This window comes from Necator americanus, chromosome IV, assembly GCF_031761385.1.
Source record: "Necator americanus strain Aroian chromosome IV, whole genome shotgun sequence".
Classification (NCBI taxonomy): domain Eukaryota; kingdom Metazoa; phylum Nematoda; class Chromadorea; order Rhabditida; family Ancylostomatidae; genus Necator; species Necator americanus.
Window position 1 is genome coordinate 37,626,174 of NC_087374.1, and position 144,179 is coordinate 37,770,352.

Genomic DNA, 144,179 nt, shown 5'->3' on the forward strand with positions numbered 1-144,179 from the left:
CTTATAACACCTTCTCAACGATATGCCAGTTTTTGCCTATATTTCAAAAAGGAGAGTCCGAACATATAAAATAGTATATACAAGACCGTAAAGGTTGCGCATTGCAATAGAGACCGCAGCAAGAAACAGCGTTCCGGTCGCCCGTTTACACTCATGAACGGAATCACCGTCCTTTCCCACAGTCCTCGATCCCGTGTAGGCATTACCCCCCTGAAACCCGTACCACTCCAGATTCGTGGGATTATGCTTTTAATTTCCTATTTTTTGACAAGTAAAGAGCGAGCGACTGTGCTCGAAGGTACCGCACCGTCACTTACCGTCGGTTTTTTAATGTTCTGGTATAGTATTGTATTTTACAAATCTATTCTCGCAAGAGCACGTACGTCGTGGAAAGTTGTTTCGTGTGAAAACATCCGTCACATGAATCGCCGAGTTGCTTCTTCATTGAAGTGATCACTGAAGGGGCTAACTATATGTGCTACAGTCACCTTTAATTTCTCTTGGTCTGCCTGGATCTCATAATATATGCAAAACCAATAAGCTAGCGGATTTCTTTCCTGTTGCAAGCCTTCAGCCATGGTGAAAATTCTAGAACTAAAACTTCTAGAACTTCTAGAACGATAAGTTCCCATCGCATGACTCACATCTGTCCTTTTTTCTATTACAGGCGATTACAGTTGGATTTGAAAGGAATATGTAAATGACACTGGTTTTGACGAATGTATTGCAATGCTTTTAATAAAAGCACTAAAAGCACTGCAAATAAAAGCACAAAAGCACTGCAAATGAAGTGTGGACGAGGTCTGAACGATCGATATTGAAATGTTCCTTATGTTTCCGTATATATGTGAAAGTAAACGCTCTTCCGTCACAGTTCCGTCGTTTTCAGCCCACTAGATCAGGGCTGATAATTACCTTTCCTTTCCTAATATTATTTTTTCTACTCTGGAAAGTAGATTGTATCTCTTAGATACCAAATTTAAGATTTATTGCCCCTAAACAATCTATCCTTTTTATCCGACTCCTTACAGATGCATTTGTTGCCTCTGATCCTAGTAGCAACAATCTTGCTGCCGAACTCTTTCTGCTTGCTTGGATTCGGCAAAAAGCAATCGGTGGCCGTAAAAGGTACTCTTCAATGCAACGGAGAGGCAGAGTCAGATGTGAGGGTGGCACTATACGATAAAGATATGCGTAAGTGAATTTCAGGTTGTTATGTACGTGACCCACTTAAGCTCATCTTCTTCTAACATGCATTACAATTTTGGATCAAGACTTCTTCTGTTATTTTATTTTCTAACTTCTTCGTAAGTAGATCTAGTAGGATCTTAAAAAGTCCCAAAATAAAAGGAAAAGCACGAAACAAAAAGTTGATTTGAGAAAGGAAGACCACAGAAAAAAAGCACTAACATATTTTCCTAAGAAAAATTGGTTTGTGATGGATTTAAAAAAAGAAATCAAACGCTTAATTACATCTATTCTTTCATATTTTGTGCGAAAGTCTTTCTCTTGAATCCTTCCTCAACCTGTCCTTTGAAAAATTTCGTATGAAATGTTATTAATGTGATTTAAATGGTCACACATTGTTCAATGATAGATGTGAATTATAATCTGATCAAATCCCAAACATCGTACTGGAAATAATGTTGATTGTTTAAAAGTTATAATCTATACATATGTTTTACTTATTCTGACGGTTATGATATATAAGAGCCCGTTCCAGTCCAAACCAAACCAATCTCTTTTCTTTAACTAATTATAACTATACTATTAACTACGTCAACTTAAACTTCAATTATAGCTCTTGATATCAATAATAATAGTAATAATTTTTCTTTAACTCTTAATTTTGTACTTTCAAATATAATTAATCAATGTTTTAGTCAAGAATAGAAAACTAGGCGAGGTAAAAACGGATAAATCTGGAGAATTCAATTTATCTGGAAGCAAAACAGAAATCTCTAAAATCGACCCTAAAGTGAATATTTACCATAGATGTGACCACACAGGGGTGAGCAGTTCAGTTGCAGATTAGTTCCCTATTTTCTGAAGTGATAAGTTTTCCACATTTCAGCCTTGCTACAGAAAGTTTTCATTCACAATTCCGGATAAATTCATAACTCGTGGCAGCACACCGAAGCGCACCTTCGATCTCGGTACAATCAATCTTGCCGCTAAATTCGCGGGAGAATCATTGGACTGCATAAAGTGATTTTCTGAATGAATTGAAAACGACGTTTATTTATTTATGTTTCTGCGCTTGCGTTATGTTTCGAAAGGTATGTGAACAGGAACATGAATAAATCCTTCTTCCTTTGTTAAGATGCTCATGAATAACTCTGATAGTGATTTTTTTTTCATTTTTCTAATCAGGATGTGATTCATAATTCGGAAATAACAGCAATTAGTGGCTCTTACAATTTGAGATTTTGCGGCCACATTCGATAAAAAGTCCTAACTATTTCGTGGTCAAAAATGGAAATGGGCAGTCAAGCTCTGTAGTGCTCGTTCTATTTGTGATTTTTTTTTTCGTTTTCCTAATCAGGAACTGATTCATCATTCCAAAATATCAACAATTGGTGACTCTTACAGTTTGAGGCCGCAATCGATAAACGGCCTTAACTATTGCGCAGCCAAGAATGAAACTGGTCATTTAAGGCAGAAGTCGTTCTATACTAGTCGTTCTGGATTTGGAGCGAGTATCTTGCACTAGTGACTATTCTCCTCTACCAACAGGAGAGCAATCCAACTCCGAAACCTTCCGACTTTATAAAGACCTTGTTAACATTGCAAGAAAAATTCTTATTTTAGGAAAGGAAAATATGTACACTAGATGTAGTTTCTGCTCACATAGATTCTTTTCAAAAACTCACGTTCATAGCTGAAGGTTTTAAGTTGTTGACCAACAATGAACTAATAGTTGTCACCCAAAAATCTGGGAAAAAGCTTGAAATCAGATCAATTGACTCCGGATGAGGAATTCGCTGTAGTCAGGATCTACACTGTACAAAGTAGCTCGAATGAGATAATAAAACAGTAAATTAGACCATTTGCAAAATGGCTAGTTGTATGAGGAAAAAATGGTGAAGTGGAACAGAACGAAGCGAATTTAGGCAACCTCGGATTTTTATTGTTCTGATTTCAAAGTAGGAGAAAAAGAGGTTAGAGAAATGTCCATACCCACCATTTGCAAGCGCAGCACCGATGCTTAAAAGGAATGACGTCATGGGATTCGTTTTTAATGCCTATGTAGGCATTCCATTGGTAAACAAACAATTTTTTCAATTTTTCCTGACACCCTGACCCCATCCACCAATGACGGACCACTGTGCAAATAAACCACTTGCACTATAACCCTCAAAAACGTTTTAATCCGAGAGAATAATCCATTTTTAGGCCATTTTAGGATATTTGATATTCGTAAAAGGAGAAAGTCCTCCCGAATGTAAAAAAAGAGGAAAGAAAAAGTCAAAGGAACTTTTAAAAGGAACAATTGAAAAGTGTGGAATGATATGGTTATGTTTTTGATTCGTCTTCACATATCGCATAGGACACCTTAGAATACTAGAACAAATTCCTTCCGAGAAAATTAGAAAATATGTCAAAAATTTCTTATCACATCTATATTCAACTAGTGTACTTTAGAACACTCCCTCAAGAATCCTCCCTGTCATTTGGAGTCATTTTTCCTAGATTTTGGAGAAAAAAAAAACAGTCGAACAATGCATTCTCAAGGAGAAAGAAATATTTTCATTCTATTTATTGGAGAGGGATGCATATGTAAGGATAACAGTAATGAGTCAATTCAGACAACCTATTTCTTCTCCTAAAAATTGAGCCGTCAAGTTTATTGTTCCTATGTCAAAAGTGTGCCTCGGATAGCTGCCTTCTGTGATATACTCGTCCGGAATCGCTACGCTGAAATTCCTATAACATAACTGAAAAAAAAGAAAACCTTAGAAGATAAAATTAGGCGACTAGAGCACATTCACTATTACTTGTCCCGTCATAGTTATATTTATGGTAGATATTAATGCTCTCATCAATATTCGTTATTTCTTTTTCTGTTCCATACAAAATGAAGAAGCCTGTTAAATTTGTTCTACTTTCGTTCCTTTTAGAATCAACAACTGAAAAAAACAGCAGCATTAACATTTCCTCGGGAATAAATCCCTGCTTCTCCTTAATTCGCGATAAAATTTGAATATGAGTTGTCCTGAATTATAATTTTTAAAATTTTAGAGAAAAATTTTGCATTTCCGACTTGTCTGGATCTTTTTCGAAACCCGATTTTTGATCTTCTGAAGAAAAAAACCTGTATGTCTCAAAAATAGCACTATTAGCGAAACTTCCTTAATTTACTGCAAGAAGACTAATTTCTACATGCACACGTATATCGTTTTCGTAGTTTCACTTTAACGCCTGCAGCCGAAAAAAATTTCTAAATGGCTATTTGTCGGAGAGTTTAGAATCAAAATGAAAGAAAAACGAAAAAAGAATAAAGAAGAAGACCTTCACTCTTATGTCACGAATGGAATGAATTTTCAAATATTTTCTATCTTACATGTATGAAGCAGTTTCAGAGTTTTTAGACTGGAACATTTTTTTTTGCATCTATTGTTAACATTTGCTGTAGAATATCTCTGACGTGTAGATGATCCATTGCTGAACGCTGCTAGAAACATCCGTTCTTCAAACACTACGAATTAGAGTGTAAATATGAATCGTTGCGGTTTTGTGAAAAATATTTACGAAACGACAACTGTACTTTGTTTGAGACCAACACGGTACACTGTTGTGTTATAAGTGATTTCTCCTTTTCTATTCTTGCAGAAAGAACTAGTCACGGTAGGGAAGGAAAAGAAGAAGTATGTACCCGGACATTCTGCGCACTATGCACCTAACAAGAGATTGTGCTATAGAGTCATTCGACGTCGAGGTACTGTATACGAATGCATTTTATGACTTTACGATAAAGATTTTGTTCGAACTGCTGAAAGAAAACATGAGAACCAACAAGTTACACGGACTCTCAATCATCCAAGTAATGGTTCTTCTCAAGACGTGAAACGACTGTAATATCTTCAGGTGGTACGGAAACTACTTCGCTCAACACAGAGGTTTGGCAGTGGAGCAGAAGTTGGCTCCTACCTTAACTATTTATTTTATGACCGAAGCTGAACCACTTGTTCAGGAACTCCGCCCTTTGTTCTATCCTCGGTACATTCGATGATTACTTTATCATCTGCGCCACCCTAGCGGAGCTGCCCATATATTTTGTCTTCTTGTGCCGACACTCCGAACACATGAAACTTACAAGGGAAAAGCCAGAAGGCCGTTGGCCTCCATTTTTAAACGCCCAGGCTAGGATCTCGACAGTTGGGTGCCAAACGAAATGGTGTAGCAAGCCAAGTAGCAAGGACATCTTGGACATCAAACGAAGAAAGCTGTGACTAGCAACATATCCTGCACGACAAAAGCCATTTGTAGTGAACCTGATGAGAGAAAGAAGTAGTTAACGTTCACCCGTGAGATTATCATTTAAGGCGAAGGGTCCTCCACTCGAAATTCTCCCTCCAAATCCAGAAAGCTGATGTAGAATGACTTTTAGAAGGGTTCAACGGTTCGAATCTCGAAATTAATCCATGCTAGAAAATCCTTAAGGTTTTTTTTGTCGAATGCTGTAACAAAATCTCAATTTCTAAGATTCACCTATTCTTGTTATTTATGAATGATGAATCAGTTGATTGAGAACAGAACGGGAAAAAAATCATTGTTCATCAGAGTAATTTATCTTCATCGCAACGGGAAGAAAGATTTATTTGTGTTCCTGTCCACCTACCTTTCGAAACAGCGTAAGCACAAAGAAAGAGGAATAAATTAATATCATGTTCGATTTATTCAGAAAATCAATTTATGCAGTCTATTGATTGTCCCTTGAATTTACCGGCAAGATTGATTGTGCCGATATCGAAGGTGGATTGTGGATAATTGCCGCGAGTTATGAAACTATCCGGAATGGTGATTGAAATCTTTTTGTAGCAAGGCTAAAATGTGCAGTACTTATTATCAAAGAAAATAAAGGATAAATCTGCAAAATCTGCAATTACTCACCCCTATGTATTCACATTTGTGGTAAATATTCACTTTAGGGTCGATGTTAGTGATTTCTGTTTTGCTTCCAGATAAATAAAAAGATCCAGATGAATCCGTTTTTCCTTCGTCTAGTTTTTTATCGAAAACTATAACATCGACTGATTAGATTTGAAAGTACAAGAGTTGAAGAAAAATTATTATTACTATTAAATTATTAAATACTATTATTATTATTAAAACACTAAGAGTTATTATTGAGGTTTAAGTTGAAGTAGTTAATAGTTAATTAGTCGAAGGAATGAGACTTGTTTGGTTTATTCAATTCCTAGGGCTGATATGCGCTTTTATATACGTGAGCCACGTAATTAATCGAAGTATGAACGCAGGAAGTGACTTTTAAAGAATATAGATAATTTCTTGTGCGATGTTTACCTTTTGTTTGAGATTTTATTTATTTTATTTTTATTTATTTTATTTACATGTTTTTAATCAAATAATGAGTTAAATCAGATTAAAAAGATTAAAAGCATTCCATGCGAAGTTCTTCCAAAGAATACACAGTTTTGGAAGAAATTTGAAAAATTTTGAGCTTCCAGCAAGCTGATCAAATTGCAATTGTATTTGGTCGAAAATACTTTTTTGGTGCCTTTTTAAAATCTTATACAAAGAATTTTAGTTTCAAAAAAATATGCTATTGGTTTTTCAGTAATTTCACTCTCTCAAACAAAGTTCTTATTTGTGCTTTTTCTTTTGTTTCAAGACTGATTAAGATCCCAGTAGAGATGTTTGAAGAATTTCAAAAAATTATTTAAACCGGAATAAGTCTAAATGTGAATTATATCAGAATAGAATGAGCTGAAGTGTACACGTACATAACAACTTGAAAATCACTTACGTAGCTCCTTTTCGTAGAGTTTCACCTTCACATTTGATGCTGGGACTCCGTTGCATTGAAGACGACCTCGTGCTGCTACCGATTGTCTTCTACCTATTCCAAGAAAGCAGAAAGAGTAGGGTAGCAAGGTTGCCGCTACTAGGAACACAGATAGCAAATACATCTGTAAAGTGTGAGATGAAAAGGATACAGGGTTGAAGGCATCACTCCACGAATCTGGGGAGACGTGGGGTTTCAGGTGGGTTTTGTCTATACAGAGTCGTAGATTATGGAGAGAAGGGTGATTCCGTCCATTTCTTCCTAGTTGCCGTAAAAAACGGACCGGAAGATACGGCTTCGAGCGTTCCGGCGCGCTGTTTTCTGCAACGAGTTCTATTGGAGCGCGCCAGAATTGTGCACGCGCCGTATCTTCCAGGCCGTTTTTTATGGTAATTAGGAATAAATGGACGGGATCACCCTCCTCTCCATAATCTGTGACCCCGTATGGGAACTCTCCACCTAAAATCCGCACCACCCCAGATTCGTGGGGTGATGCCTTTAAGCAACAATAAATCTTTGTTCTTGGATCTTTGAGACGAAATCTACTCTTAAAAATGAAAAAAAAAGAATATTTTCAAAAAGAGAATAGTCAGTCCTGATCTAATGTACTGAAAACGAACAATTTCTGGAAACGACGGAACTGTGACGGAATACCGTTCACTCTCCTATATTTATATACCAAAAACGAATGATCGAACATTTCAATATCGATTGTTCGGACCTCGTTCACACTTTATTTGCATAGTGTTTTTATTGAAAGGGTCGTAGGGCAGATTATTCGTAAAGATCGCTATCATTTACATATTAATTCTTTTCGAAATCCACATTCTCTTCTACGTCAGAAGAAAAAGGGCATGGTGAGTCAGAGAAACAGAATATAACACTTTAAAAAGTAGATCATCGCCCAAAGTTCACAAAAAAAAAATCGCGAGCTTATGGGTTTTGCATATTTTAACAGATGATGCAGTAAGACCAGCAGTGGTGGAGAATGACAGTAGAAAACATGGGTTGAGAAAAGTACATCCCATTATTTTGGCTGAAGAAACAAATTGGCGAATTCTGCCACGAATCTTTTCATCGAAAACAAGTTTGACAACATGTACTTATGTGAAAATACATGAATAACATAAGAGTGGCGCTAATTCAATCAAATTTCCTTCGCACCTACAATTCTATTGTAGTTAAAAGATTTTTCAGTGGGTAAATAGCTAGAAAATACTAATGTATATGAATTTATCAAACTAACAATGAACGACGATGGTATTGTTCGTTTCCATGCTGGCATTGATTTGAAAACTCTGAAAAACGACTAAAATCGATGAAGAGCCTGAAATAGGAACTAATTTGTGCGGATTTAGTCGAAAATTTCGTGATTAAAACAATTAAAGGATGGATGTTAATTGATTTCATAGATTTAGTTGGAAAACAGAAGAACTTTTTCGGCAGATCATTTGAAACGAGGAGTTCATATGCATCAGTATAGGATTTTTAGAGAAGTTTTTTTTTTACAATTTTATTATTTTGTCCCCGAACCAGTTTCGTTTGTTTTTTTTCCTTCGTTTTTTTAGTTGTGTCAGAAAAAGCGGAAAAATCTTGGCATAGACTCGAAATAGTTTTTCAGGTGTTTCTGCGAGAGTCAACCGTGGATAACAAGCAGGATCAGAACTAGGTGTTCATCAATTTGGTCGCAATCACAGCTCTATAAAGCCTCGCCCGTGCTTTATTTTTTTATTTCTCTAAAATAAAATAAAATAAGAAATAAGAATAAGATAAAATCTGCTCAGCATCAGCAAATCCCGAGTATTTCTTTTTCACTTGCATTTTTTAAAACTTATCATCATATGAAAATTAATAACCAGGAGAATTCCCCCTGAACTAAAAAAATCTCTCCCTATTCTCTTAAACTGCCGCTTCCTCTTTTTCTTTTTTTTCTCTTTCCTCAGGTTTATCGAAACGCTTAGGAATTTTTCGTTTTTGTTTATGTCAGTACAGAGGTTACAAGGATGTCTCACGGATTCTTGGGTAGGTCAATAGTTCCACGAGCATCCATCCACTGCTGTATCGATGCACTTGTGACATCCGCGTGAAATCATTGGACTTCTATGTCCGGTGCGATCATTGGAGCCTGGATAGTCTTCACCTCTTTTTAAAATTTGATTTTGTTACTAAAATGGAATTTATTGCTGTTATTTAATTACTAGCTACTGAAATTTGGTCTCTTTCGCTGCAATTTTTCTAGGAATCAGGTGAGAACGTTTTGTGTGTAACCTCCTCTTCATATCTACAAGATTAAATTGCTATTTATTCCACCACAGCTTTTCTAAGATAACTTTGTTTTTACATTTTACTCTTTTATTAATGTAATAACACATTTTAATCCAACATAGAGTTATTTTATATACTTTTTATTTCTCGGTTGTGATTAAATTCATTAAAGAACTCTGCATCATTAAGATGTTGTGTTAACGAAGCGAAATCTTGTTGTTCCGTTAGAAAATTGAGAAAATACCGGATTGTACAGTAGCTAGGATATAGTTGGCTAGGAGCGTTCAACAGGATGAGAATGTTGCATCTTTGGATCGATTAAGGTAAGGCACAGAAAAGAGGATTCGCAGGCAGAGAAAGGAGGACGTTCGGCACAACCATGACTCGATTTATTTCTCAACCATGCACCTACTAATTTTAATCTTAATTTACTAATTTACTAATTTTTAATTTTTTTTGAATCTTACGGGAATTCTGCTTGAATCCAGTCTTGTAATGTACCGTAGCTTATATTAGTAAAGGGTGTGGTCAATTCAGCGTCCATATCATTTGCAAAAAAAAAATTATCAAAACAGTCAGCGGAAGGATTTATTTTTTCTCATGATCCCAGAAGAACTGTTGCTCATATAACAAAATAGATATGATTGTTGATAAGAAAATGTAATAGAAAGGAGGAAAGAATTCTGAATAGTTAAATATATGAATAAGAGACTTTTTATGCCGTTAAGGTAGAGAAAAAAAAACACAGGTAAGAAGACTCTGAGTGGGTTTTTCTGTCAAAGAGACCATTAATGCAACGAAACAGAATGGTTGTCATTATCGTAGTCACTTTGTCTACGATTTAGCTGATATCACAAAAACCGATGAAATAATAAACAAGAAATTGGGCCAATTAGGGGATAAGCCCGTCGTTACGTTGTTTTTTACGTGATTCTTTTCAGTACGAGTTCGACTGCGTCATGACTACTTACTGTGAACGCCAATCTATGATAAGGGAATTCCTGAAATTCTCCACGATAGCAACATCGTTGATCGAGCAACATTAAGACAAAATACGTACTTTGACGGATAATTTTTTTTGTGTAAAAAGCAGCCGAATGATTGAATACACAGCAGAAATGTGTTCAAAATAAGACAAACTGGGATTATATTTCAAATTATGGACCAGATTTAGCAATTATATTTAAATGAGCTGACAATGAATAAAATTACTGTTTTCTCAACTTCTAACCAGTAAGTCATAAATTAGCGCAGGATTGGAAAGCAGTGATAGACCATCAACCTAGTTTTATTTCTCTTCTAAATCCTCATAGGCACAAGATGATTCTGAAAACATGAAGTTTTCCTCTTCATCGTTTTTGAAAAGGATTCTTCGGATCCACGAAGAATAAGAAAAAGCAAAGCAATACGGTAAGCGGACAGAAATTTGTGGCTGTGCCTAGGCTTATTAGAAGTAATAAAATGCAAAAAATCTCGCACTTACCAAATTAAAATTCATTACCATTGCAAAAAAAAACCTCTCTAGTAGTTCTTTTGAACACACAATGTTTTCTAAGGGCTTCTCCATAGTTTAAGCATCACCTAAGCTTCATTAAGTCGTAGATTGCCTGACCATAGTTGTTGTTTATTACAGAAATTTTTTCTACTAAATGCTTGACGTTTCCCTTTGAGACTTCAGACAGCCGTCAGGTTATAAAAAGGTTTCTCATCCTGCAAAAGAGAATCGCTTAATGGCATAACACTACGAATCTGGCGTGGTGGCTGTTTCAGGTGGGTTATGCCTAGTAGATTATGGAGAGGAGGGTGATTCCATCAATTTTTTCCTGAATGCCGTAAAAAATGGCCTAGAAGATGTGACGCGTGCACAAGGCTGGCCGCTCCAATCGAACTCGTTGTAAAGACAGCGCCCCGGAGTGCTCGAAGCCTTATCTTCCGGTCCGCTTTTTACGGCAACTAGGAAGAAATGGACGGAATCACCCTCCTCTCCATAATCTACGACCCTGCGTAGGCATAACATACCTGAAACTCGCACCATCCCAGATTTGTGGGGTGACCTTGGCTTTAAGCAATTTTTATATTGATTAGTGTTCTACTAGTCAACTACAATCCTTATAATCTGTTTCCCTTACCGAATATGTTCCCGCAGCTAAGGAAAAATACATATTCGTCGTGATCATATGTGGATAATCGAAGTTACGTCTAATACTTCCTTTAAAATGCCCATAGTGGACACATATATCGCTGAGATCCCATGGATATTTTCCACGGCGAATCCGATTCCCGATGTGTTTACTTCCACTTTGTCGACGTGATCGCATTCAAATTCACTTCTCGATTTGTGACTGCTAAATTTTTGAGAAGAGCAGATAATGAGAGTACACCAAAGTAAAGCGATAATTGACAGGTCTTGTACGTTAAAAAAAGGGTGGACCGTGAGCAAAAGTCCGCTTGAAAAAATGACACAAAGTAAAACTGATAAAGCAAGCAACTGATAAAATTCTTAACTACACAAAATGACAGATCAAATGGAAAAGGATTAGTTCTCAGTCTATTGTCTAGTCTCATTCTTCCACATCCTACGTTTCTTTTTTCGGTTAATATTGAAAATTTTAGAAGATTTTCTCCTTGTGAATAAGTTGATAACTAGCAGTTAACATTCCGACTACTCTGCTCGGTGTCCTGTAACGAAAATAAATGTCTCTTGTAATGAAAATAATATATGATAATAATAATAAAATAAAAAATTTTGTTTGTTGGTTGTACTAGTGTTTTCGAAAGAAATTAATTGCTACTTTGTGCATGGAAACAAAAAAAGCCAAATTATTACTTTCCGTTTCACCGATTTATTCACATGGGGGAAAAAGTGTAAACACAGAATTATTTTTAAATTTATTTTTTTAATATTTTTTAATTACATTTATTTATTTTCTATTTTTATTTCATTTTTTAACCGTCAAGGGAAAGCACATGAATAGAATAAATGAATATAATATAAAATATAATAAATAGAACGAAACAATTCTAGAAAAGTAAGATATAAATATAATAAATAGAATAGTAAAGCAAATCCTTGACTTTCTCACAATTCTTTTAGCAGCGTAGTCGTTGAATAAATTAATCCTAGAGATCTTCCAGATCTTCGATTTTAGAACCTTAAAACGAAAATGATAAACCTTATCACGTATCTACGTAGCTGTGCTCCTTTAATTGTTTTCCAGTACACATAGGGATTCGTGATGTTTATGTTTATGATCGTAGCAGATTTTCCAGAGAAGAATGTAAAAACTAATGATTTCATTCATTTTTCTACATTTTCGTTCTTCTTGTGGCTATGAGAAAAAGTCAAAAATTACTCGTTTTCAGAGAGAATGCGTTCGATACTCGTGTTGGTGGCTCTGATCGGATGCATTGCTGCGGGTGTATATAAAATCCCATTGAAAAGAATCACTCCGCCGATGATAAAAATGTTGAGAGCCGGTACTTGGGAAACGTACGTGGAAGGAATGAGGAAGAGACAACTACAGTTACTGAAGGAACGCAAGGTTCATATCCAAGATGTGAGTTTGCTAACCTCTGCCTGTAACTACCATCGCTCATTCTCGTACCACCACTGACTCTGAAAAAACTGAAACGAAAAACTGAAAATGACCTACTCAACGTATCAACTTAGGTACTCGGCTATGCTAACATGGAGTACCTCGGCGAGATTACTATCGGAACTCCTCAACAGAAGTTTCTGGTTTGATCCACATATCTCTAACGAAAATGAATCAAATAACGAAGACTTCGACACCAGTGAATTTTTGTAGGTGGTTTTGGACACTGGCTCCTCGAATCTGTGGGTCCCTGATGATTCATGCTACAAGGAGAAGAGACCTGATAGATGTCTAGTATCAAACTGTGATGCTGGACGTGAGTGTTAAATTACTGCAGTTGTTTTGGTTTCAAATATTGAACTTTGATGAAAAGAATCTCAGAAATATGAGTTAATTCAAGAAAAAGGATCGCTCATAATGATTAAAGGCATCACCCCACGAATCTGAGGTGGTACGTATTTCAGGTGGAATAATCGTAGACGGGATCGTAGATTATGGAGAGGTGGGTGATTCCGTCCATTTCCTGCTAATTAGAGTAAAAAATGACCAGGAAGATGCGGCGTGTGCACACTGCTGGCGCGCTCCAATCGAACTCGTTGTAGGAAATAGCGCGCCGGAACGCTCGAAACCGTACCTTCCGAGCCGTTTTTTTTTTACGGAAATTAGAAGGAAATGGACGGAATCACCCTCTTCTCCTTAATCTGCGATCCCATATACGAATACTCCACCTCAAGTTTCTGGGGTGATGCCTTTAAACATGATGAAAAGTGTACGACTCTAATTGCCCCATCAGGCGATAATATCATAATATTATCAAATAATGCGTTTTTAAGTCAAAGCATCTTATTCAAAACTCGAAATTGTTTAATAGGACAAAAAAAGGAAAGTGGAAGATAACGCAGCGAAAGTTTAGGATGGAATTAGATCCTTCTGTACAGTCAGTTAACAATTGCAAAGTAGGAATGAGAACAAATAAGAAAATCGAGATACGAATGGTGTATCGGTTGTAGGATTTGAAATAAATTCAAAGGCATACACCGAGCTGCTCTTGGTAGACCTTAATCAGATCATCCTCCTCCATTTCCAAGGTTTTCGGAGTGTCGTCATCATTGATTCGGTGTCCACCTAATTCCATCCCAAACATCCTATTGTTTTTTCTCTTCCCGCAATATTTTGCTTGCGCAAGAACTTATAGTGGTGCTAATAGAGCCGTGAAAAGGTGATGTTAACACATTACTTTTTACGATATTCCGTCCAACAACTTCTATGTGTTCTTGAAATCTCAACATAGTGAACTGGATTTATGTTTTCTTATTTTGGCAACAAGGTTTTGGTTGAACCTTATTCATACCCGGCTTTTCGACAACCTCATCTTCATATAAGGTTTGAAAATGGCTCAACGTTTCTGATGAATATCCCATCAAACTCGTCCTTTCTCCTTGCCAAGCTTCGAAATCGTTGCTAGTACTCTACGGAAAATCTCCGAACAGGAAAACAAACTGACCGCTCTCATCGACTACAGGGACTGATAAAGCACCGCGTTTTTACAGATTGTCACTCATGGCAAATGAGATTTACACACTACCGGAGTAGCTTTAAGTACTGGTGTCTGGACAGTGTTTAGGAACTCCATTTGCGATAATCTTAGCCAACAGAGTGTTACGAACGGCATAAAACCATTAGTATAACAATAAGTAAGCATTCACTTTTGTTATTTATAGATGGATTCCTGACGAAGATCCAGAACGCTTGTAATGTTTATCTATTACTAAAGACTCTGTGCCGTGTTTTATTACTAATTAAACAGAGCAGAAAGAACATTAGATGAAGGAGTGCCATGCAGGGAAGCAGAGTGTCGGTAAAAATTCAGCACGACTTATCAAGCACACACCGTTTCAAAACTCATAGTAATATCGCGAGAGTACAAGATCCTGCTGTGCCTCATTTTTATGGACATAAAAGAGGCCATCGATTTAACTGAAACGGAAGCGTCCACCATGGAAGCCATGGTGGACGGAGGTGTCTTTAATCGACACATAAATCAGAGTCATACAACTTCACGACCAAAATTCCATTATCACGTCACAGTCGACGTGAACGGAGAGGTTCAAGAGGTTGACGCAATGCCGCCCAAAATTTTCAGCAGCACTCTCGCGAATGTAATGTGAGGTTTGGAGTGGGACAACTTGAGAGAAAATATTGAAGCCGACAGTTACACCATCTTCGTTTCGTAGATAACACCACGCATCAGTCAGGCGGGACGAATGTAGGGAAATCGATCTTCAGCTGAACCTGGAGTTGTTTATGTAAAAAGGGAGACCTACTCAAGTTCAACGAAACGGATATCTCCTAGTCCTCCTTCTTCTTTTATCTAGGTCGAGAAATTAACATGGTGAACGGACTGACCTTCGCGATGGGCAGGAGGAAACGAACGGCTGGGGAACTTACAAGAGCCGAGCCTTTCTAATCAACACCGCCGCTCTTCCAGGGTGGACCTACGCTTCAGAGACTTAGACGCTAAGCAAGCAGAGGGGAAATGCGATTAACGTCAAAGGATGTTCAATCAGAAAAGTAATGCTAGGAGTATTCCGCCCCGGGCAAATCAAAGAGGGGATTCGAAGATCAATCCTACGTCAACGATCAAAAATCAGGGATGCTGAAGAATATAGCTAGACCAGAACCGTGGGGGAATGGATACCATGCAATATTAATCGTAATGCAAGAAGACCGTCCACCCGATAGTCAGACTGCCTTAAACAGTCGTCCGAAGAAGAATATGATGGTTTTCTCTTCAGCTGCGAAAAGAGAAGACACGAGACATAAATGTAATTTCCTCGAATGTAATTAAGATGATGTAACAATGAAATTGTAAGCGGGAAGAGAGAAGGAGAGCGTAAAATGTTGCTCAAAAAAGAGCCTTATAGAGTATAAAGTAAGTATATTCCGTGAATCCTAAAGAGTAAAATTAACAACAGGTCATCTCCAGTATGATCACAATCATATGCTGATAATAGGAGCTATATGTACGCTGCATTTCATGTAGGTGGAATGACGATGATACAATTTAGAGATGTTGTAGGTGGTTTTATTCTTCTAGCCAGGTTTGGTACCAATTTGTCAGCCAGATGCTGCTTTCGACAAGCTTCTTAGGTTTACAAATAGGAACATAACCGCTGCATCAATAACGAAATGCTTAAAACAATTAAAATCGTCCAAGATTCTAATTGACATTAGCTTGATTTTATGAAAACCCACCATCAAGTGAAATTAGGAGAAAAAAAACCTAATTCAGTTCACTAAACCTGTTTGATTTTAATACTTTTGAAAATTGAAAGCGTTTATTAAAAGGAAATGTTTTCAGTGGTTTGTCAAGTCTTCTGTCCAGATCCTAAATGCTGTGAACATACGAGAGAATTCAAGCAAGTAAACGCATGCAAAGATAAACATCGATTTGATCAAAAGAATTCCAACACTTATGTTAAAACAAACAAAACATGGGCAATAGCGGTTAGTTTTCTTGCGTCCTTGAAGGTGATGAAGTTGATATCAAAAACTTGACATCAACTTTTTTACTAGCATAAATTTCTAACTATTGTAAATTGATTTCTTCTAGTTTTATTGTTCCCTTTCAAGGGAAACGTTTTTGAAAAAAAAATTACAGTATGGAACTGGAGATGCGAGGGGATTTTTTGGAAGAGATACAGTCCGTTTGGGTGCTGAAGGAAAGGATCAGCTCGTTATTAATGATACGTGGTTCGGACAAGCAGAGCATATAGCTGAATTTTTCAGTAATGTGAGTATTTCTACCTAGCTATTGATACAGTACTAGCAGGTCGTAATCTCCTGTAGTAATTACAAGTTCAGGACTTTTCAGAATCAAAGGAGAAACTGTTGTTTACGATTGTACTTCGACATTTTTTCCGTTTAAAGAGGGTCCCGGCGGATTTGTCGCATGTCCCGCTCATACCTTGGCAGAACAATTAGCAGATGATGCGGATCCTAAATAAACTCACTTTTGTTGGTACCTAAATACTGTTGACTGCTGCTCTGCTTACCTTCCGCTAATCATACGCTGCATCGTAAGCTAGGACGTAATCCACGAGCTACTAAGTTGTTTTGGGGAATCAGATACAAACACTGGAATTTTGTGATGTGAGGTGAGCACGAGAAACATCCTCACATGAGGTATGAGAGAAAGATTTATTATTATCCTGTAAGTCTCAAGGTTTTCTGTAGCCTCATTATTTCCGGACGAAGGGGGCTTCTGTATCTGTGATCTCTTGGAAGAAAAGTAGATCATTTCGTAAGATTTCTAGGCTTCTTCAGGGTAATATCCAGGAAAAAAATCCGCTCTTTTTCTCGTTTAGTGAATCATCACACAAAATATAGTGTATTACTACAATAAGTACATTGTTTTTAACTTAATTGGTAATTTCTGCAACCCTCCACCATTCATCTCTAAATATTTCTTTATAACTGTGTAGTTCTTTTTGCTGTTATGGTCAGAATTCCCATAAACGAGTGGAGTGTGGCTTTGTCGGGGTGTGTTCGTGTATCCCCTGACATATCCACTGGACACATAATGTCTCGGAGGCAGTCGCCAAGAATCTGCAAGGACCCTCTTTACCCCACCATTTGACATGAGTTTTGGCTCAAAATAGGATCATGTTGGACTAGGACAGTGAAGGCGTTGTAGGCCAAGAACAAAAGGTCCGATAATAGATGATTCGTAATGGAACAATGGATTCACTTCCAGACTTTCCTTGATGGCATTCTCGGACTCGCTTTTCAAGAACTGTCAGAAGGAGGCGTCGCTCCTCCAATAATTCGTGCCATTGACCTTGGACTTCTCGATCAACCAATATTTACTGTCTATTTCGAAAATGTCGGAGGTAGGAGTTTTCTCCCGTTCATCCCAAATTCTCTATTCACACCGAATGCGTCTATGTGCTATTTCATAAATTGAAGACAGCCTTACATAGAAATTGTGACGTTAAAATGTCAAAAATTACTTAGTAACTATCACAGTGAAACGCGAAACACTCACTGAAAATCAGTAAATCATGGTCCTCAAGCGCGCGGGATTTCAGATTACATTGCGAGACAACATACATATATTATATTCTATACACATATTATATTACATCTTCTATACACATATTATATTATATATTCTGTTATTATATAATGTAATACAATAATAGAATATATAATTTGTGTTTAGAATATAAATATATATTATAATATAATATATACATTTCTATTCATATATCCTATACACACAGTCTGGTTTCTCCAACATGACCAATCCGACAACGGATCGTCGGTCCAAACTGCTACATTGGAAGTCAGATCATTTTCAATCGGCTAAAATCCGTAACAGAGCTGGTTTCTGCAACACACGTTCAATCACAATTTTTATCATTTGTCAGGGAGCTTTCGTACTTTCTGAAATAATCTGAAAGCTTCTAGGTAAGATAATCTAGCGGTAATCTCGTTTGACTTGATATCTGAAGGCAGCGCATCACGATTTTGACGAAATCACAGTGAAAGTCTAGAATTTGTGCTGGAGATTACGAAAACCAACGCGGTCCCGTTTATCTTCCCTAATCGTCGTAAAACATGGCGTGGGAACCGCTCCAGTTCCTTCGAGGTACGTTAGAACACGCACCCTTGAAAATCCCTCAGCAGCCCACTTATTCATTTTATTGAATGGGCTGCTAAGGAGACCTCATTAATCTTCGATCGCTCGCTCGTGAACACGGCGCGTGCACAAAGGTGCAGTCGATTTCGTAGGCAGGATCGGGGACTTCCACGCCGTTTTTTATGACAAGTAGGTTAGGGTAAGCGGAATCACGCTGGTTTCAGTGATCTACAACAAAAACTCTAGGGTTTCGCGGTGGTTTCTGCACCACGTCAAAATCGTAATACCCTTTTTTAAGTATTTTTAAGCTTACTTGAGTCCACACATCTCTAGTATCTGTGTTCAGAAAACAATGTTACTTGAGGCCGGGGTTGCTGGAGGTTCGCGCTAATATTATTGTACATATATGGTCGCAGGTGTGGGTCCGTTTGAGGAAGGTGGAGGAACTTTACCAAACAAAGAATTTCAAACGCTACTGTTACTAACAACGCTACTACTCGAAATCACACTGACAAAAAAAAAGCCCTTGTAAAGAAGCGTTTTTTAAAAGGTATCGAAATATGCTTAGCATGGCTCGCTTAAAGGCATCACCCCACGAATCCGAGGTGGTACGGATTTCAGGTGGAGTATTCTTATCGGGGTCGTAGATTATGAAGAGGGGGGGGGGGGGTGATTCCGTCCATTTCTCCCTAATTGCCGTAAAAAAACGGCCTGGAAGTGCACAAGGCTGGAGCGCTCCAATCGAACATGTTGTAGAAAATAGCGCACCGGAACGCTCGAAGCCGTATCTCCCGGGCTGTTTCTTACGGCAATTAGGAAGAAATGGACGGAATCACTCCCCTCTCCATAGTCTACTATCCTGTACACAAATACTCCACCTAAAATCTGCAAAACCTCAGATTCGTGGAGTGATGCCTTTAAAGGTCATACGAATCTGACGTGCTAGGGATTTGCAATGGATAAACTCTGTACGGAGTAGTAGATTTCGCGATTAATAGTGGTTCCACTCATCTCTCCTTAATCGTAGTAAGAAAACGACGTGAAAGACTCCCTTTTTATTTTAAGGACGTTATTGTCTCAAAAAATAAAAATCTAAATAATAGTAGTGTCGGAAATAAATGAGATCCGTGGTACTGTACATAAATCCATTCAGATGTTTTGAACTTGTATTTGAACAGAAGATCCTCTATCAGCGTTCGTATAAGAAATCTTCCGTCCTACCTGGGCAACTTGAGATAGCAGTAATTTTGCGTGAAATAATTTGAAAAGCAAGCATCTGATCTATTGTCTGTTTTTTTTTTCTTTTAACAATACCAAATACATACAACCACTATAATATTTCGACCTTATATTGCCCCGTTGCTTCACTTTTTTTTTCTCCGGATTATATGCTGCTTTGTTAGCTATATCTTCCAAGGTTAAGTTTTCCATCACTTGATTTCCTAGCGTTGAAAGAGAAGGAATTGTACTTTTTAAATTAAAATTGTCAGAGGACACAGCTTGGCAATAATTTTTGTTTTTACTAGCAAATATAACAAATAATCCATATCTATGCTTAGTTTTAGAGTAACTGACAATCATTTTCAGACAAAGAAGGTGTTTATGGAGGTGCTTTCACCTGGGGTGGTCTCGATCCCGATCATTGCGAAGATGAGGTCACATATGAACAGCTAACCGAAGCAACTTACTGGCAGTTTAGAGTAAGTAACTCCTTTTTGTTGTATCTTGTATGAAAAGAGAGGAAATTCTTGAAGAAAAAACCAATGAAACAAAAATTTCTGGGAAACGGGGATTTGACTAATCCAGAGGGATCTAGGAAAACGATATAAAGAAACATTTTTACCTCTAATGGCTTCGTCATTCCTAATTGTATGAAGTGTATACAGCTAGTCGGCCAAAGAAAATCAAACAGTGACCAAGAACGATTTCTTGATATCTTGTAAATTCGTTTTTTTTTTTTGACAAACATGGTTCTATTAGAATTCTCTCGGCACATGGGATGGGACCCATTCAAACTCTAGAAACTGATCTCTTTAGAAATTGTTAAAAGAAATTCCTTAAATAATTGTTCGAGTAAGCCATTTACCCGGCAATCTTTTGACTTGAGTTTCTTGACGTTTTCGGTTTTTTTTCTGGTGAAAAATCACTGTTATTGTAAGCAAATGGATCATGGCAAATTAAACAGACCTGATATTCCGCCGCCATGTTCTAAGCAACTTATATGCGCCCAAAGTGATCTTTTTACAGGATTTGTATGTCGAAACAGTAAGGAGGTTACTGTATCTAAATCCAACTTAATCAAAGTGCCAATGATCAGCACAAGACTGTTGTAAAACAACTTGTTCGCGCATCCTTTCACATTTATAAACACACATAGAAATAAAAAAAAAACATGGCCAAGTTGTTTTTTCGCCATTAAGTAGGGATTTCTTTTGTTCTACAATCTAGTGGTATTCTTATTTTTTTAATTCCATTAATTACTGTATTTTTTGCTCATTGAATTGTCAAGTGGAAGAAACAGAGTATCTTAGACAGCTTTTGAAATCCGCATTTAATTAATTTGACAAGGCTACTGAACCAGAGATTTGTTTTGAGGAGGAACAATCCTTGGAACTATCGCTCGCTTCTTCTCTTTGCGCTTCGAAAGTCGGAAATTTGACCTCAAAGACGCTCTGGATAGCCACTTGAGGGAACTCGTCCTTTTCAATTTTTCCAAAGAGCAAAATTTGAAGCAAATTAACCCTTTGCCGTTTCGTTATCAACGTATGTGCGACAATGAAAATATCCACTTTATATTCACTGTCATCGTAGCGGGGACACGCTTGTTTAGCTTATTTCAGTACTTCCAGAAAAAAAAGAAAATTTGTTCCTTTCTCCTCCCGGTTTTCTGCACTGCATTTTTACTTATTCACATCTTTTTTTTTATTTCACATACTTCGGAAAGGAAAGAAAACAACTGTGTCTTTAAACAGACAAGGAAAGGGAAGACGAACAGAGACCCTGCGAGTTTAATGATTTTTGTCTTAGGAGGCCTCGAGCGCAGATGGGTGACTGCTTCCAAAATATCATACTTTGAGAAATTTCAAAATATAAATGGATTATTTCGTTACTATTTTATAAATTAAAATTAGCTAGAAATCATTTGATGGCACAGCAAATAAATAAACAATTAATAAATAAAAACAAAATAAACGACAAACAAATACAAAAGTAAACGAAAAATCTAAAAAAATATGTGGCTCTAAAAAGTATGTTCTAGGGGCCTAACCCAAGCGTTCTTCATAACAATTCAAACAATCTGCTCTTATCGTTCAACAAGTTTTTCAATTTTTCATTTTGTTTTTTTTTTCGGGTATTTGTTGTCCCTATTTTGTAAAAGATAAATCATGCCTTTTTCAATGTTATTCATGCACATCAGTCATTTCTACGAGCATCATCGACAGAATTAACACCTCTCTCGAATACAAAAAGTAGATAGCGAAGAAGATACTCCATTTATCCACTTGACATCAACATTACTTTAAAACAAGCAAAGTAGAAAAACGAAAAAAAATGAAAAGACAAAACACAGCGTCTTGTAGGGGAAAAATTTGAAATTCAGAAGAGATTTTGTCAAAGCTTTTTAGTTCGGCATATGATTGTGAAGAAAAAAAAGTTCATGATTTACTCTTCAACAATATATTATGAGAAACATCATGTGGATATTATATTAACGGAAAATTGACACTTTCAAAAATTCTCACATTTCAGCTTAAAGGAGTGTCGTCTAAGAACTTCTCGTCGACGGCTGGTTGGGAAGCAATATCCGACACTGGTACCTCCTTAAATGGAGCCCCTAAGGGGATACTAAGAAGTATTGCAAGACAGTATAATGGACAGGTGATTATTCGACTTGTTTACTGTTATAATCGACTAAAGGCACCACCCCATGAATTTGAGGTGATACGGATTTCAGGTGGAGTATTCGTATACAGCACAGTAGATTATGGAGAGAAGGTGATTCAGTCCATTCCTTCCTAATTCTCGTAAAAAAACGGCCCGGAAGATACGGCGCGTGCACACGGCTGGTGCGCTCCAGTCGAACTCCTTGTAGAAAATATCGCGCCGGAACGTTCGAAGCCATATTTTCCGGGCCTTTTTTCACGGCAATTAGGAAGAAATGGACGGAATCACCCTTCTCTCTGTAATCTACGAACTGTATACGAATAATTCACCCGAAATCCGTGCCACCTCAGATTCGTGGGGTGATGTCTTCAATATCTCACTCTGGGGTGTAGGAGGAGAGAGGAGAAAGAGGGAGAAATGGGGGAAGTTGAAAACAAATTGAACGCACCCACTGCGTGCTAGATGGAGACAGAAATAAAACTAAAAGTGACCTCGCCCATTCACTGAAGGATGCCGAATCTGAGCGCCCGACTTCCAAGCGTGGATTTTTTGATGTGCTTGCACCAGCTTCTTCCTGGGATTTTGGCACTTCCAGTACAATCAAATGACTGAGAGGAGGATGGAAACTAACTTGCAACCTCTCTCCAAATTAGGCTATCCGTGCCTGTACAGGACTAGAGGAAATGAAAGAAGGACAGAGTTGTGGACAACTAGGCTACCAAAATGGAGAACATCCGTGGTAAATATAGGGCACGTTGAATTGATTTTTACAAAAGAGCCTAGCGCAAAGAATATGAAAAAAAAACAAATGTGGCCCGTAAAGTATGGATGTTCAAAGTAATGCACAACGTGAAATAAATGACTGCCGCTGAGAAAATGTTGCGCGTAAATGCCAATTTTGGTTATTTTCGTCATATTCGGCCATCGAATCATCCAAGCAATGGCCAGAAAGTGGTCGAATTTCGAAGATGGAATTGGAAGAGTCCTGCAGAGATGAACAAATTTTCAACCAGATCGTTGATCGCTGTATGTGTATCCACAGAAGATGATCCGGAGTACTTCACATTGATCGAGTTCCGTTCTTGCGACACGTCAAAAAAAGAAAAATTCACGAAAAGAAGTCCGAAGACAACATTGAAATGTGGAACTGGGACCTTTTCGATTCTGATGACAAAAAAAAGAAAAAAAAAGGAAAACACTGACGAGAAATCTAATAACTCATCCATCATCTTCAAAACTGTATGCGGAGCACATTGAGAGCTTAAAAGTGACCGAGAGGTGGAATTTTTTGCAGTTTTTCGTCGACATTTAGCAGATTAGCGAAGGCGAACTATAAACGATTAAGGGGGCATTTTTTTTTAAAGGTTTGCATATTTTGACCGTGATAAACAAAAAAGCAAGCCCAGGCTATGACGTTGTTCTTTTCGATGATCAATGAGAATCAAAATTAAAAGCGCTGTCGGCAATCTTTTTTATCTTTAAAGGCATTACCCCACGAATCTGGCGCGGTGTGCATTTTAGTATACCTATATTTTTAGTATACCTATATCGGGTCCTAGAATATGAATGCGGGGTGGTTCCGCTCTCTCTGCATCACCGTAAACAGACGGCTTCAGAATGCAATTTTCTACTACGTCTTCTATTGCAACGGGCCACCCTTGCGCCCTGCCCCCGCCTGCGATTCGTCGAATGAAATGAATTGCCCATCGGGGCGTCCGAACGGACTTTCGACCAATCGCAGGCGGGGGAAGGGAGCAATTGTGGCGCGTTACAGAAAGGACGTCGTAAGAAACAGCGTTCCGGTGCCGTCTGTTTATAGTGGTGCAGGGAGCGATGAGCGGAACCGCCCCTGTATTCATAATCTACGACCCGATGTAGGTATACTCCAACGAAAATCCATACCACGCCAGATTCGTGGGGTGATTCCTTTAAACAACATCCTCCAAACAAATACTCAGTTAACTTCATCCATGTGAAATAATGTGAAACCTTACAGAAAAGAAAAAGTGATATGTCTTATGTCCTTTGAATGTTACAGTACGTCGCATCTCAAGGTCTCTACGTCGTCGACTGCAGTAAAAATGTGACCGTTGACGTGACCATTGGCGACAGAAACTACACTATGACTGCGAAAAATCTCGTACTTGAAATACAGGCTGATATATGTATTATGGCATTTTTCGAAATGGACATGTTCATTGGACCAGCATGGATTCTTGGCGACCCATTTATTCGAGAATATTGCAATATTCATGACATTGAAAAGAAGCGGATTGGTTTTGCAGCTGTAAAACATTGATCGATTATAAATGTAATGGGCTATTTTGTCATAAATTGCTCAATAAAGTTTTTTGACTCGGACATTATTACATCCGAAGATGGGATTTTTTTTAAAATATGATTCCAATGTCTCAAGGAATAAGCTGTGTACACAAAATAAAGATCTTTTTCCAAATTTCATATCTGAAAGACTGTTATAAAAGTTTCGAACCACATTTAACATTTAGAAGAAACATTATATAGCTGTTACTTGAATTTATCTAGTCTTTAATTCTATTCTTACTTTAATTGGCAAATTATCATTCTATACGATAACATCAAAAGATTTATGGAGTTTTAGTTCTAGCTCTTTTTTTTACACATTTGTGCAAATAGTAAATAGTATCAGAGAAATGTTTGAAGAGAAGTTTGATACGGAATTTCAAGATACTTTAGATAGGAAATACGGAGGATTTGTTCATGTATATTTGATCTGAATCACTACTACTTCATGAAATTACCAGTTTCCTCATTATGAACTGTTTCTGCTTCCCACAATGTTCTCACTTCTCACTATGACTGTACTAGGAACCAAAATGGAAGAAATAATAACACAATAAGAACAAAAAGCCAACAAAACCCAAAAAAAAACGAACAAAAACCAAAAAAAAAACAAAAAAAATCGCTTTCAATTTGTTTGGGATATAATCGATATTATAAAAAACGATGAAAAATAAGCAGAAATTTTTCACCGGCCCAGTAAGGAGATAAACCCACCCAGTCAGTATGTTATTGTGACCGTAATCACATCTCATGAATTTGACTTCATTGTGATTATTGCGAACGTTGTTATGGTGTGGTCAAAACGAAATCAAGCTCGGTGCAGTTGCGTATGCGGTTGCGCTCGAAGCGATGCGCTGGAACGTAGCGGTCGGATCGGATTGAGGGGGAACGCTCGTTAGCAACATTCGTTGTTGCGGTTCGCGATGGTCCCACCTCGATGATTTCAACCGTTCAACCGCTACACTCCACCGCACCGCTCCACCGCACCGCTTCGAGCGCAGCCGGATACGCAAATCCACCCGGATCGATGTGATTTTTGAGACGACTGTGCATGAGAAGAAAAATTCGCGAAAACCTTTTGATAATACATATGTTAATGGAATGACATAAAGACGGAATGTCACATATTTCTTGTAGATACAGATATGTTATATATCTATCAGATATAATTGAATCAGATATTTCTCAGCGCAGGGCATCGCGGAAATGGTATCCTGGAATACAGTGCACCAGATATACATAAGAAAGGAAGTGGAAAGTATTGCTGTAAAACAAATCCTAATTTATACATCAAGTTTCAAACCCCACATCACACTACATAAACTTAAAGGCAATCTAATCAATATTTATTTCGGATCATATTTAATTTTTTTATAATTATTTACCTTACCCGTCAATAGTTGTATCAATAGCTCACCATAAATCACTGTAGGATTAACAGGCCATCAATTTGACTTTCTCTTGATTGACTTCCTCTATTTTGAGGCAATTGGCAACTGAGACTACGTTGGAGGGTTGTTAAATCTTCCCCTAATCCTCGATCAATAACAAATTGAACGCCTTGCTCTCAAGAAAAGAAAAGAGAGCAGGAAAAATCTCAGCAGTTAGAAAAGAATGTGATATTCTTTGCTAAATGAACAGTGGTAATAGAAATGAAAAAAGAAAAGAAGAAAAAAAACTTCAAATTTTTTAAAACTAAACTCATTTGCTATTCCAAATAAATCTGTTTGTTTGTTATTCTGTACCGAGGACATTCAATAAATCATACTCCACACGAATTTCTTTTCGTTCACTCTCTGAACATATTCTAGTGGATAATTTCTGGAAGTTTTTACAAACTTTTAGGGACTCTGGACTTGAATCTTGAACCTTTGCGCTCTGCAACTATCAGGCCATTATAGAATTTTTTCTCTTCCACCAAATCACTCAATCGGGGCGACGATATCAGATGTTCGATTGACGGCTGATCAATTTTCTCCAAGGATGTTGTTGGGATGCTTTTCTCTCCCCAGTTGTTGATTCTAACTGTCGATGTCTTTTTTTCATTGTCTGTCGTCTTTTTTTTTTTTTTGTTAGTATTGTGTGGCAAGATCTCCTTGATTTCGTTCAACTTACCCTTACGGGGCTCCACCTGTGAACTGTGGTGGTTTAGTGTGAACCGCTGTCAGTAAGAATGATTTGAAAAGGTTTAGAAAATATTGAATGCGTTAAAAAAACGGTGCTTGCGAATTTCCCACACTTGCAAGGAGTGTTGCTAGAATCGCTATCTCTGAGAGACATGAAATGTTCGATGATGATAGTAAGCTCACAAGGATCGAATTTTTTTACTTTTCGCTCAACTCATCTATTCCTGCGAGGAGGAAAAAACTATAAACGAGAAGTATTACAAAATTTCTGCAAACCCAGATCAATCACACAATCGTGTATGGACTAAGGGAGCAAATACTTAAATAAAAAATAAAATAAAAATAATAGTAATAATAATAAAATAATATAATATTATTAATAAAAATGCAAATATTCAAAAATACGTCCACGGCTTTAAGTTATCAAATAGATGGATGGAATCTCTCTTCGCAAATCTTCCATTTAAAGTTAAAGTTTAAAGTTTCTGGCGTTAATCAATCCACTTGGGATGCGCCCCCACGTTCACTTCAATTCAGAATCGTTTGAGGTTTACGAACGTGTATCTGGCCTATACAATGACTTGCGGTGGCTAGCCGATGTGCCAAGTCAGTGTTTTTATCCTCCCAGACAAGTCTGGTACCAATTTATCGACCCCGGAGGGATGAAAGGGATGGTGAGCACTAGGGCGAATTCGAACCTCCGGTCGATCGTGCAGGAAGCGGAACCTCTAACCGCTACACTACACCCGCCCAATCTTCCATTTAATGCCACAAAATCATCATCTCTTTATTATTGTTTATTGATTATTATTTATTACTTGAATAGGTCCTTTTGTGCTCTACCATATCAGATATCGGCATTCACAGCCTGTTACAGATTGCCAGGATATTTTTTTCTTAAATGCAAATTAAATAAATGGCCGGATGATTATTATCGTTTTTTTTTCAATCTCATAAATTATTGTTTTCCTTGTGTTTGTAGGAAGAAAATCGAAAAGGACATAGTTTCAGAAAAATGCGGTCAATGGTCGTCCTTCTGGTTCTTATCGGATGCACAACGGCGGGCATCTTTAACATCCCAGTGAAGAGAATCACTCCGCCGATGGTAAAAATGTTGAGAGCTGGTACTTGGAGCAATTACGTAGAAGACATGAGACAGAGATGTCTACAGCTTCCCGTACTGAAGGAGGACAAGGTCCATGTTCAAGACGTAAGTTTGCTAACGTCCGCCCGTAAATACCATCGTTGATTCTCGCAACAAAATGACAGACCTACTCAATGTATCAACTCAGGTACTCGGCTATGCTAACGTTGAATACCTCGGCGAAATCACCATTGGAACTCCTCCGCAAATGTTTCGGGTTTGCATGCAACTGATGAAGATCAAGTGCAAAAACGAGGATTTCGATGCCGACCAATTCTGCAGGTTGTCCTCGGCACTGGCTCCTCGGCTCTATGGGTCCCTGACAACTCATGCTACAGGGAAAGATCTGATGCATGTCTAGAATCGAAATGTGATCGTGGATGTAAGTTCAAAATCTTAAATTATACCTTCGAAAAAAATTAAAATTAAAAAAAGCAAACTATTACAGCTTCAAATATTGAGTTCTGATTGACAGGGTCTTTGAATAATGATTTTTTCACGTGAGAGCATCTTCTACGTCTCTTTATTATCATATTCAACAAAAATAGCCCAAGTGGAAAACGATGGAGTAAACAATGTCATTTCCTGGAAAGCATAACAATATGTAATTTTGTTCCGCCTCACTTTTTAACGAAAGGTGATCAATCATTGGGTTGCATGAAAAAATCTCTAGGTATCCGTAATCTTTATGTAGATGCAACGGGAAGAGGTATTAGTACGAACTCTTTGTCGGGAATTGATGATCACTTCTTCAGGAGTCTTGCAGACTGCTGACTTTCCCATTCGGCGCGACGACGGAAAAATCGCCGCGGATACCGTCATACGGTAACATTTGCGCGCAATTCAGGCTATATGAAGGCCGGCTCCCAGTGCTCTGGTCCCCTTACTTCATCTTCACTTTTCGAGGCGATCTTCTTTTGGTTCCGCCTCCCTTATGACGTATTTGGGTTTCATGGGTGCTCGCTTAATATTGTGGTTCTAGTGATTTGCCAAGTCTTCTGTCCAGACCCTACGTGCTGTAAACTCACGGGGAAACTCGAGGATGAAAACGCATGTAAGGAGAAGCGTCGCTTTGATCAGGAGAAATCCAACACCTATATCAAAACAGATGAAAGATGGTGTGCAGAGGTTAGTTTTCCTATGTCTCAAAAGCGGATCAGAAGAAAATTGAGCAGCGCACTACTTTTCCCTAGATTTCTAACTGTCGGAAATTTACCTGCTGCACTTTTGTTGTTTCTGAATGGTCGCTTCTGAAGAGTATTTCCAACAAAAAAAAAATACTTACAGTACACAACTGGAGGTGCGAGGGGTTTCTATGGGAACGACACAGTTCGTTTCGGTTCTGAGGGAAAAAACCAACTAGTTGTTCCTGGTACTTGGTTTGGACAAGCAGAACACATAGATAGGTTCTTCGCAAATGTAAGTACTTCTGGTACCGATTGAAAACGGTTAGATTTCTTGCACCATTTGCACTTGCTATTTTTTCTTACATATTTTGATTTTTCAAAAACCAATGGAGAAAGTGGAGTTTACGATAAGAAAAATTCATGCTGCGCTAGGACAGTATATCCATCTAAGGCCAAGAAAACATCGTCGTCAAACGGATGATTCGCAATGGCACAATGAATTCATTTCCAGGTACACCTTGACGGCATTGTCGGACTCGGGTTCACAGAACTATCAAATGAAGGAGTCGTTCCTCCAATAATTCGTGCCATTGATCTTGGACTACTCGATAAACCAATATTTACTGTCTACTTCAAAAGTGTCGGAGGTAGGGATTTTCTGTGTTGCTACCTCAAAACCATCCTTCGAACTGGTGTATGCTTGAACTTACATAGAATGAAAAAAGCACTGAAAGGAAATACATTCGGACGTCCCGGTAGGCATTCCATTTCCTCCGACGAGTCGCAGGCGGGGGCGGGGCGCAAGGGTGGCGCGTTGAATTAGAGGATATCGTAGCGAACCGCATTCCAAAGCCGTCTGTTTACAGTGATGCAGGGAGAGATGAGCGAGATCCCACTCGTTCTTGCAATCGACGCCCCCGTACAGTCTTTGGCCCTCGGAAATGCGTACCACGTCAGACTGGGGCGATGCCTTTAAACCTTATACGACCTGTAAGCTGAGGCTCCACTGCGTCATCTCCACATCTCACCTCCCTAGACCTAGGAGTTAAAACAGGGTAGAGTTCAACGCTTTCCAATTACTCAAAGAAACTACTTTTTTGAGTCATTAAATCCATTTTATCATGACTCATTCCGTCTATTCCAGTGAACTATGTTAAACTTTTTGAGTCTGATTATTTTGTAAGGAGTAGAGTAGATAGAGATGTTACTTGCATGAAAATTAGCCTACTCCTTGTGGAACTGTAAATTCTGAAACTCAGCCTTTGAGGAGGTATTCGGTGTTGTGCTTCCACCACTATGTAGTATTCGTGATTTAGTCCCCTAGCATCATAGTGAAAGCTCAAAACATCCCACCAAACCTCAAATGCGGGTGGAACAGTAGCAACAGACTCCTGAAGCAAGCCATAGTCTTAAGTTTAAGGGAATGGGAATTGCTCGAGGCGGATTTCATTTATTGTACGAATGTAAAAATTATTGTATCGCCTGATTTCACTAGTCACTCATTCTACACGATCATAACTAATGAACGGAATTATGTTTCTCCCATTGTATAATTACTGCATTTCTACCGTAATTTTAGACAAAGAAGGTGTATACGGAGGAGCTTTCACCTGGGGCGGGCTCGATCCTGATCACTGCGATGACGAGATCGCATACGTACGTTTAACAGATGCAAAGCAGTGGCAATTCAGAGTAAGCAACTCTTTTTTCATAGCAACATATTTGAAAACGCTTGAAAATTCTTCAATACGCTATCGAGAGGAGAATTCGATGAAATGGCCTCTCATTTGAGTTAGACCAGGCGAGTAAAATCGTGTGAAACAACAACTCATAGCAGACTGAGAAGGTCGGGTTCAACAGCCTACCTGTCCACCTGAAGTGTTGCCGCAGATGATATTTCTCAAAAAAAAGGCTTAAAGGCATCACCCCACGAATCTGAGGTGATACGGATTTCAGGTGGAGTATTCGTATACGGGATAGTAGATTATGGAGAGTGGGGGGTGATTCCTTCCATTTCTTTCTAATTGCCGTAAAAAACGGCCCGGAAGATGCAGCGCGTGCACAAGGCTGGCGCGCTCCAATCGAACTCGTTGTAGAAAATAGCGCGCCGGAACTCTCGAAGCCGTATCTTCCGGGAAATCACCATTCTCTTCATAAGTTACGATTCTGTATACAAACACTTCATCTGAAATCCGTACCATCTCGGATTCGTGGGGTGATGTCTTTAAAAAGAAGGAAACAACGTCTATGCAATTACTTGGAATTTTGAAGAAGTGAACTTTCAAAACAATTTCTTGAATATACCATCTATGCAGTACCCACACTCGTCGTAATTCGTTGAGCAACTTCTTCAAAAGTCATTTTTCAACCTTATTTGATAGAATTCCAAGACTTTAACTGGTTCATCAAAAACCACTTCTGAAAATTGAATTTAGCACACTGAAGAGTGATCTGAAGAGTCTAATGGAAAGGGTAATTTTCAGCTGTTCAAGAAGTTGTCTTGATGTTGGAAAATAGCTGTATACTTTTCTGAGTTAGAACCATCTTTTGTTTCTTTTCTTTTAAACATCTTTTGTTTGTAGTTTTCTCAAAAAAAGGTAATTGGGAGCTAGTAGAATATGACGAATCGAATAGGTAATCTTATTTCTTTAGGGAATCTAAGCAAACCATACTCAAATTAGATGCGGTCACAGAAGGTCACAAAACTCTAAACCCATATTAAAACACAGGATTTTTTCTTCTAAATGATCAGCCTTGAGTTGAAAGAAGAAAGAAAAAGTTACTCACAGTATGTGATTCAGACTTGATCTGAATCTTGACTTGATCTCCTAAGCAGACCACTTCTGCAAACGAAAAGCTGTCGTTTACAATGCTTCTGATCCTTTCAGCTCCAGTCAGTATCGTCCAAGGACTACCATTTGTCATCTGGCTGGGAGGCAATATCCGACACTGGTACTTCATTAAATGCCGCTCCTGTGGGGGTACTCGCAAATATCGCGAAGCTATACGACGCAGAAGTCAGTGTTTGTTGTTATTATCGACTGTAATTTTGCTACATAATGACGTTAAACGATGTTTCGGGATGGACTGGGTCTGCCGAACTAGGCTGATCCACTCCCAGTAGTTGGTAGATATGTAGATTCAGAATTACAGGTTTTCTTTTTCTGTTGAGTCAGTATTTGCTCGTCCAACCATACGAACGTCAGTATGTTCACGCCTCGGTGTTGTTTAAAGGCAGCATGCCACGAATCTGGAGTGGTACGGATTTCAGGTGAAGTATCCGTATACGGGGTCGTAAATTATGGAGACCGGGGTGGTTCCACTCATCTGTCCCTGAATCACTGCAAGCAGCCGACCCCTGAATGCTGTTTTGTACGATGCCTTCTATTGCAGCGGGCCACCCTTGCACGCGCAGCGTCCCTTGCTGCCTATCGTGACAGTCCCAATTGATTTTCGACAAATCGCAGGGCGGAGGCGGCGCAATGGGTGGAGCGTTGCAATGGATGGGATCCTACAAAACAGAATTCTGGAAGCGGCTGTTTGCGGTGATGCAGGGAGAGATGAGCGGAACTACCCCCGTCTCCATAATCTACGACCCCCGTGCACGGATACTCCACCTGAAATCCGCACCACCTCAGATTCGTCGTATGCTGCCTTTAAAGTCAGGATATCACGAAATTGAAGATGTTGGGGTTTCTGCACGACAATATAGAGTCTATGTTCTAGATTACGAGAGTGAGCATCAAGAGGAACCGCTTTAGTTCCTATGAGGTACGAGTGTGAGCGCGTCCACGCTTCATTCCCATTGTCGAGGGAAATGGCCTCAGCTTCTAAGAGGTACGCTAGAATTAATACTCGCACCTCGTCCACGAATGGACGGTCAACAATTAATGAGGTCTCTTTAGCAATCCATTCATGTAAATCTAATGAATGGGTTGCTGACGGAACTGAAGCGTGCCAGTGTTCTAACATACCTCGTAGGAACTACAACAGTTCCTCTTGATTTACAACCCGAACTCTATATCACTGAGATTCTGCTCTGTAGTAGGGCGGTGTGATAAAAGCGAAGACTATTCATCGTAGCGTTCCTACGTAATCCGTATGTCATATACGACATATACGACAATAATGTGAGGATGAGGGGTGAAGAAACAAGACCATTTCCATCTAGATTGGCCTGCAGCACAGTTTTTTTAAGGCATCACCCCACGAATATGAAGTGGCACGGATTTCAGGTGGAGTATTCGTATACAGGATCGTAGATTATGGAGAGAAGGGTGATTCCGTCCATTTCTTCTTAATTGCCGAAAAAAGGGCCCGGAAGATGCGGCGCGTACACAAGGCTGGCGCGCTCCAATCGAATTCGTTGTAGAAAACAGCGCCCCGGAACGCTCGAAGCCGTATCTTCTGGCCGTTTTTTATGGCAATCAGGAAGAGCAGATCCAGGCCATCTTTCTTTCCCTTTGCCGATCAATCAGTATGAAAAACAAAGGTGTCGTAGCCAGTCTTCTTTACCTTCAACAAAACCCCTGTTTACAGAAGTAAACCAAGCCAAAATAATCACTATTAACCACTGAATATTGCAGTACCTTCCAAAGGAAGAACTCTACATCGTCGACTGCGACAAAAACGTTACGGTTGAGGTGACGATTGATAAGAAGAGGTACACAATGACTGCGAAGAATCTTCTGATTCATGTGGATCAAAATATCTGTATTATTGCATTTTTCCCAATGAGCATGTTCATGGGACCACCTTTCATTCTTGGAGACCCGTTCATTCGTGAATACTGCAATATTTATGACTACGCTGGAAAACGAATTGGTTTTGCAGCTGTAAAACACTAACTAATTGCAAATGTAATTGACTGCTCCTCCTCGGTTCTTCAATAAATGGTTCTCATTCGAACACTATCACATCACAAAATGCATTTTTTAAAGCAAATATAACTTCAACATACACTTGAGTAAATGGAAACATTGGATAAACACATCGATTACAGGCAATCCGAAGTGAACATAGCGCATTCCTTTCACTTTCTCCGCAATCGCACTCTAAACACCTAAACTGGCGCTAGAATCATTTAAAACTCTTTGTTGTGCGCGGGATTTGGGCCCACTTCGAAGGAGTCGTCTCGTGTATCTAGGTGCTCGAGTTTTTGGATGGTTCTTTGTAAGAATCCGTAGATTTTGCCGATAAATTGATTATGGGTAACGAAGAACATCCTTCTCTGGACCATACAGCGATCTTGGACAGGGAGGTAAGTGTGTGGTAGTTTTCTTTATATAGTGTTGTTGTTTCCTGAAGTGTCTTGTTGGAAGAGATTGACCAATAGCTTTAGTTCTGCCTGAGGCGCAAAGGTGCATGGTCGGATTGTCCTTCGCTAGAGCCACTGTCTCTAAAAATTATTCAAGACGAAATCAATGACTTGAAAGTAAGTTGCTCTTGACCACATAGCCGTAACATTGTACAGTCCTTCTGGATTCCAGGTCCAGATAAGCACTGTTTGTACAGATGTTGATGACGGCTTAAGAAAATGGAGATTGCATACACAGAATACACATCCCCTCTCTATGGCACCGAGATTATTGAGGTACGGTAGCCTCTAACGTTTCGCCTACTCTGGTAATATTGTCGTCTCAATACTTACGTTCTCTCTAATTTTCCAGAAATCTTCAGAGATCAGCACAATTGTTATGGGACCAGCCAAGCATACTGCAAATTTCTAGAAATTCTTCGCCGTTATCCGCTGATTCACTCCAGGAGGAGACAACTTCGGTAAGGTTTTTCGCGTACTAGGCGCTTCATAGTAAATCATTAGTCACTAAATTTGCAGATCTTTTCACCTATGCGAAGCTCCTGGTCATTTCGTTACTTCACTGGATCGATTTTTGTGCACGTTTTATCCTAAAATGCACTGGTATTGGGAAGCTAACTCGTGCGTTTTCTCATATAATTTTTTTTCCAGTCATTCATACATACATATGTAGTCTAGGACGGTGTCATGTGATTTCTCAGAAAGTGGGAAGAGATGAGTTTTGGTCATGCGAGTTAGCTGTTTCGTTCATTTAAAAGAAATTTACTAAAGGCTTGTACTTGCACATTGCTATAAAATATGAAACTAAAGCAGTGCAAAGGTGTGTCGTTTAAGTTATTGGTTCAAGTAGCATTTTTTTTTTTCTTTGCAGAAACCTCAGGAAAATCTCGTAGTATGCAAGGGTTGTGATTATGATAGTTCCACCACTTTTGCTTCAGTTTGAACCCGCATCATGAGGGTACAAGTGCTTGTGATATGCTGCTTGAGGATGACATTATACTAAGACATCCTGAGCGTTGGCGCTTCGGTAATGATGGTTCCGGTGATATTAAAAAGGTAGATTTGTCTTTCACTGTCTCCTAAGAAAGTAGTCTGTTTACTTATATTTTATTCTATCTTATTCTAGTGGGATGATGACTATTTAAAATATCTCGCCGGTGGTAGACATTTTGATCTTATTACAGCTGATGGCAGTTTGTACTCTCAGGTAAAATACCGCTATACAGTTTCTTACTGTTCAGTATTGCAATGATAGCTTCTAGGATAATCCAGAAGAGCAGGAATTAGTCACTCTACCTCTCTTCGAAGCTGAGCTAAGAATAGCAGAACGGCTACTTGCATTTCTCGGATCACTTATCGTTAAAGTGGGATTTTATTTTTTGGTTACAAACTTTCTGATGCCTTTTCGAGGACACTTTGCTAGAACAGTTTTTTAGGTGTATACTATGTATTTGCCGGAGACTCGTGCGCTCATTCAAGGGATTGCCTCACATTTTGATGATGTATATGTTTTCAAACCCATGAGTAGTAAAGGCGGAAATAACGAGGTACATTTTGAAAGAGTTTTATCATTACTCACAGAGAATCACAACCAGAATGTGTTTCTTTAATCGTGATCTCTTATAAGTAACAATAACCGATTCGTTGATATCATCCTGGATGCGGGGACTTCATCAAAGGATTTTCTATGTTACTGTTTTGTTCTGAGTTTTTATTCTCTCAACAAGATCCTTTTTTATTTTCTGATTGAAGATATTGCGTGTTGCTTTATTCATTATGGTAAGTCTATGACATTGTGTGTGACATTATAACTTCAGAGATATCTGATCTGTTTGGGATTCCGTGGATGTGAAACGAAGGTGTTGGAGCAGGAAGTAGCAGAAAATGTAAATCTTTAATCGTGTTTTTCTAGTCGTTTCTGATGATATTTTCTCGCGATTAACCCTTGTAGGTTCTTCATAATTGCGAAATATATTTCTCCAAGCTGCAGAGTTCATTTATAAAAGCAAATTTGTTAACATACAATGTTATCTCGAAGGTATTTTGTTTTGAGTTTTTTTTAGTTACTTCGTACTTCCTCACTTTTCACTCTGGAAGTGCTCTTTAATTGACGAATTTAGAATTTATCTATTTAGGAGGAACTAGGAGTATATCGTGATCGCGTCTTTAGCGAGTTTCATAGACGAGTACTTACGAAGTTTATTTCAAGTCCATCAAGGTGGATTTTCCCCGTTTGTTCGTGATTTTAATCTTCAGATTAATTAATGTTCTTTAGGAAATCACACCTAAGTGTGCAGAAGATTGACCGTCCATGGACAGACATGTTCGGGAAGAATTATGTGGAAACACTACGTCATATTTCTGACAAACGATCGGCTCTTCATCATCTGAGGAAGTTTGTGCGTGTCTTCTTGCTAGAAAAATTGGTTCCGGTCCAGTCGTATGTGTTCTCAGCTCCAAGACGACTTCCTGACCGAACATGAAGAAATATCAAGCACCGTGGAAGTGGAATTCGCTGAAGACGAGCTAGAATTCTTGGAATGGGATGAACATCGACTCATTGAAAAGATGGTATTATTTTCACATTCAACTGCTTTCAGTTTCCGTTATTCAAGATAGTTCACCATAATGAATCAATGTGATAGATATTTTGCTACTATTTGATTACTCTGGAATGTCATGGACGTAGATAAGGAAGCTGAGCCCGGCAAAGAGATTAGAAGGAAACATTTCGTGGAAAGAAGGGTTACATTGGGGATGATTGTGTTCAATATGTAGTACAAATAAGCCGAATAAGGCTTTCTTATGTTGAAACATTTGAAGACACTTGGTATATTCTGTGTTCCTGTAGTTGTGATAGTAGTTAAACAGAGATCACAGTTTCTGAAGTTTAATTAAAGGCAGCGTACTACGAATCTGAACTGGCGCGGATTTCAGGTGGGGTATCCGTATACGGGGTCGTAGATTATGGACACGGGGTAGTTCCGCTCATCTCTGCCTTCATCACTGCGAACAGCCACCTCCAGAATGCTGTTTTGTACGATGCCTTCTATTGCAGCGCACTACCCCTGCACACGTAGAGTCGCTTTCTGCCTATCAGGGCAGTGCGAATTGATTTTCGACAAATCGCAGGGCGGAGGCGGCGCAAGGGGATTGGAACGTTGCAATAGATGGCAACGTACAAGACAACATTCTGGAAGTGGCTGTTCGCAGTGATGCAGGGAGAGATAAGCAAAACTACCCCGGTCTCCATAATCTGCAACCCCGTATACGTATACTCCACCTGAAATCCGTACCACCCCAGATTCGTGGTATGCTGCCTTTAAATGTTGACCCTGCTTCCTCACATGCTGACTGTGCGGAGATTTTTGTTTAGATTTCTTAGTTTGCAACTCAGTACTATAGCATTGTAATCTAATAAGTCCGAGATCTGATATTCGTCACACATCTACGATCTTTATGATTTGGTGAACGATGTCTGCAGTATTTTCATCGCTGAACACTGCTCACATTCTGCGATGTGAACTTGCGCAAATTTGTAAATTTCGTCCTCTAGCTAACTCCATTTTGGAGCATCTATGTCTGTAACCAAAAATGACTTCTTATTTCTAGGTAGTGGTGATCTGTCCAGTGAACTCTCAAATAACTCACTCCCTTTTTATTCCTCCTACCCTCCTTCGTGGTCTTCTTTACTGGAAATCTGAGGTACGCAGTTTTCCTTTTGAGGTTTATCGTTGTTGCTCTTGTTTTCTTCCCCTTTTCTTTCTCACACGTTTCATGTACAGGCCATCATCGACTTGTGCACATTTTCAAACTGTCATTTTAATGGACCTAGTCAATATGCTACGTCACTAGACTTTATTGGAGATGTGACTGTAGATGCCTTTAAAATGCGATGTGACAAGGATTGGCTTTTGGTTCTGAGCGGTATCTTGGATGGAGTTCAGGCATGTTTTAGTTCTCATGTTAGATTTGATGGAAAGTGCGCACCACAAGAAGGGTTGTGGTCTTTCAGATCGTTCAGTGTAACTAAAAATCAGTCTTAAATATTTTTTGGTGATCAATAAAAAATAATGTGAGCCATTTGAAACTCCCTAATTACTTCACGATCATTTTCGAAAATTGGTTTTTTCGGTATTGCGGGGGCGACAATTTCTGGAATCTCCACTGTCTAAATCAGTGTACAGAATATTAAAGACTATAAGTTAGATTCACTAATTAATTTCGATTTAAAAAATCCATTTTAGAGAGAAAGAGTGAGACAGCTCGAAATTTTATGGTCAGCATCGTCAGTACCATTTGTGCTGTCGCGATTTTCTGCATCCGTTATAACGATGCTGTGCGTGGCATTCTTTCAATTTCAATTGGGAGAAGGTCAAAAGGTGGCCTTATTTTCGAAACCGGTAAGTGCTTAAATCTCCCGACCTTTCCATCCTCAATCTTCATCTTTTGGTGGTCTTCTCATGTTTAAAAGGTAACATGCCGTTTCGTTCCAGAACTATTCCGAGGACATTCCAAGTAGTATGGAATCATATCTAGAGTCACTATGTCGGTTAACCTGTGAAGGTGGCGTTTTTTAGTTAGACTGTTTGTTTATTGATGTTTGTCCCTTAGAAGTAAAATATATGTAAACTATTGGTTATAATAGTTTTTTTCCTCTGAAAATGTATGATAAAAGGTGGCTGTAATATGATATTTTCCTCAATCTTTACGTCTTTTTTCCAGACAGTTTGCATTGCTTCGTTCCATCGTCCCTGTTGGCATTACTCCACCCTTACTTACTTGACTTCAATCGACGGCAATGGAGGCAGCTTCTAGGAAGTGAAAACTTTGGAATTAAATGACTTTTCATTGGAGAATTAGTGACTTTTCGAATAAAATGTCTGTCTTTTGTGTGTTCTTCATCTTCCATTCTGCTGTGTTCAAATTCTTTGTCTATTTATTCAATTACTATGAGATATTTATTTCCTTTATACTTATTGTTTTTTCATACATTCTTTGCTATGAAAATATTGGAGGATTTTTCTTTACTTTGGTTTATTGTTACAGTCCTGTCAAAACCATCTGAAACTTGGTGCAGTTGCGTAAACAAGTACCTTTGCTAGCTCCTCTCATCGCTGCAGTTCGCGATGGTCCCATCTCAATGCTAACCGTTACCTCCACCGCGCCGATTCGAGCGCAGCAGTTTACGTAACTGCACCGAGCTTCATGTCGTATTGATCCGACTATAACGTTGGTAGGAAACGAGACAGTGTGGGGTCAGTGACGGACTCTGTAGAATATAGCATATAGGAGTCGTCGATGGAGCGCTGTGACCTGTGCAAAAGACTACATTCCATTTGGGGTAGAGTAGAGGCACGAATTGCGAAGATTAGGGTAAAAACCTCTCATAGCAGAAAGCGATAGAAAAAGAATCATCTAGATTTGTTTATCCTAGATATGTTGTTAGCTCTGTTATCTAAATGATTGTGACTCTCGGCTAAAATGTTGTCGTTGATGCTTCAATTGATGTCGTGTGATTTAGTATCTGGGTTTTACAAATGAAGTCGCACGATTATGAAATGTATACCAGTATCATCCTGTTATTTTCACATCAGTCGTGGTTGTTTTCTAGTATGATTTCACTGCAAGACGAGGTCGCGCATCATCTATTCAATACTTTAATCTCGCTTCCACTGTTGGCCTTTTGGGTCCAGCCGCTCGCTGATCAAGTAGAATTAGTGGGATGGAAATAGCAGCAGATGAATGCATCGCTCTATAGCTGTCGTCTGCCGACCGGTGGTTCTAGTGACCTGGGTTGTCATTCCGTTCTAGTCCAATGAATAGTTTATTTTTCACTTTATTTTATTATTATAATAGATATGTTATCGCTCATTTTTAGAATCTCGTTCATCTATCTGATAATCATCTAACCTAAGTACACAGCAGTATTTGACGAAAAATTGGAGTCATTGTTGATTTTTGAATATGGTTACCGTTCCTCATAGCTGGAGGAGCTCCATTTTCAGCAGATAACCGCTTCATGATAAATTTTATCGTGGTTAGTTCTGGATGGAATTTGCTGGATAGAATATGGGCTTTTTTTTTTGAAGGAATGGAGTTTTCTGTTCCTGAAGGTTGTTGTTCTATTTCCGACTGGGCGAAGACAGGACAAAGTCTGAAAAGTTCCCACTTTTAGGTAACTCCTAAGATGGGGTTTGTGTTTCATTTCCATGTGCGGATTGTAGTTATTTTTCAAGAGATATTTAGAAGACACAAAACACCATTCTTTATCACAATAAGCTTTATCTATGCAGGAAGTACTCATGCACGTTCACTGGCCAACAAATAAATATTGAATTTATTATCCTAATACACTAGCAGAGATCCCGCATACTCCTTAATAGAATTTCAAGCAAAGAAAACAAGGTGGTCAACAAGGGAACGAACGACATGAACACATATTATGAAAATACACGCAAGAAGCTGAGATGCCGATATTTTCTGGAGTATGCGGTTTGAACCAACGGTCAGCTGCGAGATGCTCGTATATCACTAGGGTTGCACCAGTTTTGACTGGTCTGACTACAATATGACAAATTCGACAAAGAAGAAAAAAAAAAGAAAAGAATATATTGAGAAGTTTTTCGAAAAACGTAGGGGAGTCCGGACAGATCATTCTCCCTCATCATCGAGTGAGGAGGGTGACTTCGCGGAGGATAGCTGAAAAAGAAACTGTACGGTCGAGTTCAATATGGATTGTTTTGAGCAGAATTCGGTATATTGATAAGTGATAGTGGCTTTTGTCATCAGGAGCAAACTTAATTGGCTAGAAGGGATGGTTTTAAAAATGCTTGAAGAGCGAGGACGAGTGAGGAGGCATAATACGTCCGATATGCATAGAAGAGGGGTAGAAAGAAGAAGGGAAAGAACCAAGAAAAACGGGTGGAAAGAAGTAAAAGGAAAAGAACTAAGCAAAACGTGAATGAAATATTGAAGGATGCTAACGATAGTAGAGAACCAAAAAGGAATCAGTTACGATTAATTACCAAAAATTTACCGAAGTCCTTTTTTTCTTCGGACCACTTCTGGCTGGACCGCTGGAATACTATGATGGATACCACTGTATATAAAGAATTCAACCCATATTCATCTATACAGCGGTTGGACTTCAGTTTTGCATTCATCGCACAAACTGCGGCATCATTCCACGTTTCTAGTCTCCATGGCAATGAGCAAAATAACACACCCGCTTATGGTGTTCAAATCGAACAGGAATTCTCAGGAAACGTACAAAATCTATTCCACTTTCATTCCAGTAGAATGAATGAAATTGATGAAGTTTTGCTAAAACAAGAGACTACCTAAACGTGTGGGGGCGAACGTCTTCGGCAAACGGTGCGCGTAACGTTGCCTTCGGCGTCGACCGTCTCAAACTGTTCCTCCAACGGTAGTTCACGCACCCGCTCCTCGCTTTCGGTACCGGTAAACGTTACGTGGCTCATCACTGGGTCACGCACCTAAAAATAGTGGTTTTCTTCTCGAAGGTACTGCTCCAAGCATTACGTTGGGTTTGTTGAAGCGGTTCCCAATAAATAACGCTTCTATTTGGTCTAAAGCAAAAGGCTTATTTAAATTCTAGTATGCATGGAAACCTCTATCTGGATGCGGCTTGCAGCGATGCGCTTTGGATTTTGACAGCGAAGTGTGAATGAATGTCAAGCAGAGAGAGAGAGAGAGAGCAGGTATTGTATCAGATACGTCGTACTCGCCCGGTTGAAATCAAGTTCGATGCTATAGTACTTCTTCAGAAATATGATCCATTCAGAAGTGCAACACTCACCCGTGTTTCTACTCTGCGTGAGATGGTCTGCACAGTTCCGTCTGGTGCGATGGCGGTTGTTTCAAAAGTGGTCAAAGTGGTCGGATAGTCGCGGAGCATTGTGTCCATCTCACCACCAAGCGAATCTTTGTCATCATCATCGTGTTCTTGGTAGGTGCCCACCTAAAAACAACAGCATTAAGCTGCTTTCTAGTTTGTTCGCTGCTTCTTTAAATTTTCTTTTCCTTGTCAGTTTGATATGATATAAACAATAGGACTTTTGCTTTGCATCTGCGTTTAGCGTATTTTGAAGTGATAAAATAATCTTACAGTGTCTCCGCTAAGCAATGCATGTGTGTCTTGACTGGTCATATCTTGGCTGGCGCCTTCCAATAACGAGTCTCGCTCATGAGGTATGTTCTCCAATGAATCTCTCACGCTTTCCTCAAGCCGAGTTATGACCTGAAAATGGTTCCTTTCGGAGATGTGACAGTGCGAGAAATAATTGGGAGCAGAACTTGAAGATTCTCAGAGGTTTGACACTATTTTTTCCTGTATTTTTGTGTATGGTTTAAAACAAATTGAAATGTTCGCCGTAGTTAATGTATGCAAACCAGCTATCAACAAAACTCCGATTTCTATGCGTGGATGCACGGAACGCCCTTCCTATACGGCAGAATGTTACGCGCTTCAAGTAACGATAAGCACGGCTGCATATCTTACTACCGTCTTTTGAAAGCAGCGTTCGAAGAGATTTTACGTGCTGGTTTCCCTTCTGCGGTGAATAATTAGCCCACAAGTACTACAGCGAAAATGCGGAATATCACCTACAAAAACCAGATCATCAGAAGCAGTGGACTGATTAGGTTTTTTTTTTACTGGACATTACAGTTCTACAGAGAACACGGTATCAAAAATCTCTTCGAACGCTGCCTTTATCAATACTTGCAGCGATGGGCAACTGGGAGTTAATTATGACCAACAGTTGCTGATTTTTGGGTGGCGTAGTAGAGTCAAAACGACATGAAGTACGTACGCAATTGCGTACGCGGCTTCTCTCGAGGCGGTGCGCTGGAGCATAGCGCTTAGGAGCGTAGTGGAACCCTTGTTGGAACCACCCATCGCTGCAGTTTGCGACGGTCCCACCTCGGTCCCAAATGCTGCCTCCGACGCGCCGTTTCGAGCGCGTCCGCAAATGCACCGCAACTACACTCGTGGTTCATGTCGCTTTGACTCGAATATATCTACACAACAACACACAATTATGTCACGACTAAGGCCACGCTTTCGCAGACATACCTGAACTTCCTTATTCATGTCACTTCAAAGGAAAATCACACAGAAATTAATCTCACCTTTAGTTAGAATTAGTTCTTTCGAATACGTTGCGTTATGCTAAACTACCTAATTGATGCCATCTTCTTCAGTATAGCTGTTTGAAAAGGCAATATTTTGGCCAGATTTATCAAATTACGTTCTTTTGTGTCAAATGCTACTCTTACAGCTGTCATAAAAACACTCGTAACCACTGCGTGGTTGGTGTTGGAGAGGAGTGCGGAAAGGCAATGGGCCCGTATATTCTCAAAATATACTATATATCAAATATCTTTTAAGTCTGTTTGTGCACACAAACACAGATTCTTAAAAGATAAGTCATTCCGTTTGGGATGCGCCTATACGTTTGACTTCAACTCAGAAGGTTCGAGGCTTATGAGCGAACACATGTGGAGCCCATACAATAACTTGCCGGGGCTAGGCGACATGTCAAATCAGTGTTTTCATCGCCCTAGTATGTTACAGTGAGCTAGCGTTTGGGATCGAGGTGCGGCAATAGTTACCTTCACTCCGGCTGCAGCGAGTATTGGTGGTGTAACAAGGTCTTAGGGATGAAAAGCGTGGTTTGTTTTGGTGTGGTTTTGAACCACCGGCCGTGCTGTTGCAGCCAAATCTCTTACCGACTGCTCTTTTACCGATTAGAAGGCCTGCATAGCAGCAGTGTGGCAGATGTTAAAATACAAAGAAACCTAACACTCTATGAGATATTGAATTGAAACTAACTTTGTGGACATGCACAATAAATATATTTGTATGAGAAACAGTGATTGTACCAAGTTTCCAGAATACTCTGTCAGTGGGACCAATGCTTATAGTGAGTTCAATGTTGATGCTTTTAAAGTTATCAGAAGCAAAACTATCAGAAAAGTTTTCGACTTTTTAGAAACGGTCAGTTAGGAAAAGCGTATGCCAAGCGAGAAGTAGTTGTTCGTTTCTGTCTTGCAACCAATCTTGATGTTAGTATTTCATAATTCGTATTCATTTTTTTGGGGAATGATTCCTTCTTTTTGCCTCACCTCATATTCGGCCAACGAAGATGCTTCACTGTCCCTTTGAGTGTGTGTTTCCACACGCTCATAGGACGGCTCAAGTGAGTCAGTGCTTGTTTCGAGAAGAGGTAAGGCGACTGCGATGGGCTCACGTTCTAATGAGTCCACCGGGGACGCTACTGGGGTTGCGGCTCTCAGATCTTCTTCGTCAATAGGTCTAGTTTTTACTTCTGTTTCCTGAAAAGATAAACTCCGTGCATATATAACACTAATAATGCAAGCATAGGAAGCAGAAAAGGTAGAAATCTTTGTGGATTCTTTTTTGAAAAACTATTTGTCGACGCTCACTTACCGAGTGGTCATCTTCATCGTCATCGCGAACACTCATGTCTTCTACTTCAGATTCCTCTCGGATTTCAGGAAGCATTGCAATTTCTTCTTGTGGGGAAATATTAGCTGTCAATTCTTGTTCCAGTTTTTCGAATTCTGCGAGTGAGCTGACTGAGCCCTCACCCGAACCTCCATTGCTCCGTAGTTTTCCAGCTGCATAGAGTTCAATCTCGCTCGCACTCAAACTTCCTTCTCCCCGATTAATTACGACTTGTTCCAAGCGCTCGAACTCTTGGAGACTTGTCAACGAAACATTATCGCTTGAAACATGTTTATATTTTCCAACCAAGGCCAATGTATCTGACGGGACCCCTACAGACGAATTTCCACTTCCATTTATAGAGTCAATATCTTCGGGCTCTTCTTCCACAGTTTCCAATTCACCTTCAACTAGAGGGGTGTCCTCAATTGGCGGACAAATAACAAAGCCTTCTTCACTATCACTTGTCTTTTCTTTACCAGATCCTTCAGATGATGGGGAGTCCATTATCTGATCTTTCTCCATATGCTCTTCAGATTCGTCGCTGGTTTTTGTTGGAGAAGCAGTGGATAGTTGAGGTATGGCATCCCTAAAAAAGTCAAGTTATTAGTTACTATCCATAGAAGTGATTATCTTATTTTGATAGCTCACTTTTTTTCGACACTGCTGCTTTTCACAGACATTCTGTCTAACGAATCAGACGACCCAGATGCAGGTTCGTAAGCTGACGTAATGTCTTCAACGCCTGGTGCAGTTTCGGCATCTTCCTTTCCTTGATGTATCACCGTATCAGCATGGCTTCCGGAGGACATGTCAGAGTGCTGGCGAGAGTAAGACTTCTCACCGTGGATGTCACTTGTAGATTCGGTCTCTGCCGATTTTCTCTCTGCATATTTGCCGTCAGTTATTTTCGGAACAGCCTTATCGTCTGGTCCCTCTACAAAGACGAAATATTCTTCGTCATCGTCGGTTTGACGGCTCGGTGGAATTGGAGAAATCGGGCGACCTGGGTCCACATTGGGTGCTAGAAGAACACCACTTGGACTTGTAAGTAAAGTAGCCTCCGACTCCTCTTCTTCTTCTTCGATGGTGACCTGAAGCGCGACGTCAGGAGTGGACCTCGCAGTGTCATCAACAGTAAAGTGACGAATGACTGGAACTGCATCCTCGAAGTCCTGATTTGCTGTGAACTGCCGATCAGAGTCAACTGGAGAGAGAACTGCCAGTGGGGTCACACTCCCTTGTCTTCCTTCTGCTTCGCTCAATCGACTAGTTGCACCACTTGCTGCTGTTGTGTATTCCGACTCTTGCGAAGTCCACTCTTGCGCCGAGTCGTAGGTGTCCTGTGAGGTTACACATGTATCGTATTGATCGTCCTTCGAATGTTCTGTTGCGGTATGATAGACATTTGACTCCGAGGTTGATGTAAGCGTCTTAACCTCTTCATGATGCTCCATGGCGGCAATTATCGCCTCTTCGACTAGGGTGGTGGCTGCCTGCTCAATTTCGTGTTCTTCATCAGCTTCGTGCTCGTAATCCGCTTCGTCTATCACCTCTAACTGATCCTCATCTTGCACGGAAAGAACTTTCTCTCGACGCTCTCCAGCCAAAATATCTAGTTTTTCCTGAAGGTCTGCATGATAGTCAACTTCATGTTCCATTGCTACTTCGCTGCACGACTCCTGTTTGATGATTTTGTGCGGAGATTGCGCCGAATGAAGACTCGCATTTGTTTCTGCTTGTTGAATTAGTTCTTCCGTCAGTTGACTAGAAAATTCCTCTAGGACTTCGCCTCTGTTATCGTAGACCTTCCACTCGTCATCACCAGCAATCGAGTGTTGCTCATCGGGATACGATGATGGCGTTTGTGCTGATTGCTTTTCAGGTGACTCTAATTCTTCCGTGCTTGAGAACCTCATTTTGACAACGTTCTCAAGAGCTTCCTCATCCAAGAGATGCAAGGATGGTTGTGTACCCAGACGACGGTCTTCAGGATGGTCCGATCTGTCAGCAATATCGTGCTGTTCAGCAGCGTCGATCGATGACTGCAGCTTTTGCTGTAACATTTCGTAATTAGCTGATTTTGATAAATGTGGTTCTTCTGATTTCATGAATCTATTACAGTCTCGAATCGTTACCTGAGGCTCTGCATTTGTCGCTAGATCTGCTGCTTGAGCTTCCACGCGATGCTCCTCGTGCAAAAATGGTTGCTCTGCCGTTGTAGGCGATGAAAGAGGTCTCTCCTCTTGTTGGACTGTATAGTCCTCCGACTCAACTACATGTTTTTCCTCCGCTGTAGTTTCGGGACTGTACAGAGCACCTAATTCTTCAACGACTACGAGCGATTCTGGAGTAATCTTGGATTCAACATGTGTTTCCACTCGATCTTCCTTACACAAAAATGGTTGCTCTGCAGTTGTAGGCGATGAAAGAGGTCTCTCCTCTTGTTGAATTGTGTAATCCTCTGAACCAATTACATGCTTTTCTTCCTCTGTAGTTTCTGGAGTGTACAGAGCACATACTTCATCGAGAACTAAATGTGATTCCGGAGTGATGGTCATGGACACAGCACGAGGTTCCACCAGATCTTCCTCCGACAAAAATGGTTGCTCTGCAGTTGTAGGCGATGAAAGAGGTCTCTCCTCTTGTTGAATTGTGTAATCCTCTGAACCAATTACATGCTTTTCCTCCTCTGTAGTTTCTGGAGTGTACAGAGCACATACTTCATCAAGAACTAAATGTGATTCCGGAGTAATGGTCATGGACACAACACGAGGTTCCACTCGATCTTCCTCCGACAAAAATGGTTGCTCTGCAGTTGTAGGCGATGAAAGAGATCTCTCCTCTTGTTGGACTATGTATTCCTCTGAATCAACTAAATGCTTTCCCTCCTCTGCAGCTACGGGAGTGTACAGAGCACATACTTCATCAAGAACTAAATGTGATTCCGGAGTACTGGTCATGGACACAACACGAGGTTCCACCCGATCTTCCTCGGACAAAAATGGTTGCTCTGCCGCTATAGGCGAAGAAAGAGATCTCTCCTCCTGTTGGACTATGTACTCCTCTGAATCAACTATATGCTTTTCCTCTGTAGTTTCGGGAGAGTACACAGTACCTACTATTTCAAGAACTAAATGAGATTCCGGAGTAGTCGACAAGGGTTCAACACTTCTTTTCTCCCGATCTTCCCCAGGCAAAAATGGTGGTGGTGATGTTGAAGATGAAGAAGAAGGTTTGTGCTCACGAACTGTTACGCTGGCAGCAGACACTGCTTCCTCAGGTGATTCCGCTGCTTTCTGAAACATCGCTGCCACAAGAGATTCTCTTTCGAGGTGTCTCTCGAATTCCATAGGAACTTCCGGCTTCTCTTCAAAAGTAGTTACTGTCGTCACTGTCTCTGTCACTATCGGGTATTTCTCTCCCAAAATCTCTTCTCGAGATTCAGTGCTAGCAGAAGAATCCACAGCTTTTGGTGATTCCACTGCCTTAGGTGATTCTCTTTCGAAGTAATTCTCGAATTCTTCTGGTACTTCCGGCTTCTCAAATGTGGTTATTGCCGCCATTGTCTCTGACACTGTGGGAGCTTCTTCTCCTAAGAGTTCCTCAAGAGAAACAACGCTGACGGGAGTCTCTTCTTTTCCATAAGTTTCAACCTCTTCATATTTCTCTTTCTTAGGTGAAGGTTCAGCTAAGGCATAAGAGTCTTCATCATCTCTGATCTTTGGTCCTTCATCCTTAGTTATTGCTTCATATGCTGCAGAAGCACCCATGGCTGCCAGTGCTACTGGGGCTACAACAGCTCCTCCTGCAATCTTTGCTGCTTTGGTTGCGAAGCCTGCTAGTCTGTCACCAAACGATGGCTGCGTTGTTTCTTCGCTCGGAGACTCTTTCTCGGTGGTGAATTCTGGACTTTCTTCACGCTCTACTTGTGTTCGGATCTCTTCCGTGCTTTCAAATAGCTTCTCTTCCATATGCTTCCACAGCTTCTCCTGATCACTGGGTTCCTCCTCGTGAGTTGTCGCACTTTCCTTCCTTGGCGGATATTCCTCTCCGAAGACCTCCTCTCGAGACACAGTGCTGATTGGAGATTCTATTGCCTTGGGTGATTCCGGATGCTTAGGTGATTGCTTTGCCCTAGGGGGTTCTGCTCCTATAGGAGATTCTCTTTCGAGGTACTTATCATACTTATCATATTCAACAGAGGCTTCCGGCTTTTCCTCAAACGTAGTTACTGTCGTCACTGTCTCTGTCACTGCAGGATATTCCTCTCCAAACATTTCCTCTCGAGAAACAGCACTGATGGGAGATTCCACTGCCTTGGGTGATTCCACACGCTTTGGTGATTCCGCTGCTACAGGAGATTCTCTTTCGAGGTATCTCTCGTATTTTTCGGGTACTTCCGGCTTTTCCTCAAATGTAGATACTGTTCTCACTGTCTCTGTCACTGCAGGATATTTCTCTCCGAAAAGCTCCTCTCTAGATGCAGTGCTAACGGGAGATTCACCAGCCTCAGGTGATTCCGCATGCTTAAGTGATTTTTCTACCTTGGGTGATTCTTCTACCTTAGGTGATTCCACAAACTTAGGTGGTTCTGCTGCTATAGGAGATTCTCTTTCGAGGTACTTATCATATTCAACAGAGGATTCCGGTTTTTCCTCAAATGCAGTTACTGTCGCCACTGTCTCTCGCACTGTAGGATATTCCTCTCCAAAGATCTCTCGAGAAACAGTGCTGACGGGAGATTCCACAGCCTTAGGTGGTTCCGCTGCTATAGGAGATTCTCTTTCGAGGTATTTCTCGTACTCCTTGGGAACATCCGGCTTTTCCTCAAATGTTGTTACTGTCGTCCTCGTCTCTGTCACTGTGGGAGCTTTTTCTCCTGAGATCTCCTCTCGAGAAACAGTGCTGACGGGAGATTCCACAGCCTTAGGTGATCCTGCTGCCTTAGGTGATTCCTTTGCCATAGGCGATTCCGCTGCTATAGGAGATTCTCTTCCGAGGTATTTCTCATATTCCTCGGGTACTTCCGGCTTTTCCTCGAACGTAGTTACTGTCGTCACTGTCTCTGTCACTGTAGGGTATTTCTCTCCAAAGATCTCCTCTCGAGAAACAGTGCTGACGGGAGATTCCACAGCCTTAGGCGATTCCGCTGCTACAGGAGATTCTCTTCCGAGGTATTTCTCATATTCCTCGGGTACTTCCGGCTTTTCCTCGAACGTAGTTACTGTCGTCACTGTCTCTGTCACTGTAGGGTATTTCTCTCCAAAGATCTCCTCTCGAGAAACAGTGCTGACGGGAGATTCCACAGCCTTAGGTGGTTCAGCTGCTACAGGAGATTCTCTTCCGAGGTATTTCTCATATTCCTCGGGTACTTCCGGCTTTTCCTCGAACGTAGCTACTGTCGTCACTGTCTCTGTCACTGTAGGGTATTTCTCTCCAAAGATCTCCTCTCGAGAAACAGTGCTGACGGGAGATTCCTCTGCCTTGGCTGATTCCACAGCCTTAGGTGGTTCCGCTGCTACAGGAGATTCTCTTCCGAGGTATTTCTCATATTCCTCGGGTACTTCCGGCTTTTCCTCGAACGTAGTTACTGTCGTCACTGTCTCTGTCACTGTAGGGTATTTCTCTCCAAAGATCTCCTCTCGAGAAACAGTGCTGACGGGAGATTCCTCTGCCTTGGCTGATTCCACAGCCTTAGGTGGTTCCGCTGCTACAGGAGATTCTCTTCCGAGGTATTTCTCATATTCCTCGGGTACTTCCGGCTTTTCCTCGAACGTAGTTACTGTCGTCACTGTCTCTGTCACTGCAGGATATTTCTCTCCAAAGATCTCCTCTCGAGAAACAGTGCTGACGGGAGATTCCTCTGCCTTGGCTGATTCCACAGCCTTAGGTGGTTCCGCAGCTACAGGAGATTCTCTTCCGAGGTATTTCTCATATTCCTCGGGTACTTCCGGCTTCTCAAATGTGGTTATTGCCGCCATTGTCTCTGCCACTGTGGGAGCTTCTTCTCCTAAGAGTTCCTCAAGAGAAACAACGCTGACGGGAGTCTCTTCTTTTCCATAAGTTTCAACCTCTTCATATTTCTCTTTCTTAGGTGAAGGTTCAGCTAAGGCATAAGAGTCTTCATCATCTCTGATCTTTGGTCCTTCATCCTTAGTTATTGCTTCATATGCTGCAGAAGCACCCATGGCTGCCAGTGCTACTGGGGCTACAACAGCTCCTCCTGCTATCTTTGCTGCTTTGGTTGCGAAGCCTGCTAGTCTGTCACCAAACGATGGCTGCGTTGTTTCATCGCTAAGGGACTCTTTCTCGGTGGTGAATTGTGGACTTTCTTCACGCTCTACTTGTGTTCGGATCTCTTCCGTGCTTTCAAATAGCTTCTCTTCCATATGCTTCCACAGCTTCTCCTGATCACTGGGTTCCTCCTCGTGAGTTGTCGCACTTTCCTTCACTGGCGGATATTCCTCTGCGAAAATCTCCTCTCGAGAAACAGCGCTGACGGGAGATTCCACAGCCTTAGGCGATTCCGCTGCTACAGGAGATTCTCTTCCGAGATATTCCTCATATTCCTCGGGTACTTCCGGCTTTTCCTCGAACGTAGTTACTGTCGTCACTGTCTCTGTCACTGTAGGGTATTTCTCTCCAAAGATCTCCTCTCGAGAAACAGTGCTGACGGGAGACTCCTCTGCCTTGGCTGATTCCACAGCCTTAAGTGGTTCCGCTGCTACAGGAGATTCTCTTCCGAGGTATTTCTCATATTCCTCGGGTACTTCCGGCTTTTCCTCGAACGTAGTTACTGTCGTCACTGTCTCTGTCACTGTAGGGTATTTCTCTCCAAAGATCTCCTCTCGAGAAACAGTGCTGACGGGAGATTCCTCTGCCTTGGCTGATTCCACAGCCTTAGGTGGTTCCGCTGCTACAGGAGATTCTCTTCCGAGGTATTTCTCATATTCCTCGGGTACTTCCGGCTTTTCCTCGAACGTAGTTACTGTCGTCACTGTCTCTGTCACTGCAGGATATTTCTCTCCGAAAAGCTCTTCTCGAGAAACAGTGCTGACGGGAGTCTCTTCTTTTCCATGAGTTTCAATCTCTTCAAATTTCTCTTTCTTAGGTGAAGGTTCAGCTAAGGCATAAGAGTCTTCATCATCTCTGATCTTTGGTCCTTCATCCTTAGTTATTGCTTCGTATGCTGCAGAAGCACCCATGGCTGCCAGTGCTACTGGGGCTACAACAGCTCCTCCTGCTATCTTTGCTGCTTTGGTTGCGAAGCCTGCTAGTCTGTCACCAAACGATGGCTGCGTTGTTTCATCGCTAAGGGACTCTTTCTCGGTGGTGAATTGTGGACTTTCTTCACGCTCTACTTGTGTTCGGATCTCTTCCGTGCTTTCAAATAGCTTCTCTTCCATATGCTTCCACAGCTTCTCCTGATCACTGGGTTCCTCCTCGTGAGTTGTCGCACTTTCCTTCACTGGCGGATATTCCTCTGCGAAAATCTCCTCTCGAGAAACAGTGCTGACGGGAGATTCCACAGCCTTAGGTGGTTCCGCTGCTACAGGAGATTCTCTTCCGAGGTATTTCTCATATTCCTCGGGTACTTCCGGCTTTTCCTCGAACGTAGTTACTGTCGTCACTGTCTCTGTCACTGCAGGATATTTCTCTCCGAAAAGCTCTTCTCGAGAAACAGTGCTGACGGGAGATTCCTCTGCCTTGGCTGATTCCACAGACTTAGGTGGTTCCGCTGCTACAGGAGATTCTCTTCCGAGGTATTTCTCATATTCCTCGGGTACTTCCGGCTTTTCCTCGAACGTAGTTACTGTCGTCACTGTCTCTGTCACTGTAGGGTATTTCTCTCCAAAGATCTCCTCTCGAGAAACAGTGCTGACGGGAGATTCCACAGCCTTAGGCGATTCCGCTGCTACAGGAGATTCTCTTCCGAGATATTTCTCATATTCCTCGGGTACTTCCGGCTTTTCCTCAAACGTAGTTACTGTCGTCACTGTCTCTGTCACTGTAGGGTATTTCTCTCCAAAGATCTCCTCTCGAGAAACAGTGCTGACGGGAGATTCCACAGCCTTAGGCGATTCCGCTGCTACAGGAGATTCTCTTCCGAGATATTTCTCATATTCCTCGGGTACTTCCGGCTTTTCCTCAAACGTAGTTACTGTCGTCACTGTCTCTGTCACTGTAGGGTATTTCTCTCCAAAGATCTCCTCTCGAGAAACAGTGCTGACGGGAGATTCCACAGCCTTAGGCGATTCCGCTGCTACAGGAGATTCTCTTCCGAGATATTCCTCATATTCCTCGGGTACTTCCGGCTTTTCCTCGAACGTAGTTACTGTCGTCACTGTCTCTGTCACTGTAGGGTATTTCTCTCCAAAGATCTCCTCTCGAGAAACAGTGCTGACGGGAGATTCCACAGCCTTAGGTGGTTCCGCTGCTACAGGAGATTCTCTTCCGAGGTATTTCTCATATTCCTCGGGTACTTCCGGCTTTTCCTCGAACGTAGTTACTGTCGTCACTGTCTCTGTCACTGTAGGGTATTTCTCTCCAAAGATCTCCTCTCGAGAAACAGTGCTGACGGGAGATTCCTCTGCCTTGGCTGATTCCACAGCCTTAGGTGGTTCCGCTGCTACAGGAGATTCTCTTCCGAGGTATTTCTCATATTCCTCGGGTACTTCCGGCTTTTCCTCGAACGTAGTTACTGTCGTCACTGTCTCTGTCACTGTAGGGTATTTCTCTCCAAAGATCTCCTCTCGAGAAACAGTGCTGAGGGCCCCTTGGCTGATTCCCAGCCTTAGGGTCCCGCTGCTACAGGAGATTCTCTTCCGAGGTATTTCTCATATTCCTCGGGTACTTCCGGCTTTTCCTCGAACGTAGTTACTGTCGTCACTGTCTCTGTCACTGTAGGGTATTTCTCTCCAAAGATCTCCTCTAAAAATGCTGACGGGAGATTCCGCCTCTTGGCTGATTCCACAGCCTGTGGTTCCGCTACAGGAGATTCTCTTCCGAGGTATTTCTCATATTCCTCGGGTACTTCCGGCTTTTCCTCAAACGTAGTTACTGTCGTCACTGTCTCTGTCACAATTCCCCCAAATTCTCTTTTCTCGGGATATTTCTCTCCAAAAACAGTGCTGACGGGAGATTCCTCTGCCTTGGCTGATTCTCACAGCCTAGGTGATTCCGCTTGTGTTCCGCTGCTACAGGAGATTCTCTTCCGAGGTATTTCTCATATTCCTCGGGTACTTCCGGCTTTTCCTCAAACGTAGTTACTGTCGTCACTGTCTCTGTCACTGCAGGATATTCCTCTCCAAACATTTCCTCTCGAGAAACAGCACTGATGGGAGATTCCACTGCCTTGGGTGTGTTCCGCTGCTACAGGAGATTCTCTTCCGAGGTATTTCTCATATTCCTCGGAGGACTTCCGGCTTTTCCTCAAATGTAGTTACTGTCGTCACTGTCTCTGTCACTGTAGGATATTCCTCTCCAAAGATCTCCTCTCGAGAAACAGTGCTGACGGGAGATTCACCTCTGCCTTGGTGATTCCACAGCCTTAGGTGGTTCCGCTGCTACAGGAGATTCTCTTTCGAGGTATTTCTCATATTCCTCGGGTACTTCCGGCTTTTCCTCAAATGTAGTTACTGTCGTCACTGTCTCTGTCACTGTAGGGTATTTTCTCTCCAAAAGATCTCCTCTCGAGAAACAGTGCTGACGGGAGATTCCACAGACTTAGGTGGTTCCGCTGCTACAGGAGATTCTCTTCCGAGCTATTTCTCATATTCCTCGGGTACTTCCGGCTTTTCCTCAAACGTAGTTACTGTCGTCACTGTCTCTGTCACTGTAGGGTATTTCTCTCCAAAGATCTCCTCTCGAGAAACAGTGCTGACGGGAATTCGCCTTGGTGATTCCACAGCCTTAGGTGGTTCCGCTGCTACAGGAGATTCTCTTCCGAGGTATTTCTCATATTCCTCGGGTACTTCCGGCTTTTCCTCAACGTAGTTACTGTCGTCACTGTCTCTGTCACTGTAGGGTATTTCTCTCCAAAGATCTCCTCTCGAGAAACAGTGCTGACGGGAGATTCCACAGCCTTAGGTGATTAGTTCCGCTGCTACAGGAGATTCTCTTCCGAGGTATTTCTCATATTCCTCGGGTACTTCCGGCTTTTCCTCGAACGTAGTTACTGTCGTCACTGTCTCTGTCACTGTAGGGTATTTCTCTCCAAAGATCTCCTCTCGAGAAAAGTGCTAGAGATTCCTCCTGATTGCCTTAGGTGGTTCCGCTGCTACAGGAGATTCTCTTCAGGTATTTCTCATATTCTCGGGACTTCCGGCTTTTCCTCGAACGTAATTAATTGTCGTCACTGTCTCTGTCACTGCAGGGTATTTCTCTCCAAAGATCTCCTCTCGAGAAACAGTGCTGACGGGAGATTCTCTGCCTTGGCTGATTCCACAGCCTTAGGTGGTTCCGCTGCTACAGGAGATTCTCTTCCGAGGTATTTCTCATTATTCCTCGGGTACTTCCGGCTTTTCCTCAAACGTAGTTACTGTCGTCACTGTCTCTGTCACTGTAGGATATTTCTCTCCAAAGATCTCCTCTCGAGAAACAGTGCTGACGGGAGATTCCACTGCCTTAGGTGATTCCGCTGCTATTTTAGCCTTAGGTGATTCCGCTGCTAAGAGATTCTCTTCCGAGTGTATTTCTCTTATTCCTGGGTACTTCCGGCTTTTCCTCAAACGTAGTTACTGTCGTCACTGTCTCTGTCACTGTAGGGTATTTCTCTCCAAAGATCTCCTCTCGAGAAACAGTGCTGACGGGAGATTCCTGCCTGATTCCACAGCCTTAGGTGGTTCCGCTGCTATTCTTAGATTTTTTTTTTAGGTTTTTATATTCTCGGGTACTTCCGTTTTCTCAAACGTATTACTGTCGTCACTGTCTCTGTCACTGCAGGTATTTCTCTCCAAACTCCTCTCGAGAAACAGCACTGACGGGAGATTCCCCGTGATTCCACAACCTTAGGTGGTTCCGCTGCTACAGGAGATTCTCTTCCGAGGTATTTCTCATATTCCTCGGGTACTTCCGGCTTTTCCTCAAATGTAGTTACTGTCGTCACTGTCTCTGTCACTGCAGGATATTTCTCTCCAAAAGCTCTCTCTCGAGAAACAGTGCTGACGGGAGATTCCCTTTGATTCCACAGCCTTAGGTGGTTCCGCTGCTATAGGAGATTCTTCTACCGAGGTATTTCTCATATCCTCGGGTACTTTTTCCTCAAACTTAGTTACTGTGTCACTGTCTCTGTCACTGCGGATTTTTCTCCAAGACTCTTCTCTCAGTGCTACGGGAGTTTCCTCTCGTTGAGCTTTTAGGAGATTCTCTTCCGAGGTACTTATCATATTCAACAGAGGATTCCGGTTTTTCCTCAAACGCAGTTACTGTCGCCACTGTCTCTGTCACTGTAGGATATTCCTCTCCAAAGATCTCTTCTCGAGAAACAGTGCTGACGGGAGATTCCACAGCCTTAGGTGGTTCCGCTGCTATAGGAGATTCTCTTCCGAGGTATTTCTCGTACTTTCCTCGGGAACATCCGGCTTTTCCTCAAACGTTGTTACTGTCGTCCTTGTCTCTGTCACTGTAGGGTACTTTCTCTCCTGAGATCTCCTCTCGAGAAACAGTGCTGACGGGAGATTCCACAGCCTTAGGCGATTCCGCTGCCTTAGGTCTCAGGAGAGATTCTCTTCCGAGGTATTTCTCATATTCCTCGGGTACTTCCGGCTTTTCCTCGAACGTAGTTACTGTCGTCACTGTCTCTGTCACTGTAGGGTATTTCTCTCCAAAGATCTCCTCTCGAGAAACAGTGCTGACGGGAGATTCCACAGCCTTAGGCGATTCCGCTGCTACAGGAGATTCTCTTCCGAGGTATTTCTCATATTCCTCGGGTACTTCCGGCTTTTCCTCGAACGTAGTTACTGTCGTCACTGTCTCTGTCACTGTAGGGTATTTCTCTCCAAAGATCTCCTCTCGAGAAACAGTGCTGACGGGAGATTCCACAGCCTTAGGCGATTCCGCTGCTACAGGAGATTCTCTTCCGAGATATTCCTCATATTCCTCGGGTACTTCCGGCTTTTCCTCGAACGTAGTTACTGTCGTCACTGTCTCTGTCACTGTAGGGTATTTCTCTCCAAAGATCTCCTCTCGAGAAACAGTGCTGACGGGAGATTCCCTCTGCCTTGGCTGATTCCACAGCCTTAAGTGGTTCCGCTGCTACAGGAGATTCTCTTCCGAGGTATTTCTCATATTCCTCGGGTACTTCCGGCTTTTCCTCGAACGTAGTTACTGTCGTCACTGTCTCTGTCACTGTAGGGTATTTCTCTCCAAAGCTTTTTTAGGGTATTTCTCCCAAAGATCTCCTCTCGAGAAACAGTGCTGACGGGAGATTCCTCTGCCTTGGCTGATTCCACAGCCTTAGGTGGTTCCGCTGCTACAGGAGATTCTCTTCCGAGGTATTTCTCATATTCCTCGGGTACTTCCGGCTTTTCCTCGAACGTAGTTACTGTCGTCACTGTCTCTGTCACTGCAGGATATTTCTCTCCGAAAAGCTCTTCTCGAGAAACAGTGCTGACGGGAGTCTCTTCTTTTCCATGAGTTTCAATCTCTTCAAATTTCTCTTTCTTAGGTGAAGGTTCAGCTAAGGCATAAGAGTCTTCATCATCTCTGATCTTTGGTCCTTCATCCTTAGTTATTGCTTCGTATGCTGCAGAAGCACCCATGGCTGCCAGTGCTACTGGGGCTACAACAGCTCCTCCTGCTATCTTTGCTGCTTTGGTTGCGAAGCCTGCTAGTCTGTCACCAAACGATGGCTGCGTTGTTTCATCGCTAAGGGACTCTTTCTCGGTGGTGAATTGTGGACTTTCTTCACGCTCTACTTGTGTTCGGATCTCTTCCGTGCTTTCAAATAGCTTCTCTTCCATATGCTTCCACAGCTTCTCCTGATCACTGGGTTCCTCCTCGTGAGTTGTCGCACTTTCCTTCACTGGCGGATATTCCTCTGCGAAAATCTCCTCTCGAGAAACAGTGCTGACGGGAGATTCCACAGCCTTAGGTGGTTCCGCTGCTACAGGAGATTCTCTTCCGAGGTATTTCTCATATTCCTCGGGTACTTCCGGCTTTTCCTCGAACGTAGTTACTGTCGTCACTGTCTCTGTCACTGCAGGATATTTCTCTCCGAAAAAAGCTCTTCTCGAGAAACAGTGCTGACGGGAGATTCCTCTGCCTTGGCTGATTCCACAGACTTAGGTGGTTCCGCTGCTACAGGAGATTCTCTTCCGAGGTATTTCTCATATTCCTCGGGTACTTCCGCTTTTCCTCGAACGTAGTTACTGTCGTCACTGTCTCTGTCACTGTAGGGTATTTCTCTCCAAAGATCTCCTCTCGAGAAACAGTGCTGACGGGAGATTCCACAGCCTTAGGCGATTCCGCTGCTACAGGAGATTCTCTTCCGAGATATTTCTCATATTCCTCGGGTACTTCCGGCTTTTCCTCAAACGTAGTTACTGTCGTCACTGTCTCTGTCACTGTAGGGTATTTCTCTCCAAAGATCTCCTCTCGAGAAACAGTGCTGACGGGAGATTCCACAGCCTTAGGCGATTCCGCTGCTACAGGAGATTCTCTTCCGAGATATTTCTCATATTCCTCGGGTACTTCCGGCTTTTCCTCAAACGTAGTTACTGTCGTCACTGTCTCTGTCACTGCAGGATATTTCTCTCCGAAAAGCTCTTCTCGAGAAACAGTGCTGACGGGAGATTCCACAGCCTTAGGCGATTCCGCTGCTACAGGAGATTCTCTTCCGAGATATTCCTCATATTCCTCGGGTACTTCCGGCTTTTCCTCGAACGTAGTACTGTCGTACTGTCTCTGTCACGAAGGACCCCTCTGAGTGCTACTGGGGCTACACAGCCCTCGCTGTTCCAAGCCTTCTGGTTCCGGCTAGTTTCTTCCGAGGGCTCTTTCTCGGTGGATTGTGCCTCTTCAGATCTCACTCTCGAAGATCTCTCTCCGTGCTGATCGGGAGATTCCACAGCCTTAGGTGGTTCCGCTGCTACAGGAGATTCTCTTCCGAGGTATCTTCTCATATTCCTCGGGTACTTCCGGCTTTTCCTCGAACTGTAGTTACTGTCGTCACTGTCTCTGTCACTGGCGGATATTCCTCTGCGAAAATCTCCTCTCGAGAAACAGTGCTGACGGGAGATTCCACAGCCTTAGGTGGTTCCGCTGCTACAGGAGATTCTCTTCCGAGGTATTTCTCATATTCCTCGGGTACTTCCGGCTTTTCCTCGAACGTAGTTACTGTCGTCACTGTCTCTGTCACTGCAGGATATTTCTCTCCAAAGATCTCCTCTCGAGAAACAGTGCTGACGGGAGATTCCTCTGCCTTGGCTGATTCCACAGACTTAGGTGGTTCCGCTGCTACAGGAGATTCTCTTCCGAGGTATTTCTCATTCCTCGGGTACTTCCGGCTTTTTCCTCGAACGTAGTTACTGTCGTCACTGTCTCTGTCACTGTAGGGTATTTCTCTCCAAAGATCTCCTCTCGAGAAACAGTGCTGACGGGAGATTCCACAGCCTTAGGCGATTCCACAGCCTAGGTGGTTCCGCTGCTACAGGAGATTCTCTTCCGAGATATTTCTCATATTCCTCGGGTACTTCCGGCTTTTCCTCAAACGTAATTACTGTCGTCACTGTCTCTGTCACTGTAGGGTATTTCTCTCCAAAGATCTCCTCTCGAGAAACAGTGCTGACGGGAGATTCCACAGCCTTAGGCGATTCCGCTGCTACAGGAGATTCTCTTCCGAGATATTTCTCATATTCCTCGGGTACTTCCGGCTTTTCCTCAAACGTAGTTACTGTCGTCACTGTCTCTGTCACTGTAGGGTATTTCTCTCCAAAGATCTCCTCTCGAGAAACAGTGCTGACGGGAGATTCCACAGCCTTAGGCGATTCCGCTGCTACAGGAGATTCTCTTCCGAGATATTCCTCATATTCCTCGGGTACTTCCGGCTTTTCCTCGAACGTAGTTACTGTCGTCACTGTCTCTGTCACTGTAGGGTATTTCTCTCCAAAGATCTCCTCTCGAGAAACAGTGCTGACGGGAGATTCCACAGCCTTAGGCGATTCCGCAGCCTTAGGTTCCTCGGAGATTCTCTTCCGAGATATTCCTCATATTCCTCGGGTACTTCCGGCTTTTCCTCGAACGTAGTTACTGTCGTCACTGTCTCTGTCACTGTAGGGTATTTCTCTCCAAAGATCTCCTCTCGAGAAACAGTGCTGACGGGAGATTCCACAGCCTTAGGTGGTTCCGCTGCTACAGGAGATTCTCTTCCGAGGTATTTCTCATATTCCTCGGGTATTTCCGGCTTTTCCTCGAACGTAGTTACTGTCGTCACTGTCTCTGTCACTGCAGGATATTTCTCTCCGAAAAGCTCTTCTCGAGAAACAGTGCTGACGGGAGTCTCTTCTTTTCCATGAGTTTCAATCTCTTCAAATTTCTCTTTCTTAGGTGAAGGTTCAGCTAAGGCATAAGAGTCTTCATCATCTCTGATCTTTGGTCCTTCATCCTTAGTTATTGCTTCGTATGCTGCAGAAGCACCCATGGCTGCCAGTGCTACTGGTGGCTACAACAGCTCCTCCTGCTATCTTTGCTGCTTTGGTTGCGAAGCCTGCTAGTCTGTCACCAAACGATGGCTGCGTTGTTTCATCGCTAAGGGACTCTTTCTCGGTGGTGAATTGTGGACTTTCTTCACGCTCTACTTGTGTTCGGATCTCTTCCGTGCTTTCAAATAGCTTCTCTTCCATATGCTTCCACAGCTTCTCCTGATCACTGGGTTCCTCCTCGTGAGTTGTCGCACTTCCCTTCACTGGCGGATATTTCTCTCCGAAAAGCTCTTCTCGAGAAACTGTGCTGACGGGAGATTCCACAGCCTTAGGCGATTCCGCTGCTACAGGAGATTCTCTTCCGAGATATTCCTCATATTCCTCGGGTACTTCCGGCTTTTCCTCGAACGTAGTTACTGTCGTCACTGTCTCTGTCACTGTAGGGTATTTCTCTCCAAAGATCTCCTCTCGAGAAACAGTGCTGACGGGAGACTCCTCTGCCTTGGCTGATTCCACAGCCTTAAGTGGTTCCGCTGCTACAGGAGATTCTCTTCCGAGGTATTTCTCATATTCCTCGGGTACTTCCGGCTTTTCCTCGAACGTAGTTACTGTCGTCACTGTCTCTGTCACTGTAGGGTATTTCTCTCCAAAGATCTCCTCTCGAGAAACAGTGCTGACGGGAGATTCCACAGCCTTAGGCGATTCCGCTGCTACAGGAGATTCTCTTCCGAGGTATTTCTCATATTCCTCGGGTACTTCCGGCTTTTCCTCGAACGTAGTTACTGTCGTCACTGTCTCTGTCACTGTAGGGTATTTCTCTCCAAAGATCTCCTCTCGAGAAACAGTGCTGACGGGAGATTCCACAGCCTTAGGCGATTCCGCTGCTACAGGAGATTCTCTTCCGAGATATTCCTCATATTCCTCGGGTACTTCCGGCTTTTCCTCGAACGTAGTTACTGTCGTCACTGTCTCTGTCACTGTAGGGTATTTCTCTCCAAAAGATCTCCTCTCGAGAAACAGTGCTGACGGGAGATTCCTCTGCCTTAGGCTGATTCCACAGCCTTAGGTGGTTCCGCTGCTACAGGAGATTCTCTTCCGAGGTATTTCTCATATTCCTCGGGTACTTCCGGCTTTTCCTCGAACGTAGTTACTGTCGTCACTGTCTCTGTCACTGTAGGGTATTTCTCTCCAAAGATCTCCTCTCGAGAAACAGTGCTGACGGGAGATTCCTCTGCCTTGGCTGATTCCACAGCCTTAGGTGGTTCCGCTGCTACAGGAGATTCTCTTCCGAGGTATTTCTCATATTCCTCGGGTACTTCCGGCTTTTCCTCGAACGTAGTTACTGTCGTCACTGTCTCTGTCACTGCAGGATATTTCTCTCCAAAGATCTCCTCTCGAGAAACAGTGCTGACGGGAGATTCCTCTGCCTTGGCTGATTCCACAGCCTTAGGTGGTTCCGCAGCTACAGGAGATTCTCTTCCGAGGTATTTCTCATATTCCTCGGGTACTTCCGGCTTCTCAAATGTGGTTATTGCCGCCATTGTCTCTGCCACTGTGGGAGCTTCTTCTCCTAAGAGTTCCTCAAGAGAAACAACGCTGACGGGAGTCTCTTCTTTTCCATAAGTTTCAACCTCTTCATATTTCTCTTTCTTAGGTGAAGGTTCAGCTAAGGCATAAGAGTCTTCATCATCTCTGATCTTTGGTCCTTCATCCTTAGTTATTGCTTCATATGCTGCAGAAGCACCCATGGCTGCCAGTGCTACTGGGGCTACAACAGCTCCTCCTGCTATCTTTGCTGCTTTGGTTGCGAAGCCTGCTAGTCTGTCACCAAACGATGGCTGCGTTGTTTCATCGCTAAGGGACTCTTTCTCGGTGGTGAATTGTGGACTTTCTTCACGCTCTACTTGTGTTCGGATCTCTTCCGTGCTTTCAAATAGCTTCTCTTCCATATGCTTCCACAGCTTCTCCTGATCACTGGGTTCCTCCTCGTGAGTTGTCGCACTTTCCTTCACTGGCGGATATTCCTCTGCGAAAATCTCCTCTCGAGAAACAGTGCTGACGGGAGATTCCACAGCCTTAGGCGATTCCGCTGCTACAGGAGATTCTCTTCCGAGATATTCCTCATATTCCTCGGGTACTTCCGGCTTTTCCTCGAACGTAGTTACTGTCGTCACTGTCTCTGTCACTGTAGGGTATTTCTCTCCAAAGATCTCCTCTCGAGAAACAGTGCTGACGGGAGATTCCTCTGCCTTGGCTGATTCCACAGCCTTAGGTGGTTCCGCTGCTACAGGAGATTCTCTTCCGAGGTATTTCTCATATTCCTCGGGTACTTCCGGCTTTTCCTCGAACGTAGTTACTGTCGTCACTGTCTCTGTCACTGCAGGATATTTCTCTCCGAAAAGCTCTTCTCGAGAAACAGTGCTGACGGGAGATTCCTCTGCCTTGGCTGATTCCACAGCCTTAAGTGGTTCCGCTGCTACAGGAGATTCTCTTCCGAGGTATTTCTCATATTCCTCGGGTACTTCCGGCTTTTCCTCGAACGTAGTTACTGTCGTCACTGTCTCTGTCACTGTAGGGTATTTCTCTCCAATGATCTCCTCTCGAGAAACAGTGCTGACGGGAGATTCCACAGCCTTAGGTGGTTCAGCTGCTACAGGAGATTCTCTTCCGAGGTATTTCTCATATTCCTCGGGTACTTCCGGCTTTTCCTCGAACGTAGTTACTGTCGTCACTGTCTCTGTCACTGCAGGGTATTTCTCTCCGAAAAGCTCCTCTCGAGAAACAGTGCTGACGGGAGATTCCACAGCCTTAGGCGATTCCGCTGCTACAGGAGATTCTCTTCCGAGATATTCCTCATATTCCTCGGGTACTTCCGGCTTTTCCTCGAACGTAGTTACTGTCGTCACTGTCTCTGTCACTGCAGGGTATTTCTCTCCGAAAAGCTCTTCTCGAGAAACAGTGCTGACGGGAGATTCCACAGCCTTAGGTGGTTCTGCTGCTACAGGAGATTCTCTTCCGAGGTATTTCTCATATTCCTCGGGTACTTCCGGCTTTTCCTCGAACGTAGTTACTGTCGTCACTGTCTCTGTCACTGCAGGGTATTTCTCTCCGAAAAGCTCCTCTCGAGAAACAGTGCTGACGGGAGATTCCACAGCCTTAGGCGATTCCGCTGCTACAGGAGATTCTCTTCCGAGGTATTTCTCATATTCCTCGGGTACTTCCGGCTTTTCCTCGAACGTAGTTACTGTCGTCACTGTCTCTGTCACTGTAGGGTATTTCTCTCCGAAAAGCTCTTCTCGAGAAACAGTGCTGACGGGAGATTCCTCTGCCTTGGCTGATTCCACAGCCTTAAGTGGTTCCGCTGCTACAGGAGATTCTCTTCCGAGGTATTTCTCATATTCCTCGGGTACTTCCGGCTTTTCCTCGAACGTAGTTACTGTCGTCACTGTCTCTGTCACTGTAGGGTATTTCTCTCCAATGATCTCCTCTCGAGAAACAGTGCTGACGGGAGATTCCACAGCCTTAGGTGGTTCAGCTGCTACAGGAGATTCTCTTCCGAGGTATTTCTCATATTCCTCGGGTACTTCCGGCTTTTCCTCAAACGTAGTTACTGTCGTCACTGTCTCTGTCACTGCAGGGTATTTCTCTCCGAAAAGCTCCTCTCGAGAAACAGTGCTGACGGGAGTCTCTTCTTTTCCATGAGTTTCAATCTCTTCAAATTTCTCTTTCTTAGGTGAAGGTTCAGCTAAGGCATAAGAGTCTTCATCATCTCTGATCTTTGGTCCTTCATCCTTAGTTATTGCTTCGTATGCTGCAGAAGCACCCATGGCTGCCAGTGCTACTGGGGCTACAACAGCTCCTCCTGCTATCTTTGCTGCTTTGGTTGCGAAGCCTGCTAGTCTGTCACCAAACGATGGCTGCGTTGTTTCATCGCTCGGAGACTCTTTTTCTGTGTTGAATTCTTGACTTTCTTCACGCACCACTTGTGTTCGGATCTTTTCCGGGCTTTGAGGTGTCTTCTGTTCCATATGTTTCGACAGCTTTTCCAGATCACTGGGTTCCTCCTCGTAAGTTGTAGCACATTCCTTCACTGGCGGATATTTTTCTTCTTGTAGAAAATCTTCACGAGATGCTGTGCTGAGGGGAGGCTCTGCTACTGCAGGAGATTCTCTTTCAGGGTATTTCTCGATTTGCTTAGGAAGTTCTTTCTTCTCCTCGAACATTCTTACTGTAGTAACAGTTTCCTTTAGTGGATAATCCTCCTCCTTAATTGGGCTGACTGGCGACTCTCGTTCCTTGTATCCTTCGAAGTCTCCTGGATGTTCTGGGTTCTCTTCATAGCCAATTGTAGTGACTGTAGTAGCAGTTTCCTTTTGCGGATAATCCTCCTCCTTAATTGGGCTGACTAGCGACTCTCGTTCCTTGTATCGTTCAAAGTCTCCTGGATATTCTGGCTTCTCTTCATGTCGATACGTCGTAACTGTAGTCACTGTTTCTTTTACTGGTGGATATTCCTCTCCCTCAATTGGGCTGACTGGCGACTCTCGTTCCTTGTATCTTTCGAAGTCTCCCAGAATCTCTGGCTTCTCTCCGTAGCCAGTTGTAGTGACTGTAGTAACAGTTTCCTTTTGCGGATAATCCTCCTCCTTAATTGAGCTGACTGGCGACTCTCGTTCCTTGTATCGTTCAAAGTCTCCTGGATGTTCTGGCTTCTCTTCATGTCGATACGTCGTAACTGTAGTCACTGTTTCTTTTACTGGTGGATATTCCTCTCCCTCAATTGGGCTGACTGGCGACTCTCGTTCTTTGTATCTTTCGAAGTCTCCCAGAATCTCTGGCTTCTCTCCGTAGCCAGTTGTAGTGACTGTAGTAACAGTTTCCTTTTGCGGATAATCCTCTCCCTCAATTGGGCTGACTGGCGACTCTCGTTCCTTGTATCCTTCAATGTCTCCCAGAATCTCTGGCTTCTCTCCATAGCCTGTTGTAATGACTGTAGTAACAGTTTCCTTTTGCGGATAATCCTCCTCCTTAATTGGGCTGACTGGCGACTCTCGTTCCTTGTATCGTTCAAAGTCTCCTGGATGTTCTGGCTTCTCTTCATATCGATACGTCGTTACTGTAGTCACTGTTTCTTTTACTGGTGGATATTCCTCTCCCTCAATTGGGCTGACTGGCGACTCTCGTTCCTTGTATCCTTCAATGTCTCCCAGAATCTCTGGCTTCTCTCCATAGCCTGTTGTAATGACTGTAGTAACAGTTTCCTTTTGCGGATAATCCTCCTCCTTAACTGGGCTGACTGGCGACTCTCGTTCCTTGTATCGTTCAAAGTCTCCTGGATGTTCTGGCTTCTCTTCATATCGATACGTCGTTACTGTAGTCACTGTTTCTTTTACTGGTGGATATTCCTCTCCCTCAATTGGGCTGACTGGCGACTCTCGTTCCTTGTATCGTTCAAAGTCTCCTGGATGTTCTGGCTTCTCTTCATATCGATACGTCGTTACTGTAGTCACTGTTTCTTTTACTGGTGGATATTCCTCTCCCTCAATTGGGCTGACTGGCGACTCTCGTTCCTTGTATCGTTCAAAGTCTCCTGGATGTTCTGGCTTCTCTTCATATCGATACGTCGTTACTGTAGTCACTGTTTCTTTTACTGGTGGATATTCCTCTCCCTCAATTGGGCTGACTGGCGACTCTCGTTCCTTGTATCGTTCAAAGTCTCCTGGATGTTCTGGCTTCTCTTCATATCGATACGTCGTTACTGTAGTCACTGTTTCTTTTACTGGTGGATATTCCTCTCCCTCAATTGGGCTGACTGGCGACTCTCGTTCCTTGTATCCTTCAATGTCTCCCAGAATCTCTGGCTTCTCTCCATAGCCTGTTGTAATGACTGTAGTAACAGTTTCCTTTTGCGGATAATCCTCTCCCTCAATTGGGCTGACTGGCGACTCTCGTTCCTTGTATCCTTCAATGTCTCCCAGAATCTCTGGCTTCTCTCCATAGCCTGTTGTAATGACTGTAGTAACAGTTTCCTTTTGCGGATAATCCTCCTCCTTAATTGGGCTGACTGGCGACTCTCGTTCCTTGTATCTTTCGAAGTCTCCTGGATGTTCTGGCTTCTCTTCATATCGATACGTCGTTACTGTAGTCACTGTTTCTTTTACTGGTGGATATTCCTCTCCCTCAATTGGGCTGACTGGCGACTCTCGTTCCTTGTATCTTTCGAAGTCTCCCAGAATCTCTGGCTTCTCTCCGTAGCCAGTTGTAGTGACTGTAGTAACAGTTTCCTTTAGCGGATAATCCTCCTCCTTAATTGGGCTGACTGGCGACTCTCGTTCCTTGTATCTTTCGAAGTCTCCTGGATGTTCTGGCTTCTCTTCATATCGATACGTCGTTACTGTAGTCACTGTTTCTTTTACTGGTGGATATTCCTCTCCCTCAATTGGGCTGACTGGCGACTCTCGTTCCTTGTATCTTTCGAAGTCTCCCAGAATCTCTGGCTTCTCTCCGTAGCCAGTTGTAGTGACTGTAGTAACAGTTTCCTTTAGCGGATAATCCTCCTCCTTAATTGGGCTGACTGGCGACTCTCGTTCCTTGTATCTTTCGAAGTCTCCCAGAATCTCTGGCTTCTCTCCGTAGCCAGTTGTAGTGACTGTAGTAACAGTTTCCTTTAGCGGATAATCCTCCTCCTTAATTGGGCTGACTGGCGACTCTCGTTCCTTGTATCTTTCGAAGTCTCCTGGATGTTCTGGGTTCTCTTCATAGCCAATTGTAGTGACTGTAGTAGCAGTTTCCTTTTGCGGATAATCCTCCTCCTTAATTGGTCTGACTGGCGACTCTCGTTCCTTGTATGTTTCGAAGTCTCCTGGATGTTCTCGCTTCTCTTCATATCGATACGTCGTAACTCTAGTCACTGTTTCTTTTACTGGTGGATATTCCTCTCCCTCAATTGGGCTGACTGGTGACTTTCGCTCCTTGTGTGTTTCTATGTCTCCTGGAAGCTCTGGCTTCTCTTCATAGCACGTTGTTGTTACTGTCGTGACAGTTTCCCGGGTTGGCAGATATTCTTCTTGCGTAGCCGGGCTAACTGTTGTGACAGTTGTCAGAGTCTTTGGTAACGTAGAGAAATCCTTTTGGTCTACGATAATCTGCTCTTCTTCTTTATCTGGGTGTCTGCCAAATGTGTATGTTGCTCTTCCGCCCTCGTTTAATTTTTCCTGTGTTTGCGACCACTCTGTGAGTGTTTCAGATTTCTCATCATGTTGCGGGAAAGTAGATGTCATTGTCATAGGTTCACTCACGCCATATTTGTGATCTTGCATATTGTTCATATTAGCTTGTTCCTCACTTGGGTAGGAACTTGTTGGTTTCTCGTCGTTCTGTATTAGATCATGCTCTATGAGCTGATCAGTCTCAGGTGTTTCTGGCACTTCCATGTAGCTTGTTGTGGTAACTGTTGTCACAGTCTTTGTTACGGTGGGATAATCTTGTTCCTGCGTAGACGGCTCGTGTTTCGGGTGGTGAACTGCGATCTCTTCTACTGATTCTTCTTCTTTTGGTTCAGGAGTAGCGGCCTCGGGCATTTCCATGTAACGTGTTGTAGTAACTGTTGTTACTGTCTTCTTAACCGTTCGGTATTCGTGTTCTTCTCTAGAGCGGATTGGCTCCATATCTTCATAATTGGGACCAGTGACAGCGGTTTCTACTGGTGGCTGTTCTTGTTCCTTTTCTCTTCTGAACTGTTCTGCAAGTTTTTCCGGCTCTCCATAATAGGAAGAAGTAATGAATGTAGTCCTCGTTTCTGCTAATTTGGGAGACTCTTCACTTTCTTCCTGAATAGGTATTGCTGGAATTACATCTATTTGCTCGTCCTCTTGTGGTTTCTTCCTCGTGAGAATAGCTTGTGGTGATTCAGACCGTTCTTCCAACTCAATTATTTCTTCGGTGGTTGTTTCTATAAATGTACTGGGATGAGCGCCATACTCCGCAACAATGGCTTTTTGTTCTGCGTGAGGAACTTCGGTTGTTTCTGGAGAAGTGGCACGTTTGGCCTCTTCCTCGATGACCTGTCTTTTTCCTCTGCGCTCCAGTTCTTCATAATCTTTGGGAACATGCTCCTCTCCACTGTAAGAAGATGAACTTTTCACTTCAGCTTGTGATACTTCCGATTCTATAGAAGGACTTAAAGGTTCTTGAGCAACATCATCATGATCAGATTCCAGTTCTCGTGCTGGGGTACCCGGTGTGACGACAATGTCCACCGAAAGCTTGTCAGGCGAGGATTTCGTCGATTTGATTTCTTGCAAGGACTCAAATCGAGCTATTCGTTCCCGCACAGAGCCAAATGTAGAAGGTGAGGATTCTGAAAAAGGTAGTGACAGGTAGACTCATTCGTGATATGTTCATATTACGAAAGCTATTGAGTTGATTAGTTATCTCATCAACAAAGGTTGCATGCACACAACTGGTGATGATTCGTAGCACAGTGCAATGAAATAAAACTGGTGAGGCAGCATTAAAAAACTTAGTCATGCTCGTTCACAACTATCCCTGGCTTGTTCTCCTGCGGACATCCAACAGTGACTTTCGCTGTTGCAAATATAGTCGCTCTTCAAAATGGTTACGCTTTTAGAAGAAGGTCAAAAGTTTTTGTTAGATGTGAATCGAAATTTTGGGGAACGGAAATGGCAATAGACGTTCTTCCATCCAAATTTCTACATTAAAAAAAAACATTAAACATTATCATTAAACAGTAACATCATTAAAAAAAAACCTTAGTTTTTTTTTCAGATGTTTGTTAATCTTTTTTTGCAATGGTGTACGTTGATATTGACTATTTGAATAACCTATGGGTAGACTTAGCGTGCAAGGTTTCATCGTAAATTGCATAACTATTCACAAATTCTTTGCACTGGTTGTTACGAAAAAAAAAACGATACGAAGCTTTATCATAGTTGGTAAATGATTGCGGAAACAGCTTTGTATGTGTGACTCATTGTTCCTAGCTCCTATTTTTCTGTTTAAGATTTTCTGCATGCTCTCTATCAACATGGAATGTATTTTATCCTGTAGAAAAATCAGAAGCCAAGAATTATCAAAAATACTTCTATTGCTTTCAAGTTTTACTCATTGAGTACACGTTTTGTCGTGAGAAATGTTTGGTAGAAAATAAGGAACAGGATAATCCAGTTAGTTTTTGTGCTGAACCAGGAAAAAAGAAACTAGGAATCTTAGTCAACTGTGAAAGTACCAAGCACATCATCAATCTAGCTTAATTGAATGAATTAATTGAAAAACTATACGTTATAGTTGCTATAGAAACGCATCTCTTCTGAAATTGTAACACTTGGTGTAAATCAGCAGAGCTGTCATATTCTTCTTTAATAACTATTATAAGGCTGCAGAAAAATTTCTAAAATTTATGCCTATTTCCCACTCGATTTATTATGAGATCCATTTACTATTTAAATCTACTTTTTACATTTACTATCTTTCATTTAAAAACAAAATCTGAGGAAAATCTCATGATAGATCAAACGTAAATCCTTCCCATATGTAGATAGAAAACGAGATATTTCTTTTTTTCATTCCAGTACGGTTTTGAAAAACTAAAGTTTGCTATCTACTATTTATTAAGCGTTAGTAAGCTCTATTCATTACTTCTTCGCAAAAGAAGCTGTGAGCAAACTATTGTTCTCGTCATTTTCCCCTACAAACAAACAGTAACCAATTTACTCTGTACCGGTTCGCTAAATTAGGTTAACCTAGATCCAATGTGTGCAATTTTCGAGAACTTCACCGGATCCTTAGCAGCTAACATGAAAACCAGTAGATAAGGTAGAAATCAAAGAGTACTAATGGAACTTTCCAGATGACGTTGAAGATGAATTTATAAAATCAAAGTTTTTCCTGCTACTACTTCTTCGTCCATTTACATTTGGGTAACTGTTTTTAAGTGGATTTTTTTCGTTTCTTTTCAAAGACACTTTTGTAGGATGAACATGTTTTATTTATTGCATAGTCACTTCCACCATCACCGTACAACACACTTGCAGAGCACCACACGTATATTTTCCCTTTACTTTATTCAACACAACAAAATTACGCAGGATACGCAATACGTGTGTGCCATGAGGTTGTATCCAGCTGGAGACTAGACGAAGCAGAGGCTAATATGTGAAAAACTCCAACAATCACTTAAAGCCACGAGATAGCGGGTGTTCTTGTTGGCTAAAGCTAAAATCAGTGCAATTGTACGGACGTGACACGTGCAAAGTGTGTAGTAGAAACTATAATATGTCGAATTAACTTCTTACAACATAACAAACATAAAACAAAGAGTTCTCTTAATATTCTCTAGTAACATAGGATGTGCAAGACGACGATTAGGCATGCCTAGGGTGAGCTGCAAAGATACAGCGTCGTGCTTATTGTGTGTATGTGTATGTAGCGTTAGAAGTGTATATTTATCTTAGGCGATCTTATAAAGAAAAGCAGTGAACACCACGACATTCCGCTAATATCATGTTGTTTGACAAAGAAAAAGCAGAATCTGACGCAGAATATCGCGTAATCAGTGTGTAGGTAAAAAGAACTGAAAAACTAAAAAGATAAAAGAAGCGAAAGCCATAGTGCGGCACAAGACTCCACTTAACTACACGAGTGATAGAGAAAGTGGACTCGAGCAATCTTTCTGCGATCACTCACCAGGAGTTGGTTCAGCATCGCCTGAAAATTATCAACATCAAAAATTTAACATTGAAAATTTCGGATTCAATGAAATAATGTTAAATAAACTGATATTTATGTTATTTGGAACACTTAGTGTGTATAATCCTTTCTCTTTCAAGTACGCTTGTGAAAGTATGACCTTATGACATATCAATGGTAATGAGCGAAAAGCAAAAATAACATTATCGTTCATTTTTCTGCTCGAAATGGCAACATTACATATTCTGCTGTGACATCACCTTGAGGATTCCCTTAATAATTAAGTGGGTCGAATGAGTCTTAAGTTTTCCTTCCGTTCTTTTTTAAATCAGTAAAGTAAAAACTCAGATAAAACGTGTTATGCTTTTGGTGAAAAACTTTTATACAAACTCTATATTGACGAAGAATAAAGATCAAGATTAACTTTTCTTGTCCAATGGACGAAATTACTAGTTCAGCCAAACTTTCTTCGGATTTCTTCATAATGTCTTTTTGAATGATAATTTATTTAGGTAATCCTTGGTTTAATTCTTGAACTGTTTTATTCACCTTTTGAAAAGAAGGTCCGCTGAAATCTAATTCGAATAGATTACGATATTCGTTCTAATCTCGAAATCCCGAAAAATCTCGTTCCAATCTCGAAAGGTGTTTTGTAGAAAATTCTTAACAGGCTGAAGTGATACTTCGCTACAAAAATATTTTTAAAACTAGTAGTAAGAAAAATTGGTAGTTCACAAGAAATCCCAGAAAATGTAGATATCCAGTCCGTGAAGACAAATCAAATCAAAGGTGGTTGTTTTGAGAAAATATTAGTCACACCTGCATATGAATGATGCTGCAATCAACTCAACAACAGTAGACAGCTGTTGGGTAGAATTATTGATTCTCAGTGAATGTTTTGGAAAATGTTGTACTTAAAATAGTCTCTTATCAGCTTTGCAGCGGATTATGAGATTTTCTCCTGTTTTGTTGGCTGGTTTGAAGTGTTTATGGATGCTTAACCCATGCTATGCCATCTCATAACATTTTAAATATCTTTTGTTTAAAAACTGTTAACCGCGTTCTTCAAACTTTTCTCGGATGAACGTTGAGGGCAAGTTTCCTTATGAAGAGTAAATTTCTTGGAAATATTGACATATTTCCTGCATTACGTAGTCACACAGTCGATAGTCCCATCTAGGATAAATATTTCCTACGAAAGGAATAAAGTTCATAGAAATTAGTTGTAAAAAATTTTCTAATGTGAACTCTAGCCAACGCCGGGAAACTACTTGCTATTTGATGGCCGGAGAGGCTGTTCGATTCCGCTGTAATATCGGCGTGTTTTGCTTCGGCTTAGCTTGAGCGAAGTGAGATACTGGATCGATTATCAGATATTAGATATACTTCTGGAAAACTTTTGAAAACCGTATTAAAATCACCATGACTTTCGATCAGCTTTTCTACAGTAGAAATTATTGGTGTACTGCAGTATTCTGATATCTATTGATCAGTAAAGCTAAACAACGGGGTATCTATTTTCGGATTTAAGCAGCTGTTAAATGTTAAAAAGAAATTGAACTTCTAAATAAAAATTTGAAATCACCGGGTAGAGTTGTCTTCGTAGTGGTGACAACACGTGTCATCTTCTTCGACACAACAACTGAGCCGTCCTCGTTAGTATATCCTTCCTCAGCTGTTTCTTTTTTCTGTGTCGTTCCTGGAAACACACCAAGCATGAAAAAGTGCGGTGGGAAGAGCACTTGATCGGCGCCTGCTCACAAAGAATGTAAACAAATTTTGAGCACATGTGGATGTCATACGAGAATATTTTAGGAAACCCGAATCGAACTTCATGATTGCAAAAAAAAAAGAAGTACTGTTCAAAAATAACTAACCAGTATCTGGAGCAGCTTCCACACCTGCGGATGCTGAAAAGAAAAGAATTTGTATGCGGAAAAATGGGTGAGGTATCTGTAGTTTGGATTAGTTTGATTTACATTACTTTATAGTTAGGACTTCATATAATATAAATATTTGGTTGCTCGTTCTTTTTCGCTAGCTCTTTTTCTGTCAAGGCGAAAGCGTCTATTAAGGGCCTGATTGCTCTTATTCCAACATTAGAACCAATACTGGGCAAAAATCTAGAACTACGCAGATCACTATGATCAACTGGAGAAATTTGTGCTAATAATGCTAGACTCAGCATCGACACTGAATGACATAGGTTCATAACGAACATGAAACAGATAGAGAGCTTCTAGACCGGAACCTTAAGGAAACGTAGAGAAGAAAAATTTAAAAAATCGCACTCAAGCTGCCAAGCATCTGTTGATGCAACTCTCGAATCTTCTCCGGATCCAATCCGACCATTCCTGGCGTTTCTGTCTCATACACGGTCTTGGTCGTGGTCGTGTGTCGACTCTGATTCACCCGAATTTGAACATCGCGGCCTGGTCCTGCCGCAGTTAATGCCCTAGCCACCGCATCAGCTACCGCTGGATCAGCTGGAGTAACAGCACCGGCGGTTCGCAACTCTTCTTCCAGTTCTTTGAGTCGATTAACTGCGGCTGTATGACGATCCGGTGCAGCCATTTTGAGTGCGTCCAGCGTAAGTATGAGGTTGGCAATTACGCGTTCAGTGTTGCCAACTTCAGGCAATTCGTCTGCAGTAGCCTCAGTCTCGCTGGCAGCAACGGGAGTAGGGACTCGTTCTTCGGATTCCTCTGCTTCCAGAAGCGGAATAACGCCGGATGGATGGAAGAAGCTGACTTGTGGAACGCTGTTCGGATCAATGTGCAGTAGTGCCTCGGCGAGTGAGGCACTGCGATTGCGTTCGAACTGTCCACTGCTTGCGATGGGCGTGTCTTCGTCGCCATGCACCGCAGTCGCCGTATCTACTTCCGCAGTTTCTGCCGAAAAGGATGTATGCTGGGCGTCTTCGTCATCTGCCGGCTGTTCATAATGAGTTTCAGCATGATCGCCATCCCAATCTTCCGCTTCGAACTTGTTCATAGAGGCAACATGATGTATAACAGGAACGACGGTACCACATTCCATTTCGATAACGCCCATGCAGATCGTTTCGCCGTTGTTGGTGATGCCGGCGACGACGTGCTTGCAGCCCGACATATTGCCGATATGACTACACAACTACTCGTTGTGTTCGAGCGAGCGAGGCCTCAAAACAGCTGACACACGTTCACCAAGCACACCCCGTTTTCCTCGCTATCTTCATTTTCCACAATCATCCTGACCTCGGGGATAAAATTGTGAGTATTGCTGATATGAGAAAAAAAATAAACCTTGGTGCAGAGTTACCAAGCACAAAGAGAGGTTTATTAAGCAGGGGCAGCGAAAACAGAACAAGCAACCATGTCAGTGCCTATTGCACCGAAAGAAAACTACTTGAAAACCAAACAAAATTTAACTGTGCATTTATAGACAGCAAACGAATCCTATACCTACAGTCAAACAGTGTTTCAGCAGTGTACTTCAAAATAGAGATATATTATATATAAATATATATGTCATCAATGTGTATTTATGTATCAAATACAATAACAAAAACTCCTCGGCTCAATCAGCGGCTACCTCGGAGAGCTTCTTCGTCCTCTTCGCCTTCCTCAGAGATAGGGGCGGGCGACTCTGCAATAAAAATCAATACCTACAGAAATATCGATCAAAGGTCGCCCACCCCCCAAATCGCAAAGGTGCTATTCTAGGCGCTATGTATTCATTGCGGTAGGGAATCCACCTCAATTTGGTACCTAGCGCGCAAGGTACTTCTGGGGACATTTATCCATGCCTATATGTCAAATTTTCTTTCCTTATATGGATTCAGTCGGATAAGCATAATTAATGGTTAGAAAAATAATGATGTTCTCAGTTTTAGATAATGTTCCAAAATTAATATGATAAAATAGCTACTTTCGGCGATAAATGATATAAATGATATAAATGCAGCATTTCTTGAAATTAGTCGCAATAGATTTCGTCCGTAACAGCATGCGCTAAAGAACGAGCTGTAGTTCCTTGTGAAAAAAATGAGGATAACGACATCTGCGACGAATTATTGCCCTATTCCATCGATTATGTACATCCTTAGTGTCGTACAATCTTTTTATATCTTTTGCAATTAGTGAAAGAACGTATGACAACACATGATCGTCGATGACCTGTCTGGATTCATTTTTGGTGTAGGGATGAGATATGATCTGTGAAATAGTTAGGATAAAACTGGGAAGTGCGAAAGTGAAGCAGTTCATCAGAAACAAAGTCAAAAGCTCATTCCTTAGCATGGGGATCTCACTGCAAAACTAAAGTGTTAAGCTTTTTAGTTATCCATAGAACTGAGGAAAGTGCAAAATTTTTTCATATGTAACTTATACATTCAATTCTGCAAAAATGAGAATGGAAGAATTTTCTCTGGTCTGAGCGATCAAACTATTAATTGGCTCTGTGACTGTCGTCACCTAATCTAATCGAAAAGTTCAAAACATTCAAAATATATGGCACTATATGACAATTATCACATAGCATTTTAGTTTTTTTTTTTTTTCTTTTTCTTTTTCAATTTCCTTAGTAGCAAAATGATGTTGACGCTCAACTGACTTTGTTCTTAACTTATGTGACCTAACCTCAGTTTACATACAACTTAGATCTGCACTTAAGTATGAGAAGCAACTGAACGATATTCTCCCTATGCCAACCAAAAACGAAAAAAAAAATTGCAAAGGGAAATAAGGTGTCAAACATGCGGGATTTTTCGGCAAATGCGTGCGGTAGGAATTCATATAGCAGAGAGGGAATCAGCAAACCCCAAATAGAAAAAAAGTAAAACATACGAGAAGTATAGTGACTTGTAATTGTTGTTGTTGTCACCACAGTACCGTCGGGTTCGGTGTACTTCTCGGTCTCGACTTCTTGGGCCATTCCTTCTGGTAGCGGCTCTTCTTCTTCTTCTTGTATATAAGCTTTATGACCAGCTAGTCGATTGAGCTCTTCCCATCTAAAAGGACCATGTTTGGGAATTTCTATGGGAAGCTTCAAAATGAGTAGTTACTGGATGTCTACAGAGAAACTATTTACGACTTACTTTTGCATCTCTTCCTCATTTAATGGTACTGTCCGGTCAACGACGTGCTCATTAACAGCTACATCATCTTCGTAGGTGGTTGTGATTGTACGTTCTTCAACGACTGGCCCATTTTCTGTATCATGAACATGGCGTTCAGTTCGAACAACGGTGCGTACTTCAGACACGGATTCTTCGTCTACTGCAAAAAAGAGTGTTTGTCAGTTTAAAGCAAATATTTCAAAGAATAACATACCTTCCGGATGTATTACTTGTGTACTCGACGGTTCTTCAACTACTGGTTCAACTATTTTTGCTGCAGTTGGCAGCTTGGCGGTGTATTTTATACCCGCGGAACCAGCTGGAGAAACCTAAAATAGGAGGAAATACTCTGCGAAAGCAAAACGAAAAAAAATAGATGGAAAACACTATGCATCTAGAGACCTCGAAGATCAATCAAGGATAAAGAGTACAAATGTAATGGCTAATGTACATTTCACGGCTGTTGGGAGCAGCCCGACTAACCTCCTTTGATGGATGTTCTATAGTGGCTTCCTCATGAACGATTTCGTGGATTTCGTGACGTGGTGTGGAAACTTCATTAGGTGGTTCTGATATTTCATGATAAACTGTAGTTACTTCTTGTCGTGGAGGTGGCACTGGTTTTTCGTCGCGACGTGGAGGCGGCACTGGTGGCGCATCAAACGTCCTGAAGAATATGGCGTATGATGAAAAGTTTGTTCTTTCATTTAAATAGAAATATAACTTCTTTTCTTAGTGTCTCTTGACTGAACAGTGATGACGATGAACTAGGTCCCTTCAATGAATGAAAACAGCTAAAAATGCATACCTATGAATCTTTGCCGGCAGCTCCACATATTTCGCCGGTTCAAAACGTTTACTTGACGGCGAATCGCTGCCATTACCATAACTTAACGTGTCCGGTTCACCGTGTGCGATGCTGCGAACAATATCGTCACGTCCGATTCGGCGTAATGCATTATCGAGACGTTCTGGATTCGCTTCTTCCTTCTTCAGATAAATCCAAATCTTCAAGACATTGTGAATCTCTTTTCCGGGATAATTCTGACGAATATATTGGATGTCTCTATGCGGGAGTTCGAGAGCCCGAGCTAACCGTTGCCAATCTGCTCCTACGCCTTTTAACACATTATTGTGGACGTATTCGGGTAGCTCCTAAATTATTCAAGTATTAGTAAAATCTCTAGGGGATTCTATTTACAAAAGAAAGAGGAGAACTATGAATGACCTTCTCCAAAGCTCCCTTGTACTTGACATCAAATGGTGTAGTATCTTTCTGGATGGTAACCGTGGGTGTTTCGCCAGTGTATTCTGGTAATGATATGGCCAGTGTACAGATTGGTTGTTGGGGTGGTAGAGACTCGGAGCGGACCTGTGAATAACAGTGGATTTTAGGAGTAAAATTATGTATCGAAGATGGACAGGTGGTTGATTACCTTTGGTTCGGTCATGAAAGCAATTCTTCCCTCTGTAGCAGCTTCGGTGTCATCCTTGTTGCGAGTCTGAAATATAACAATAATTTAATACGTAGTAATGAAAAAACTGCTATCTTTCATGCTTATTCGATGACGCAGGATCATTATGGGCAGAGTCCACGAAATCAAATAAGGAAAACACATAAATGAAGATTTGCAATTACCTTAACCATGAAAGCGAGTCGATTTTCTTGGAACGGTAGGAAGAACAAACTAAGTTGATCTCCGCTCTTCGTTACTGGCACTAGATTTCCGGCAAATTCAAGGAATTGATGTTTTCCTTTGAGAACCTGTAAGCGGACATAATTCACATCAATCCTAGTTCAACAGCTCTTCTTATTTTTTCTCAAAAATGATGAATGAAAATTGGAAGCGTTGCACAAACCTCTACATCTCGAGATTTAGCGATCATCTTAAAGTGTTCTTGCTTCTCCAATGTTTTGTCTTCCTTGTCATCCGTCATGCAGAACACTCTGCAGCAGGCACATGCATATATTTCCAACGTAATAGCCCTATTGGGATTACATTTATTAGTCATACCTTAATTGACCTTCAACCGGGAACGTCCTTCTGGCAAACACAGCAAATTTGGCCATATAAGGAATAGAAATCGCCTCGTTGTAAACCTCCTGAGCCATTCGGGCAGCATCTCGTGGAGTTTGGCAATCCATCAGCCAGAAACGAGCCGAAACTGTCGTTGTGAATGACACCTTCAACAGCGGCATATCATTGAAAATTCTTCAATTATCGGTTACTGATTCGAAATTCTGGTCACCTCATCACCAGTAAATGTAAGCTGCGTTGTGCCAGTTATGTCTTCCCATTGAGCTGGAGCAGATCCTCCAGTTATCGAACATAACAATCGTAGGGTAGGTGGTTCCTGTCCAGGTTGTCCCGAATACTGGGTGAGCATTCCCTGGAACGAACGAAACCCCTCGATAAGCAGGTGTCAAGTGTAAATTAACTGATTTTCATAAATCAGTTAATTTCCACGCCAACTGCGCAATTTCTGGAATTTCTTGGAAGAACACGTAAAACTAAGATCTATTCTGTTTCAAAAAGGCAGCAATATAAAAAAAGAACACTTTTAAACAGACCAGCAGTCAGAATTCAGAAAATTGCAGGAGCTCACTTACTGAGACGCAAACTCATGAAATTATCATATTCACATCCAATTATCCGACAGAAACCAACCTTGTTGCTACTCTGCGGTAATGGAATACACAGAGTGATTGGTTTATGGAATTTTCTACGCCTCGGTTCGACTGTCACAATTGGTGACACCGCCACTCGGTTGCCGTGTAGTCTCGTAACCATATCCTGTGGTACCGGTTGTGCTTGTACCGATACTTTGATCGTCTTCGTGAGAGATCCATCGGGGAAAATCGCTTGTACACGTGGTACCACCGAGGACATGATCACACCACCTTCTGGACCAACACAGTGGACCTAAGTAAACAAATCTGAGGTTACTGTGCCTACTACAACAAATGTAGGTACGGTTACCTCCTGTCGAACTCGCGTGACGACGGCGAAATACATAGGGAAGTCGTTGGTGAGTATCCGGGTGATTCTTGGGGTGTGGAGATCATCGAGTTGGGCTAGCTCTTCAGCGTCAAATGACTCGTTTAGCACCTAGAGCAAAGAAAGAACGTGAGTCGACCAAGTGTAATCCATGTTCATGAAAACAAAGGCTGTACCTCTTGGACGGCGTCTTCGGTTGCTTCGAGTTGGTGTTCCTTCCAGTGTTGGCCGTCATCTGAGCGCAGGATGACTATTTCACGTTCGCGATCTCGGAGAGACGCGAAATGCGGCACTTCTAGGATGACAGGACCGAGGAATTTGGCACCGGCTGGAGCCATCTCTAAGATTCTTGACGCTAGTTCTTCGCCTTCGCTAAGCGGTGGTGGATGGGCTAATTTATCCTTAAAAAGAAAATAACATTTAAAAGAAACTCTATTATTTGTTAGGAGGAATCCCTTTAACATCCGGTTCAACTGAAGAAATGATATTTTACCTTCCTAAGGTAACGACATGTGACTCGCACAGGTTGACTGGCTTTTCGTGGTGGAATGATGATACGCACGCCAGAATGGCGGCATCCACGCATCGCACCACCACGCGCATCCACCAGAAATGAGATCAAGAAACTAAAAAAGAGGCAACTCATTGCAACTAATCACCGAGTTCTTTTCCTTTTCGTCCATACACCACCAGAAAAGATTCGAAGCAGGGAAGTGTAACACAATACTAAGGAGAAACATAAAAGACTGCCATTGTTACAGGAGTAGACATCTCTCCTTCGCCTACTAATAACAAACCGAGTTTTAAAAACAAAAGTTTATTTAACAGTAATTCCAACTATTACTCCCACCTTAAAAATCTACTTAAGGTGCAAAAGGTCAAACTCACTTTCGACCATCTCTTATTTTTACCACAATCTCTTCAGTAAACAAAAACATGTCCGTGGGAAAGTCTCAAGCTGTTCAAATTTTTAACATCATGGAAAACAAAATTGTATCATATTACAAGAAAAATCGAAAAAAAGAATGCATTGGGAAAATCTAGCCATTTTTATTCGTCGAAGAATTCAAAAATTTCCTACTTCTCAGTGCATATTTAATATTTCTGTCATATTTTTGTGCAAGTAACTTTCTTAATTTCCCTACCTTTGTAGTGATCTACCCAGTAACAATGACAAAAATGCTAGAAGCGATCAACTAAGGTAGTAATTGCTCCATTATTTTCATCGTATTTCTCATAAACATTCTAACAAAGCAATTCTACAGACTGATAGCAAGAAAAAAAAACACTGAACAAGCAAGGAGCTAATGTCTTCACTGATCACTATACTAAAGCATATCTAGCTACGGGGAAAGATTACGTAAGCGTATAACGACGTAATTTCATGCCGTCGAAGGTGGTCCAATAAGCTGACGCATGCGCACATTCTAGACATCTGTGTAAGATGTTTACAAACTTTGGGAAATGTGCTTGCGGAATATGCGACAGCTTCTCACATACGTAACATGCAAATATCTATATCGACACTAAACCGCTCACAACAACCACACCACCACCACCACTAAACTAAACTAAACTATTTGAGGTGAACTTACGTCTTGTGCTGTAGTTTACTGTAAAAAAGCACAGTTTAATACAGTACCTTTCTAAGGGATTGCTGCTCTATCTATACATATCTCTACAGTGATTAACATAACACTAGTAGTACTGCTAACATAACTGAACAAATCAGCAAAGCATAACAACGATGAGAAGCAGCAGCACCGTAAACGTACCTTGGTTGTGCGACATGATGTCCAATCGGGACGTTATCGTTGGTAGTGGTGAAGGTACGATCCAAAATTGTTGTGTCGTTGATGGTGGTTTGCATTGGTTGCGCCTCAAAACATCGCAATATATCGCCAAATTCGGCGAAGCCTAAGGCCGAAGCCATCACATTACGGCCGGCTAAGAGGAATCAATGCCATTGCGTTGAAGTTTTTTTTTTTGTTGTGCGCGAGGAACGATGATAACTATCAATCCACATGCTGAATCGTGGATTTTCATGTCCTGGTCTCGTTCGGATCATGTTTATGTTTTACGAGCCCCCATCCAAAATAATGGAATCTAAATCTCTCCACTCATTTTATGACGTACTCTACCTTATTTATTATTCCTTATCTCTAATTACGTACAATAAATAATTTCTAGTGATTTTTCTCAAAACATACCAACTTCTTTTGAAAATACATGCGATTTACACAGCTATTCATATGTGTTATCAACATATATCTGTGGCGTTATTTACTTATTTACAAGAAACTAGTTTTTTTTTCTCGCAAAATTTAAAAAATACAAAATATACATCAATCCATGATTGCTATAGAAAGTCTGACACAAGTTAAAGTCGTATAAAGCGAGAAAAAAACTGAATAATTTTGGAAATACTTAGGTTAACGAATTTCGTCTCAACTTTGCTGAAATGATGTATGTGGAATTTTAAAACCTTAAGAATTTACATATATTTAAGAGTCAATAAACTATTTATTTCAGTGAAGTTTCAGAAATGCTTCGTTTCTATTCTACCCTCTGTTTTGATGAGAAAAAGTTTGTTTTTCTAGAACCATGAACGAAACCTATGATTCACGTGATTTACGTGAAGTTCCCACATCGAATTATAGGTGAAATTTGAATGGACGACATGAATTTTTAAGTAACAAATAACCGTAATGTGGAATTCATTCTTAATTTAATGGATTTCACAAAAATAGCCGACATTCGATGCCCCATTTCCATGAAATTCCTTTTTGTTAGAGAATATATGTACTGATTTTCAATCCTTTCACTATCCTTTTTAAAGACAGGACCTCTGCGCTGCTTTCTATGGGAATTTTAAAAATTAAGTAAACAGTTTGGGTATACGGTGTCGCAGTGTCATACCTGTGCTTTTCTGATTAATTCATCTAGTTTGTCGGGTCCGTCAGCGATTGCAACGGTTGCTACTCTGGGCGCTGTTCCATCAAATTCAGCGCTCTTGGATAGGAGCTGGAAAATAGAAAGTTGAAAGTTTTGAAATTACGATTAACATTGAGTTACGGTAGAAAAACGTTTCGAAAACAATATATATTCAGTAATTTACTCCATAATAAGGATTAAGATATAATTCAGCTAGAAAGATTGTCCATGCACCTACTTCCCACGCACGTTAGATGATTCTAATCCATTTAATAATTAAGAAATATATAGCACCCACTGAAAACAATAATAACATTGAACATCCTAAACATTTTTGGTTCCTAAGGAAAAAACACAGTAAACGATGATGGACTGTGCAATACCAGAACGAATAATGTGTCGAAGAAACGTTCATTCATAGCAACAGCCCACAAAATGATTCATGAACACCTGCTTCTGTTCGGAATACAGGGGAAAAAACCGATGAAATTGTTCAATAGGCGAAACATAACATATTGTAATACGGTAGAAGAAATAGCCACAGCAAATACCATTAGACAGAAGTGTGACCAACACATAAATGTCGCGCTTCTGCGATCATTTACAAAGAATTCCCAGCTGCAAGTGAATGCAGATTTCAAACGATCTGATTCTGATCTATTAACTCAAACGAATGTGAATTCCATTCACATCACGTCATCTGTCACAAGTGCGCACAATGAAAAGATGCGATTCGGGGCTGGAGCTAACCGTGGTGTGTAACTTGAAACTATCTAAACTCCCCTTTTCCACAACCTTTTTCTTCCCGTCGTGCTTCTTAGTGCACGCCGGGAACAGTTTTTTTCTCTCAGGACGCAATCCTAGCACATCATTCTCTTTATTGCTAAAGTTTCTATACGGAAATGATACAATAGCGATACTCTCTGAGTTAATGGGGATCACTCACATTTCAAAAACACTTTAATGAGTTGATTGATGGTATGTGCACTCTATGTGGGCTGGATAGTAAGCTGGTAAATCGTCGTTTTAGGATCAGACGGTAAATCGGATAACTCGTCCTCCTATGGTACACCACAAAATCATATACTAGTTGTGACTATTAAATTATCACAACCTCACAACTGGCTAACATGACCAGAAGGTACTGCCATACGACACCTATTCATCCCCGTTTCGACGAAAAGCGACCAAAAAAAGTGAACTCGCACAAATAAGACCAACGTTCAGCGAAAAAAGGCTAGGTTTTTAGCATTTGGAGGGAAACGAGTCAAGTTATAATAGGAACTTGTCCTAAGCTTGACCTTTTGGGAAGATAGGAAGATAGGAAAAACGAGGAAAAATGTCAATCAATCATCGGAAATTCTTGGTCGATGGAAGTGAGTAGAAATCTCGTCGAGCATATAATGCGAGAACGAGACGAAGTATAGTGCAAAACGACAGCCGATGGCTCGTTCGAGCCGTTTAAAATGCACCACACCACAAACACACGCACTCACACACACACACACGCACATGCGGCGAGTGCGGCAGCGTGTAGTATTTCCTCCTCGCGCGATGAGACTGCTGCCGTCGTCGCATCGTGCCGTTTCTCGCATCTCGTCATAATGCGATATAGTCATTGATATACAAATTACCAGCTGCGTCCGATCTAAAAGACGTATCGCGGCTATTTGATAGAGTTCCGTTGATGAATGGGGCCGTGACCAACACGAAAGGCACGTCGAATGTGGACGACACCGGAACAGCAGAAGTTGACAATGAAAGGAAATGTTATCAGTGTGCCGTGAACAACTGGACGATTTTGTTCGTGAGGAATAAAACTCAAGTGTCTCTGTGATACCTACTTCATCATCTCTGGAAGCCGAAACGAATGCAAATGCGGACGAGCTGTCCTCGTAAGTCCCCCCTTATCGATTACGCTCAACTCCGTGGAAAAATCCCTAACGGAATTTCTCATTGTGTTTCCACATACGAAATCAGCTACTCCAGTCACCAGAAGGTCCGAAACCGTCTCTTCAGCCAAAGTCTTCGTGTTCTAAATAACTGGGTGGGAATTTTTATGGCTTTGGTCTTGAAATGAAATACGTGGGCGACGACTATTCCCGATCCGAATCCGCGGAATCCACGAAAGAACAATCGACGCGACTTAGTGGTGAAAACGAGAAGAGATTTCTAGTCCTGCGCATCCGCAGCAAAAACGAGAACATTTTTCATTCATCATTACTAAAAATTCGTACGTTTCTGAAGGGAAGCAAGCTTGGATGTGCTTTATGTAATGATTAGTAGGCTTCAGTGAAGGGTTTTTTTTTTAAAAACGAGTTTCTCACATGGAGATTCATTAAATATGGAGAAAAGTTTGAAGGATAACAGCAAAAAAAGAAAATCGTTCTTGTACTTTAAGAACTTTATCGCGTTCATAATTGACCATATGAGTTCTCGATAACTCATTTTCTGTTTAATATTTAAGGAGAAATCCTGCTAGATGATTAATATTATTGAAAAACCTAATTAATTATATACGTAATTACGGGGAAAAAACGAAAAGATTTTCGGAGTCTGGAAGGTTAGCATCTGTTTACTGCGACATTCTATTTCCCTTTTTGTCCCTGCCTTTTTCCCCGAACTTTACGGCGACGTTACCATCTGGACGGGAAAAACAACCTGTTGCACGTAATTGTGATACAAGTATAGCAGTAAATAAAATGATTATGCAAAGTAAATAATGTCCAAGTTTAAAAGAATTTGGCTGGATAAGAATCGCAGAACATTATAAAAGAAATGCTGAAAAAAAACCGAAACTTTTGCCTTTCGCTACAATTTACGGGATTTTCAAAGTTGAACCTCATTTAATAGGCATATTTCTACTCAGGACTATAACAATTAATTTTAATTGAAATAGTTAAAAGGAGAAAAATCAATACCTGTTCTCCAGTGTGTATCATATGCACACCCGTTGAATCGGCCAAACCTTGTGTGAGTGTATCGGAGAAATCCTGAAAAATTGACATACTCTTCGCTGGCTGCTTTGCACTTAAACAAAAGGCGTTGAAACAAGGATTAGGGAGTGGTGAGCGCTGTTCCAAGAATAGAGCAATTCAAAGCATCTCGAACGCAGTAAATTCTTTTCAATTATTGCGCTCAGATTACAAGCACAGTATGAATAACAGCGCTATAATGTGCACTAGTCCTCTATAGTAGATGTCTAATATAATAAGCGCAAAGTGCGTGCCACGCACCCATCTTTCTATAAATTCAGACTGCAGAATCACGTGTTCTTTTCATCCTCTTCTTAGGATTATGATGGCTTGGAATATTTCGCGCCTGCTGCTTTTTTTTCCTTGAAAAAATCTCGATGAAGTAGTCAGGAGTTTGAAAGAAAGAGCCTGAGAAGTTGCACATTACGATTATACAAACGTACACTAAATTACGAGCTCCGAATGAATTCCAGTCTAGCAAAATGACGGAAAGAAATGCCAAAATCGGGGAGTTGACAGCACTCAGCTGGATAGAATGAAATTGTGAGAATAACGAATATTCTTACATCATACAGCATTTCGAAAACTTGTCAATAAAACCGAGCTATTTCCTGACTTGTGGTGAATCCTTGATATATTGTTTTTCATGTAAAGTAGATTACATGAACTGAAATACCCGCTCCTACTGTAAGGGAAATCCTAGGGCTTCCGGACCTAGTGAATCTTAAAGTGTAACTTTTCGCTGCATTGCTCCCGTAAATTTTTACGAGAAATTCTGGCTAAAATCTAAAAGAAAGAAAAGTTTCTGGAAATGTGTGTACGGAAGACGTATGGGAAAAAGCCAGAATATTTACATAAAAGTAGTAAAATCGCAAATGGCAATCTGCCAGAAGATCCATACGGGTGTTAATTGTGTTACGTACGGCAGAGATTGTGATCAGAACAACTCAAATGCTCATGACAGGTCGCAGCAACAATTTGTCGACCTTTACACGAATATTCTGCTAAACGTTACCATCAACTACGAAAAAAATCTCGTTCAAAATCGAAATCAATAGAGTAAGAGGGAAATAATGATAGGGCATGAGCACTTCAGGCAGGCTGAGTATGGGCTCGGGAAACTAGTTTGAATTGCTCTCATTTCGCTTTTGTTTTTGAGTGAATAAACAGCCGACACGATATAAAGGTATGAATGGATTGTATCGTTCGTAAAATCGATAAAATTCGTTTCGTACAAAAAAAGTTGGGGTGGATTACAAATCCCCGGTGATATCGCTGTTTTCTCATAATTTCTGGATGTTTCTGCAACGAGCGTAAAGTTATTAATTCGTGGGGGAATAATTTCGGCTCTACGGATCGTACGATACGGATTATTATTTGTTTCATTTCTTTCAAGCAGTTTCCAGTAACGAAACACAGTTTATATTTTTCTAAGATGGAAATTTTGAAAGTGAGAAGATTTTCCAAGCTTTTTTTTCAAAATAACCACACAGAACCTGAATATGGATACTATTCGGAAGATAACGCTCTCCTTATTTTTATTTCTACTTTTCTTAGCCGAAATCTCTAGAAGTTACTACTTCAGCATAGCAGTCTGCAAATTTACGTCGCCTCTCGCCAACATTTCATAGTATTCCATTTCCTGGATGCACTTTAACACATTTCTCACTACAAACAGTATACTTCCTCGATGTTGGTGACGTTTTACAAATTTCAACATAGTAGAGAACCAGTACCTTGACGTGAGCTGTAGCAGCTTCATGCTCAGCAGCCGCTCCCTCATCCTCGCTCTCCGAGAACATCGTCTCGTTCATCGCTTCTGGATTCTGCGGTTTGTAGCGATCTTCAGCGACTGTGGTTGTTTCGGTGATTACTGTAGTTTCTGTGACGGTCTTCAATGTCTCCACTACCGACACATAGCCTAGCCGTTGGGCGATCGAGAGCGGAGTTTGACCGTTCTGGAATATTTCCGCGATAATTTTACGATAATTCCTGAATAGACTGTGAGAGGGACGTACCGCAGTCTGGGCATTTGGTGATGCTCCATGTTCAAGCAGGTATCGAACACAATGGTTATGTCCTTGTTGAGCAGCTTGGTGAAGCGGTGTGTAGCTGGCGTGAGTGGTTTCACCGACGTTGGCTCCATGTTCAACAAGGAAACGTACCTAATACATAAGATTTTGAGTTTCAGGATGAAATGAGAAAAAAGAAACAAAAAATACAAAGAACAAAAATGAAAATCTATGACAAAGTTAAAAATCCTAACCATATTCAGTTGTCCGAAATGGCATGCGACATGAAGCGGTGTATATCCAGCGTTAGTCTGACTATTAACATCAGCGTTATGTTTTACCTAAACAATTACTTTTTTTTATCGATTTTCTTCTTGGAGTAGTAACCGGATTAGAACAAGTCTGATCCGCTATATAACTGACCAATTCTTCTGCAACTGGTACACGATCCTCTTGTGCACACAAATGCATAGCTGTTAAGCCGTTATTAGCCTTAGCACCGACCTAAAAATACCAAACTACTTGTGCTGCTAACGTTCTGCATACTGCTAACATCGATAAAATTATGGAAAATCCTAAATACAGATTTTTTCAGGAGAAAAAAAAAACTCACATCTGATCCATTCTCTATCAAAAGAGCAGACATTTCACGATGTCCTTCCTGAGCGGCAAGATGTAGTGGAGTGAAACCAGCTCGGGATTTAGCATTAGGATCCGCCTGTAAGAAAAAAAGCGATTTCGTTGCGCATCAAGTATAAATTCCTCTGAATTACCGGTAAATGTGGTTATTCGCCTTGACTCACACAATAGAGCTAAATCCAAACTGCAAAATGGCAAGCAGAAAATGACTGTTATTGGATTGAGTACAACGAAAGGAGAAAAACCATCTCCGACGTAAATCGTTTATTCAAGTCTTATGGAAATGTTAAGCTCTGTTAACTGTACGAATAGCTACTTCTAAACATGGATAATTTCCAACTAAACTGAAATTCTACGAATTCGGTACCCTCAGCCAATGGTGATTTTTCGTGAGGATAGGCTGAAATAAATTTACTTGATTAGTTTAGAAAAAAACTAATACCTGCAAGATTTTTAGCACTGAATTTTTTCTACAGCACTAGATTTTTTTTCTACACTACACCTTTGTTCGAGGGAGGAAAGGGTACGGAAAACGTGGGGTAACGCATAAGGCCAGCAAAAATTGTGTATTTTTAGGTGTCCACTGGTCGCGCCTTTATTTTCCATTTAGCGCTCCACACATGGGTGGAATTGCTCCGTGAAAATAAACATTTCATCGAAAATTTCTCCATCGTGGAATGAGACTAAGTTTGAGCCTGACTAAGTTTTGTTTTCACCACGATAATTAGTTTTTTCTAATCAAAATACATTTTAAAGGAAAAAATCCGTACATGATACTGTAGTAATGTGCTGGCGATGTCCATTTGGTTCTTTTTGGCTGCGATATGCAGCGGAGTATAGCCATTCTTTGCCGCCGCTTTTGCGGATGCTCCATGTTCGAGGAGAAGCATCGCAACCTAAGGAAAGAACCACACTCTTTTCTTTTTATCATCATTTTCAAAAAAGAACACTAACCTTATCGTTGTTATAGTGAGCAGCGACATGCAGTGGCGTTACTTGATTCTTTCCTTCAATATCTACCGGTGTTCCACGTTCCAGTAATAGTTTAGCCACCTAAAATCACCGAATAATTCCCTACTAAATAAAAATGTCAAAAAAAAATTCAAGCTATACCTCAACGTTTCCGTATTTGCTAGCAAGATGCAGGGGAGTGAATCCTTTCTTTGTAAGTACACCCTTTTCAGCGTTGTGATCGAGAAGAATAGCTGCTACCTCTTCCTGACCTTCCTGGAATATGCGGAATATATCGTGTGAAGGTTGTGAAGTGCATAAAAAATAAGTGCGTTCACCTTAGCGGCGATATGCAGCGGTGTATACTGATCTCTGGTCGCTGCGTTGGAGTTGGCACCTGCCTGTAGCAGCAGGACGACAATGTCCGTATTTCCGAGTCGGCTAGCAATGTGCAATGGAGTTTGAAGCTCACGCGCTTGAGCATCAACCTTAATCCAAATAAATGGGATGGGAGAACGGAAAAATTGAAACTCTGCAATATAAAGTAACCTTTGCGCCATTTCTAATCAAAACACGAACAACATCAGTTTGATTTGCACGTGCTGCTAGATGTAAGGGTGTTTCACCACGGACTGTTGCTACATCTGGATTTGCACCCTGAAAAATATTCCTTGATTGATGTTTACGAGATTATTTCTTCGAAATAACATCAATAAAGCAATCTGTTTACGTGGAATAGTCCGAAATCCTTAGAAAAGAATTTTGAAGAAAAAAATGTATGCTATTACTAACTTACTCTATGTTTATTTCTTTTCCCTTGCCCTGCATCCAGCTAACAACTTCTACTAAGCAAGACCTGGATTCAATCCATATTTTTAAGTTTCTCCGATTAATTATGCTGATAATTCACGTATTTTCACTACCGGTCGAAAATCTTAAGATGTTTTTTATCCATAACCTTAAAAAAAAGTTTTTTTTTAAGATTCAAAGTTTACAGTTGGCTATACCTCAAGTCCTAGTCACTAATCAATGCCTAGTCCTTGCAATTTTTCCTTCTGCATGTGCATATTGGCAGAACACTTTTAAATTTTCAGGAAAATTTCCTATATTTCCGGAAAAATCAGATTCATCTTACACTAATTATCCGTCTTTCCTCCTCCGTTACCATAGTAAAAATTTCAATGATTTCATATTTCCCAGCCAAAATGCTTTTTTAACTTCTATTTTTTTTAACTTTTTTAATTTTTCCCCTAAAATGCGTAAAATTTGCTGAACAAACCTGTTGAAGAAGATAGATGACAATATTGATAGCTCCCATAAACGATGCCACATGAAGCGGTGATAATCCAGATTCTGTAGTGGCTTCGATAGCAGCATGGTATTTTAGGAGCAATTCTACCACCTAAAATTTGAAAAATTATAATTTTTCCCTAAAAAGTAAGAAAAGATGTTCTATAACTCATGAAAAAACCCACCTTAATTCTGTTCTTCTTACAAGCAATATGTAACGGTGTGAAACCGTTCAACGCCCTTGCGTTCGGGTCAGCGTTACGGTCCAGAAGAAGTTTTGCTACCCTGAATATTCGATTTAAAAAAAAAAAACTTTATAAGAGTACATCTGTAAGCAATCAATCGATATTCCGAGTCAAATATTCGATACCTGACGTGTCCACAATGAGCGGCTACATGCAAAGGTGTCAGATAGTCGACGGTCACATCATCGACTGGTGCTCGATGATAGAGAAGGATTCGTGCCGAATCCACATGATCACCTTGAGCAGCCATGTGAAGCGGGGCGAGACCATTCTTGAAAAAAAAAACGTTTCTCTTATCTTGCCCATGTTGTTTCATTCCTTTCCTTTTATTGCAAGGATACATGTTCACTGATATGGCAAGGAACGCTCTAGAATAACTGCCAGCTGCAGATTTATATGTTTACATTTTTATGCATGTGAAGAGTGTTCGTTTGTTTATGTTTTTTGAAAAAAAAAAACTGGAAAAATGGAATAGCTCCGCCTCTTCGCTAGGTCTTTTCTCTGATTGGTCCGCAAAAGGGATCAATAATAATAGAACAAATGGAACAATGGCAGGTAATATCTGCTAAAGGAGAAACTATCAGATTCCTTGATCCAAAATCGTGAACTTTCTTGACATTCGGGATTTTTTGAGGTTTTAACGGAAAATATTTTGTTTTCAATTCCACAAAAAAACTTAAATAACTAAGAATTCGGAGAATGCGTGCAGAACGAATTCTGAGCTACACATAACAGTTAAAAATATTGGTTATTTTCATGCTTAGCCTCATGGAATCTGGGAAAGCTTTCTGGACTTTTAACAGGTTCCATTAAAACCAACATTCATACACAACAAATTTTCCCTGTAGAGGGTCCCTTTTTTCATTTAAAAGGCTCATTTGCAGAAATTCTTCAGGCAGTTTTCGACTTGAGAAATTCAATTTTCCAGCGACAATCCGTGCTTTCGTGTAGAGAGGGAGAGAGAGAGTTAGCCGTTTTTCCATGGCTCTACCGTAACCCTCGCAAAGCTCTTATGTCCGGTTCGTCACCCCTTATGGAATTTCCACGTCACTTCTCTTTCCATGGTTATGCCATAAAGCGCTCTTCCTATGGCTAAAGGACCTCTAGCGAGGAAAGAACAGCGGCAACGATGGCCCACTTCTCATCGCGATAAGTGCTTTGCCTCTTATGTCCACAGATGTCCTCTATTCATCCAGAAAGGCCAAAAATTAGCAAACAATCACTGGCCATACATGGTACTCCGCTAAATTCTCGTGAACAAACCTTTGTTTTAGCGCTAATCGGAGCGCCTTTCTCCAGTAATAGGTCCACAACTTGATCGTGTCCACTTCGTGATGCGCAATGAAGTGGTGTAAGTAGATCACGAGTACGTGAATCGATTATTGCTCCATGTTTCAACAACAATTCCACCATATTTGTTCGTCCCCATTTTGTTGCAACGTGCAGTGGGCTGAAATACGAGAATAACTGGTGGTTTAATGGAACAAATAAAAAGCGTTTCAGGGAAAAACACTCGTCCACGGGCATGCGTTTTGATTCCGTAGAAATATGAAAACGATTCCTAATGGAGCCATAGCAAAGCATATCCAATTACTAGATCCCTTTGCCAATCTGTGGAGTTCGTCCACGAGACATCATCGCAAGTCGAAATTGCTCGTGCTTTGCTCGAAACAGCTAGTGTACGGTAGATTTATTGTGCCGCTGAGCCGATAAATTCCCGTAAACGATATAAGGAAGCAAGGGTGAATTACACAAAACAGGAGTTTTTTTTTTCGTCTACGAAATACTACGCGGCAATAAATAGGTTGGTCCATTATCCAGAAACGAATTAAACCAGGAGGAACAGGAAAGAGTTATGGGATCTACTCAGAACTTTCACAGAACCACTGAGCCTTTAACTCAATTACTGAAACCAGCCACGGGTAAAAAGGGTCCACCGGGGACCTAATGGTGAGTAATACGAAATTTTAGCACTAAGCGCTCATTCCAGTTATTAATAATTCGTGTACGAAATCGTGCATATGACACACTAAATCCATACTCGGATAAGCAACAAAGTGGTGCATTTGCGGAACTAACACTGCTGAGTACTTCGAAACTTCAAATCATATCCAAAAAAAAAAATATATCGTGGTATTTCCTTTCTGCTTCACGGTTTTTTTTTATTTGTGTCCATCCAAAGTCAGAAAATTACTGAGACTTTAAGAAGCATCATCATTAATCCATATTTCTAACAGTTATGTCCTTTGTAGAGATGAAAATTAATAGAAATTTCTAATGTTCTTACATCTCATTACAATACAATTCCACCGTACCAACGACACATCCATACCGTAACGTTATGACCTGTGAAATACGCAGTAACCCCGGATTTTCTTCTGTTTTTTTTTTTCGCTCGACAATGTCACCATAAGTACATTAAAGTGTTTGCATTTGCGCGACTATCCTCCACAAGGACGATTTCCGTCGCGGTTTTTTTTTTCTCTTCCCCTCTCACAAAATCCTATAGATAAACATTCAGCTGAAACATGATTACGCAAATCGCGGCGCAACAGCGTCGTTTTCCTCAAAGCACAAGGGAACGCGTTGGTGGTGGTGGTGGTGGTGATGGTGGTGGCAGCGGCAGAGGTTTGTGGCATCGCACTCGCTGCCGGCTCCGACGATGAATTCCCTCTGGATTCGGAGTGGTTGGCAGATTGATTGTTCTCCGAGGATTGGGTTGACATCGTTAAATTTGAGACCACACCACACACATACACACACGCACACAAAATCGATGTGTAAGGCTCGATGCCGCTAAACGGGCAACTTCCGTTCCGAAATGGCTCGATTCGAGCCATGGGGCAAAGAACTCGGTCCGGATGCTTGCCGCTACTGATCGGGCTCTGGAGATGAGAATTTGGAATTGTCGCTCGCTGCGGACAACATTTATGTGTTACCCGTTGCAGAATGGGCACCCATCTGGTTCTTATGCATATTTAATTGCAGACCACCATCTGTGTGAATGGCGTGAATAAGCCGCGAAACAACTAATGGACGTTGAAGATGGAAAAAAAAACTGTGAGGAAAATTGGATTATTTCCAGATGGGTCTCTTTTGCAAGAAAAAAAAGCGAATTGCACAGAAAAATCCTGTTGCGATCATCGCTAGATGGGAATTGTCATTTCTTTCAGATATTTCATGAATTTTTTCGCTCAACTCACCATAATTTCTCATTTTCTGGACAAAAACGTAGAAATTTCCAAACTTTCTACCGATTACCGATCTAGTGAACAAAATTCATGAAAAAGTCGACAAAAAATCCAAAATTTTCCAGGTACCCAAAATCTGTAACTTCAAGTTTTTCTAACATAGTTTCTACTGCATGGAAACGATTTAGACGAGCACCAAAAAAAAAAAAACATAAACGCAGAAGTTTGAAAATTATGTAGTTGCGGACCTGAAGAAAAAGATGACGTTAAGTTAATGGACCTCATGCTTAATATCTGAGCTATTCAAAAGAAACAAAAAAAACTTGACATCTCTTCTAGAAGAAAAAAGAACTGATTTAGCACCACTATCAATCACAGTCCGTAATTGCAGAAAATATCCAGCTTCGAACGCTGAATGCTCTGAAGCTACTCATTCTTGCAACGACTTTGTAAATAGTCGAACTACTACCTTTGAATTTTCCACGAAACTCCTGTCTTATTCAATATTAAGTCCGCAAATGCACAAAAATTCCTCTTTCGCGTCAATGTCTTCTACTGCTGGAACGACTAATTAATTAATTAATTAATTAATTTTAACTCGTTTATAACTAACTTTATTTTAACTCGTAATCCAAATTAATTCCCCTGCATTTTTCAAAAAATAGACGTCAGTATGATTAGTGACAGGTCAAATCCAAAGTTCTATCCGAATTCTTCCGGATTATCATAAAAGGAAGTCTGCGATTGCACCAATGGGGCCAATACTTCAGCGCTAAGATTTTCAGCTTATACTGTCTAGTCATTCCAGTTATAAAATCCACCATAGTAGTCCAGAAATTCGTGAACAGCTCCATACATCACCGTTGCTAACCCACCCTACCCCCCTGCCGTGCAATTACAATTACCTCTCGACCTGCATGAGGCGAAAACAGCTCATAAAGTGACCCGTGATAAATCACCATGCCGCGGTAGTCGTATAAAAAACCCTACCTACCCTCACTCACTCACTGAGTTACGGCCAGTAAATCAACATCTAATAAACTTAGCCGAAAACCATCAACTACGTTCACTAATCGATAATCATACCTGATATTGTGCCTCGCTTGATAATTCACATTCGCTCCCTTATCAATGAGAAGCTGAGCGACATTTTCATTTCCGTAGTGAGCCGCGATATGCAAAGGTGTGAATCCGGACTTTGACGTGACGTCAGCGTTGTGTTCATTCTGCAAATGCACCAATTACCATTAATGCATAATTCATAGTAGCATGGTTGCTATTGAATGCACCTAATATGACGGATATAGTGTTAAGTCGGTCAGGGTATGTATGAATGTGTGCATGAATTAGGCAATGTAATATCCATTGAAGGGATATAATAGGATTACGGTAGTACACGTGAAATCTACCTGTAACAGTAGTGTAGCCGCTCGGATATCGTCCTTTTTGGCGGCGATATGAAGGGCTGGGAGTCGAACTTTTCCACGGGCATCGTTCTCCAGCAGTACTGCCACAACCCGATCGTGACCTTGTTGGAGTGCTACTGCCAATGGAGTGAAGCCATCCTGAGAAGAAAAAAAGTCATCCTGAGAAGAAAAAAAAAACCATCCTGAGAAGAAAAAGAAACAGATTTATCGGAAAATTGCGAGAAAATGAATGGAATCACGAAATCGCTATTAAAACTAGCATCACTCGTGGTATTACGTGTGCAGCCGCAAAAGTAGGGAAAATCAGGATACTGTTGAGATTGTGGACAAAAACATGGAGATAATTTCTTCATCTTTACGCGATATCGCAGATTTCTGGCGAATTTTTGTGTTTGTGGTTTTTTTTGTTTTGTTTTCTCAGGACAATATGCAATATAGTTCCGGTGCAAATAAGCTCACCGGTATCGTAGTCCGCAACTACACCACTGACTAAAAATCCTGGGAAATCCCTGAATCAATCTCACATCTGGTTTTATTCCATGTTTAAATAATACCTTCTTATACATCTATGGAATAATTTTTCTTTAGTAGAAAAAAAAAAAACAAATCCCTTGAAAATTTCTCCCAGGGACCGAAAAGTCTTCCCATTCACTAAATTGCTTGTTCTTATAGACCTTGAAAGTTCTCTAATGCATAGCAGAGCCAATATTAATCGAAATGGGAGGTAATTTCGTAGGTCTGCAATTACAAAAACGGCGACTACGTTATTTATTTTTGTCAAATGCCTGCAAACATCTATCGCATTCCCATCGTTTTCGAACAACAATCAACAAGCACTGGACTGCAACCCGCACATCTCATTTAAAAATTTGATATATCGGGAAATTCTTGGTTAACGTGGGTACGTTCAATGAAAATCGCTTATTTTCAATGTTGAAAATTTTTTCTTTGTAACAAGTATTAAAGGTGCCTAAAGTTGTTGCAAATCGCTTAGTTTTTCCAGATAATGGCTGGAAAATAAGGGGAACGCAGTACAGTTGGAGCAAAAATGGGATTTTCTCTACATAGTTGAAGAATTTCTTCGTACTTTCCTTTTTTCATGTTTTTCTGTGACAATTGTGAATATTCTGACTGGTCGACGACGTGAAATAAACCGTTAGTTCGGAATTTAATCTTCCTTGAATCGCTGAAAAACGCAATAAACCTCTTCAGCAACGTTTTCGCTAACAGCAAAGAACGTTTTATAGTTACTATCGGATGCAATTAATGTTTCCGCAAACCCTTTGAATATCTGTAAGTACATTTCCTCCGAAAGAAAAACGTCTACAAAACCCTACAGTTGATAAGTCTGCAAAAAAAATTTGAAAATATGTCAAATTCAAACATCTAAACATTTTTTTCCTACAATAAGAACTTAAGGGTTAGCTTCTTGGGCGATTTGAATAACATCGACTTCTAGAAAATCCCGTTCGAACATTCAAACACTCGACTAGGATATTCGAACGATTTGAATAGAAGTTCACTCGAATATTCGAAAACTATACAATTCGTTCAATATTTTAGTAGGAACATTTTATAAGTTAAGTCATCTTCATAACGCTCATTGTAGATGCTAATCGATACGCATCTGGTTCACTACACACAGTATGGGGCTGCTCGGTTTTTACAATTTGTTTAACGTTGCTGTCGTGGTTCGCAAGGTCATTACGTCCTACAGCGATCGCTGTACAAGTCTATGTATGCAATTAATCAGTTGCGGTCCCGAAGTGTAGCAGAATGACCGCAGATCGCCGCAATCACATAACTTTGGTGCAGTGAAAATTTTGCAGAGCATCCGGAATTGTCGAATGGTGTTTTTCTCCAGGATTATTCACTAGTTCTAACAACATTTCATCACCAATTTAAAATTGAAATGTAGTGGGATGAGTGTAATCTATCTCAAAAGTACGTTCGGGAAAAATTCCGGAATATCCACGTTTCAAATAAAAATTCGGCTGCAGAAAAATTCTGTGTTATTTTCTAAAGTACAAATTTCACAAAAAAAAGGTATTTTAGCAATTTAACTCAAATTTCATGTCGATAAAAACTGTTAGATATAGACAAATAAGACAATTTTTCATGGAAATTTCTTCGGATTCTCAAAATCCATGACCGAAAGGTCTTCACTATTCCCAAAATCCATGGCCGAAAGGTCTTCACAATTCCCCAAATCCACGAAAAAAAAAATCATTGTTCGTAGAATTTAACAAGAGGTTTCGTCAACATTCCACAAATGCTAGCAAGGATATGTATGCAGTCCCAAGAGGGTTCCGAAAAAAAAAATTGGTCACGTTGCAAAAATAGACAAATGTCTACGTATCTCCGATTAGTATAGTCTTTTCATAACATTCTCGTGATGTTTCATTTTAAAAAAGAAGGAATATGGATAAAAGCGTTTTCTTTTCATCTTTCTATAATATTACATGGACCAGAACAAAAAAAAAATGGAACGAAAGAAGTTCACAACAGAAAAAATAGAACTAACCTCAGTGGATAGAGCTTGATTGGCGCCGTGTGATAACAGGAATCTAACTACATCCTCGTGATTCTCCTGAGCGGCCATATATAACGGCGTGAACCCGTTGAGCGATTGAACGTTGACGTTTGCTCCATTTTCAACAAGTATAGTTACTATTAATGATTGACCAGCTAGTGAAGCTATATGCAGGGCTGTGTTTCCTTTCTGAAACGAAACAGATTAGGTGAAATCCAGAAAACAGACTCTTTTTGAAAGAAATTCCCAAAATTTCCCGGAAATTCAAGGAATTCACACCGTTAGGACAACTGTTAGGATACGAGCTTTCTACGCTACATAAAATATTTCTTCAAAGCATCATTCGAAATTTCAGGCGAGAAAAAAAAACAGAAGAATCTGGTCTCGCTCTTTTTTCGTCGACACCCTTCCGGGGCCGTATCTGCACATTTGAAAAGAACATCAAAATAAGATGAATTCGAGGATTCTACGACTCAATTTCCAGTTTTAGAACCACAACAATTCAACCCAGAGGATGACAAGAGAGATTGAATTTTGACGAGGATTTATGCTTTCTTCTCATATGTCCGTATTTACGACACACACACAATTTTTCTCGTTTTTTCGACGCATTTTTTTTCATAGAAATAGAAACCATAGAAATAAGAACAACCAAAAAAAGGCAGAGCCCTTGGAATCGACGAACCTTAGTAGCCGAGTCGACGTGCGCGCCTCTTTTGAGAAGTTCGCGTACGACCTCGCTATGACCCTCTTTAGATGCTAAATGCAATGCGTTCAGTCCATTTGCATTACATGTATTGATGTCGGTCCCGCCGCGCAACAGTTCCAACACCTTGTCAAGATTTCCGGCCCGAGCAGCACGTAGGAAACTGGCACTAGCGCTACCCTCGGCCTGCTGAAAATGGAGAGAAAATTACTACTTCGTACTGTGAAGAAGTAACTTTTGGAAAAAAAAATACGTTATTTTTTCTGCAAGTGCTGACGAACAGTTAATTTCATCAAATCATCTTCGTCAAAAGAATCAAAATCTCTCTTTCCTTCGTCTCATTTTTTCTTTTTCCAGAGAAATGGACTTCGAAAAATCGTTCGTGTGGAAGAAAAGCGGTGTACAACAATAAAATAATATACTGTGATATATAAAACTTGCATTCGTCGAGTTCTTGGATCTTTTGGAGCGTTAAGGATTAATATTATTCTATGCTGAATCCGTGAAAGAATAGGAAATAACCGCAATAGCTAATAAACAAACGAAAAAGACTTATAATGTGATGTTTTATGCTGTAGGAATGCATAGTTTATATTGCTAGGTGGATTGCATTGCATAATTTTATATCCTAGTTTCGTTCCCTGCTAAGGTTTGCTGGGAAATCCCTAATGCTCCGCAAGCTTACTCGAATTGCCAAGAGGAGAAGGGAATGCGAGTGCAAAATTTCCGGTAACCATTTCCTCAAATAAAACCAAACGAAAAAGCGCAAAAGAAAACAGGAGTAGATGGTCTCGTCAAGAGTTCCTGCTTTTTGTGCAGAGGAATGCGATTCCGATAGGTGGTGAAGTTCAAGTTTGAAATAAACAGTTTAAAAAAGAAATAAATTCTGAAAAAAAAGTGTTGTGGAAAATAATAGGAAATACATGTAAATTTGAAACAAACTGGATAAACGTAAACATAATAACGTGAACGTAAACAAACCCGGTTGTTGAGGTCGGGAGGTGGGTCGCCCTCGCCGGCCATGATGGCGTCAGTGGCGTGGTGGTATCCTGGAACAAGAGACACCGAGCTCAGCTCAGAGCTATATGTGTGCAGCAGACTCTCTCTCAGCAGCAGCACAACTCGCTTAGAGATCGATTCCTCTACGTGTCTAACCACCAACGAGCCTCATTCGCCTCATATTATACTCGAGTTCACGACGGATACTCTGCCGTCTGTACACACACTCACATACACACTCGCCTGCCGCAGTCGGCGCCTCCTCGTCGCACGAATCGGCGCGCTGCCAAATGGAACTCGGGCCACGCCCATTCGTCGTCGTATTAAACGGAGACCCCGAGCCGGCTTCGAGACGAAATATATATGTTTTATAAATTACTTTTAAAATATATAGAAGCTCGTTTTAGCTCGTGTACACGTAAAGGAACCGCACGGTACGAACGAATGAACGAATGAATGATCGAGCGAACGAAAAAAAGAACACGAATACGACCACACAACGACGCAATAGAGAAAAAAAATAACAAAGTAAAAAGGCAATCATTTTTAATGCCCGTGAAAATAACGAGAACAGCAGCTATTACTCGCCTGCCTACCAGTTTACAATACGCGAAGAAATTGTTCTATGATCAGAGACGACGATAGGGGTGAAATTGGAAAACGAAAACGACACGATCACGATCGGAGTGTGGTGGGGCGGCGCGTGTGCGCCAAAGCGCCAACGACGAAATGTGTATGGCATCACAGGTGTTCAAATGTGATCGAATAAGAGTATATGAAGCGAAGAGAGCGTAGAGAAAATGCTGGTGCTGATATATTGGATTCTGATCAAACATGGGATGGAAAGTCAGGAATGATGAGCAGAGAGGGACAGAGACAGGTGAAAAAAAACGGTAGCAAACGTTTCGACATAATGGATTAGTCATGAGATTTTCAAGAATCAAACGGGAATGGACTGCATGGAAGATGTATATGGTCCAGATAAGAAGCGAGTCCTGCGAAGAACCTTACGCCGAAAATTCGGGAGAAATAACACGCTTGGGAATTACTGCTCGGCTGGAAAAGTCAGTCCAGCCAGCGAGCGACCGTTGTCTTTTAGACCACTTAACGACAAGATGTTTACCTAACGCAATTCCCAGTGCACTGCACAGTCAGAGAAAGATGGAAAAAAAAACAGAAGAAACATCACCATCGACAAGTAGCAGCGTTTCCAAGAATTCATCAATGTCCTCGCTAACTTAGTGTGTTTAGAAATCAACCCCTAGAACAAACATTACTCTCATCCACTCACGTAGTGTTAGTGAATCAATTAGGTACGAAAGTGCTAACACTTCAGAGAAGAAAAAAAACCACATTCCACTCGAAAAGATACGGTAGTTTACAGTATCACTAGTGGAAAAAGATGCGAATTAATCATGCATTACAGCCATATACCTGTCACATTTCTGGAATATGAGGAAAAACGAAGAAATTAGTTCAAAAGGGGTTGAGTAATGCCAGTATCGAACCGCGTAAGTGCAATGGTGTTCATTGCTCACGATTGATCGAGGGCAAGGATAGATCAGATCATATGAACTATTTCAATTTCCGCTTTGAAGTCCCGAAAATGTTGGCGAGAAAATTTCAGAAAAAAAAGGTCAGGACACTGTGATCGAGTGGAGATCCACATTAATTAGATTTTATATTTTATTTTAGATTAGAATATTATCAGCTAGGTCATAAAAGCAGTTCTAAGCGAAAAAAAAAACAATACTGTCGTATAGAAGGTATTGAAAATGAAAATATAAATGTAGTTGAATAATATAAGGAACAAAACAACAAATAAGCGGAAAAAATTCAATCGAAGAATAAAAAAAACACCTAAGAAGTATTCGAATGATTTTGGCTTTATAATCAAATATTTCAGTTATTTTTCTCGTAATTTTTAACATCTTCAGCGATGTAAAATTTCACAAAAGTACGGTGATTGCGAAAAATAATGGATATTTTTCTCTAATCAATAAATAAATCTGCGAAAAATAATACATATTTTCCTCGAATCAACACGACAATCTCTTCAAAATCACTTCAACTCGGTAGAGAAACGTCGAACAAACCGATAAACCTTCTCTGATTGTATGAATTTGTGCACAAGAAAAAATAAAGGAAAAACAATTAATTTAATGCTAGAACTACGTTTTTCATACAATTATAATATTTACTTCAGTGTAATTCCCCCTTCCCGAGTAATTACTCTTTCCATTGGCGTATATTTAATTATGTTGATGGGCTGCAAAGGTCCCATATAGACATATGAAATTGAAAACCCAGAATAGAAAATCCCCCGCAAAACCCCCTTCCCGCCCTGTGCTTTACCGACAAAAATGACGTTATTTGTCTCCTAGAAGGTGTCAAGTGCATTACAATTATGAGATCACGCCATGTTGGTGTGAAAAACGCGACGTGATTGACGCGTCAGTGGTGTGGGACACGCAATTTTACGGGGGGCGGGGGCGAACAGGGATGAAAATGAAACGTTAAGCGTCGGCGGCGGCGGCTGGCTGGCGCTACACCAAGGTCACCCGGTCGCACCTATCACCGCCTGGCCTGGCAGCAGCAGCAACAGTAGCAGCAGTAGCAGCAGATGACAGAATCGGTGGTGACGTCGACGACGGCGTCGTCGCCCTTCTATCGCAAACGAACGATTCGATATCGATAAATTCTGTTGCTGTTTCTTTTTTTTGGTGCCAGATGGCCGCAGTTGTCAATACAGTTGCAGCAAAATTTTAGCGCCTCATAAATAATCCTAATAAAAAGTAGTAAAAGTAGTAATACCCTCAGTTATCCCCACCTATTACTCTACCAAAGCTGCTGCTATTACAATGTGAAAAAAAAACCAGCAAGACGAAAGGAAACTCTTGCAGGAGGAGGAGGAGGAGGACGAAAGTAGAAACAACCAGTGACAGAACGAGATATTCTAGCCCAGGCAACTAAGTGCACAGACAAAAGAAATGGCGAACGTAATTACTTGAGTTACGAGCTACCGTTGTCCCTAGAGGTCGGAGACCCAGTGGAAGAAAAAAAAATCCTGCAGAAAATTACGGGCTAGCAAGTACCACTCCACTTCAAAGGACAAACTAGTTACGTAAGATCCAAGAAATAGGACAAGCACGGAATTCCAAAGGAATTGGGGCGCATTTTTCTGCCTAAGTGTTACTTTTGGCCAAGTCCATATCTAATTAGAAAATTTTAAAAAAGATTCAGAATCAGATATTTTGCAGCGAAATCGATAAATTTGCAAGCGTGAGCAATTTTTCTTCCGCTTATTACTCTGGAAAATTTTCGAACGACTGGAGACCCTGTTCCAGCAACTAATCGCTCTAAAATAAGTCATAAAAATTTCTAACCTATTCAAATTTTTAAAATTCTTAAAGCGCCTTAAAGCAGCTTAGCACATCCCACAGTATAACAAAACATTTTCCACCCATTAATAAAAGTAGTAAAAATAAGAATGGAAAAGCTATATGTTGAGGGGAGTGGGGGGAAAGGTAAGGGATGACCCATGACCCTCTTCTGACCCTTCATATTATGCATATGACATTTGGACTGTGACATCCATGACATTGTGCTAATAATCCGAAGTCAATTACAGAGCGCCCACGAAATCCCCCATCTAACCATGTCTACGTGTAATTTTTTTTTCCTAACCATTGAAGATAGCAGAAAAATGAGAATATTTTCAAGATCCGACGAGAATTGAACGATGTAAGCACAAAACGTTGTGGCTTGTGATACGTTGTTGAATATTCATGAGCTCGGTCGACACTGCGGACTCATGGCTTCTTTCGAAAACGCGTCGAAGTTCGGCAGGCGAGAGCAGTAAGGCAAGCGATAACAAGTACTATTTTTCTACGAGAAGAAAAATCTACGCGAAAGGGATTATTTACAAATCGCTTCATCGCTTTTCGCAATTGCTCACGCTCACACAGGGGATACAGCCACAACGTAAACACACACATATATACCGTGGCAACATAAGCAATAATAACGCTAGCAGTTCGGCATGGTAGCTGTTTCTGTCCGTTCCCCCCGAGGAATAAGGTATTTGAAGAAAATAAGCTCCAAAAAAACCCTGATCACAACATTTTCTGAGGCACTTCAAGAAAAGAAGTCGCAAAAAAAGTGACTAAAACATTTTCTACTCAAAATTTCTATCTCTCCTACATCTTTTATCATTTTATTATTTTTATCTTTCACAGCATTTTTATCTGGATATCAGTTCAATTAATGTATACCAATTTTTACGCGATTCATATACAACTTTTTTTTTCTTTTTCATTTAGTATCACTTTTCCTCCTAGGTTTCTTCTAGGACAGGGAAGTTCAGCACAAGCACACGCACTGCAGCTATTTCCAGATATTTTCTTGGAATTTCCATGGATTATCTACTGTATATAAGCAACTTTCAAAGTTAATAAGTATCATTTATGTTAACTTGTACAATAAGAACTTCATTTTTTATTTGGGTATTGTTCCCTCGGTCCTTTTTCTTTCGAAAAGCCATTTTGGGTTTTCTCACAACTACAAGGGTAGGATTGGCTGACTCTGGCCAATTTTTCCAGAAGTTAGAGTTTTCCACAAAAAAAAATCACAAGAAGGAAGAACTTCAGAGCTATGTGATGATTTTTTGGGACACGATGAACTGTATTTATTCATACTTTATATACTGTACTCACAGAATACTCAGAATTTCCTTTAAAAAAATTGCATGAGTTTTTTTTAAACCAATTCTTTTGGCACATCTACTACATAGCCTGTTCTAGTTGGCGGTTTTTGCGAGGTTATGCTATAATTATGGGCTAGCGGTAAACAAAATGAGCTTAAACACAGATAAAGAGTTGACTGAGGGAACAAAGGACTTCTCGGATGAATGTCTGACGAGGGGCGAAACCAAATGCACACAGGCACACGGTAAAAATCCTTATTTCCACTCTGAGGGTCCTTAGTCCATAAATTCACTTCGAAACATATGATAACAAATCCATTTACCTTTTAAATGCGTCAAGTACATTCACTTTCGGCGTTGCTTTGAAAATTCAGTTCTTTTTTCAGTACGTAGGAATGTAATCGTCCCACACTTGCTTTTTTTCTACAGAATTTTCCTATCAACCCTACTTTTTACATTCATTATCCGTTAAATGAGCGCGTGGCGAAAGGGGAAGTGGAGAATTAATGGGGAAGATTTTGCGGCTGTTATCACAAATATCTAACGTAACTGCACATTTTTGTAATTGTTTCTCATAACTGTAGAAGTGATAATTCCTGATAATAACGTTTAATCTTAAAAAAAACAAATACCTGATAAAATATTCCTGATAAATGTATCGGCAAGGGTTTAACGATAAATACACAATGAAGAAATTATCACTAACTTGCCTAACGTCACAAAGATAAGTACTTCTCCGTTGTTTTTTAATGGTCATGTGATTAAGTTAAAAGGAAAAGTGTAATTTGAAATTTCCCTTACCTCCTTTACATAATTAAAAACAAACAAAAACCTAATTGGAAATTTGATTCCAGAAATACCAGAATTTTTTTCGATTAGGATCTTTCCTTGCAGAAAACAAACTCTTATTCGTGATGAACGAATGCCATTACGGGATTTCTAGGAAAATTTCTCAGAAATTTGATTATTTTCCACTAAACATAGCATAGTTTCATACACATACGTAATTTTTTGGTAGAAAACAAATACAACTTTTCCGAATGTGAATTTTCCTGTGGAGTGATTTGTTTATAGTGCAAAACGTTGTGTAAATAAACAAGGAAATAAACAATAATAAATACCAATTAGTAGAGTAAAGTCTAGAATTAATTAAATGAATTACAAGTGTAATATGTATTACAGCTCTAAAATAACATTATTTTTCTTTCGCTCTAATTTCTATAAAATTCAAAATATTTTTGTCAAATAATAAGACTGAATTTTGTAGACTACATATGTATTTCTGAGAAAACTGTTAGTTCACTACAAGTTATCCGTATATTTTATGTTCAAGCGTTGTAGTCAATTTATGACTTTAAAAAGGACTGACAGAGTACAGAAATGCAGAAATACCATGGAAATTGCTAGTTGACAGGAATTGCTAGTCAGGAAGACCAGAATAGTGAATACTTCATGATCAGAAGCAGCTTAAGCCTCGCAGAAACCCGCTTTTAAATGATTGGCGCCACTTCAGAGGCGTACCGAAAAACCTGGAAAGTTACTCGAGAGAGGAGCGTTTTTTTTCTTTCTTTCGCCTCTTTAAAATGACTTTCGAGAGAAAGCCAGCTGCAACTTGGCGAGAACGTACAAAGCCGCCAGCATAAAACGGTAAGAAACCCCGGATGAGGAGATGACACAATGTCAATAAATTTTAAGACGACCTACACTCACACACCACACACCACACACACACTCACATTGTTTGAACAGAGAGAAACGTCGGCGCGCAACGCATGTGCTCGTTGCGTTGCTGCAGCGTTGCATAACAAAAAAGCGCATGTGTAAATAATGTGAGAATGAAGGCCAGAGTTGAGTGGAGTGGAGGATAGGATGTGAGCAGGAGGAAAATAGCTAGCAGCTATTCGAAATGAAGGGGCTTAAACGGGGGGCTCAACGCGCCGTCGGCGTAGCGAGATGACAGCACAGGATGAGCAGGTGGTCAGAGGTCACCAACCAACCGCAACCTACCGAAACCGACACCACTGCCGCCGCCGCCACCACCACCGGCACCGCAGTCGCCGCCATCGTCGTCAACGTCACTACGGCAGATTACGACCGAAGATAGCGGCAAGAGGACGCCCGAACTGACCATGTGCACAATTAACGACACCGCTCGTGCGCCAGCACGGAGTTGATCAGTCCGTTTCTTTTTCTCTCGTGGCATCCAGCGAATACAATCTGCTAGCCGAAACAGCGAGAAAGAATTAATTAACTTGGCACATTTTTCGTTTCATGCATTCCATTATTTGGTCGGAAAAATCCCAAAAAGTGGAACCGTAGCCGGATTGTTAAAGGTTCGCTTAGCTTCCCTGCAATTTTATAATTCTTCTGCAAAAAAGAAAACCTGCAAGATGGAACAGGCTGGGTGGGACTACACCGAATTAAGGATCGACAGCACTATGGAGCTTCCCGCCTTCTAAGTTCTCAAGGATTAGCCCGTTGGGGCAGTGAGCAATGAGGGGGAATACTTGACCTCTCGTGAGGAAAGAATCTACCGTGTGGACCTGCTATAATCACAAACTGGAGCAGATCCAAGAACTGAGAAGTGAAAGAACAGATGATCGAATGTGAGGCGCTTCCAATTCCAAACCGTGGGTGGTGGAGAAATAAAAAAAAATTGCTCGAATCAATCAATACCTATCGCTAGGTAGACAAGGATTGGAAGAAAATCCATGCAATCCTCCAGCAGGTACATGAAAATTGAACCGGCAAGTAATTTCTTACTATCCCTCGTGAGAAGTGCTTAAATCCAACTACATACTGTATACTGTCAGAGTACTGTAAGTAACACATGTGCTGTTCTGAGTAATTGTACAAAACTTGTGTACACTTACAGTAACTTCGTGACAGCTGCCATTTTCACTCTGGACTCGGTTAGAATAGTTTTATTTGCAATTATTCAAGTGATGTTGCAGTTGCAAACCTGTTCGAATGTTGATCGTTCCCGAAAAAAAATCAAAATTCATGATAAATTTACTGTAATAGCCACACAGCGATGAAGTCGAAGTATTTTTTTTCCTCAAAAAAATATTCTCAAAAATCGACAAATAGGAGCTGGAAGATGTAACGAATTTAAATATCGATTGGTACAGCAGCTTTAGAGAATCGCAGCCGCATTACGATCGTTTGCGTCTTATGTTATTGCAAGGTTTATGGATGCATTAAGTAGGTTAAGGCGCACAAAACTTTCTGGTTCTTAAACAATGCCAATAACTTGGCCCGAAGGGATAATATCCGAAACAACTGTCATGCGACGTGAGGCAAGAAATTGGCTCAATAAGAAGATTTCACCCACATGATGGAGTTCCAAGAGCCAAGATGCAAAATATCGCTATATCGCTTGCTGAATATAGTATAAACAGAGGAAATTTAGGTGATAGTAATCCCAAAACAAGAATTTCGCTTCCAAAATCCAAAATAATTGATGAAATAAGTGCGGACACGATGGAACAGCGATCCTATGATAACTGGTTTCAAAATCCCAGGAACCACAAATTGCACCAAATTCCCAAACACGAAGTGGGTGGGTGGTTTTTCGCGCGAAATCCTCGAAACATCTGCCCAGAGTGATGCTGTGGTGTAAAGCTGTGAAAAGAGCCACTTCAATCGACGGCGGATGCAGCAGCAGCAGCAGCGTGAACAAGAACTACACAGATCCTGAGAACCGGTATCCACCTATTAGATACACAACGTAGCGACAACGTATGGATGAATGTACGTAAGTACGTGCGTGCGTGCGTGCGTACGCAACCTCGACGTAATGATGGAATGATGGCGGCCGTGATTGTTGTAGATGAACAGAGTGTCAGCCGACTGTAGCAGGACATCAGCCGTTACTGTTCGTGGTGGTGGTGATTCGATGGTGTTCTCGGGCGTTCGCTGCCTGACGGACGATTCCCCCCCCAATGAAATCGATGTGTCGAACGCGTATGTGAATCAAATATGGCACGTACATGCCCGATCGACGTACATTTGATGAAATTTTGTTTGACGGCTTCGTATGTCATCGATGAAAACGATCAAATTCAATGAGTCTTCGGACGAATATCGTGATCGTGACCATGAAAATCGTGGGGAACGTAAATCAAACGAGCACGGATCGGTCAGTAGCAGCAGCAATTCCGTTTTCATATCGCACGAAATTCTTTTTCACCCGAATCGATCTTAGTAAACATTAAGATTTTCGTATGCGTACGTGTTTTTGTTTCATCTAATGACCGTCAGATCCACGAAAAAGTTGTACGTAAGGTTGTGTCGTTGCGCGGCTGCACACAGGATCGTTAATGATTGGTTTCGCAGATAGAAGATTTAGAATCTAGCTAGAATCCACTTTTGGTCATATTCGGGAGGTCACAAAAAAAGATGACAGTGCAAGGAGGTGGAATTTTTTTTTTGGTTTTCCTCTAGACAATCATTGTTCTGCAAGGAAAAGTACGGATTTTCCACATTTGTTTTCTGATGTTGAGCTGGACACAGTATTGCTAGAATCTTTTATTCTTGAACACTTGACATTTCTAAAATTTATTTTGACGAGTTCACTTCCGCCTTCACTGTAGATCTAAATTCCTACTTGTGCATATCCAGGAAATTTTGCTCAAGATTTCCTTTGTTGGACATATAAGATGTCTGTCCGGATAAATCGCTTCTAATTTCATCTTTTCAGATTCTGATGAAGCCGAACTCGCCAAAATTTTGGCCAAGAATAAAATATCAATATAAATATGAACAACAAACAAACTCGTGTCCAACTAAACTCAGAAAAAAAACTGAATCGTTTATTGGGAATCGCCTATAGAAACCATGGATTCCCTGTTTTCTAAACAAAACTTTCATGCAAAAGTGCAGTGTCCATAATTTCGCTATGTAATTTCAAAAAAACCGATAATTTTCATGCATGACATTGCCAATGACAGATCAATGGAGAATCGATAAAAGAGTCGCCCAGTTGAGAAAAGTGGATGCGAGAGCAACTTGACCGCAAAGCCAATGTCAAAACCGATAACACTTGGAGATGAGGGGGAAAACGTTGGGATTTGCGGCAGCAAAGGGGTAATTGGGGTTCTGCGTCTCTTCCGGAAGAGTTCCCTCTCATTCCCTCCGTTTTTTCCGTCGAAAATTTGACAGTTTTCGTTGCATTTCGAATGAAAGTACAGAAATTCTGCTTTTTCACTGCATTTTTTGAAGAATAGAAATTTAGTTAGAAGAAAAGAAAATTTGAAAAGAAAAATAAATAGAAATTCTAGTTCTAATTACTTTGATTCTAGTTCTCTACTCCAATATTTGAAAATAAATAAGATTTCTCACTTCCAAACGCACTAATTTTCTTGTTAAGGTCTTTTTTTTCAATTCCTAGCTGTTTTTGGTATAAAATTATCAGGGAATTCTACTGCGAGGAAGAAACAAGAACCAGGAGCCATACAGGATTTTCGTATATAGGTACCCGCTCATTAAGTGAAAAGGGTTATGGGAAGAAGAGAACATTCGAGAACGTATTCCTCATATTGAACAAGGTGGGGCCAGTCAATACCCATCCAAAATATAATGGCTGCCCTTTCCAAAGTAATGTAGGGTAATAAAGTAAGCAAAAAAGCACATTCTACACGCTAACTCTGAAACTTTCAGAGGGGAAAGAAAAACATCGGCGAGGAGGAAAGAGGAAAAATTCCAGAAACACATAAATTCGTAATGGCACATGCGCGGAAACGGGGGCACCGCTAACGCGTCGTTTTGACACAAAAGATCAAAAATTTTTCGATGCACCGTGGCTGAGACGAGTGGTGTGAGGTCAGATGTCATCTGTTTGAGGTGTGAGATGAATCAAACGTCGTCGAGTTGACGGAAAATGTCATTTCAACCAATCCATCCTGATGCAGTGACGCAATCAAATCAGGATTTGATGGTAAGGAGGAAATCATAGGTCACTTTTCTTTTCTGCTGATTCCAAAATATTCTGTATTCAAATATTATTATATTACTATTCAAATTTTACATTCGGAATTTTCTGCAAACTCTCCTCAGGAAAAGTTCATCAGTTTCCTTTCCTGTCGGACAAGAAATACTTTGAATACCTCAAGTAAGAGTCAGGTTTTCTTCGAAATAAGCGCCCTTTTCGATAAAATAGCAGCGGAACGGCATGAATAATGAGCAGAAAAATCGGAAATGATTCAGACGGAAAATGTAATCTACTGGTCACAGCCTAACCTTCTCTAGATGATTGATGGGGTAATTTCTTTCCGAAGAGTACCGAAGTAATGATGAGTGTACGAACAGAAGGATTCCGGAGTACTGCGCAACAAAAAAAAATTGAGATTAAAAATTATTTTCGGATAAAATATTGTTTCATTCTTGGTCAACAGCTAACTAATATTATTTCCTGCGAATAAAAGCAGAGAAAGCAACAAAAATCGAGAAAAAAAAAACAAAGGCAGACCAGAAAATGGTTAAAAGTGCTGCATTATGAGTTGTTCACTCACTGTCTTGGAGAATGTTGAGAAAATGAAAGATGTCACCCCGGACATTCCAGAAAAACCAAAATTTTGCTTTTTTTAAAATAAGATACAGTAATAAGCAAGGTAAGCACCTGAGTTGGATAACGGTAAACCAATGAGTGAAAGATAGCTATAAGATGTTATCGATGATTATTTACAGTATTATTTCTATTGTACATAAATAGTAGTGTAAATAATATACGTGTATATGCGTATATCAGAGCACCCAGAAAAGATGAGGTGTACGACATCCATTCATTCACTCAACCGTTCGACTATTTCCTCCTTTCCTCTCTCTCTATTTCTCTCGTTTTTCTAAATCTTTTATCATCCGGCTATTTTTGTACTTTCATCTGAACTGAACTCAACTTCCAAACACATATAAACTGCCCAAATATGCAGCTTCATAGAACGATCAGTGGACGTGGCAATTTGGTGCATTCCATGGATTTTTCCTCCTTTCAAAACCACAATAATTAGTGTTCCCAGGTCTTTTTGAAATGTTTTCTCTTTTTTCGTCCCTGCAATTTCCAAAATCTCCAAAACCGGTTCGATACCATTTTGCTCAAAAATGACGGGAAAAAAAGATTTTCGATAAGAATTCAAGTTGAGCGATCATTTTCCAGTCGGTTTCATCTCTACAGAATTTTCGTGTGGACTAGGCTATTTGTCATTTCTGTGGTGGTTGTCCAGAGAAGCGATAACAATGAGGGCAAGAAATTTAGGTGCGATGAGAACGTGCTCGCTAGAACGGCGTCTCGCTGACGCCTAAAGCGAGTAGTCGCCGACCAAATGTAATCAAACGCAAACACATTTACGGTCGAATGGAATGTTTCGACGAAAAACGCTGGTGATGATCGGCGGATGCAATGACCGAAACGAAGAGGGGCAATATTTTGAGAACTCGGTGAATCGACGGGGCCACGACTGGAGTGTAGAGAAACAACTGGGAATTTTATCGTATCGGGAGAATGTAAACACGAGAGAAATGGAGAGGAATAGATTTACAAAAGAAAAAAACAAAAAGGTGGATATCTCAAAAGTTTCGTGAACAGTCGATCGAAAAGAAAGAAAAGCAGAAAACAAAACGATGCTATCGATGAGGAAGACGCCGATAAAAAGAATTCAAGGATTCAAATTCAGGGAAAAAAGTTAAGAAGCACATATGGATTGGACTGTTCTCAGCCCACCATGCATAAACTGTGATGGTTACTGAAGTGAAGTGAGAACGACTGCTGGAAGCAGCACTAATCCCATCGACTGTTTGTTATCGGTTTTGACGCGCAAACAAGAGCTTAACTTCTCCCGAACGAAAGTAAGCAGAGGATGACTAAACTGAGGTGCTGCATGGACGTGAAAGTTCAATTTTCCCCAACGATTACGGTAACAAGAACCATGAACAGTCGAATTTTGATGGAACCGGTTCATAAAAATTACCACAAATTTTCCACGAAAAAAAAAACTGAGGGAAGAATGGAAACAAATTTCTCCAGAAACGTTCAAAATTCCAATTCAAGAAAGAAGAAAAATTCCAGTGGGAAAAAATCCTAACGACCTTTTGCGTACCAACTATTTAATGGGCGAAAACAAAATCCATACAACGCCGCTCCAATTTTTAGCTCTAAACCTGAGATATTACCGTATATTTACCGTATCCAACACGTAGCACCACCTAAATCTTGCTCTAACATACATATCATTAATTTGAGAATTCACTGGTACTACAGTACGTTCCTCTTTTCCTCCGTTTCTCCTCAGAAATGTCTATACTAGAACTGCTACCGCTTTAAATATATTTTTTATTCAAATTACTATTTTAATTTATATTTGAATTTGTATTTTTTACAAATGGCATAGATAATAGAGATGCTTTATTTAGCGGAACTTCACGATATTAATGCAACTCGAATTTTAATAAATCATATGCTCAAATAAAAATTTATTTCTGAAAAAAAAACTTAACCTTATCAGCCTTAGACAAAGGATAGTGATAACGGGTAAGTTGTCCGACAGCGGTTTTGCAACGGCAGCATAACCGATAAGTAGTCTCGAATTGTTTCATGAATATTCAGGAAGGAACCAAAGGTAGCGCACATACATAATTTCCCTGTTACAGAACCCACATGGAATAAAATTCCAGAGATACGCGTATTCTTTTCGTTAATTCCAATAAATTCGAGAGTTTTTTTTTTTAACTATTCACATACGATAGCACTTATGTTTACTTAGGAAACCGTGACGCGTCTGCTGCAACACAATTAATTCTGTCTTTCGCTATCTGTCAAATCTACATGCTCTCCACTCTGTACCCTAAAGCAATCGATGCAACGCGGTCGTATGGGCAAACATAAGCGCTGACGCCGCCAGCGTACTGTGGTAAGAAATCCAGAAATGTCAAACAATAGCTATTTGACTCAATCTACTGAAGTTTTTATTTTATTAAAAAAAAACTTAACTCAAAAAACGTGTATAATCTCAAGAAATCATTTAACATTTCACTAATGACGATGTATTGAAAAACGAAAAATATAGCTTGCGAAGGGTTCGCGGAATCGGTTTGAATTCTGAATGCAATGATAGTAGGGGACTATGCACTAATTTGCACATTATCTTTTTTTTCATTTTTTTCCAAGAATTTTCATGGAAATTTTTCATTTTCCTGGAAATTTTCTACGTCGAGCTTGTTTACCAGCATTCATATGGTCTAGTAATCCACGCCTTCTAAGAATTCTACGTCCTAGCTAGCGCATTCTCAGGAAGAAATAAATTACTAGTTCAAAATAATTTCAATCTTCTTGAGTAGAGAAAAAAGTAGAAATTTATCCTCAAGACTAACCAAACAGCTCCATATTAAATTACTTATTAATTAATTAATTACAGGTAATTAATTGGATTTACAGGGGATAAAATGGCTAGAGTTGCGGTTGAGAAGGTCCTTATATCCCTTCGAAGCGAAAATTTCAAATTCTCATTGTAATTCTCATCGTATCAGTCCAAGTCATGTTCTTGGCAGTTATAGATACAAATTTATTTACGTAAAGTACAGTCGAATCGTAAATCCCCAGGTTTAGGAGAATTGCTATCATGTAATTCAGTCACATATATGAAAATCACAACAATGAAAATTAATTTTACCTAAAATTTATAGCCCCTCTTAAACTGAGTTATACATAAAAATCGCATAAAGTCGTGCCGAAGAAAAAAAAACGCAAAAAGAGCATCTAAGTGGAAAAATTAAATAATGAAAAATGGCCGGAAAAAAAAATAAGAAATCAAAATGAATTAGTTACATGCACCTATTAAAAATAATGTCAAAATGTAAGATAGGAATTAAATTGGAGAAAAAAGCGAAAATTTCTCCTTCATTCACAGAACCCTACTCAACGGACTTCAGCGATCGATACAGAAAATCAGAGAGCAGTGGTTGACTAAGGGAGACATGGAGTTACAATTTATTTCGCAGTAATTTCTACCATTCGCTAGTAGTAATATATAGCTAATTATAATATAATACAGCTTTTATAATATATAATAATATAATATAATAATATAGCTTTTCCTTGACATAAATTTTATCTATTCTAAAACAGCACTGACATTTCGGTACACATACATATTATTAGTAAATAATAATGCTTTTAGAAAAAAAAATGGAAAAAAATATTTTCTTATTTTTTTAATTTAAAAAAGGTGTCCAGATACCAATATTGTTCATTTTTAATAATAATAGTAATTTATAGCTTTTCCTTGATTTCTTTCTTTTTTTAATCCTACGTGTTTCTAAGTGTTTTAAAGGTGGATGTAGGTACCACACTAGCCACGGTAAGCCATCGTCAAGAAACGAAAAATCGCGAATCCCCGGTTATGCACCATTGTATTTATCATTTGAATACATTTCTAGGTAAATATACATGTAATTCAAATTCTTCCTATTATAAAGAGAGACAACCTGAGGAAAAAAACAACCGTTTCCAGGAAGTACACAAATAGTCAGAAGTACAGTATTCATTATATTTAAAAGTCACTAAAATTTCACGTGAATCAATCTTGATTTCACGTGCACTTTCAGAACTAAGAAATTCGAGTTAATCATTAAAAGTTTGAATTCTTTCCTTATCTAACTGGTTCTCTAGCGATAAACACGATATTTTACACGTTGGGGAAAAGAAACTTTGGAAATAGAGTCAAGAAAATTTTTTTACGGAGCCACTAGCGCCTAAATCACGGTTCTACGAGATACATTGCTCTCTGGACGACGACGCCGACTATCGCTTATCTTTTGTTTGAAGTTGGAGCGAAGCATCAAAACGGCCATGTACTGCAGTACAACGGCAACGAAGCGACTACGGCACGAAGCGGCGCTTGCACTTTAAGTGCTTGAATGTGTCCAGCCGGGGAAAAAAAGACTGAGAACACTTTCCGGAAAGAAATTAGTCACGGCAAATGTTTGCATGTGCATTAAATGCGTGAACGAACGAAAACCCAGCGCTAGGTGTACAGGTGGGGATTCAGGAACGACCCCGTCCTCTACGATTTCCTAGTAAGAAATTGTGCATAGAAATGAAAAAGTGAATTTATGCCGATCTATTTTGATGTTTCAACGATGAATCAGAAAATATTCTCTTCAAATATCGTGGGAAAAAAACGGCAGCCGTTGGCTGCAATTTATGATTCTAGCAGTCCCACTATAGTAAAAACTGTATGTGTTATGCATAAAAATACAGTAATGTCGCTAGTTTTACGAAAAAAAATCGATTGCTCGAATTCCTCCAAAAAAATTTGTAATCTTAGGAACCCAAACTAATTAATTAGTAAAAGATGGCGTTTCCACAAATGTGCGCCGCTCCTAGGAAAATTTTTAGTACTTGGCGCTTAAATTTTTCGAGTGGAAGAAAATTTTTATCTTTTTTATTACGCGATAACATCCAATTTTGCCAGATGAACAAAAAACAAATTGGGAAAAATTATGGAGGGTTTTTTTAAGGAAAATGCAGCAGAAAAATGTGGCACGAAGAAGGAGAAAAGGAGGTTAGAATAAGCCAGAAAAAAGAGAATAAAAAAGATAATTCTTCTGAGAAAAGATTAGAGAAAAAAGAAAAGATATGAAAAAATTAGTTCAGTAGGAAATTGCAGAATGGCGAAATGGATGAGTGAACGGATGAGGGAATTAAAATGTGGATAAGAAAAGAGACACAATGAGGAGCGAAACAAAGAGAAGAGAGAGAAAGAAAGAATAACGTAAAACACGGTAAAGACAGATGGGGCAGATAGTGGAATTAGAAGAAGAGAAAACTACAGATTTGTGTTCCCATGTCGGAGAGAAGTAGAAAGAAGTAGAAATCGGAGAGAAGTAGAAAGAGATGAGAAGACAGAGAGAGAGAGAGAGGAAAAGGAAATATAATGATATACTGATATTGAATAAAACTGCACTGGATTCGTAGACTACAGCTTACGAAGCAAAGAAGCCAATGGGTTGCTATGGAATTTTGCAATATCCATCTAGTTCTCTCTGACATCACATTGTGATCCATGAATCTCAAGGATTAATTACTACTACGAGCTCAACACAGATTAATAGCTGAAACTTCTGTTGCATTTTTACTAAGATTTGATTTGCTACGGGACGAAAAAAATAGAGCATTCAGGTTCATATCGTATTACCATGGATGAATTTCTTTCCATTCAATTTCAAAGACTATTTTTTCAGTCACTTAAATCACTAAAAGATTAATTTTACCGTAGGTATTTATCGCACCACGATGCATAATTTGAAAAAAAATGAATGAATGACTCGAGATATACTGGCAGAAGTCTATGTCTCTGCAGAAAAGCAGTGAAAAGGAAATAAATAAATATAATCGAAGATCAACAGCTTTGATTTGTTGTTATAAATAGATTTGTTTGAATACTTAGCCCCAGTTCTCTCGCTTACGATCATCGATTGATTAATTTCCTCTCGCTTCTTCAATGTATCACCCCACGAATCTGGAGTGGTACGGATTTCCGGTAAAGTATTCGTTTACGAGTCGTAGACTATGTGGAGGAGGGTGATCCCGTTCATTTCTTCCTAATTAATCGTAAAAAACGGCCCGGAAGATACGGCTTCGAGCGTTCCGGCGCACTTTTTTCCACAAGGAGTTCGATTGGAGCGCGCCAGCCCTGTACGGCGCCGCATCTTCCGGACCGTTTTTTACGGCAATTAGGAAGAAATGGACGGAATCACCCTCCTCTCAACAATCTACGATTCCGTTTACGAATACTCCACCTGAAATCCGTAGCACCTCAGATTCGTGGGGTGATGACTCTAGCTAACTCCTCTCCACAGTTTTCTTCGAAAGTACCCATAAAATTCACCGTTAAGCCTCGGACATATGCCATATTTCAACCAATACAGGTACTTTAAAGAGGAAAAGGAACTCTAGCAAGTAGTCGTAACCAAGGATTAGCGATTAACGACGTCGGAATCATGGGTACGATAGAGAATAGCCGGACCCTCCTCAGGTGAAGAGGGCCTAACTCGTGGGGTGCAGCCCACGCGATGAGGATCCCTTTGCCAACCGTCCAAAAGTGAACGGGCTCCTTCTGCCACTCGTCCAGAAGTGAAGGTGGTCGAACCACCGGTTCCGACTATCGGATCTATGGTCAGAATATTCGGATCGGACAATTGATGCAATAGAAAGGGAGGAAATCAATATTTGTATGTATGTATAGATATGTTTACTTATACATTGCTTCATAAAATATATTTTCAGGAATAAATAAAATAACAATAAAATATAATGTATCTATGTTCCATTAAAAACTTAATAAACTCGAATTTTCTCTACGATTTCTTCCCAGCAGCGAACAAACAGAACCGGAAGCAGCTAGTCATCAGTATGAAATTTACATTAAGGAATTATACGGTAGTCAAAATGAGGCCTCAGTCTAGTCAAAACATATGTGGTCATAATAAAAAGCAGAAATTAAAAAAAAAAATGAAAATGAATTGAATTGAGTTGAATTTGAAAATTGTCATTTTTTTCCCAAAAAAAAAATTCAAAAAAATGTCTCAAAGGGAATAACTGCAAATGAGTGATAGAGCTAACTATATCTTATCTGCTATCTGTATAGACAACTCTTATTTTTGCAAAATTTAGAATTTTCCCATGCTGTGCGCGTCAACAGAACCCACCACGGATACGCTACAAATTTCTCTGTGTTCAATAACAACAATGACATTCACGCCCGCATGATGCGATCCACGATACACCGGACAACTAGCTGACAATGTTTGTACGTCAGTCTGAGGGCGTTGATCATTGTTTACTTGTTTATTTGCACGATAAGCGATCCAGTACAAAATAACAGTTGCGGAACAACCGCACCCCATCTTTCCTAGACAGATTTATCGCTACACTACGGAACCATAACCCGTTTAGTAGAAGGTCATTTGCGGAGAGAAACATCATCGACTTCAAAGCATTTTCCACAAGGACAAGGATGTGAAACTCATCCTTATTTCAGTATGTCCCAACGATGCAACTCTTGACACTAGTACGAGCGAAGAAAGCGTTATGGCGGGGTTTTCATTCCGTCACTCGTACAGGAGTAAGTAATTGCTTCTCTAACTGATCAACGGGTGCCCCTAATCCAGTTGATTTCTGGATTTCTGGATTTTTCTTTCGCATTTTTGCAATGACAACATCGCTACCTATTTCTGTCCCAAAATCCGTCGCAAACCGTCGGAATTTTTGGGAGTGGACAAAATTAAATTTTGGAAATGCCATTCAAAGGCAAATTATCTGCTCATTTCAAATATACTCCAAGAATTTATTATAGTTCTGACAAATCTGGGGCCTGAAAATAGACAAGGCTTCCCCAGCCTTCTTCAATTACTTTCACACCTCCGCAATTCTGCCATTGGCATATCCCGGGGATAGATTTCCCTGGAAGGAAGAAGCATTCATAGGATTTGCGCTAATTCCTCCGAATTGGACGAAATCCTTATCATATTTGTAATCAGAAGGGTGTTTAGTACATTTTGGTACCCTTATATCTAATTTTGGTGAAATTAGCGCGAATCCTATAAAAACCTCCTCGTTCCATGGAGATATAGCCGCGGAATATGCCAATGGGAGGATTGTGAAGGTGTCAAAGTTATTCACGAAGGTTGGGGAAGCTTCCTCTGTTTTCAGACCATTTTTGTCAAAACTAAATTCTTGGAGTAGATTTGAAATCAGCAGCTCATTATATTTTGAATGGTATCTTCAAAATTTAATTTTTTTTTCCACTCCCAAACATTCCCACGGTTTGCAACGGATTTTGGGACAGAAGTTAGTACCGATGTTGTACCTTTGAACTGGGATTTAAATCCCAATCACGACTTTAGAAAACCAGAAGTCGAAAATCCCACTGAACACTGAAGTTTTAACCCAAACTCATAAAAATCAATCGAGGAATTCACTGGACAAACCCCTGCTCATAAGTGAAGTGCTCTTTGTGATACCATGCCTAACTTAAATTTAAAAAAATGAAATAGATTTTAAAAAAACGCAGCAAACCCGTCCTATCCACTCAAAATTTATAGATATGACTACGTAAACAACTCTACGTCCTGAGTTTATTATTGATTCATTCTGCATTAGGTGTAAGGAAATCCAGGAAAGACAGATGCTTCCTAAGTGACGGGACAGGACAGTGGGACGGGATGGAAAAGTGGGATATTCATTCCCCTGAACCCATTCAAAAAAAAGAATGAAAAAGGAAATTTTGTTCTTGTTTTTTCTCTTTCTTTTCTTTTTTTTTTTGCTTTTTCTTATGAGTGTCGAAAAATCATTCGAAGGGAATTTAATATTTGTTTATTCGTTTAGCTAATATGACGCATATTTACGGAATAAAAGATGTGTATATGCATATCTTTAAACTTTTTGCAGATTTTATTTTTCTAACAATTTTTAAATTGATATTACATTCTTACATTTTATACACTGTTACTTATTACATTCTTACTTCTTACATTTTATTACATGCTACATTCTTTAAAAAAATGATTCTTTAATTGTTTCTGATATGCCAGTTACTTCCCATTAACTCCTACATATGAAGAATAGCAAAAAAAAAACATCCCATTAAAATTCACAGAAATTCTTTTTTTTTTGAAGATTTTCTGGGCTTGGATACTATGTATGCTTCAGAAAAAAAACTGCTCTTGGAAGCCAGTCATGGATCGGAAGTACCCCGCCGTAACGTTGTAACTCTTCGCCTAACAACTCCAGAAACGTATTGCTTTCAATTTGGTCTTATTTTAGAAACATGCCATAAAGCGCTTGTTACATACGAGCTCCAATTATTGGGAAAATAATGTGGTGTATAGCGAAGATGTCCATGTGGTTGCCAGAAAAGTCGAATGCACAACGAGAAATCAATGAATTTTTTTTTCCTGGAAAATGCTCTATCGCGGATAAAGCAGCAGGAGGCTTAAAAGTCTTGAGATCTTACTGCGTTGATATTTTAGCTAGGGTTACGGTGGACAATCCCCTGCGAGTTTATTCAGGAAACTTGGCGAAAGCGAACAGGGAGCACAACAACAACATTATTTGGAATAATCGGATCTTATTCGAAATAGAGAATAATTTGCCGGGCGTTGGACACAAACAGATGATCGGAACAATTATTATTTATTTCATTACCGGTTATTGTTTATTTATAATGTGAATTTTGTCGGTTCGAGGCCAAGTTGTTGCATGTCGAGCACAAACACAGAAAGAAAACAATTGAGAAATGTTCCAGAAAAATCCTAAAGCGACAGAATTCACTCGTTGTTCATGGAGAATTACTTAACTACCGTATTCAACAAAGTAGTATTTAAGTACTTCCCGCATTTCATAGTAGCACCCCTCTCCCTCCCTCCCCTCAAGAAATATCTACGGCACTTACATATCAGCACTACATTGCAATTATTGAATGAATTTCAGCGGTTCCATGCAATTCAGAAATATTTTCCAGTACTTTTGTAGTTTTACATGAAGTAATGTGATAGATAAGAAACAACGATCAATATTTTCTCGTCGTCCGAGACATTCCCTCTTATTTGTCTGTCCGGATGCGATATGTTTGTCACAAAGAAGCACAACGCAAAATAAAATGAACTTCATTTTTCTCCCACAAAAACCCATATATTTCTATCATATTTCATTATATATTTCATTATATATTTCATTACATACACATAGTTCCTTCCTATATTTTCCTCCGCCCCTATTTTTTTACTAAAGCAAAATAAACTAAAATTATAAACTAAAACTTTCGCGAAATTCTAGTGTGCTCTGCTGTTTTCTTGCTTCTGTTTTCTGTTTATGGGACACGTATTTGTTTTTTCAAATAAATTGATAAATAAAAGGAGATAGTACCGCTAATATTCACCGATTAAAATTCTTGGCATCGAATTTCTTTGTGTAACTTCCATCGATTCTAAAGATTTCCCCGTATGGATGAAGCTCATATTTTTTCCACAAATAACCGATAGTCCCTTTTCAGCAGGGAAATAGCTTCATCAAGAGCAGCTTCCATCAAGAGTCGAAGGTGTCAGTTTTTGTCTACGTCTAGCTATGCACAGACGTTGAAGAGAATTAAGAAACGGTCAATCTCCAGTAGGTCATGTCGAAAAGAGCATGTGATTTTCATGTGATAGAATATCCTAGTGCTCCCGGATATAGTCACAAAGTGCTAAAGTACGGCAAAAATCAAACCTGATGCATTAGTGGGACCCTGTCAACGAACAGGTCCCGTATCCCTTAGACAGTACGAATCAGAAGCGTCCAAAAAACGAAAGAAAAAAAGCCAGAAGAAATTCAAATCGTTCTTTTCGTTCAAATGATTCTAAAGTGTGCGACATTTGGGACGGTGGACATTATGGATTGCGATCGGCTGATCACGTGCTGATCACGTGCTGATCACGTATTACTGTCTACCAGCTCTACTGTTCTTTTGTTAAACAAAGTTGCTTCAAGGACATTTTTCTACATTTCCTTTCAAGGAAATGAAGTGTTTAGAGTTTAAAAAAATATCACACAATTTTTTTTTTGGATGTTACACAATTTAGACGAGAATTTTTCTAGCTGATATTCAAAAAACGATTGAAAAAAAACAAAATACTGTACAGTAAACATCGAGCGATTATAGCCTGTTTATGCACGATTGGTGGATGCGAATATTGACAGGAAATGGGAAAAAAAAGAAAACCCTGCGTCAATAGGAATGATAAACGGGGGAATTGAGGCGCGATTGTGTCGCTTTGGCGAGCGAATTCTACCGAGTATTTGAATTTGGCAGAAAAAATTTACAGCAACTAAGTCGGGCTCGAAAATATTCTCCTTTTTGTGAAGTGAAATTAATTAGTGGCACAAAAAAAAGAGAAGCTCGCTTGCTCTCCACCTCTTAAAGTAGAATTAACGATTACTCTCCTACTAAAAATTAAATGAGGGAATGAGAAAAGATCCCAGGAAGACTCTTCAGAATCAGGCCCTCCCTTAAATTCCAGTTTCTGAGATTTTTTTTTCAGACGCAGAATGTGGAATTTGAAGAAAAAACCATTCAAAGAGCTCAAACCAGGGACCATGAAGTTTTAAAGTCCTATTCTCAAAAACGGTGAACCGTTCAGATGAGGGTTCGAGATGTGGGGATGGATGATTTCAAAATCTTTTACATACTTTTTTTCTGTTTTGTTTTGAGAAACTTTTCTTGGATAAAAATCGTTTCATGAACCTTTTTCCCATACTTTAATCTTTTGCTGTATTTTTTCCTGCGGTAAGAATACAGCTATGACCCTACTTTGAATCTTTCGCTGTACTTCTTACGCGCAGTTTATGCCGCTCAAGGTTTATTTATCTATGAAAATATAAAATATTTAAAATAATAGAGGGATATGTGATTTCTAGGAGACTCAAATGAAAAAAAAAAAACTCAGACTGAACCTCTTATTCCTCCTAACAACCTATCTGTCATACTGTATCAATTGAGACACTTCACTAGACAAAGCACGAAATTTGATCCTCCCACCATCCTCTAGAGATTCCCAGAAGAAAATCGACACAATTTCTTCTCATAATTGCTCAAATACCCGTTAGTCGACTATGTATGTAGGAAACCAGAACCCCTTCATGGATTCATGGATAGAGGCGGCCGGAGAATTTCTTCGCACAGCAACTACAGCACGCTATTCTGCCATAAAAACGCTTCATAGAAAGTCAATGATGGTAATTTCAACTTAGCAGCGTTTCTATTTTTTCCCCCACATGACCGCAAATAATGAATATTTTCTTCTTTGGAAATAATTAAATAATTTGGTTTTTTGAAAAGTGAGGAGAGAAAGAAGAGGATTAGAGAAACGAGACGAATATAGTTCGTATAGTAAGACTCTGAATGCAGAGTCGAATAATCAGCAGAGAATACTACACACAGCAAATAATGACAACTGACACAAAATTCACAAGAAAAAATGGCCTCATAGGCAGCAGCAGAAAAGTAGGATTATATGGAAAGAAAAATGTTTTAATGTGGAATTCTAGAATCTAGAAGAAAGCTGGATACTCAAAAGGACCCCAACTCCGCGCACTGCATTTAAATGCGCTTCAAAGAAATGTGATACATCCCCGGTTTGACGCAATTCTGCACAAATACGCAATTCTGCACAATCGTTACAGACTGACAAATTCGGAAATCGCAAAAAAAGAAAACCATCGACTATGAAAAGCACAAAATTAGCGTGCATCGTTGACATTACACGCTTGCCTTATTCTTTGTGGAAGGATTCTCGGATACTGTACCAGTGAGGAGAATCACGTGTGGAACTCGCACAAGAATGAAATAATGAGTAAGATAAGGAAAATCCTTTCTGTTTGAAAATGAAAATGATATTTCGCTGTGGCGTATAGCGATTCCAACTAATACGATTCGCTGGAAACAGATGCACTTTCGAACGAAATGGCAAAACATAGCATGGATATTGCTGAAAGGACGAGAGCAGAATGCATTTTTTATTTAGCTGGAAAAATTCTGCGGATCAATATGCATGTTCTGTATGTTAAGACAGCTTACGAAATGAATAAGGAAATGATTGAAATCATAAAGGAATGAACAGCGAAGAAATGAACAACAAGCAAAACTAAAAGAAAAAATCGCGTAGTACTTTACGTGAGCAAAACCAAAATTGTTATAGCTGAAGTTTCGTTGAAAGAAAAAAGATGATTGAAAGAAAAAAGCTGATTAAATTTTTCAAAATAATTCATGAGAGTTTTTTTTGGCTCAGCTGAGAGGATTTTCTAAATTAAAAATAAGTACGAGGCTAAGGTTAGGTAGTAAGAAGAAAGAAAATCAGCAAAAAAAAAAAACATTCAAGATGAGATTCGAAGGAAGGTTGAGGAATTTCTTAGAAGTGAGGAATCCGTTAGGACCAAGATAACATGTTCAGAGCCTGTATTTGAAGAAAAAGAGATCGAAAATTAATTTTCTTTGTATATCTCTCCTTGTTCGTGATATATTCCTTACGAGGAAGGTACTTAGAGATTAATCTAAGGTATTTACTGAAGCTAGGGTTCATCGACATTTTTTTAAAATGAAAACTTCTCACCTCTAAATACTCTTTTCAATTTAAATCTCTGAGTGTCGTCAAAATATTTTTCGTAAACGAGGAATAATTTGACTTCAACTAGGGATTTATATAGAGATAAGGATAAAGGATAAAGTTTCTGGCGTTAATCAATCCGCTTGGGATGCGCCCCCACGTTCACTTCAATTCAGAATCGTTTGAGGTTTTACGAACGTGTATCTGGCCTATACAATGACTTGCGGTGGCTAGCCGATGTGTCAAGTCAGTGTTTTTATCCTCCCAGACAAGTCTGGCAAGCGGAACCTCTAACCGCTACACTACACCCGCCCCGGCGGGTGTAGTGTAGCGGTTAGAGGTTCCGCTTCCTGCACAATCGATCGGAGGTTCGAATCCGCCCTAGTGCTCACCAAGCCTTTCATCCCTCCGGGGTCGATAAATTGGTACCAGACTTGTCTGGGAGGATAAAAGCACTGACTTGACACATCGGCTAGCCACCGCAAGTCATTGTATAGGCCAGATACACGTTCGTAAAACCTCAAACGATTCTGAATTGAAGTGAACGTGGGGGCGCATCCCAAGCGGATTGATTAACGCCAGAAACTTTATCCTTTATATAGAGATATTTATCTTATATAATACTATTTATATCTATATTTATGTGGCGTCGCGTAAATTATAAAAATCATTGAAAAAGTGTGAATTAATCAAAATGACTGATTTGCTATGTTCATGTTTGAAAGAATGATTAGGCGAGAAATGATCCCCGTTGGTTCACATTTCTGAATAGTACGATTATTGGGAAGAGCCCAGAAAGCCAAAGTGTCACCTCACAATCGATTATCACAAGATGGAACATGTTAAGACGGCGCAACTCCTGTAAGGGCAGCAAATCTCACGTGAATCTAACAGGTTTAGCAACAGGACATATTAAATTCTGGAACGGAAATCTATCCCGCAAATTCTAGAAAAATCCAGAAATGACCAGAATTTTCTGGAAATTCTTTCCAGAATTAGATTTTCTTAATCCCATTCCAAAATATGTAACATTCAAGTGCATGATTTCTATCAACATAATCAAATCCCACTACCTGCGTGATTTCCTCGGATATGGAATTTCATTAATGGACAAGCGAAAAAAAATTCCATTAAAAAATCTATGTTGGACTTGTAGCCTCCCAGGAAATTTTTCTCGATATTTTTTAGATTGCATTGAACCATCGTAATCGTTGAGAATCACAAACAAACCACAAATACCCTATCCACTAATAGTAAAAAACTTGTTTGTAGATGAAGTTATCCGTCCAAAAACAACAATTAATCCATGAATAATGAACAGTGGAACAGTTCATCTTACTATTTATTTATTTGTTATTATTATTTTATTGACTGAATATTGTAATGTGAGAACCAAGAAAAATAATATCCGAACTGAACAATTGGTTAACTAACCAGCGAAGCACATTCCAAGCGAAAGTAATCCAGAACGAAGAGAATGACAGAGGCACGCGACCCCTCCTCCCCTCGATTTCATCATAACCCATGGAAATTAATGGCTTCCAACGAGAAATTTCAGCTGTTGCTGCAGAAAATTTTCATTTTGCAGCAGAGCGACTGCAATTTCTCATCGATTTGAGAGATTCTGGGCTCCACACACACAGATAAAATGACTCGCTAATAGCCGAATAAAATCCCAGACACTTATTTGAAGAAAACAAAAGACTTAGGTCCGGTGAATTGTGAAGAGAACATCCTGGGAGGCAGCACGATCCTAATCCTAATTATACGTTTTAAAAGGCGCGAGTTTAGACCTACGTTGGATTTTTCAACGAAATTTTCTTAAAACACCAATATTGGAGAGAGCGAGTAATTTTTTAGATGAGCAAAGATTCGAGAACGTTTACTTCGAAGACATGAAAGATTTTACGTAATCCATGAACGCAAAATGCAGTGAAGGAGGACGTTAGTCAACAATTATGGGGGAATAATGATCCATTATTCTCTATGAGTTTTTCACGCTATTTTTTTTCCGCGTTACAAAAAAAAAACAGCTCAAGCGAGATTGAAATAATGGGCTGTGGTTAAAAAGAGAGTCGGAACGAACAAAAACTGCAAACAAAAACGTCATCCAAAAAAAGCAACGAAAGGAAAACAAGGAAAGAAAAAAGAAGAAGGAAGCAAATGACGTATTCCTCAAGGAAAAACTCTTCCTTGGCGTTACAAGAAGGAGAGAAAAATTGGAAAGAAATGAGAAGAAATCAAATTGGAGAGTTGGCCGGATTTTTCTAAGCGGAATAAACATTTTTTTTGTTATTTCAGAAGAAGAAAAGTAGGAAATAACATAGGAACAAAGAGTGACAACCTTCAAAAAGAGAGATCCTGAGAGAAAAAAATCCGTTCTTTGAGGAACGGAGAAAACTTTTGTGTATCTTATCAAAAGATCATGAAGAGTCAGTCATTCGAATAGTCTATGAAAAATCTGGCGAAAAAAGGAGAACACAATAGAACAAAGAGTTATTTTGTAGATTTTTGCAGCCCGATCCCTGAAAAATGCCAACAAAAAAATGAACGGAACTGAAATCGTACAATACATCTCATCGTATTCGAATAGTCTATGAAAAATCTGGCGAAAAATTGATTCGCTCTGTCGTCGTTGAACAAAAGGACGCTATTGTCAAGATTCACACAAGCTGTGTCAACATGTCCCAATTACAGTAACATGAGGAGGAATTTCCCATTTGAAAAGCACAAAGCTCGAACAGATCCTGTGGACATCGAAATCGGACATCAAATCCCCACAGCGGGTAAGCGGCTAATTCACAGGATTACATCGGAAGCGCGCACGGATCAGCGCCGATTTTGCACGCGTACGGCGAAATGCGACGCAGACATGGTTTGAGGCATGGGAAAACGACTAACTTGAGGTGATAAAGCGAAAAAACAAAGGAATTTGGCGATGAATTTGAGAACTGGTAACGCTCCTGCGAGGAAGAAAAAACCCAACAGCACACCTGAATTGGAGAAACTGAAGAAATGACAAGAGGAAAGAATGAAACATGAGAACAATCCACTATAAGCAAAGAAGAATTACTGGAAAGATCCAGGCCTCTGAAGTGCCCTCTGCAAGTGGCAGAAAAGTGGAAAATTGAGAAAATGTGGAGGAAAGAAATGAGCAAAGAATGATTACTGGAACAAAAAAATTGCATGTGCAACTAGCCGCTGGCTTACGACCACTTTGTCCCGGAGGCGATGACCCGAAAGATCTCGTTTGAAGTAATGAGGCGTGTGCGAATGAAAATTCTCTGTCCCCGTACGTTTCTCGGCTGCAAATTTGCAACCACATCCTGCAAAAGAATCCTGTAGATACATATCTGACGATGATAGTACTGCGAAAAATTCCTGCGATACGTATAAACAAAATACGACAGAAACACGATCTTGAAGAGAAAAAGCACAAAAATTCCACTGATAAAGCATATCTTGAAAGAGTTATATGGTGAATTTAGGTAACTCAAAGAAAAAAAACCTAGGCTGGTTGTAATTAAAATTAATTTAATAATTTGCAACTTAATAATTTGTAATTTAAAAGAAGGTTAACTCGTTCAGAAGAGGAAAATGTAGGCAACGAAAACGATAAAGAACGCTCTATGTATTTGAGCCAGCAAAAAGAATGAGTAAAGTGAAAGAAAAAGAAGGAGAAGGAAAAAAGCTGGAAAAAATGTAGTCCAGAAATTAGGTGTTAGAGCGTGTTTTTGTAAGAGTTGCACTATTTTCTTGTTTTTTTCTTTAAACTGAAATAGAACGTTATAGAAAGGGTATTTGGTTCTTTAAAGGCATAATAATGAAAGATTAAAAGATTCAGGTTAAAGAAGAAAGATTTTGGAAGCTGAAGAATGAAAAAGCAATGACCGTAAAATTCGCTATAGGAAAAGAAAAACAGGAGGAAAAGATGAGGATTCCAGAAAAAGCAAGCAATCCTTGTCCATTTGCTAGAACTTGACGAGGAAAGACATATGACATAAAATGTCATAAAAAAAGAACCGAAGCAGCAGTGACGAGGTATCTGCTGCCGAAAAATCATACTCATCCAGTTATTTTTATTCATTTCTATTTTTGAATTTTCCCAACTTTTTATTATTCAGTTTTTTTTTTCACTTATATACACAAATGTATCCATGCATGTACAAACATTGGAGATAGCCTTCGTACAAAGAGTTTTTATTTTCTTTTTTTTTTCCTTTGAATAGCACAAAAATGCATGAAACAACACAAATGAAGCCAAAATTAGAATAAAAAAGAACTTTCAATATAAATTTTCGTTCACTTTTCGGTAAGAAAAAACTCTAACTATGGCCGCAAAAAGAAAATCCTTTTTGAAAATATCGAACTGCATGAAAAATTAACCATCAAAACTTTATCTGGAAAGCAAAAAGTTTTCCACGTTGAAGAGCTGAGACGAAAAAAATTACTCGGGATTGTAATAATAAAATAAATCACCAAATCCCATAAATTCTACATAAATTCAACACTTTTTAGCTAATCCTGTAAATTCTACATACTTCTGCAGCCAAATTTTATATATTTCTGACACTTCAACTCCATAAAATCGAAAATAAATTCTTTTCCTCCAGATTTCCAGATTCCAATCTTTCATAAAAAGCTAATATTTTCCTTCCTAGATTGAACATCCAATCAATCAATACATGTTAAACAGCCGTGGACAAGCGCGGATGCGCGGATACGAGCGAAACAATGACAAATTCTATGGTCCGTCGTCAATTATGGTCCAACAATGGACTGCCGCGGTGGTCCGCGCCGCCGTTGCAACGGAAAACATCGACAATACATGTACTTGGTCAATGCTCACCATCTTTCCACGAGTGCACGATAAATACGGATGGATATAAGGGGAATTACCATGGAATGGGCGGTGATTTTTTCCCTTCTCCTCAAAACCACCGACGGACTTGAAAATTCTCGAAAGCGTGCGAGTCCGCTTCGCTCCGCTTATTCGGACAAGAGCGTTTAAGAGACACCCAAGAGGACACTTTGTCCGAGTGTGGACGCATAAAAAAAAAGCTCTGCGAAGAAGAAAAAAAACTTCCGAAGACAAATTCGCAACTGGGGAAGTGCAACTTTAAATTTTTAGGGATTCAGAAAGAGATTTTCATGGATTTTACAACGAAATCGAGAGCAAATCGCACTGCAAACTCACACCGCATGACCCATCCATCCAACGATGAGAAATTTACATAAACCAGGATTTACTGCGAACGACCATTAGACAAAAAGAGAACATGCATTTCATTAACTTTCGGCTCTATCGCATTATTCATCATGGAAAGGCTCCGGGGGAAAAAAGGTGGTTTGAATAATGAGGATCCTGAGGATCACGAGCCGAGATGCCAGACACTGAACACCAAAAAAGTGGAGAAGATTAGGCGCACCTGGTGAGACTCGTGATGAACTTGAATCATGCGCAGAAACGCGAAAAGCTTCCGTCATTCGAAATGGGAAAAAAATAGAGAAAAATGATTTTCTTGACTACGGTACTTCACACAAACATTCAACACAACAATGGCAAATAGAGAGGACAGCAGTTGTCAAGCGACGCCCGGGCAGCAAGAACGAGAACGCAGAAAATGTCCGTTTAGACGTGAAAAGTGGGAAAATTTGAAGAGAAACGTCGAAAAATCTCAACTGTTCGAGTGACGAAACTCATCGACACTCGCGAACACACTCGAATTAGGCAGCCTATGCACTACGAATGGTTGCGAAAAAAAGTAGAAATGTCGAAATTTTCGATTCATACGAAAATTTCCTCTGTTTCGTAATCGAACGTGTCGACTTTTCCAGAAATCCTGCTGATTCTGTTAGTTGCTAAGCAACACAGGAAAAAAATCTAGTAAATCGTTTAGCAAACATTAAAGTTACCTCTTTAGCAGTAATCGAACTCATCGGAACCATAACTTAATCGCTTGAGTGATTTGACGGGAAAAAATAATAAGTAGGAGATCGGGGCTATTTTTTTTAATGGCAATGATGTCATAAATAAGTAAATAAATAAATAAATAAAAGGATGTTGCTTGGAGAGAGAATCAAAAAAGGATTGAGATGACTTAGTGTAGAGATGAAACACAAAAAAGGATCATTTGCGAGATGCTGAAATAAAAATATAAATTTAAATAATATAAGTCTTAATAAAACAGTACGACATGATATATAATAAATATATAACATAAATATATAACATATCATAGAGAAAATTTGAAAGAGGTGAGTTTTGTAGTTTTTTTTTTTTAGTATTTTTTGTTCGCCTTCCATTACTGAAAACCTTCTTGGTATGACGATCGAATCGTATATTAAACGTTGCTGTCATTCTATGAATCAAATTTCTTTTTAAAAAAATTTACTGTCATGTTTTCCTAAAAAGTATCTGCCCCGAGATTTGCGGATTCCAAATTCCAAAACATATGAAGACAAGGAAAATGAATATCAATTTCACGACGCTTTTTCTTGTAAATTCTAAATTTTTCCGACATCCAAAATTTTGGTTCACTGCTCAAGTAAAAATGTCTGCATTCGGCTCTGGCCGCGAAGCGAGTTTGACTAAGAGATACAGCATCGCGAAAGTCAGAGGCCCAATAAATGGGGACGAGGTTCGGTCGCCCGGGCAAGGATGAGTGCAGGTAATCTGTGCCTCAGGGTATTTCTTTAGCTGAGCTGATCAGGTCAAAAAAGAAAGAAAAGGACCAACTGGAGATGATACAACAGAGAGAGAGAGATAGAGCAGATAAATTGAACTGGAGAGGATATATAAATTTCGCTGTGCGAGAAAGAGCAAATTAATGAATGAAGGACCAAGCAAATAGAGAAATGCACAAAGCGAATGAATATCTGAATGAATGAATGGATGAGTTAATGAGTGAATGGGTGAATGAATGGAATAAGTAAATGAATAAATGAGTGAATAAATGGAATACATAAAAAAATAAATAAATAAAACGGGTGAATGAATTAATGGAATGAATGAATGAATAAAGAAAGGAAGGAAGGAACGAGTGAGTGAATGAATAAATGAATGAATGATTGAATGAATAAATGAGTGGACGAGTGAATAAATAAATAACTAAATGCGAGCATTAACGAATGAAATACAGGATGCAAATCTGAACAAGCAAACAAACAAACAAACAAACGGATGTACGTATTCATTTATGTGCGTAAGCACGTATGAAGAAATAAATAGAATAAACAGTGAGAAAATTAACTGATGCAGCCGTAGATAAATTATTATATTGGAATTATAGGACTACTTGACAAGTAGATATGGGAAATAAATAAACGGTGGGAAAAACGAATAACCCGACCACCTTGTCAGAATAGATATACATATATTGTTCAAGTGGACAATTTCAAAACCACATCACATCGACGAATACAATTTTTCATCGATAAATACAGCCTAAAATGCTGCCGACACATGATTGTTCCTAATTGCAGTCGCGTTTCCCTCCATCTTAGTCCATATAAGACGTCATTGTTCGCAAAGGAGATGAAAAATTCAACAGCGTGAGGAAATATTTTGAAAAAAAAAGAAGTTTGAAACGTCTAAGAGCGAGTAGAGGATTGTATGTGAAAAAGAAAAAATCAATGAGGCCCCTAAAATTTCTGCAAACATTGCTGTAAAATACCATCCGATTACTGAGGAAAGAATTTGAAAAAAGAAGCAGTTTTCATGTTCCGCAAATAGGAGATCTACGTTGAATTTTTTTTTTTGAAAAAAAAATCAATCCAGAAAATTATGTGGACTTCGTAGGTTTCGTGAAAATTTCCTGTGATTCTCAACTTACTAATTTTAGAAAATAAGGAACTAGGAAATCCCGTGAACGTACGTACATATTTCGTTGTGAGGTGAGTCGGAGAGGTGTCAACACGCTAATGAAGACCTCGACCAATGGTGCATAAGACTTAGGAATCGTCTGAACACCTGCGAAATCTCTCAGTTGCCCCGGGAAACGCCACGATGCTGACACCAATGACAGCAGAAGCACAGCGAAAAACGGCGAAAAACACCTGACATCATCGAACATCAACGAAAACGAGGATTGAAAAATGGGAAGAGCAAGAAAGTTCCGAGAATGACAAACCCACCTGAAAAACAGGGTGAAAATATTTAATTAATAATAATATTAGATTATATAATGAATATGAATATTTAATTCATTCCTGAAGAAGAACTAGATTATCCCGAGAAAAAGGTTTTTTTTTTGGAAATTTTCCCTCACAAAAATGCCTGATTAGAATTTCGCATGAATCAGGAGGAAACTAAATTATGCTTTTTTTACATTTAGCTCTGGGATCTGCAAAATTCTGGAACATTTTAAAGATTAGAATTCGAAGAAAAAATCCTCTAAGCAAATCTGAAATTCTTTGTAGGGATGCTAAAAGCTTAAATACTTCATCCATGAGCACATATTCAAGATTTCAGAAATTTCTGAATCTTTGACAACACTTATATGAAAATTTTAAATCGCAATAAAAAAATTACAAAATGTCTGAAAGATTCACACAGTTAAGGTATTATATCGGAATAAGATTTTTTAAATTAAAAGAAATTTTAAATGTAAAAAAATAAACAGGGTATTGTTTGAGAATTCGCGAGAAAAAAGGCCCACATTCTGCTAATATTGAAAAAAAAAAATCGTGCACAACAGTGGGAACTCGTCACGCAGAAAAAGAAAAACATTTATTGAAAAATTTCACCGTAAAACAAAAGGGCAACACAACACGCCTTTGTGTAATCGATATTCTAGTGAAATAGAGCTAATTCCATCAACATTTTCTTTCTCCATCAAGATGTTATTTACTCCGATATAAATGAAAAGAAAAAGAATGATAGTGAAAAATTAAAAGAGAAATCCTGAAATTTTTAGGCAAAGATATAAATTAATTCTTCTAGTTGAATTCCTAAAGTATTTATAAAAAGCAAAAATCTCTGGAGAAATCTGTATTTTACTCGCAATATACATCCCAAAATAGCTATTTTTCCATTTTTTTTATTTTGTGCTACATAATTTTCGTTATACAAAAATTATATGCGTGCTAAAAAAAATTATGTGCTCCACGATCATTTTAAAACCAGAGTTTTAGCGGAAAATTTGAGATTATTTTTAGGGAATTAGGAGATACTTGAAGAGAAATTTCCTACAAATATTAAAAATTTCCAAGCAAACATGAAACAAAAAAAAAGGACTTTTTTCGTTGTACCATTTGAAGGAGAAAAAACCAACGAAATAAAATAACGGATACTGATATTTTTGCGACTTCGCGTAATTTTTACTGCTAGCAGTTCAACGACGGGGCAGAAAAAAGCAAAAAAGCAAAATAAAAAAGAGCTTCGATTAGCATTATTGGTTACGAAAAAAACTTTAAAAAAACAGTTCTGAGGGAATTAGAGAAGAAAAAAGAATATGAAGGGAATACAATGGGATTTTTTTTAAAAAAAGGAAGAAGTTTTCGATAAGTAAGGAGCACTGCTGCAATAGAAACAAATCAATATGTATAGAAACACGGATGTGTATCCAAGCGCTGTTGTAAATCCGTTACCCAACGACAAACTTCTCTCAAAGTAATGAGCACTTGCGGGGCGGATTTAACCGAAACCGATGGTCATTTGCGGTCAGCTCATTTGATTTCCGGAAGAATGGAGAGGAGGCAGGCGATGGCCGAGCCGAGCCGGCCACGATCACCACGCCCAAGCCTACGGGAACGCGCGCGCCACACGGACACATGCGTCCTCTCTCTCCCTCTCCGGCTTTGCTGCATCGATAACGAGTCACCCTCAAATGCATTCGAAATGGATGCGAAGGACAGCAATAGAAGGAAGGAGCTTCTGTCCGAAGGTCCACGCTCGTTCTCAACTGGAAATTTGAATGAGCTGAAATTAGATAACCTAAGGTTCCAGTAGGTTTGACCGTTCCGAATCCGAACGCACAATTCACCGCTTCCACGTCCAACGCCTCATTCCTTAGACTCCGAGAAGCTACAAGGATCAAAGTCTGCAGTAATTGATCCATCGTGTCTAGTCGGCTCGGGTAACTCCCACTTTGGAGGCATCGCGGCAGACCTCGCTCCCTTCATTATGCCGGGTGTCATTAGCGGTGCTCGTCCACCAACCCAACGACAAATTGGCAGACTACGCGACCTCGGCCGCGCCGGAGACGGCAGCAGTTCTTTTTCCTGCTGGTCTTTGCACGCAGCAGACTGCAAATATACTCATTAAAAACCCATCAGCTTGAAAAAAGTGGACGTGAACGACTAAATGAGGTCTTACGGAGGATTGCGGCAGCATCCGGATGAAATTCACGAGGCTATAGTCAGGGGTTTTCGATAACGGGTTGGAAATCTGACCTTTAGGAAAATCTCTTAAAGTTCTTCTTGCTTTTTTTTTATTTTTTACTTTTTGATAAAATATACATAGTTGAAGGGAACGATATAGTTACCAAAACACTCAGATACCCTTCATCCACTGATTAAGTGGATTATTGATTTGTTTAGCGAAGAACTAAAGTTATTGTGAATTTAAGAAAAAAAAATCGACAGCACTGAAAAAGAACTTATAGTATCACCTCATAATTTTCATCCATTTTCCTTTTTCTTCATCTCTGCCCCATTAAAATACGTCTAGACATTTAAATCGGCAGATGAACATACTTACGTGTAATAATAGGAACTTTTCATTTAATTAAATTCAATTTTTAATAATTTTCAAATAAATAAAATAAATAACTGTGAAGAAACACTCTGTAGCTAATGAAAGCAGCAGATTTCACTGGGAAACTGGAATGCAGTGAACGTATTTTTACACTCGGTGGAATCACATTAGAAGAAAAGATGGGGTATAATGCTGTAATAATGAGGTCACATTGCTTGGTACAATGTGATAGCATCATCAAGAAACAACTGAAACGCATAAACGTATCAGTTCCATGGAATGTTCTAGAAGTTCTAGAAGTTTCTAAAGGATGAGGGATCGTTCTCAAAAAAAAAGAATCTGGGTATTCATTCGTACATTCGTAAAAGCTCTAAATAAAGCTCTAAGCTCTAAATAAACAACATTTCCACGGAAGCAATCAACCCCCTTTCATATTTTTTTCGCTTTTCTGATAATCTTAAAATCTTATAAGATAACTGTAATCCATTAATTTGCTGAAATTTTAATGCTTTTCTTCGAAAAAAAAGTTGAGAATATTAAAAATTTCACCAGGATTCTCAAGAATTATCATTAACACAGTTAATTATTCAGAATATTTTTATTTTTATTCCGATTGAAATTGCAATTCGATGCAATTTGCACTTGTTTGAATAATTTATTCTCGAAAATAAACAACAGCCTAATAAATAAAAATGTGAGAAAATTGAGCAGAGGAAAAATCGAACCTTTTTCCTTCAATTACGGATTCGTTACGGCTCAGACAGTCCTCGAATGGTTCTATTTGTGTAATAAGGGGAACATATGAGTGTAAAATTAGATGCCGAACACTCCTGAACAGCTGTTTCGCATATGATTATTATGCGTCTAGCAATAAAAGTTTCCGGCCGGAAAAAAAGGGATCTGAGAACCAACGAATCGAGGGAACCACATATGTAGATTTTTCATAAAGAAAATATATGGATAGCGTAACACTATTAATTTTGTTTCCTCAATAAAATCGTGCACCTGTCTCGAAGTTTCTCCAAAAACCCCTAAATATGGACCTTCATACAGTAGGAGGAGATCTTGAAGACTTTTCTACCTCTTTAAAACATTTGAAACCAGAAGCAACCAGAAATCCGCAGTATAACTAAATAAAAATGTTTTTTTAAACACGAAAACAATTGCAATGTTTGCTTCCAGACCGAAAGATGAGCTGGGATTAAGAGAAATGCAAATTTCGACTGAATGTTTTGGAGTTTAGAGACTTTTTCGATCGGCGACTCAATATTTGGATGAAGAAAAGGATTAGTAAGGAGAATGAGGCAGAAAAGGAAGAATTGGAAATGTAAGGAGAAAGGTAGGAGGTGGTAACAGAAGCGAAAGCTGATATAACGTTATGTAATAAGAGGAACAGCGGTTTGAGAGGGGGTGATCAAGGAAAAAAGTGCATTTTTTTCTAAAAAGTTATCCCAGTACATATGTATATTCTATCAAAAAAATACATAAATTATCACAGCCTCACGTTCATTCTGGAGTGAACTAAAAAAAAATGAAAGTGCTATTTTCAGCTGTGAGGAAACCAGTACTTTATCCTTGAAGGATAAAAGTGTAAAAGGATAAAGTGTCTGGCGTTAATCAATCCGCTTGGGATCCGCCACCACGTTCACTTCAATTCAGAATCGGTTGAGGTTTTACGAACATGTAACTGGCCTAAACAATGACTTGCGGGGCTAGCCGATATGTCAAGTCAGTGTTTTTATCCTCCCAGACAAGTCTGGTGTCGACCAATTTATCGACCCCAGAGGAATGAAGGGCTTGGTGAGCACTAGGACGAATTCGAACCTCTGATCGATTCTGCAGGCGTAGAGGAACCTCTTACCGATTGCGCTACCCCAGCCATCCTATCCGCCGCCACATTATCCTTTTAGGAAAGGAATCGAAGATAATCTGTAGGGCACCAATATGACGTCCCGACGTAAAATTCTATGGCCGCAAAAATCGACATATTCGTCCTCTGAAGAGCGCGTTTTGACTGTCTTTTCAAGGCAAATTTCCCCTTTTTCCCTTAGGAAAAAAGAAAAGAAATGTCCTTCACTGTGAAATGCAGAGGGAACTCCTCTGCATTTCACAATGAAGGCGGCTGAGACTACACATTCTCGTTAAAGAAACTTTTAATGTCTACTTTTTTTTCGGAAATTAATTCGAAGAAATTCATGGAGAATGGCTGTAGAATTTTGCCATTTTCCTAATTACAACATTTATGAAATATCCCCGAAAGAAAAAAGTAATACCCAATCTCGAGGATTGGTTTCTGCAAACGCTAACCAGAAAAAGCTATGCAAACGCTAATGGATTGCGAGAAAAAATTGGATTCCACGGCAATCCTGAAAGTTCAACGATACCAACACAACTGATACTCGACTATTTCCGACGACTGATACTCCATTATTTAGGACGTTAGGATGGCGAAGAAATGAAAAAAGGGACTAGAAGGAATAAATCTCTTCTTCTTAGGAGATTTTGACACTTCAACCACGCAATGATTATACGGTAGTCTTCGAGGGGTCGTAGTTACGTATCTGAGCACAGTGGTCAACAATAACCACGAAAATGGATGGATAACGAGGATAAACAGGACTGCCAGCTTCAGAAAAGCTGGCGATTTGTCACCGAGCCGTGACCAAGCCATAATTCATGTGGCCAGCAAATCTGTCACCCAACATGGTCACACAAGTCGGTGCGAACGTTTGATTTTTGGTCGAAATGCTAAGGATTTCTGCAATTGCAGACATTTGTATCCACAAAGATTTATATAAGCAACTCAAAGCCAACTATCCCACTACATATTTGACGAATACGACACCTCTGCTGTCAGAAATTTTTCCAGGATCTCAAAATCTAACAGAAATTCGGAATCGCATATTCACGTGATTGATCGAACAAAAACCACAAATGTCTGCAATTACAGACATAGCAGCTGAAAAATAACAATTGCCGGACATAAAAACCACATGTCGCAAATTTTTGCATTTTGAATGCTGCTACTTGTCGTTAGATCTATTCCTAAGAATTCTTTTTTTTTCTTTGAGAAACGAAATTTTAACGACATTCTGCAATCGCAGACAAATGCAAAAGCTGGAAAAAAAACCACCTCGGCATAAGCCGCAATTTGCGACGCCGTCCTAGAATTGGATTATTTAGAAAGTGAAATTTCTCAAGAAGTACGCAACGAATCTAAAATGTTTCATGTGCATTTTTCCTAATGAATAAGATGTCCGCAATTGCGGACTTCTTGAAGAATCATGAACTCAGGACTGGAATATTTTGAAGAGTTTGAAAAAAGTGAACAAGAAGATTTCCGTCAGCTGAAAAAACGGACAAAGGCACTTCAGTGATGTACGGTAGTCACATAATTCAAAAGAAAATCCTCGAAAAGATTCGGTTGAGTGAGGATTTAATTTTGAACAACAGAAAATGTTCTTCAATCCACTTTCGGACTTCTCTTTAAATTTTCACAGCATCAACATCATCAGAGAAGCAAAATAAAAAATGCTTTGTCAGTTCTTCGCTAATAGACACTCCTCAGCAACTGCAGGCTAAAATCGATTCAGCATTATCCAGCAGCTTTTTCTAATTGGGACTAGAACCCCAAACAACCTTTAAAGTTGCAAAAATTACCCAAAAATTGTCCCTTTCTCGGCCAAGATCTCGAGATCTCGAACACGCTGCGTAGTCAGCCAAGGATACGAGGAACGCCTCAAAAATTCACGGCTATTCGAATATTCAATCGCACGACGCGCGCACAGATTCGCACGAAACCATCCGTGTGCCGCAGCCATCTGACCCTAACTGACCCGTGTGTGTGTGTGTGTGCTGCTTGCGTTACCACCCAAACGCACATCTGCGCAATGACATGATTTATTCGGCTCGAGCCTCGGCTATCCGGGACGGACATATGGCCAAGCTCGCACCCGGACCAAAAAAAAAAGGAAGCCGCTCTGTACCGCTCAATAATTTCCGTCAGGTTATTGACCGGATCTAACCTAGTTTACAGCGGTTTAATGACAGAAAACATTGTTCTGCTACGACTGTCAGAGGGAAAAATTAGGATTTATGGTGTAAGAGGGAAAGAAGTGAATAAGAAAAGTGATACTGCAGAAAAGTCAGCCACGAATAGAGGATTAAAACCTCGTGTTCGGCTCAATTAAAAAAAGTAAATACTAGAAAAATCACCATGCTGAGGTTCATAGAAAATTGTACATAGAAAAAAGCCAATGTCTTTTTTAACAATAGAATCAATTTTGCTGATAAATGAGCCGAGTTTTAAAAAAGTAAGTGGGTCAAATGAACATGTGAAGAGTGATGTACATCCTACAAGATAGCGGAATCATCAGTAATATGAATATTGATTTTTTGGAAAAATTTTCTCCTTTTTTCCTCATAATTTTCATGAGCAGAAATATAACACATTAAAAGCTGGGCAAGTTCTGTAACTACGAACGAGAAGAGATGTGAGATATATTTAGAATATTTAAATAAAATGAAAAAAAAATAAAATACCGAAAAAATTAAATGAGACAAAAATATCCCAAATGAACGGTAGGAAATGAGAAAACCCCCGTACTCTTTCCATTTATTTTTCCATATGTTCGAAAATATGGATGACAAATTAGTTTTTTTTCTTTCTGAATCATGGAATATGTAGGCCGAGGTGATTCAAATGAATGGCCATTGCCGCGTCGGCCTACCACTCAAACCATGCACTCATATGGGCCGGAAAACGGAAACCACGGTGCTTTTCTGGAACGTGGCGGCTGTCCTCGACCCCTATAATAACTCTTATGCACCTGCACTGTTGAAAATAGGACAATACTACGGTAACAGTCCTTAAGAAAGGCAGCTATTCACCATTAAATGTGCCTTAGTTCGCTTTTGTTTGTTTCTTTGTGAATTTGAAACATAAATAATAACATTTACTTATAACATTTGAGCTAAAATGGTCTTACAAGGTTGAATTTCTGGATAAATGGATAATTTATGGGTACTTATGGGTAAAAAATTCACACATTTGCGCTAAGAGTTTAGAAAAACCTTATAATAAACAAACTAGAAGTAGAGTCAGTAAATACCATCACAATAAAAAATCTTTATGAGAGTAATGATGACCTAAAATGGAGAAAATAAGAATAATAATGACTGGTAGTAGAGAAACTTTGGAAAAAAACAGAATGGAGAAATAAACAGCTTCAAATAAATTACATATAATGTCGTGACCACCGAAGGCGACCCTCCATAATTCCATGTCGAAAAAAAACTACATAAAAAATCGGAAATGTTTACGAAACGAAAAAAAGTTTCGAGTGAAGACTGAAACTCCTACAAATAAGAAGCAAATTAGAGTTATTCCACAACAGAAATACGATGATGGCAGGATGAAATAAAATGTAATAAAATCCGGTAAAATAAGGTAGGGATAAAATTTGATGGTAAAAATATGTAAGCAGCACCTACTCTCATAAACTATGTATGCGTAGAAAATATGTACATATGTACGTAAGAAACACCGTAATTTTGCAGATATTCTGGAAAAAGGAAAGAACGAATCGATAAATCTGGAAGCGTAGGAATTTCTAAGGACGATAGAAGTAGTCCAGCACAAAGGAGTTTTTTTTTTCAAAACTCAGTGGTCGAAGAAAAAAAGAAAAAAATTCTTTGTCGAGCTCTTTTTAATAAACCAAAAAAAAACTTGTGTAAATTGCCATAATCAAGGAATAAGTGGTATATAAAATACATTAATAAAGAGTACTCAATTAGAAATGATGCCAAACTGACTGCAGAAAAAAACTAGAAATTTTTTTGTACTATTCTATAGTAGTATTTCTGTTTTGTATTATTTTTTGTACTTTTTGGTGGCAGAAACACAAATTTGTAGGAAAAAAACCTTTCGGAAGCTCCGCATCAGAAAAAATAGCAAGAAAAAATGGCTCGAACATTGATCCGCCGCATCTAATCTTGGGGATTTAATCCCTGCGACCGCAATAGTAACCAACTGTCCAAATAAATCCACACGGCACGTTTCAATTACAGAAAATAGGTCGCGTTGTGCAAGAAGCGGTTGCGGTGTGGATGGCATTGTGGGCGAGGCGCGAGAGGATGCGGTGGTGAAAAGCACGGCATGGAAGGATGACCGGACGGATGAACGAACGCCTGCACCCAAGCAGGCAGCATGAGCGGACAGATGGTTGAGTGTTGGAGGAACGGTGCTAGGAAATCGATACGACGGAAGAGCATCGAAGCACCGCTTAAGACTCGAATGAACAATGTGCAAAATTAATGTGTGCATGTGCGTGAGACGATCATTGAGGAGGAGGCCGAGAAAATCGGCGGCTATTAGCGACGTTAAGCGAAAATTTCATGTTTCGACGTACATATTATAAAAATGGGGACGAACAACATGTGATATGCACCGAGTAAGGGTTCTGTTAATGAACTGTGATAGTACTGGTGGTGGTACTGGTCTTGATGCTGCGGTACTACCGGAACATTACCACGTAGGACTTGCATTAGAATTTAGAGGAAGATTTCTACTGATTTTTCCCCCAAAGAACTCCTAGTCTAGTACTGTTTCGATGGAGATTCTCAATTTTTTTTCGTTTTTTTTTCTGATCTACTAGTAAACAAAATAAATCCCAATTACAAAATGGCTTTCATAAGAAATTCTTCGATGAATTCAAAGGATAAAGGATAAACTAACACGGATTTCTAGAAGAATACGCAACTTCGCTGTTGGAATCCTCCAAAGAGCTAATCACCTTTCTTCAGGAGAAATTTTCCCCGGAAAAACTGCAAAAGGCTTAATATCACCATCCAAGCTCGTCATAAAATACGAACAACGATCACCGGGATTCCACATACACATAATTCGTAACATCAATGTAAAGAAAAACCAAGAAAATTCCATGAAAAAGATGGTGGTGCTTAAGTGGAACTATCCTTCAATGAAATTTAAAAGTATGCTCTAACACGAATCAGAAATTACCTGAAGGAAGAACGAACTCCAAGGTTGTAATTTCGTGTTTCCACAGATAATTTTTAGAAAAAAAATCCACATAGAAAAGAAAACAGAAACAGAGGTGACATTTTCTCTAGTAATGCTTTTATCACTGCGTATGTTTGAGGATTAAAAGTTGATTATGAGCACTAACGTCACCAATAGAGGTGATATGGAGATAAGAACGAGAAAAGCTGAAAAATCGCGAAAGGAATTTTTAGCTGCAGCGAGATAAGAAATGGTCAAGACTATATCGGAGACTAGAAGAAAAAAAAAACGGACAGAAACATATTTAGAGCAGATTTTGTTTCAAAAACCAGCTGGTTTCACTCCATTTCCTATTTTTTTATATTCTTTATTAAATAATGAAATTATCAGCCGATAGGAATGGAATCGACGATATAGAACAGTGACAGAGAAACCACTGTTCGATATTATTCGAATGATTTGAAATAAACATTAAACAACACCTTCGCATAAGGATAAAATCCCATTCCGGGAAATCATCCATGTTCCGGTATATTTCGGTTGAAACCAACTACTATGTATACTATCCCTTAAAGGCGTCACCCCACGAATCTGGAGTGGTACGGATTTCCGGTGGAGTATTCGTATACGGGATCGTAGATTATGGAGAGGTGGGTGATTCCGTCCATTTCTTCCTAATTGCCGTAGAAAACGGCCAGGAAGATACGGCTTCGAGCATTCCGGCGCACTATTTTCTACAACGATTTCGATTGGAGCGCGCCAACCCTGTGCGGCGCCGCATCTTCCGGGCAGTTTTTTACGGCAATTAGGAAGAAATGGACGGAATCACCCACCTCTCCATAATCTACGATCCCGTGTACGAATACTCCACCTGAAATCCGTACCACCTCAGATTCGTGGGGAGATACCTTTAATTTCTCTCAAAGAAAGGATATCCCTTAATTCGTTTTACAATGCTGAGATAAAAGATAGAGAGACCACGAATAGATAAAATAGGATTTAGTTCAAAAATACGGCCATCATCACCCTCAAGTTCCCCCTAGTAATCCAGAAAAAGGCGCGCAAAGTAATCCCCTTGTGATCCTGTCTCTCCAACGATGCAACTTATTACAGGGTGATAGAATGAAAGCAATCCGCAATGCGTCCACGATTGTTCGAGTGGGGCAGCATCCGCTGCTAATGTGAGTTGTATTAGTCAGATTGCAGAGGTTAAGACGGAGTTGCCCTCGTTCTATTGCGTACTAAGTTGTATCGTTGGGTAGACGAGATCACATAAGGCTGTTTTTCAGGAATTCCTCTGGATTACTAGGGAGAATTTCGGATAATCCCTCTCTATGCGTAAACTACACCCCAAGGTCTACCTATCTCTTCGTGAAGAAAGCCCAACATCGTTAATTTTGTGTCACGTCTGCTTTTAAAATTCATTTATATTCTCCAGCGACCAGGCTCAAAATGGTGTAACTCATCCAGAATACCAAAATTGTTTTCCTCACTAGTCGCACATCTTGAAGCGCCATGCTCTCCTCACTGTGTGGTAATGATAGATTGAATTAAAGGTCAGCAATGGATAAACAGACGAAAAATAGCATTTCTGGGAAAAATCCGAGGAAAATACGATGCATTCGCATGTGAAAAACGCTTTCTAGGACAAATATTATGTTTTCTGAGAAAAAATGTTGATTTTCAGCTTTATAACGTTGAACCCATATAAATTACGGAACAGAGAACTCCACTATTTAAAGTATGAGCCGTCAAAATTTCAGGTTTTTTGGAACCAGAAGCATATTCAGCAGAAAAAAAATCCTAGAAATAGGGGATCGCTGACTTCGTCGAAAGATAAGAGAACAATAATCAAATAATCAAATATTTGAAGCAGTACATAAGAAGCCAAGTAGCACGAGATCAACATTATTTTCAGGATAATAACTTTACACACATCCCCATCACAAATCAGTGCTGATATGAAAATATGACATAATGTAATATATAATATACATAATATAATAGTATAAACATGTACCAAAAAGTTGTTTTCTTATTTTTTGGAAATATTCGCATAGCCGAATTCCTTAGCTGCTCGAAATAACTCATTCCTCAAAATGCGGAAAATCTTCCGAAATTATTCGTTTGAGGGTCGATGTAAGAAAAGAAAAAAAGAAAGAACACAAAAAGTGACTTTACATATTTTGATCATAACATCTACATAGTTTGGCTTTTTAAAAGAACTTATGTTCCTGAAAAAAAAAAACTTTTTCCTTCAAAAATAAGGATTTTCAGAGTGAAAGAAATAGTTTGAAAAAAATGCAAAAAATGGTTAAAATAC

The 144,179-nt window shown here is 40.0% G+C and overlaps 8 protein-coding genes across 16 annotated transcripts; 4 read left to right on the forward strand and 4 right to left on the reverse strand.

Moving 5' to 3' along the window:
• Positions 1 to 1,031: 1,031 nt before the first annotated feature.
• RB195_003927 (uncharacterized protein) lies at positions 1,032 to 2,212 on the forward strand (the record flags this gene model as incomplete). The annotated part of the gene is made up of 3 exons (XM_064201802.1): positions 1,032 to 1,194; positions 1,884 to 2,011; positions 2,075 to 2,212. 3 exons carry the CDS (start codon positions 1,032 to 1,034, stop codon positions 2,210 to 2,212), a joined length of 429 nt encoding a protein of 142 aa, XP_064057683.1.
• Positions 2,213 to 5,909: 3,697 nt separating this feature from the next.
• RB195_003928 (uncharacterized protein) lies at positions 5,910 to 9,080 on the reverse strand (the record flags this gene model as incomplete). The annotated part of the gene is made up of 5 exons (XM_013442686.2): positions 5,910 to 6,047; positions 6,115 to 6,242; positions 6,992 to 7,154; positions 8,277 to 8,328; positions 9,043 to 9,080. The coding sequence occupies 5 exons, from the start codon at positions 9,078 to 9,080 to the stop codon at positions 5,910 to 5,912; spliced, it is 519 nt and encodes a 172-aa protein (XP_013298140.2).
• A 3,583-nt stretch (positions 9,081 to 12,663) lies between these two features.
• On the forward strand, positions 12,664 to 24,719 carry RB195_003929 (uncharacterized protein; the record flags this gene model as incomplete). Its single annotated transcript, XM_064201803.1, has 9 exons — positions 12,664 to 12,852; positions 12,966 to 13,034; positions 13,105 to 13,207; positions 16,253 to 16,398; positions 16,553 to 16,684; positions 17,648 to 17,783; positions 20,123 to 20,235; positions 22,286 to 22,414; positions 24,459 to 24,719. 9 exons carry the CDS (start codon positions 12,664 to 12,666, stop codon positions 24,717 to 24,719), a joined length of 1,278 nt encoding a protein of 425 aa, XP_064057684.1.
• Positions 24,720 to 27,883: 3,164 nt separating this feature from the next.
• RB195_003930 (uncharacterized protein) lies at positions 27,884 to 33,986 on the forward strand (the record flags this gene model as incomplete). Of its 2 annotated transcripts, none has more annotated exons than XM_064201804.1 (9): positions 27,884 to 28,078; positions 28,161 to 28,229; positions 28,295 to 28,394; positions 29,019 to 29,140; positions 29,300 to 29,431; positions 29,651 to 29,786; positions 30,719 to 30,831; positions 32,028 to 32,156; positions 33,726 to 33,986. In XM_064201804.1, the coding sequence occupies 9 exons, from the start codon at positions 27,884 to 27,886 to the stop codon at positions 33,984 to 33,986; spliced, it is 1,257 nt and encodes a 418-aa protein (XP_064057685.1). The 2 variants fall into 2 exon arrangements, with proteins under 2 accessions (XP_064057685.1, XP_064057686.1); XM_064201805.1 differs by having other exon boundaries at positions 27,893 to 28,078; positions 28,995 to 29,140.
• Positions 33,987 to 34,345: 359 nt separating this feature from the next.
• Positions 34,346 to 39,300, forward strand: RB195_003931 (uncharacterized protein; the record flags this gene model as incomplete). 2 transcript variants are annotated; one of them, XM_064201806.1, is made up of 21 exons in its annotated part: positions 34,346 to 34,399; positions 34,481 to 34,573; positions 34,629 to 34,732; positions 34,819 to 34,917; positions 34,976 to 35,077; positions 35,135 to 35,160; positions 35,228 to 35,276; positions 35,395 to 35,512; positions 35,583 to 35,663; positions 35,719 to 35,820; positions 35,893 to 36,003; positions 36,274 to 36,342; positions 36,408 to 36,494; positions 36,592 to 36,674; positions 36,732 to 36,855; positions 36,911 to 37,027; positions 38,069 to 38,161; positions 38,242 to 38,403; positions 38,704 to 38,859; positions 38,953 to 39,022; positions 39,182 to 39,300. In XM_064201806.1, 21 exons carry the CDS (start codon positions 34,346 to 34,348, stop codon positions 39,298 to 39,300), a joined length of 2,019 nt encoding a protein of 672 aa, XP_064057687.1. The 2 variants fall into 2 exon arrangements, with proteins under 2 accessions (XP_064057687.1, XP_064057688.1); XM_064201807.1 differs by lacking the exons at positions 35,135 to 35,160; positions 35,228 to 35,276.
• A 1,665-nt stretch (positions 39,301 to 40,965) lies between these two features.
• RB195_003932 (uncharacterized protein) lies at positions 40,966 to 54,269 on the reverse strand (the record flags this gene model as incomplete). 2 transcript variants are annotated; one of them, XM_064201809.1, is made up of 12 exons in its annotated part: positions 40,966 to 41,020; positions 41,108 to 41,158; positions 41,800 to 41,849; positions 41,899 to 41,955; positions 42,279 to 42,440; positions 42,588 to 42,719; positions 44,609 to 44,818; positions 44,934 to 45,540; positions 45,603 to 47,008; positions 47,090 to 53,762; positions 53,828 to 54,014; positions 54,122 to 54,269. In XM_064201809.1, the coding sequence occupies 12 exons, from the start codon at positions 54,267 to 54,269 to the stop codon at positions 40,966 to 40,968; spliced, it is 9,738 nt and encodes a 3,245-aa protein (XP_064057689.1). The 2 variants fall into 2 exon arrangements, with proteins under 2 accessions (XP_064057689.1, XP_064057690.1); XM_064201808.1 differs by lacking the exons at positions 40,966 to 41,020; positions 41,800 to 41,849 and having other exon boundaries at positions 41,111 to 41,158; positions 53,828 to 53,942.
• A 449-nt stretch (positions 54,270 to 54,718) lies between these two features.
• Positions 54,719 to 74,413, reverse strand: RB195_003933 (uncharacterized protein; the record flags this gene model as incomplete). Of its 4 annotated transcripts, XM_064201813.1 has the most annotated exons (15): positions 54,719 to 54,968; positions 56,335 to 56,482; positions 56,558 to 57,209; positions 57,275 to 58,184; positions 58,258 to 58,859; positions 59,119 to 59,497; positions 59,553 to 60,124; positions 60,205 to 60,538; positions 60,591 to 61,603; positions 61,654 to 68,954; positions 70,790 to 70,828; positions 71,300 to 71,320; positions 72,888 to 73,001; positions 73,180 to 73,212; positions 73,594 to 74,413. In XM_064201813.1, the coding sequence occupies 15 exons, from the start codon at positions 74,411 to 74,413 to the stop codon at positions 54,719 to 54,721; spliced, it is 13,188 nt and encodes a 4,395-aa protein (XP_064057692.1). The 4 variants fall into 4 exon arrangements, with proteins under 4 accessions (XP_064057692.1, XP_064057691.1, XP_064057693.1 ...); XM_064201812.1 differs by lacking the exon at positions 70,790 to 70,828; XM_064201810.1 differs by lacking the exons at positions 70,790 to 70,828; positions 71,300 to 71,320; positions 72,888 to 73,001; positions 73,180 to 73,212; positions 73,594 to 74,413 and adding an exon at positions 69,439 to 69,469 and having other exon boundaries at positions 54,719 to 54,974; positions 58,318 to 58,859; positions 59,119 to 59,503; ... (1 more) ...; positions 60,591 to 61,637; positions 61,739 to 68,954.
• Positions 74,414 to 74,719: 306 nt separating this feature from the next.
• Positions 74,720 to 106,209, reverse strand: RB195_003934 (uncharacterized protein; the record flags this gene model as incomplete). Of its 3 annotated transcripts, XM_064201814.1 has the most annotated exons (41): positions 74,720 to 74,745; positions 74,876 to 74,929; positions 76,129 to 76,292; positions 76,380 to 76,560; positions 76,615 to 76,729; positions 76,884 to 77,067; positions 77,209 to 77,555; positions 77,629 to 77,772; positions 77,837 to 77,902; positions 78,040 to 78,165; positions 78,261 to 78,348; positions 78,416 to 78,585; positions 78,651 to 78,791; positions 79,070 to 79,324; positions 79,382 to 79,510; positions 79,576 to 79,800; positions 79,893 to 80,025; positions 80,995 to 81,012; positions 81,175 to 81,278; positions 82,319 to 82,423; positions 85,255 to 85,326; positions 87,045 to 87,266; positions 87,327 to 87,473; positions 87,575 to 87,661; positions 87,744 to 87,824; positions 87,934 to 88,038; positions 88,730 to 88,855; positions 88,914 to 89,012; positions 89,073 to 89,186; positions 89,249 to 89,398; positions 89,460 to 89,567; positions 90,190 to 90,312; positions 90,386 to 90,485; positions 90,571 to 90,716; positions 91,709 to 91,895; positions 94,723 to 94,862; positions 95,046 to 95,201; positions 97,588 to 97,785; positions 98,282 to 98,491; positions 99,284 to 99,351; positions 106,014 to 106,209. In XM_064201814.1, the coding sequence occupies 41 exons, from the start codon at positions 106,207 to 106,209 to the stop codon at positions 74,720 to 74,722; spliced, it is 5,610 nt and encodes a 1,869-aa protein (XP_064057695.1). The 3 variants fall into 3 exon arrangements, with proteins under 3 accessions (XP_064057695.1, XP_064057697.1, XP_064057696.1); XM_064201815.1 differs by lacking the exon at positions 74,720 to 74,745 and having other exon boundaries at positions 74,865 to 74,929; XM_064201816.1 differs by lacking the exons at positions 74,720 to 74,745; positions 80,995 to 81,012 and having other exon boundaries at positions 74,865 to 74,929.
• Positions 106,210 to 144,179: the final 37,970 nt, after the last annotated feature.